The sequence below is a fragment of the Salvelinus namaycush genome, chromosome 41, assembly GCF_016432855.1.
Source record: "Salvelinus namaycush isolate Seneca chromosome 41, SaNama_1.0, whole genome shotgun sequence".
Lineage (NCBI taxonomy): Eukaryota > Metazoa > Chordata > Actinopteri > Salmoniformes > Salmonidae > Salvelinus > Salvelinus namaycush.
Window position 1 is genome coordinate 5200726 of NC_052347.1, and position 102813 is coordinate 5303538.

At 44.6% G+C, this 102813-nt stretch overlaps 3 protein-coding genes and 3 non-coding genes across 7 annotated transcripts; 3 read left to right on the forward strand and 3 right to left on the reverse strand.

Moving 5' to 3' along the window:
* Positions 1-26745: 26745 nt before the first annotated feature.
* On the reverse strand, positions 26746-63813 carry LOC120034498 (LIM and SH3 domain protein 1-like). Its single transcript, XM_038981087.1, has 7 exons — positions 63537-63813; positions 51566-51660; positions 41745-41829; positions 34743-34850; positions 31837-31915; positions 30880-30998; positions 26746-30509 (listed from the first exon to the last, which is right to left on the reverse strand). The coding sequence occupies exons 1-7, from the start codon at positions 63603-63605 to the stop codon at positions 30336-30338; spliced, it is 729 nt and encodes a 242-aa protein (XP_038837015.1). The 5' UTR covers positions 63606-63813; the 3' UTR covers positions 26746-30335.
* A 1723-nt stretch (positions 63814-65536) lies between these two features.
* On the reverse strand, positions 65537-68924 carry LOC120033962 (plexin domain-containing protein 1-like). The gene is made up of 12 exons (XM_038980361.1): positions 68781-68924; positions 68085-68228; positions 67915-67984; positions 67605-67727; positions 67395-67513; positions 67155-67254; positions 66954-67046; positions 66720-66801; positions 66577-66637; positions 66332-66458; positions 65772-65929; positions 65537-65656 (listed from the first exon to the last, which is right to left on the reverse strand). The coding sequence occupies exons 1-12, from the start codon at positions 68922-68924 to the stop codon at positions 65537-65539; spliced, it is 1341 nt and encodes a 446-aa protein (XP_038836289.1).
* Positions 68925-82451: 13527 nt separating this feature from the next.
* On the forward strand, positions 82452-82523 carry trnac-gca. The gene has a single exon. It is a non-coding gene; the product is annotated as a tRNA-Cys (tRNA).
* A 5680-nt stretch (positions 82524-88203) lies between these two features.
* Positions 88204-88275, forward strand: trnac-gca. Its single transcript has one exon. It is a non-coding gene; the product is annotated as a tRNA-Cys (tRNA).
* Positions 88276-88552: 277 nt separating this feature from the next.
* On the forward strand, positions 88553-88624 carry trnac-gca. The gene has a single exon. It is a non-coding gene; the product is annotated as a tRNA-Cys (tRNA).
* A 3864-nt stretch (positions 88625-92488) lies between these two features.
* On the reverse strand, positions 92489-97621 carry LOC120034144 (ADP-ribosylation factor-like protein 5B). Of its 2 annotated transcripts, XM_038980589.1 has the most exons (6): positions 97202-97619; positions 96269-96329; positions 96013-96160; positions 95475-95558; positions 93522-93673; positions 92489-93377 (listed from the first exon to the last, which is right to left on the reverse strand). In XM_038980589.1, exons 1-6 carry the CDS (start codon positions 97245-97247, stop codon positions 93329-93331), a joined length of 540 nt encoding a protein of 179 aa, XP_038836517.1. In that variant the 5' UTR covers positions 97248-97619; the 3' UTR covers positions 92489-93328. The 2 variants fall into 2 exon arrangements, with proteins under 2 accessions (XP_038836517.1, XP_038836518.1); XM_038980590.1 differs by lacking the exon at positions 95475-95558 and having other exon boundaries at positions 97202-97621.
* Between the last annotated feature and the right edge of the window lie 5192 nt (positions 97622-102813).

Sequence of the window (102813 nt, forward strand, 5' to 3'; positions counted from 1 at the left end):
ATGCTGCACCCTCCACCCTGTCTCCACCCCACCTCTTCCCAGCACTCTACCCCCAATCTGGGAGACAGACAGACAGGGGGGGGGGGATAAACAGTGGCTCACAGTTCCAGTAGGTCCCCTCTTTCCTTCCTCTGCCGGTCACTTCACAGGCACATATGTCTGCTGCCCCCTTTACCTTCACCGCTCTGCTTCCCGTCTCTGATGTTACTTCCTGGAGCTAGAGACAATGGAAAACCTACTCACGCTGCTGACCCTCGGACCTATATGCAAGTGCATATACATGTAGGAGTCATGAGTCAAAATGTAGGTTATAGAAATACCACTGCTCAGGACCCAGAGATGAGTGACCCATATACGGTAAACCATTTCTGTTGCTTCTGCCTATCCTGTTTTATTCACTCTGGTTGTCAGATTCTATTTCCGATTCTATTTCTGTGTGCCAGGCTGAGTAATGGCATCCGTTAGGTAGCTGTGGATCTAAAATGAAATATCACAGTCATGATTTGACCATAGTATAAATATAGTCTGTTCACATCCCTAATCATAAAATACATTCCACTGACCCCATTTCCTGCTATCCACTAATATGGACCAGATATGATTTTTAGAAAACCAGAATGTCAAGGAGTAAAGACATCTTGACAGCAGAAGAAGGATTATACTGTACAAACAATTTAATATTTGTGTTAAATACTGTATCTCTGTCAGAGGGTCATCAGATCCTAATCCTGGCATTTCCCCAGTGTCCCCTGTCCTAATAACAGAGGGGGACAGCTTGTCTAGACTGGGGCTTAGAAGAGGGACTCACTCCTTGGGTTTGGGGAAGGGAGAAGGGAGGCAAGAGGGGGATTGGTGTAGGGGGTCTTATCTCATGGAGATATCTCCCCCCTACCAAACACACACATCCTTACCATATCTTGTATGCTTGTCCTACTATCGAATTGCACCTCCTAACCCAGTTATATGAATGAAACAAGGGACCATAAAACAGCTTAGTCCTAGACCCCTCTGCATGTTAAACCAGGCAGTATTTAACATTCAGTTCAGTAACAACAGTTTATTAATTTGTGACGAACTTTACCCTAGCCACCCACTAGCTGTGATCAACACTGAAACAAATATCCAGCCCCTCTGGGACAGATTAGAAATGATCTTGGATTTAACACAAATGGGCAATACAATTCAAATAAATAAATCCACATAAATAAACATCTGCCTTGTGTTGGCATGGAGATGAATAAAGAGGAAGGCCATCTGCTCCTTTACAGCACAGTAGGGAGAATTCCCCTAAATATATAATCCATCCAGGCTGTATCACATCCGGCCGTGATTGGGAGTCCCATAGGTTGGCGCAAAATTGGCCCAGCGTCGTCCAGGTTTGGCCGGGGTGGGCCGTCATTGCAAATAAGAATTTGTTACTAACTGACTTGCCTAGTTAAAGATAAAACATTTTTGTTGTTGTTGAATAATCCCTTCAACATGGAAATGAATTTCATTTCATCATATGGCCACCGGAGGGCGCATGCAGGGCTGGTGAAGCGCAGAAAGAGAGGGTAACTAGTAGGCACTTAGCATGTAAAGACAAAGAAAGTTGCCCCTAAACATTGATATTGGGTCAGTTTAGCATTTCCCCCTACTGGTTAGGATTTGGGGAGGGTAAACTGATCCTAGATCTGTACAATTGCTACCCAGAGCTGTAAAGACACAGTAGAAATGTACTAGTCCAGAGCACAGAGCAGACAGAGCTGGAGCCATGCTTAAAGGACCAGCGTAACGATCAGCCTAATGAGTCATTATAGTGATGTATGGAGGGAGAGGAGACATACTGGAGAGGAGTGAGGAGTTCAGGTGGACATTTATCCATCTCCAACGCAGCCCAGAGTTACACACACACACACACACACACACACACACACACACACACACACACACACACACACACACACACACACACACACACACACACACACACACACACACAATACTCAAGATAACTTCAAGAATACTATAGCACACACTGGTTCTATGAAGTATCTCCATTTCCTTGGTAATGAGAGCATCGGTAGCCTTCAGTGGTTCAGTAATTGGGCCAGGAGGTTAGTGGTATGTATACCTAGGATATAGGATGCAGCTGTGGTGCCTCTGTCTGGCACTCCGAGAAGACAGGACTGCTACTTGGCCTCAAGAATGATCACAGTAATGAAGCAGCAGCTGCTCATTGCAGACTGACATCCTTCACATAGCACACCGCTCAGGGCACACTGTTCACCGACAACACTAGATTAATATACACCGAGTGTACAAAGCATTAGGAACACCTGTCCTTTCCATGTTATAGACTGACCAGGTGAATCCAGGTGAAAGCTATGATCCCTTATTGATGTCACCTGTTAAATCCACTTCAATCAGTGTAGATGAAGGGGAGGAGACAGGTTAAAAGGATTTCTAAGCCTTGAGACAATTGAGACATGGATTGTGTATGTGTGCCATTCAGAGGGAAAACGGGCAAGACAAAATATTGAAGTGCCTTTGAATGGGGTATGGTAGTAGGTTCCAGGCGGTTTGAGAGTGTCAAAATGCAACGCTGCTGGGTTTTTCATGCTCAACAGTTTCCCGTGTGTATCAAGAATGGTCCACCACCCAAAGGACATCCATCCAACTTTACACAACTGTGGGAAGCATTGGAGTCAACATGGGCCAGCATCCCTGTGGAACGCTTGACACCTTGTAGAGTCCATGCCCCGATGAATTGAGGCTGATCTCGCTTTCTCCAGCCCAGCCCGGTTAACACACACACACACACACACACACACACAATAGGCCTATACACAATGTATATCTCTGTTATAAAAACACATACTCCAGAACAGTAACAGCACTCATCTCTCTCTATGGCCCAAAAGGAGGAGTGAGGAATTCCTAACACTGCAGAGATTGGAGGGCGGGTGAGGGGGGACAGGGGGGTGCCTGGTAGGGCTGCCTGCAGATTAGACCACCTGTTCCACTGTGGAAAACACACACTCATTCCCTCCCTTTATCTCGCTCTCTCCCCCCCTCTCGTTCTTTCGCTCTCGCTTATTATCTTTTTATAAACTACCCACTCTTGTCTTCTCTCCCTCAGTCTCACCCCTTTCACTCTGGCTGCCAAGCTCCAAACTGACTGCATTCCATCCATGGGAAACAGACAAAACAATCTGCCAGATAACTTTGGCAGAGAGCCGCAGCACACATAGACAGAACCACACACGTGTCACCTTGTGTCTAAGAGCCGGCCTCCAGGGAGTGGTGTACAGACAGAGGAGTAAACACAGAGCTAGGGTGCATCCCAAATGGCACACTTTTTCCTATATAGTGCACTACCTTTGACCAGAGCCCGATGGACTCCACTATGTTGGGAATAGGGTGGCATTTGGGACGCCACCTTAGTATATCCATAGTGGCACAGCAATAACAGTACCTGGGCCAGGAGGGAACTCCCTCCCTACACCCTAGCCACATTCTCTATCTGTGCTTAAATGGAATGTAATGTATGAAGACCCACACCATCTTATGAACAAGACGGAGGCTCTGTAAAGGACATACTGTATGTCCTGTATGTCCTTTACAGAGTCTCAGTCTTGTTTATACGATGGTGTGGGTCTTCATACATTACAGTCCATGTATGTACAGAACATATTAGGAGTGTTTGCAACTGGCTCATGCACATACATACACAAAAGTATGTGGACACTCCTTCAAATTAGTGGATTAGTGGCTACTTCAGCCACACCCGTGTATAAAATCGAGCACGTAGCCATGCAATCTCCATAGACAAACATTGGCAGTAAAAAGGCCTTACTGACGAGCTCAGTGACTTTCAACGTGACACCGACATGGGATGCCACCTTTCCAACAAGTCAGTTCGTCAAAGTTCCGCCCTGCTAGAGCTGCCATGGTCAACTGTAAGTGCTGTATTGTGAAGTGGAAACGTCTAGGAGCAACAACGGCTCAGCTGCGAAGTGATAGGTCACACAAGCTCACACCGTGTAGTGCGTAAAAATCGTCTATCCTCAGTTGCAACACTCACCACACTGCCTCTGGAAACAACGTCAGCACAATTATTTGGGTCGTGAGCTTCATGAAATGGGTTTCCATGGCCGAGCAGCCGCACACAAGCCTAAGATCACCATGCGCAATACCAAGCGTCGGCTGGAGTCTGACTCTGGAGTAGTGGAAACGTGTTCTCTGGAGTGATGAATCACTTTTCACCATCTGGCAGTCCGACGGACGAATCGGGGTTCCCAAATGCATAGTGCCAACTGTAAAGTTTGGTGGAGGAGCAATAATGGTCTGGGGCTGTTTTCCATGGCTCAGGCTAGGCCCCTTAGTTCCAGTGAAGGGAAATCTTAACGCTACAGCATACAATGACATTCTAGATGATTCTGTGCTTCCAACTTCGTGGCAACAGTTTGGGGAAGGCCCTTTCCTGTTTCAGCATGACAATGCCCCCGTGCACAAAGCGAGATACATACAGAAATGGTCTGTCGAGATCGGTGTGAAACAACTTGACTGGCCTGCACAGAGCTTTGTGCAGAACCTCAACCCCATCGAACACCTTTGGGATGAATTGGAACGCCAACTACGAGCAACGCCTAATTGCCCAACATCGGTGCCCGACCTCAATAATGCTCGGGACTGAATGGAAGCAAGTCCCCGCAGCAATGTTCCAACATCTGGTGGAAAGCCTTCCCAGAAGAGCGGAGGCTGTTATAGCCTACGAGCAGCCTGAACCAGCTCCAACTCTGAGGGCAGGTTGAGCTGGGATTGACATGCACAGCCACAGCCCTGATCAGACCTGAGCGGAGCTGAGCAGAGCCCACAGGGTTCACTGAGGTCTCCCTAAATGACTATTGATTGCCCTGCCTGCCTGGTTCTCCCTACCAATGGTGCATTACAGTGGGTCTGGCTGTGCAGCCGCGTGCCCCCAGGCAGGGTTCTCATCCTCAGTGCAGAGCGAAGAGAGTACACTTTACACACATGCATACAGACACACACACACTTACCGAGGAGCACCGACGAGATATGTGTATGGGGTAAAGTGTCCTGTGCGGCCTCTGCTCTCAGGGCAAAACATCAAACACAGATACGTCTCCTCCTGCCGGGGAGGGAGGAGTGTTGCACTAGCCCTTCACCGCTGCCTGTCCTCGATCTGTTCACACACACTCTTTACATAACCAGCCTCTTCCTGTCCCTCTGTGGGCCACTACCCTCCTTATCACTCACTCATGGAAATGTGTGTACGTGTGTGTGTGTATACCTGTGTGTGTGTGTGTGTGTGTGTTTAACGGCTGATTTCCTCCTCTTCGTCTGAAGAGGAGGTGTAGCAGGGATCGGACCAAAACGCAGAGTGGTAAGTGTCCATGTTTTATTATAAAAAACTGAACACTACACAAAACAAAATAACAAAGAGAATCTAACCGAACAACAGTCCCGTGTGGCACAAACACTGACACAGAAGACGAACACCCACAAACCAACAGTGAAAACAGGCAACCTAAATATGGCTCCCAATCAGAGACAATGCAAAACACCTGCCTCTGATTGAGAACCATATCAGGCTAAATGAACAAACCTAAACATAGAAACAAATAACATAGACTGCCCACCCCAACTCACGCCCTGACCATACTAAATAAAGACAAAACAAGGGAAAATAAAGGTCAGAACGTGACAGTGTGTGTGTGTGTGTGTGTGTGTGTGTGTGTGTGTGTGTGTGTGTGTGTGTGTGTGTGTGTGTGTGTGTAAGAGAGAGAAACAAAAAAAGAGACCAACAGTAAACACTAAAATGTCCAATGTCATCTCAAAGAGTCCACACCCATGCAACTGAAGAGACAGCCCATCACAAAGAAAAGTACAAATAGAATGTAGAAATAGAATTGACACATCATTGAATTACATCAAAAAACAGACTATCCATGACAATGACATCAGAGCCGAGCTCCGCACCAAGGCCATGTCATGTCAGCATTTCTCAGTTTAGACTCTTATAAATAGTATTGTTTCCTGTTTGCTGCACCGTGGTAGTGTAAGCTACCCCCAGCCACTGATGCAAACACTGTAGTACTAAGCTCTGCTGTTGTACATGTAAAGTGGTATGACCCCAAAGCGAGAAGCTCTCTCTGCTGCGTGGGACATAGTACAGAAGCACGCTGTGTGATTGCCCCAGGCCAATCTCTGAAATGATAAACTAGGCTAACAAATGGAACACACGTGCGCGCACACACACACAAACACACACACACACACAATTAAATCGGACGCTCTCACGCACACACATACACGGATGCTGGCAGGTAGTGATGATGTCACCTCTACTAGAGTGGGGGGCTGGCGTCACCTTGGCAGACTGACAGGATGGGCATGGTAAGTACACCACGGCAGCATCCCAAATGGCATCCTATTCCCTTTATAGTGCACTACTTTTAACCAGGGTCCAACGGGTTTGGGTCAAAAATAGTGCACTATAAAGGGAATAGGGTGCCATTTGAAACGCAGAGCAGTTGTCCCCCAGCGGTCCCTATGAATCATTCACCCTGACGTGGGGAGGGGGTGAAGAGTAGCCACCCTAAAACATGTTGTTTACAACCAGACACACACCACCTCGGGAGAGGAGGGGTAGAATGGGGGATGAGGTAATCAATGACCAGGGGATACACTGTCTGGGAGAGAGAAGAGAAGGGACTTGTGCCTGTGCTCCTTGCCATCTCCCAGACAGCTTTCCTCTCCTCCTACTCATTCAGCACCCTTTCAGGTCCTAGCAGCTAGTCTGCTGCGTCCCTGGGCTGCCTCCAGCCTAACATCAGATACAACCAGAATAAAGCCTAACATTAGATACAAGGTTCAAGGTTTTACTGCTAACCTACAAAGCATTACATGGGCTTGCTCCTACCTATCTTTCCGATTTGGTCCTGCCGTACATACCTACACGTACGCTACGGTCACAAGGCGCAGGCCTCCTTACTGTCCCTAGAATTTCTAAGCAAACAGCTGGAGGCAGGGCTTTCTCCTATAGAGCTCCATTTTTATGGAATGGTCTGCCTACCCATGTGAGAGACGCAAACTCGGTCTCGACCTTTAAGTCTTTATTGAAGACTCATCTCTTCAGTAGGTCCTATGATTGAGTGTAGTCTGGCCCAGGAGTGTGAAGGTGAATGGAAAGGCACTGGAGCAACGAACCACCCTTGCTGTCTCTGCCTGGCCGGTTCCCCTCTCTCCACTGGGATTCTCTGCCTCAAGCCCTATTACAGGGGCTGAGTCACTGGCTTACTGGTGCTCTTCCATGCCATCCCTAGGAGGGGTGCGTCACTTGAGTGGGTTGAGTCACTGACGTGATCTTCCTGTCCAGGTTGGCGCCCCCCCCCTTGGGTTGTGCCGTGGGGGAGATCTTTGTGGGCTATACTCGGCCTTGTCTCAGGATAGTAGGTTGGTGGTTGAAGATATCCCTCTAGTGGTATGGCGGATGTGCTTTGGCAAAGTGGGTGGGGTTATATCCTGCCTGTTTGGCCCTGTCCGGGGGTATCGTCGGACGGGGCCACAGTGTCTCCTGACCCCTCCTGTCTCAGCCTCCAGTATTTATGCTGCAGTAGTTTATGTGTCGGGGGCTAGGGTCAGTCTGTTATATCTGGAGTATTTATCCTGTCTTATCCGGGTGTCCTGTGTGAATTTAAGTATGCTCTCTCTAATTCTTTCTCTTTCTCTCCTTCTTTCTTTCTTTCTCTCTCTCTGAGGACCTAAGCCTTAGGACCATGCCTCAGGACTACCTGGCTTGATGACTCCTTGCTGTCTCCAGTCCACCTGGTTGTGCTGCTGCTCCAGTTTCAACTGTTCTGCCTGCGGCTATGGAACCCTGACCTGTTCCCCGGATGTGCTACCTGTCCCAGACCTGCTGTCTTCAACTCTCTAGAGACAGCAGGAGCGGTAGAGATACTCTGAGTGATCGGCTATGAAAAGCCAACTGACATTTACTCCTGAGGTGCTGACCTGTTGCACCCTCTACAACCACTGTGATTATTATTATTATTTGACCCTGCTGGTCATCTATGAACATTTGAACATCTTGGCCATGTTCTGTTATAATCTCCACCCGGCACAGCCAGAAGAGGACTGGCCACCCCTCATAGCCTGGTTCCTCTCTAGGTTTCTTCCTAGGTTCCTGCCTTTCTAGGGAGTTTCTCCTAGCCACTGTGCTTCTACATCTACATTGCTTGCTGTTTGGGGTTTTAGGCTGGGTTTCTGTACAGCACTTTGTGACATCAGCTGATGTAGGAAGGGCTTTACAAATAAATGTGATTGATTGATTGATTGATACAACCATACTACAGTGTCCAGCCTAACATCAGATATAACCAGACTACAGTGTCCAGCCTAACATCAGATATAACCAGACTACAGTGTCCAGCCTAACATCAGATAAACCAGACTACAGAGTCCAGCCTAACATTAGATACAACCAGACTACAGTGTCCAGCCTAACATCAGATAAACCAGACTACAGTGTCCAGCCTAACATCAGATAAACCAGACTACAGATTCCAGCCTAACATTAGATACAACCAGACTACAGTGTCCAGCCTAACATCAGATAAACCAGACTACAGTGTCCAGCCTAACATCAGATAAACCAGACTACAGTGTCCAGCCTAACATCAGATACAACCAGACTACAGTGTCCAGCCTAACATCAGATACAACCAGACTACAGTGTCCAGCCTAACATCAGATAAACCAGACTACAGTGTCCAGCCTAACATCAGATAAACCAGACTACAGTGTCCAGCCTATCAGATAAACCAGACTACAGATTCCAGCCTAACATTAGATACAACCAGACTACAGTGTCCAGCCTAACATCAGATAAACCAGACTACAGTGTCCAGCCTAACATTAGATACAACCAGACTACAGTGTCCAGCCTAACATCAGATAAACCAGACTACAGTGTCCAGCCTAACATCAGATAAACCAGACTACAGTGTCCAGCCTAACATCAGATAAACCAGACTACAGTCCAGCCTAACATCAGATACAACCAGACTACAGAGTCCAGCCTAACATCAGATACAACCAGACTACAGAGTCCAGCCTAACATCAGATACAACCAGACTACAGAGTCCAGCCTAACATCAGATACAACCAGACTACAGAGTCCAGCCTAACATCAGATACAACCAGACTACAGAGTCCAGCCTAACATTAAATACAACCAGACTACAGAGTCCAGCCTAACATCAGATACAACCAGACTACAGAGTCCAGCCTAACATTAAATACAACCAGACTACAGAGTCCAGTCTAACATCAGATACAACCAGACTAAAGAGTCCAGTCTAACATCAGATACAACCAGACTACAGAGTCCAGCCTAACATCAGATACAACCAGACTAAAGAGTCCAGTCTAACATCAGATACAACCAGACTAAAGAGTCCAGCCTAACATCAGTCTCATCAACCTCAGCCAAGCACAGGCCCCAACTGGACAGGGACAGGGCCATAGAAGTGTATGAGGTGACTATACTGTAAGCCCTAATGGGGTGATGGAGGCTACCTGATGACAAGGTAAAGGCTGGGTCATAGGTGGACCTTTCCCTGATCTCTACTGCTCCATCCACCCTCAGGTCATTAAGGTGTGTAGATGAAAACTGATGACAGCTCATGTAAACGCCTCCAAATGTGTGAATGCCAGCAGAGAAGATAGTATCACACATCTAGCCCACACGCGTACACTGAGCGTACCAAACATTAAGAACACATTCCTAATATTGAGTTGCACCCCTTTCGCCCTCAGAACAGCCTCAATTCGTCGGGGCATGGACTCTACAAGGTGTCGAAAGCGTTCCACAGGGATGCTGGCCCATGTTGACTCCAATGCTTCCCACAGTTGTATCAAGTTGGATGGATGTCCTTTGGGTGGTGGACCATTCTTGATACACACGGGAAACTGTTTAGCGTGAAAATCCCAGCAGTGTTACAGTTCTTGACACAAACCAGTGCCCCTGGCACAGACTACCATACCCCATTCAAAAGGCACTTTAATCTTTTGTCTTGCCTATTCAATCTCTGAATGGCACACATACACAATCCATGTCTCAATTGTCTCATAGCTTAAAAATCCTTCTTTAACCTGTCTCCTTACCTTCATTTACACTGACTGAAGTGGATTTAACAAGTGGCATCAATAAGGGATCATAGCTTTCACCTGGTCAGCTTTCACCTGGTATGTCATGGAAAGAGCAGGTGTTGATAATGTTTTGTACACTCAGTGTATATGACATGTAGCCTACAAACATGTATTTATGGACTTTTATAAACTGGGTGTTTCGAGCCCATAATGCTGATTGGCTGAAAGCTGTGGTATTTGAGACCATATACCATGGGTATGACAAAACATTTATTTTGAATTATGTTTGTAACCAGTTTATAATAGCATTAAGGCGCCTCAGGGATTTATGGTATATGGCTAATATACCACGGCTAAGGGCTGTATCTAGGCACTCCGCGTTGCGTCGTGCATATGAACAGCCCTTAGCTGTGGTATATTTATTTTACATTTATTTAACTAGGCAAGTCAGTTAAGAACAAATTCTTATTTTCAACGACGGCCTAGGAACAGTGGGTTAACTGCCTTGTTCAGGGGCAGAGCGACTGATTTTTACCTTGTCAGCTGGGAGATTCAGATCTTGCAACCTTTCGGTTACTAGTCCAACGCTCTAACCACTAGGCTACATTAGCCATATACCACACCCCCTCGGGCCTTATTGCTTAAATATATGTTTGCGCACACATCTAGACATTTGCAACATTGAAATGGAAACATTGGACACCAATAATTACACAACCACACATTGTATTATGCTATCCTATAGAATAATGAAGTGGTTTCTCCCTATGTCTCATTCTCACACCATCCCTATGGAGTAGAAGGCAAACAAGCGGAGAGAGCACAGGAACAGGTGATGCACAGACACGTATCAGGCTGATGACATACAAACTGTCATAGGGCCGCTGACACAGATAGAAACACACTGTCACAGACCATGCATGTACCATGATGACCCCATAGAAAGAATTACTAGAATTTTTTCTATGAATGACCCACTCACAGCCCCTCATACATGATACACACACACACACCTTTGTTTTCGTGAAATTGTAGGACTTTTTGGGGTGTCAAAATGTTTAACCGTTAAAAATCATATTTTCCATAACCCTACCCCGTCACCTAACCCTAGCCTCCAAAACCCTCACCGCTAAACGTAACCCTTAAGCTTAAAATAGCATTTGAACAAATTCAGGACCTGAAAAAAGTCCTGACTTTTCCAGGAAGGTTATTGTTCTCCTACCTTTCCAGGACATTCGGGTGAATTGTTAGGACATCGGGGTCCTGATCATATAGGAGAACAAGTACACACTGGTGAGTAAACTCTTTTTATGAGTGAACTTGTGGTCCTGGTTGGATAGCTCAGAGAGAGCGTTTGCTCATCTCTATCCAGCTACTCTCTACTCCACTCTGTCTGCGCATCCTCCCCAGAGAGCCCTGTTGCATGGAGTCCTCACCGTGACACCCTCCTTAAAGTCAATGGGTTACACACACAGTGACGCATACGACCGTAGTCAAGCCCTGATTAGCGCTGCCATCCCCTCCGTGCTAACTGATAATGTGACACGGTGCTAATTACAGGGATCTGGTTAAGAGAGATCATCAAGGATGCCTGCTTAACCACAGCCACACCCCTGTCTCTCTCCCTCCAGTTCAATCCAAAAGGGCTTCATTGGCACGTCAAACATATGTTTACATTGCCAAAGCAAGTCATCTCTCTCCTGTGTATTGTTGATCACAGTACAAATCTGGGAGAAAATACATAGTATTGAGTGGTATTGTCAACCCTCTAGAAGCCTGGTTTCTGGTGGTGGCTGTTTGACGACAGGCACACCCGGTGGCTCCCTCCCCCCGGCACGGCACCCCACCGCCCCTCAGCCTGACGGAGACCGGCAGCAGTATCAGGGGGGATCAGATATGGTAGTAGCGGCAGAGAAGAAGCATGCTGTGCTGTTTGTTTTTACCCGGTGGCCGGGGGTGTTGGGACGGAAATAGGTGGGGTGGTGGATGTTATGAATGAATCAGAGGGTCTACTGTGTGTTTAGTGTGTGTAAGGTATGTGTATTGTGTGTGTAGGTACTACGCGGCGTTTCCCTGTCCCTCTGCTCCTCCCTTCCTCTCCTCACCTGGTCCATGTTTTCAGCGAGCCTCCTCCCTCCTCCTGTTCCCGCTCATGGTACAGAATCACCGGCGTCTCCTTGGCTCTCCTTCGGCGTTCTTGGCTCAGTATTCCCAACTGCGATCCTCCTCTCCTCAAATAGGCAAGGCAGCCAAGCAGCGGGCGGCTGCGACCCTCTGGAGAGGCATGATTCTCCCTGTCTATACCTCACTCCTTCTCCCTCCTCTCTGTGGATCTGACAGCCTGTGTTTATCCTGCCAGTCACTCCTCTCCTGTCCTTCCTCTGTCTTCTGTCGGTCTGCTTGTTTCCGTGGAGCTGCGGTGGGAAACAGGGCGTGTGTGGAATCTTCACCTCTCTCACTGATAGCAGAATTGCACAGGGAGAGGTCTCCCGCTCTCTTTCTCTCTTTCACTCGCCTCAACTCCCCCTCTGTTGCTGCCCCCTTCCTCCTCTTCCCTCCCTCCTCTTTCTCTCCACTTCCCTCCTCCTTCCCATCTCCCCTCCCCCTCTCGCTGTAGCGACACAGAGCCAGAATGAGCAAATGAGAGAGTAGGAGGGAGGGGGGCGAGAGAGGAGTGAGGAAAGGGGTTGGTCGGGCCAGACCATGTGACTCCCGGTATAGGTCTGAGGGACCCTCTGCCAGCTGTCCAGCTAATGCCTCTGTGAAAACCAAAGTTGCCATAGAATACACCAACCAGAGGTCTCCTGGTACAAAACCATTGGCAGGATGTATGACCCACTGCAAGGGGGGAGCATGTTGGGACATGTAGTCCTGGTACTGTGATTGGGGGAAAGGGGAGAGCAGGGGAGGGCTACAGGGATCCCTGTGCCCCTTTAAGGAATGCATGTTTTCCATGGTGCTTCCCTCACAAATGTTTAGTGATGCATTGCCACATACAGACAGGGAAAGTGATATAGGGAGTAAGGGTCAACTGTTTGTCTACCTACAGGACATGTGAATATACACAAACATGTAAACACAGAGGCACACACGGTCATTCTTGGTCAGTCAGGAAAAACACATCTTCCATAGTTTCCCTCCCCCCCACCCCTCAACAACAGGAACTGGACAACTCACTGAAGGCTATGGCTAAACTTAAACACAAACGCGCTCTCTCTCTCTCTCCTTTCTTCTCCACTTCTTTTTCTTTCTCTGCTCTGTCTATCCTCTGTCTATCTCCCTCCCCTTCCCTCTCCTCCTCTATTGTATTACTCCTCCCTCCTCCTTTTCCCCTTGCTGCTATATCCCCCACCCCTCACCCTTCTCGCTCAATTCAATTCAAGGGCTTTATAGGCATGGGAGACACATGTTAACATCGCCAAAGCAAGTGAAGTAGATAATAAACAAAAGTGAGATAAACAATTTAAAAAATATATAATTAAACCGAATGAACAAAAGTTCTCTCTCTCAATGCCACGGGGGCCATTGTGATCATACCATGCATAAATACCATCATTCAATCAATTTGTATGCCAAACTCCACATTTTCTATATCAGCCACAACACTGCATGAAACACATGTATAGCCCACTCAATCATCCTACACATAAAAACACCATGGGCTAATCTGGTAAGCAGGGGGAATCCACGGTCTGTCCACATCTGAAAAACAAAACGGCACCTGTTCTGGCTTATTCTGATTCAACTGACACGTAACATAGCTGTGACCTGCTGCCTGGGTTACTGTGTGATAGATATTATGCTAGCTAGGGGTGAGCCGAGGGGACTAGGGGGCGAGAGTAGGGGAGACAACGTTTGGGGGCATCAAACAGCATTTAAAAAATATGTGGCCTACTTTCTATTCGTCTTGGTTATTTGTCTTTGTATAGAAGGGTGGATTGTCAGTAATGCTTCTCTCTCTATACCTTCTTTATCCTAATGAACAACGTCGACAGTGTTCGGAGAGCCGCAATTTCATTTGATCTTGTCATTCCAATATTCCTGTTTGAACTGAGAAGTGTGTGTGTGTGTGTGTGTGTATGTATGTATGTGTGAGCTACCGCCTTTCTAAGATAGAACAGCAGGGGTATTGTTGCAGTGAGAGTGGTAGATTATATTATCAGCGGTGGAATGCAGAATATTTGACAGAGTGGGACTGGCTGGGCATGGACATATCAGGGGGAAACTTTAGTACTGGCTGAAGGAGGTAGAGGGGGGCACCAGGGCAAAAAACGTACCTTTATTGGGCTAAAAGCTGATAATGTAGTTTGAGAAGAAGAAAGTGGTGCTGCAAGTAGGGGTTCAGACCATCCAGAAAAAAAAGCAAATAAATAGGCAAGATTATAATCGTATGTAAATGTATTATACCCCCTCAATATGTAATAATACAGTCCTTAAAACTGATTGAACTTGTGTAAAATTAGGGACGAAGATTCTAGAGACTCTGGTGCTCTCAGTCCTGTGGGGTGATTTCTGACAGTCACCATCATCTGTTGAATAGACGGATAAAATTAGAGCTACAACAGCCAAGATAATATTGCCTTTATTCAACAAGAGTTATAATTATGTTATGAATGTATTCAAATTGTGAAATAGAAGCACCAATGCCATTAAGCAATAATGTTACCACAAATCAAAAGATTGAATACAGTAGAAAAATATGGCATCAGAGCAGGGGAATTTTGGTCTTCCTAGACCTCTTTGACATACTCATAGTTTTCAATTGGCTCTGACAGACGCAGTATTATCATGGAATAATTATCTATGATTACATTGACTTTGATGTGTATGGTTATGTATTATCTGAGTAGAGCGGGACACCTACTGGATACTTTGGGTATTGCATTAAACCTGTCTAGGTGGTGAATGTTGAACTCAATTGTTTTTGTATGGACCTATAATTCGGGCTGTTGACATAAAAAGCCCAATCTACCGAATTTCTGCAGTATCTGAATATACATTCTGGTTTAACATTGCATTTGAAATGTATCCAAATATGGTATTATCATCTTGGGTGTCATTGTCATGCTAGGCCAATACATGAATTTGAACTCTACTTGACTTTTTCCACATTTTGTTACGTTACAGCCTTATTCTAAAATTGATTATATCGTTTTTTCCCCCTCATCAATCTGCACACAATACCCCATAATGACGAATCAAAAACATGTTTTTAGAAATTTGCGCACATTTATATATATATATATCCCGAAAAAAATGAAATATCACATTTACATACAGTACAAGTCAAAAGTTTGGACACACCTATTCATTCATGAATTTTTCTTTATCTTTACTATTTTCTACATTAAAACAAAACTATGAAATAACACATATCATGTGGTCACCAAAAAAAGTGTTAAACAAATCAAAATATATTTTATATTTGAGATTCTTCAATGTAGCCACCCTTTGCCTTGGTGACAGCTTTGCACACTCTTGGCATTCTCTCTACCAGCTTCACGAGGTAGTCACCTGGAATGCATTTCAATTAACAGGTGTGTCTGGTTAAAAGTTAACTTGTGGAATTTCTTTCCTTCTTAATGCATTTGAACCAATCAGTTGTGTTGTGACAACGTAGGGTTGGTATACAGATTATGGCAAGAATAGGTCAAACAGAAGAAGAGAAACGACAGTCCATCATTACTTTAAGACAGGAAGGTCAGTCGATCAGGGAAAAAAATTTGCAGCCGCAAAAATCGTCAAGCGCTGTGATGAAACTGGCTCTCAATGAGGACCGCCACAGGAAAGAAAGACCCAGAGTTACCTCTGCTACAGAGGATAAGTTCTTTGGATTTAATTGCACCTCAGATTGCAGCCCAAATAAATGCTTCACAGACACATCTCAACATTAACTGTTCAAAGGAGACTGCATGAATCAGGCCTTCATGGTCGAATTGCTGCAAGGAAGCCACTACTAAAGGACACCAATAATAAGAAGAGACTTGCTTGGGCCAAGAAACATGAGCAATGGACATTATACCAGTGGAAATCTGTCCTTTGGTCTGATGAGTCCAAATTTGAGATTTTTGGTTCTAACCGTTGTGTCTTTCGAGACGCAGAGTAGGTGAACCGAGGTTCTCCGCATGTGTGGTTCCCACCGTGAAGCATGGAGGAGGTGGTGTGATGGTGCTTTGTTGGTGACACGGTCTGTGATTTATTTAGAATTCAAGGCACACTTAACCAGCATGGCTACCACAGCATTCTGCAGCAATAATCCATCCCATCTGGTTTGTGCTTAGTGGGACTATCATTTGTTTTTCAACAGGACAATCACCCAACACACCTCCAGGCTGTGTAAGGGCTATTTGACCAAGAAGTGATGGAGTGCTGCATCAGATCACCCGACCTCAACCCAATTGAAATGGTTTGGGATGAGTTGGACCGATTTGTGAAGTAAAAGCAGCCAACAAGTGCTCAGTATATGTGGGAACTCCTTCAAGACTGTTGGGAAAGCATTCCAGATGAAGCTGGTTGAAAGAATGCCAAGAGTGTGCAAAGCTGTCGTCAAGGCAAAGGGTGGCTACTTTGAAAAATCTCAAATATAGAATATATTTTCCACTCCCGCGCTGTCTTGGCTGTGTGCTTAGAGTCGTTGTCCTGTTGGAAGGTGAACCTTCATCCCAGTCTGAGGTCCTGAGTGCTCTGTACTTTGCTCTGTTCATCTTTCCCTCGATCCTGACTAGTCTCACAGTCCCTGCCGCTGAAAAACATCCCCACAGCATGCTGCCACCACCATGCTTCACCGTAGGGATGGTGCCAGGTTTCCTCCAGATGTGACGCTTGGCATTCAGGCCAAAGAGTTCAATCTTGGTTTAATCAGACCAGAGAATCTTGTTTCTCCTTTAGGTGCCTTTTGGAAAACTCAAATTGGGCTGTCATGTGCCTTTTACTGAGGAGTGGCTTCCATCTGGCCACTCTACAATAAAGGCCTGATTGGTGGAGTAAATTTCATGTGAAATTCTTATGAATTTCTGTGATCTTTTATTTCAGCTCATGAAACATGAGACCAACACTTTACATATTGTGTTTATATTGCGGTTGCGATTGGATTTACATGAGCCAACCACAAGATGTCGCCAGCACCACAAATAACAGTTGCACTGCCTACGTGGCAGGATCTGTCGTCATTAATTGTGCAGCATCTCAGCTCATACAATGCCTGTGTGAAATACCGAGATAGGTGAGAACAAATTCCCATCCACCATGTTGATGCTACCTGTCCTGTGTTTTCAGATCAGTACAAATGAAGGAGAGGAGACAAAGAGAGAAGGCCACTATAAGACTATTGGGATGTATCCCACCCGTTGAGTGATAATCCCTCATTCCCAGACCCTGGCCTATGAGGTCCGGAATAATGCTGGTTTTCTCTTTAACTGATAATGAATTGCACCCATATGGTGTCCCAGATCTAAACCAGTCCAAAATTAGAGGGGAAGAATGAAAAGAATAAGTAGAACTGGCTTCAATGTCCAAATTTGGATTTGAGGACCGTATATCATCTATAGTATACTGCTATTATGTATTGTCTGTCTGTCTGTCTGTCTGTGAGAACCAGTTCTGATAAGCCTTGAGTGCCAATGCCATTAAAACAGACAGATGAGGGAGTGGGGGATGAGAGGGGGATAAGTGGGTGGGAGAAGGGGATGATAAATGTGCTTATTGTTTGTTAAAAAAGTTTAAACATGATTTTCTTCAAGGTATGACAGCAATCCACGCTTTATCGTCCATAAGTAACTTTGTTGAGTTACACAATAAATGTTTAGATACTGAGGCAAACAGCAGGGCTGTGGAGTGAACCCGGGTCGCTAGCGTGAAAGGTAAGCACCCTATACATCGTGCCAATAACGTTAATCCACGTTGTGAGAATTGTAACATGGTTCATATAGGGAGGATCCCTACACTGCCCCTTTCCGAACAGGAAAGCAAGTCCCCATGCTTCAACTAGTCAGTCCCCTAACATGCCCGCTATCCCACTTCTGACACCAATGTAGCAAACTACGGGGCAAGGAAGTGAATCTGGGTTGCTGGCGTGAAACGTAAACATCCTACGCATCGGGCCAATAGGGTTAACCCACTTGGTCGGAGATATAATGTCGCTCATATAGCGCGGATCGCTACAATACTTTAACACTTTAGGATGATGTGGACATGAAGCGCAAAAATGCTAACGTCCTCTACTATTGACTTTGTGCCACAAATGCTAAAAAGTTAGCATTTGAAACAGTGGCCAGGTAAAACAATATATGTCCAGGTCTATAATGAGGGCCAGGCTGTTGAAATGCCCAGTTGATTATCTAAATAGTCTTGTAAAACTCTGGGTATTGATGGTCCTTTTGAAGGGAGGGGGGGGGGGGGTCATTGATATCGATACCCAGAGTGAAAGAGCTGTGAACTCACCTGTGTTGGCTCAGGTCCACCACAACCTCTCCTACTGGGCGCGTTCCTCTGCCCAGGTGTTGCTGACGCCTGCCAGATCTTATGAAGCCTGGATAGGTATTTTACGTATCAGCTAACCACATCACATGTTATAGGAATCTGTCAGTCGATAGCACAGTCGATGACGTGGCACGCAACCATTGGTTGATTCATGCAACGTCTGAGCAGGGGAACGCGACCATTGTGTTAGTAAGCGCCACAGCAAGCAGGTACCACAGCATTTTAGGCAACAATTGTTAAAAATGTGATGGTGCATAAAGTGGGATGGGGTACAGCACGCCCAGGAGAGGATCAAGAGATTGAACTCAAACGTCTATTCAGGGCTGCGTTTAGTACGACAAAACGGTGCGCAACGTTCAATTAAACGGAAGCGTTACTGTTCTAAAATATCAGTTGAAAAACGGGGGGTTGGGTTGTGGGTTGAACGTTTTGGGGAAATGTTTCGTTCAGTATAAACAGTCACGCAACGTAGCAAACGTTTAATCAAACTGAACGCACCCCTGGACTGGGCTCCTATCCAGTGTTTCCAGATTGACAGTGAGGGCAAACACCAGTGGACGATATTTAGGGAAGAACGGCTAATAATGGCCGGACAGGAGCAAATGGAATGGCATAAAATACATGGAAACTATATTTTTGCTGTATTTGATACCGTTCAAATTATTCCGCTCCAGCATTACCACAAGCCTCATGTTGCAAACACTGTTATGCATAATGTCTCGTGGGCAGAGTCTACGTGTAAATTCGCGATAATGTACTTCTGGGTAACTGAGATTACTGTTTGCAGGAGAAGGGTGTATTCATAAATCGGATTCCGTAGCAAAACATTGTCGGTTGCAAAAAGTTTTACAACTGAACCCGTTTATCCAAACGGAAAACGTTTTACAACGGAAACATGAGATTCTATTCTTTTCGACAAATTCGGATAGGTCCCTCTTGTTTCGTTCCGTTTGCTTCCTCGCATAAACGGTTTCTGTTGCAAAATGTTTTGCTACAGACCAAACGTTTTGCTACGGATTCCGATGAATGAATTCACCCCTGGATCCAGAAATGGCATCAGTGAAGCTGGAAGACTGCAGTCTAACACTCAGAATGAATGTCAACAATAAAGATGAAGAAGAGAAAGAGAAGATTGGGAAATCTGTTTGTCATGGTAAGAGCAGATGGTTCTAACCAGATGGTTTATCATCATAAGTTATACATCCAGAAGTGATGATGACCCAGTCTAGTACAGACCAAATCAGAATGTTTATAAACAAAGCCTTTCAGGTAGCTCGGGAAGAGAATCGGAAAGCCGAACTCGAGAACCCATAATAAACAATGCAGACCACCGCCGTACTAGCTTATCTAATGAATATACTCCGTTTATATAAAATCACCAACACCACTTTCTTGCTATAAATCACTATTTTTCTAGGTTGGTCGCTAGTTAGATAGTTTGCTTCGTTCATGGAGGAAATGGAATTCTAGCTAGCATTGCAGCTGACCTAAATACAGTAGATGACCAGCGCCCAGCTAACGTTAGCTTCTTCTCCAGTGAGGTGCAACGCCGGTTGGCGTCCAATATATGCTGCATTACCGCCACCAACCAGACCGGGTATAAATCCCTTATACTTTACGCAACAACAACAAAACATGATACAAGTATAGAAACGACCCTGCCATCTAACCCTACACTCATTAATAACTCAATTCCACGATTTAACCCTATCTGTTCCTAGCCCAGGCCAACGGAGGAGGAGACACCACCACTCAACACACCCTGTAACTCTTCTGAAGTCAAATCTCCTTCACCCAAATACTTCTCTGCGGCTGCCACCACAACCTATATTTTCTGCGATTTTACGTTCCATCCCTGCGGTACAGTTGACAACCATTGCTATAAACGCTAAGAAGCCAAACTTATATCACTCGTTGGTCTATACCTCTGCTGACACAGATCTCCTACTCACAAGGATCCCTCACCTTTGACCCATCCTCCTCTATTTTCTTCACTGCCTCAGCATACGACACAATCTGCACTACTCTAACCCTGGTAACCTCAACCTGCCTCTCTCGCACCGGACACTTCTCATCCTCAGCACCATAGGCACACCTACATATAACACATAGCGCTTCTTTCCACAATACTACGTATTCCTTTGTCTCACGCCCTTCTGCACACTTCTCACACCTAGGAACCTACCTCCCACACACTGCTGCCACATGCCCATAAGCTCATACGGGATAACTGAAATATCCTAACATCACTTTGTAGGGCAAAGACTCAGCATCAAAACTCACGCCACTCTGTCTGCGTCGCACAAACGACGAGCATCACAAACACCGGGAATCTTCCCCTTCATCTGGTTCACCTTCACATTTACCGCTACCCCAGCAATCACTCCTTTCAATGGCGCCATGTTCTTGAGGGAAAAACAAGTCACCGCTCTTGTCCCTATTTGTGTGGCGCGGAGTGCCCGCTCCCTGTGACGGACAGAAACACAAACAATTATTACAAACCCACCTCTGGTTACCTTCACTGATTCCACAGCACCCAATTATGTTTTCACCCAACCTGAAACCACATGTTGATCAGCCAAAAGGTGGGTGTCTACTTTCTCCAAAAATAACAGACTCATCTTTATCCTGACCATCAGTGCAAGGCTCGGGCTCCAATAACCTCACCAAACCTGCCACCTCTGGTAATTCACCCTAATTTAAAAAAAATGTAATTAACCTTTACTTAACAAGGAAGAGCCCACTGAGACCGAGTCTCTTTTTCAAGGGAGACCTGCCAAGAAGGCAGCAACAATCAATACTTTACAGAATTCAAACATACAACAATACAATTCAACAACATGATCCAGCCTAAAAAAAAGCATTTACACTCCTCTGTAACGGAGTCTTCCATCAAAAATGTAAATTCATTCAGTGGCACTAACATATCTAGATGAAGGATGGATTGTGGTCTATTCCATGTCTCTGGTGCACAAGACGAGAAGGCAGTCTTGCCTAATACTGTAAATGTCCGGTAGACTTTAAGTAGGAACCACCTAGCAGTCCGGGTATGGTAACTGCTGGTGGTGAAGGAGACCAGACTTCAGAGGTAAAGAGGGAGTTTACCCAAAAGGGCTTTGTAGGTGAACACATACAAAATGTAGCTTTCTGCACATACAAAGTGAGGTCCAACCCACCATTTGGTACAAGGTGCAATGGTGGGTGAGTGACTTAGCATTTGTAATAAAGCGCAAGGATGCATGATAAACAGAGTCCAGTCTCTGTAGAACAGAGGATGCTGCATGCATATACAACAAGTCACCATAATCAATTACAGAGAGAAAAGTGGCCTGAACAAGTTTCTTTCTAGCCATAAGCGGGAAGCAAGCCTTATTACGAAAATAAAAACCCAATTTCAAGCGTCCACACAAGATTATCCATATGAACTTTAAAGGACAACTTGTCATCCAACCATATACCTAGGTATTTGTCGGATGACACTTTTTCAATGGATAAACCACCAGATGTGACAATGCTAACCTTCTCTGGCTGAGTGCGAGCTCTGGTAAAGGTCAATAATTTTGTTTGATGTACATTCAAGACCAGTTTAAGACTGTAAAGGGAGGCCCATGTTGACTCCAATGCTTCCCACAGTGTCAAGTTGGCTGGATGTCCTTTGGGTGGTGGACCATTCTTGATACACACGGGAAACTGTTGAGCGTGAAAAACCCAGCAACGTTGCAGTTTGACACACTCAAACCTACTACCATACCTCTTTCAAAGCCACTTAAATATTTTGTCTTGCCCATTCTTGCCCAAATTGATTTAACCGGTCTCCTCCGCCAAATCTACACTGATTGAAGTGGATTTAACAGGTGACATCAATAAGGGATCATAGCGTTCACCTTGATTCACCTGGTCAGTCTGTCATAGAAAGAGCAGGTGTTCCTAATGTTTTGTACACTCAGTGTATATCACACTAACTGACTTGTTCTTTGGATGTTGTTCACACAGGAGACCGTGTTGAGACACTTTTGTGTCCTATTGTTTGTTTTCACTGTGAGAGAACTGTGCAGAAGAAAGGGAGCGTTATTGATTGTTAGCCTCTTTACTTTACTGATCAGTATGCACCTTGTCAGTTTTGGTGTGTTTTGTTAGCTTATATATATTGCGAAGATATTTACATTTCCTTGGATTGGCCCTTAGAGTTGAATAGCCTCGATGAGCCTTCACACATTAGAAATAAGCAGGCCAGAGCTAGCTGTTATTGGGCAGTTTCCCATTGAAGAAAATTGTCATGGTTCCTGTCTGCGTAAGTGGGCATTCTCTCTCACGTGACCATCTTGAGCATATGCTTTCCCACGTCAGATCACAGCTCACGCGAAAGAGGGAACGCATACTTACAGACAGGAACCTTGACCATTTCTTTCATTGGGGGGAAAAAAACATTTATGCGACATCTTCATTTATTCACCATCTTTGATATACAATGCATTCGGAAAGTATTCAGACCCCTTGACTTTTTACACATTTTGTTACGTTGCAGCCTAGTTCTAAAATGGATGAAATTGTATTTTTCCCCTCATCAACCTACACACAATACCCCATAATGTTGAAGCAAAAACAGGTTTAGACATGTGCAAATTTATAAAAAATAAAAACATTGATAAAACATTTACATAAGTATTCAGACCTTTTACTCAGTACTTTGTTGAAGCATCTTTGGCAGCGATTACAGCGTCGAGTCTTCTTGGGTATGACGCTACAAGCTTGGCACACCTGTATTTGGGGAGTTTCTCCCATTCCTCTCTGCAGATCCTCTCAAGCTCTGTCAGGTTGGATGGGGAGCTTTGCTGCACAGCTATTTTCAAATCAAATTTTATCGGTCGCATACATGTGATTAGCAGATGTTATTGCGGGTGTAGCGAAATGCTTGTGCTTCTAGCTCCGACAGTGCAGCAATATTTAACAAGTAATATCTAACAAATTACACAACATATACCCAATACACACAATTCTAAGTAGGAATGAAGACTACATACATATGGACGAGCAATGTCAGAGCGGAACTGACTAAGATACAGTAGAATAGTATAGAATACAGTATATACATATGAGATGAGTAATGCAAGATCACTTAGTGAGCTGATAAAATACAGTACTAGTGAATTAGATCAAATTAAGAAAATGCAAGAAATGGCCCTGCCTGTACTTCAAACAACATGATCAACACGGGTTGATTAGGATTCCAAACTTCTCTCAGACAGCTAGTTAGTTACAAGCCACAGCAGGTACAAGCTGCAGCTAGCACCGACTTGTATGTCATCCTGCCTTTGAGCTCGTCTGTGGGTACGTCCCAAATGGCACCCTATTAAAAGTAGTGCACGACAATAAAGGGAATGCGGTGCCAATTGAGATACACACCCGTACCTCTGTTTTAGCTGCCATGTCGTCACAGAGAGACCACCAACACCAGACAATAGGATTCAGACCAGGGTTCAAATACATGTGTATTTAAGAATTTGTTATTTAAATACATATATTCTGTGTATTTGAGAATGTCCTGTTAATGCAAGGCTGCCGAATCAACTAATTCTACAGAAGTATTTGAAAATATGTGAACATATTTTGAAATACTTATTTCTAAAAACTGAACTGGGTCAAATGCATGGGATTGAAGCGCCTTTGAATGGGGTATAGTAGTAGGTGACGGGCGCAACGGTTTGAGTGTGTCAAGAACTGCAACGCTGCTGGGTTTTTCACTCTCAACAGCTTCCCATGTGTGTCAAGAATGTTCCACGGCCCAAAGGACATCCAGCCAACTCGACACAACTGTGGGAAGCATTGGAGTCAACACGGGCCAGCATCCCTGTGGAATGCATTCGACACATTGTAGAGTCCAAGCCCTAACGAATCGAAGCTGTTTAGAGGGCAAAATGGGGTGCAACTCAATCTTAGAAACGTGTTCCTATTGTTTTGTGCACTGTATGTGCACATACATTCCCTCTTGAATGCAACTGACACGAGGTCCAGCTGGCTTGCGATCTTGTTTCTTCTGTACTCAAACCTTCAAAATGTAGGCTTTAAAAATAAAAAAAAATCCTACGAATGATTCACGCCCTCTCGAACACCTACGCACATTTTGAAGTGAAATAAAGCTAGCCAGGTTTCCGTGTACAAATCTTTATTTGCTTAACACAAAACTATCGCCATTTGCCTTGGCTCTGATAAATATAACACTTGTGTTTGTGAGAGATAAACAAACTGCAGTGATGGATCTGCGGGATCAAAACATGCATTTAGTGTGTGGTCGACTCGACTGTTATCAATACTGTTTAAGATAAATCAGTCATTCATGATTACAGTGCCAACAGTGATGTGTGAGTTACTTCCGGAGCCTATCAATTTAATGCAATAATTAGATGGAATTCCTCTCTTCCAGGACAACAAACAGAGCTCCTGACAAACAGTTTAGCTCAGACCTAAGACAATCTCTCTCCCCTAACACAATTCTTATTAATACTTTTAATGTATACATTTTTTTTTAGTACTGCCATGTCAATATAAATCTCTGTCTGACTGTTGCTAATAGCTGTTAAAGGGCAGAGAGGATATATTCCTGTTTCAAGACATATCAAGTAGAGGTCAATCAAGAGCATCTCAGCATGTTCATAGAAAACCACTATGACTAAGAAGATAATAGCAATCAAAGTTCATTGGGACTTATTTATACAGCCTAACACAAAACCATGCACTTAACATGGAGATATTGTACATTGCACAGTTTGGGGGTTAGTGTTAACCCTCACAGTGTAGTCAAATAGGCACAAACAATACTACTGCAATACAACCTTACAGCTTTACATCCTTACTAATTTGACATCTTTACTAACTCATATCCATTTTACACACAGATAATAATTTTAGAAGAGTCAGAAGGGATGGAGCATAGGGTACAGGGGTTGCCAATTGGAGCCTACTAGGGTACAGGAGATCCGATCTCAAGCGGGTCATCATGGTAGGTTGGCTGAATCTACACAGAGGGGAAGTGTCCCACCGGCTGCCAGTCTGTCCTACAAGGTCTTCCCCCTCTGATGGGCCATCCTCATTTCCTCCAGAGTGGCAGTAAAAGCCCGCCTTCTCCTCCATGTAGAAGAGCACTCCTCCCTGGAACAGAAATACAGCAGGATGCACAGATGTCACATTTATTATGCTCCCCGTCTGTGTTACGCGTTCCTTTTATTTATATCCTAAGGGACACGTGGTAAAGGGAGTTCACAGCACCTTAATAACCATTAATATTGCTTCATAAGTGAAAGACAATAAATACAGGTGGAAAGAATTCTAACAGTATGAAGTAATATTTCCGTATCATAACGCTGACTACAAACACTGGTTTCATATTATACTCAAATATTATTTGCCCATCAATGTTTCAGCAATGTTATATATACACACACACAAAATGAAAGTCTAAATTATCTTTTCAATGTTACATCTATAATTCAATAACTAGAGCATAAGAGGCTGAGTTCTTGCAATACAGCTATACAGAATTCTTAGTATAAAATGTGTTAATCTGTGTGCGCTGCTTACCATTGTCAGCGATGGGTACCGCGGATGGAGGAGAGGCTCGCCACATCTCCGGCCCGTCCACCGGCTGGGACCAAAATCCGGACACACATCATAACATGTAAATGATGTAGGATAGGAAAACGAGTCCCATGATGGCGAAAAACATCAACATTAAAATGTCCAACATGATGAGAATGCCAGAAACGGAGGATGCAGATGTATCGCAAGAACACACGACGAAGAAATAGGCAGCCTCAACACCGGCGCAGATCGGCGGATTCCGGAAATAGCCGGACCAGAATAATCTCTTCCCTACACGAAACCCCTCCCGTCAGATATGTTGTATAATATTTCACGCGTGGAAGCATACCCGTAGAACCAGGGTGGGACATAGCAAAAATAAATATGTCCCTTGTTTAACGCTAAAGGCCCAGTCCCATATACGTTTAAGACATACAATCTGCGTTCAGCAAACTCGTAGTCATATAGCCAAGTAATCACAACGAATGAGGAAGCATTTTTCACTGAAGGAAGCAAATAATACTGGACGCTACTGAGTAAAAATGACATTTTATTGAATCTGTAGAATGTTTAAGTACAATTCGAAGTGCTGTAACAGGGCAACATTATGCTTTTCTCAGGTCCTTAAATTCAACTGGAGTCTGTTTTTTTAAAGAATGTCAATATATGCATGTTAAAAAATAGGAATAACAAAACAAAATAATTTTTTTGATGGAATGCACAACATCGGTCTGAATGCTAGGTCAGTGTTTGGTTGATGTGATTTTATATACCAGTATCATACAAAAGCAGGGAATGATTGATTCATCAGAAGCATAGGACATAGGAGTCTTTAATTGGGGTAGAAGGTTGGAGGACTCTTGGCCATAGGACTGATAGGACCACATTGGGGGAGGAGAACAAGGTGATGATATGAGATATGATACAGCAGAGTTCAGGAGTGATACCAAAGCCGAGGAGCATATTGGTCTCCTGGCAGATTCAACGTCTTTCCTTGCTCCCCCTCTCTCAGGTTGGGGGGGGGGGGGGGGGGGGGTAGTATGTGTTAACAGCATCTCTCCCTCTCCCCATCCAACCCAATACAGACTATAACATGGTACAGTAAATGTCTATGCCTTGCCACTGTGGTCTATCATCACTCCAGTCACACAAACACCATTGTCTCGTCTTTGGCCACTTTGGATTCGTTTCCCGCCAATCAACTATCACCGTCATTCACCTCCCTCCTAAGTCTACCTAGCAACTAAAACAAATCCACATCACTTCAATGCGAAGGACAAACAGCTGTGGCAGCCAACGTGGGCTTGGTTTATTCCCCATCTGTAAAACACACCAAAGCCTCCAAGTAGCCAAGGCAATTTTCTTTTGAGAGGCATCGACTGCAGATACTGTACAAGGCAATCCAAATTCATAAAAACTCAGAGCACTCCATTCACTTCAAGCCAAACTGCCTCTTCTTCCTCCTCACTCTTTATTCAGTTACTGAAGCAAAAACAATGAGACTTCCAATAGCTCGGCCCCAAAACTGCCCTTCATACAGTGTATGAGTTTAAAAACGTCCAGTTGTCAAGTAAAAAGGTCTTAGATGCTAAATGCAGGCCTAGACTTACCTTTTTAATCTGCATGGCAATCTGATTATCTAGTCAGGTTGAGGTGTGCGTTGTGTTCATTCCAATTCATTTAAAACATTGTTATAACTCATCACATTCCAAAAGTTGAAGACAAAAATGATATGAACGGTCAACACCTACTTATTGTCCAACACGTTCCACCACACGGGTATTAAAATGGGTAGTGTTTACCCTTTATACTGCCCCTCACCTCATTAAATCAAATCATTCCACACTACATCTTTAGTCTGCAGGCAAAGCCCCTTCCCCCAGCACCATGACCTATAACCCAAAACAACTCTACAATATCATCAAACTACGTGGGGAGAGTATTGTTTTCATAAGGTGAACATTACTTTTAATCCCATGTTGTCCCCCTCATCTGTGACGTCACAGTGAAGAGAAAGAAACAGTAGGGTGGGAAAGAGAGAAGTAACAGAGGTCAAGGAGGAAGTAGAGTTCACCCTCTACTGAAACCACGTCCCTCTCCAAGCCTCACGCGGTCCCTTAGGACATGGACTGTACAACGATCGTCGTCACTGGAATTATCTGCCCATGATAGGACAGCCAGACGGATCTCGTAGCTACTACTATGACAGTTAAGTCATTGTTGCATAACATTTCTACGTTTTCCGTGCAACAAAGGAACACTGGTTCGCCACTATATTTGGTAGGGAAAGTCCGCCCATAGAGTGTCAGAAATATCTATACCGCAGGTGAGAGGGCGGGCCTAATGTTACTACGCGCCATGACAACTGCTCATTAATGAGCATGTGAATATTCATGAGCCAGTGGCACTCCAGAACATCGCTGTCCACTTCTCAAGAGTTTCAAGGACAAGAGAACTGGGTGAGATAGTCCAGTCACGAGTTTGCACAATAAAACAGGAAAATTGGGTTGACGATTATCTGGCAAAAACATAACCCGGGAGGTTGAAGGTTGATTTACCCCATCAATCTAAATCTGTGGGATTGCTAACCCAGCACACGCACACGTCTAGACAAACTAGCGTGCCTTATTGGCTCATAAATCGAGTTGCCGTTTTATTTCTGAAACGTATTTGATACATTGACATTTTTAGAATAAGCCTCTTACAATAACAAAAAAACAAAAAAAAACACAGCATGATATGAAATAGAAACACTAACATTTACCACAGCCTGGATTTCTGACCTCCGTTCAACACTTCTCATAAGGATTGGAATGTTAAACAACCGAACAAAAGAAAAGAAAAAGAAGATTCACAATACAGAATTTTTTTGAGAATTGTGTTTGGCCTTCGCGCTTACGATCGATCAACTCGGATGTTGGTCATCTTGGAATAGGGGGCAGGGCCTGGCCTGAGCCCGCCCCCTCTCTCCTCCCCAAACCCCCTCCAACCATAACCATCACGTCACTCATCTTCCTGTAAGACTGTCGGAAGGCATTTGAGGCTGCGAGCGGGAGACAGCAAGAATGAGGAATATCTTCACACCCACTGACTAAGGTGATGACATGATTGTAAGATGATTGTAACCACGTCCCCTAACTAACTCGTCCCTGATCCCTCCTGCACTTAAAATGCCTGAACTTGAGGTACAAGGCATGGGCAGGAGGTGCTCTTCAGTTAAGATAGGATTCCAGTTTAGTTTCAGAACAATACCCACAATGCAGTGCAGGACAGGGTAAGACAGGTGAGGGAACAGATAAGTAATATTGATAAATGCGCATGTGTAGTAATATAGAAATATATAAGACCTCTCTGGTAAGACTGATACTGTAGACTGCTCACTGACTGGCTGATGCGACAACAATGGGGTATTGATGGTTAATGGAATGTACACAAGTCAAATGTTCAAGCTTAGTTCTAACTGCCCAGATACAGTAACATTCTACACTGAGCTTCCAGTCAGGCCAATTTCAGACAGTTTCAAAAATGGGAAAGAAGAAGAAAATAATAAGAAAAAAAACTTCTGAAGATGCCACACCCACATTTCAAACTCATTTCCTCAGGACCACATTGGCCTCAGTTCTCTGCCGTCATGGCAACTTGATTGACGAGGTGGGGGAAGGGTTCATATCGTTTTGCATCATAGTTTGCTGGAATATGAAGTGCTGTAGCTAGGACAGTTGTGATACACTGTATGACCCCTGACATATATATATAGCCTGTAAGATGGAGGTATGATACTTCTGTAAGACTTAAACTCCACTTGGGACAGCACTTAGTGGACCGAAGAATTGGGACAGAGACAGGCAGACACATTTAGACAGACGGCAGCACAGACAGAGACAGACAAGGCAGACAGACAGACATTCAGACAGAGAGACAGAGAGGGAGCCTGTCTATGGGAGGAAAGCAGACCAAGGGTACACCGGGGGAGGTTGGAAGGGGAGATAGGGGAGGAAGAGGGGGTCTTACAGGACAGGTCAGAGAACGGGTGAAAGAAATAGAAAGCGGCATTAAGATGAGATGGCACTGGGCTTTTCACTTGCCTCTCTCCCCCCCCACTCCCACTTCTCTCTCTCTCAGATCAGATGGCCTCTACATAGTTAGCAGGCAGCATGCCCTGCTGGCCAGTGCGCTCCACACGGCCGTACATCCAGCCCTCGTCGATCACCTGCGCGTCTACGATCACGTCTCCCTCCAGGAAGCCCACCTCGTCCTCATCGGCTGCAGCATAGTCATACACTGCCTGGTACCGCTTCTACACACAGAAAGAGAAGGGGGGGTGTGTAAAGGGAATAGGAGGGAAGGGAGAAGGTATGGAGAAAGGGAGAGAAAGAGAACATGAAGTTCCTATAACAGCACATTCAACAGAGACAGGAAGAGTCTCTGCTAACGAGACAAAGCTACAAGGGCGGGTCATGTGGATACTGCCAGGCACAGTGGGGTCCACCTGGACCACGCAGAGAGAACAGTGGTTGCGTCCCAAATGGCACCCTACTCCCTATATAGTGCACTACATTTGACCGGACCCCAATGGGCCCTGGTCAAAAGCAGTGCTTTAAAGTAGGGAATTAGGGTGCCGTTTGGGACGGATCCTAACACAGTAGAGAGGTGGGTCTCTGTCGTACCCCGGAGCTGGGAGGGGGGGCGGCAGCCGCCTGGCGGACAGGTCCAGGAGCAGCAGCCGGCTCATAGTTGTAGTTCTTAGACGCAGCAGGGGGCTGGTGGGGCAGCTGCTGCTGGAACACTGGTGAGAGAGGGAAGGAGGGGGAGGAGAGAGAGCGAGAGCGAGAGAGTAATGTGAGAGGGAGAGATTGAGTGACTGAATCAGAGTGAAGGATAGACATTTCTGGCTATTCAGTCTGACAAAAAGATCCCCCCCAGTCCCTGGCACTCTGAAACAACCCCACCTGTCTCTCATCTCCTCCTGCTGTATTCCCCCTCTATCTAACTGGCATTCCATTGGTCAGCCCCAGGGCTCTGAATTCCACAGCAAGTCAAAACTTGTAGCCATCATTTAGCACCTTTCAGTTAATTATTGGCGCCTTTCAGTTAGAGTCATTGTTATAATAGTTATGTTTGTGATATTGAAAGCTGATAACATGTACACAGTGAATGCACAGGTAAACCACTAGCTCACAATCATTGTGTGCTACAAACAGGAACTGTCCACAGAGCAGAAAGATCAAACACATTTTATGACCAGGGATAATGGAACCATTTGTCTACTCTCACGGATGTTAAAGCTCCAAAATGTAACAAAATTCACAACAAAAATGTGAGTTATAGATCTGTCATCCTCATTAAAAGCAAGTCTAAGTGGTAGATCTGTTCTATGTGCGCTATTTCGATGCTTTCTGTTATTCTGTCGAGTTTTTGCGTCTTTTCCTTTAGGTTTTGTACACAAACAGCTGAAAACACTATATTTTTGGTTGTGAAAAATATATTTTAGATGGTACAATGATTCTCAACAGTTTACTTGCTTGTGGAATGAGGCAAACTACTCGAATTTTAGCTACCAAGAAATGGCACAGTGAATCTTTAATAAATGCATTTTCATAGTGTGTGTGTCTCTCAGCATGTACCTGGATTGGGGCTGTTGGGCTGGGGAGATGGGATTTCTCCTCCCATCCTGTTCTTCTCAAACTCCTCATGGTACTTAATCTGTACAGACAAAACACACGTGCGAAAATCAGACATTATATTCCCATTGTGACATTTTGCGCCTAGAGTGACTAGATATAATACCCAGATATCATGTATGGTGCTGCTTAGTTTGATAAGAAAACCCTGATTGCATGTTGAGTCCTGTTGACTCTCAGTCCAGCAGATAGCCATTTCGAGAAGCAAAATAAAATACAGTTCCTGTTGTGTCCAGCAGGTGTCTCCAGATCCCTCCCCAGGCAGGCAGGCTGTGTGTAATAGGTGGGGCGCTACAGTGCTAGGCTACATACTGCTGTGTTTCTACAATAGGCCTGCTGACACAGAGGAAATGACGTCGCAGCCAGGAAGTTGGGTGACCTCAGCGTTGCCTAACAACTCTTGCTGACACATGAGGAACGAACACGAAAGAGACAGAGACCTAAAGCAAAGGTAAGACATTGAAAGATAGAGACCCAAAGTAGGAAAACAGAACGAGAACGGTGCTAACTATATCACGCCTAAACATCTAACAAAAGCAGTGGGTGAGAATGTCCCCTTGTTTATTCAGGTAAATCAAAGCGGCATCAACACCAGCCCTAACATAATAACCCAGCCAACATCACGGAGAGAGACAAGGACAGCATTCATCTCCAGATGACCACCAGCCCAATAAACCTGAGACAAATCCTTTACTGCAGTATAACAGCCCTACTCACATTCCCAGCCTGACTGACATAAAACTGACTGGCACACACAGCCTAGATTCTGCCCTCTTTCTCCCTCCCGCTCTCTCTGTCCGGCTGGGTGAAAAGAGGCCTGTGTGTTCAGGTTGTCAGAGAAGAGTGTATTCACAGACTGACTGGAGGAGATGACAGTGTTAAGTGTGAGTGAGGACATTGCGTTCAGTGACGGCGAGACAGAGCGAGCAATATGTTCAATATGTTATGTGAGAGAGTGCGTCTGACATTACTTCTGTTTGTCCGGAAGGCGAAGGTTGCACAGAGATGGCGTGTGCGTGCGTGAGACTGAACAGGAAAAGCCCAGCCCAGTCCCAGACACAAAAGAGCCCCCACCCCTCTTAACCTTCACTACACGAATCAGGAGAAAGTAGAAGGCGGTAGGAAGGGAGAGAGGGATGGAGGAAAACAATGGAAAACAAGTGAAAGTTCAAAATAAATGTCAATTAGAGTCATATGACAGAGATAAGAAGGAGAGAGAGAGACAAGTCCAGACAGACGGCTGTGAACGAGAGGGGGCTGGAGTTGGACATCTCACATTTCAAAGACAGCCGGACATGTCTGTCTCTCGCCGGCCTACTGAGCGTGTGTACAGCCGAGGTGGGAGAGAAAGACGGAGATGATCAGCCGCGCCCCTTGGCTTGGTCTGTCCACACATACTCCTAACAGCTGGGACGTTGCTATGGACTTCTCAAAACTCTTCATGATGTTTCTCTTCTCTCTGCATTTGCCTGGGGTTGTAGAAGTGTTGATGCGTGTGGGGAGTGGGGGGGGGAGGGGTTTGGTAATAAGTGTGTGTCCGTTTCCACCGTCTCAGACACACAGGATCTGTTCCTGTATGAAAGCAGTAATTAACCAACACCCTCCACACACTCATTAAGTCATTAGAGAAGAGCGAGCAGGGCAACTGCATGCTGCGATGCCAGGGTGTGTGTCCTTGGTCTGCCAGCGCAAGCAAGGCCCTAGGCAGCGGCCTTCCGCAACAGAGGATCACACAGGGGGACATAGTAACGTAACCCTGTGCCCGGGCTTCACTCAGCCTAGATAGACACACTGTACTTCTGGACTAAGAGACAATCTGCACATCAATGGAGTGGTAAGGAGGTACATGGAGATAAATATACGGACGAATCTGGGTTTGGCGGATGGCAGGAGAACGCTACCTGCCCGAATGTACAGTGCCAACTGTAAAGTTTGGTGGAGAAGGACTAATGGAATGTGGCTGTTTTCATTGTTCAGGCTAGGCTCCTTCTTTCCAGTTAAGGGAAATCGTAACGCTACTGCATACAATGACATTCTAGACGATTCCGTGCTTCCAACTTTGTGGCAACAGTTTGGGGAAGGCCCTTTCCTGTTTCAGAATGACAATGCCCCCGTACACAATGCGAGGTCCATACAAAAATGGTTTGTTGATATCGTTGTGGAAGAACTTGACTGGCCTGCACAAAGCCCTGACCTAAACCCCATCGAACACCTTTGGGATGAATTGGAATGCCGACTGTGAGCCAGGCCTAATCGCTCAACATCAGTGGCCGACCTCACTAATGCTCGTGGCTGAATGGAAGCAAGTACCCGCAGCAATGTCCCGACATCTAGTGGAAAGCCTTCCCAGAAGACTGGTGGCTGTTATAGCAGCAAAAGGGGGACCAACTCCATATTAATGCCCATGATTTTGGAATGAGATGTTCGATGAGCAGGTGTCCATATACTTTTGGCCATGTAGTGAATATATATATGGCTCGCAGTCGGCATTCCAATTCATGCCAAAGGTGTTCGATGGGGTTTAGGTCAGGGCTTTGTGCAGGGCTTTGTGCATATATATATATATATATATATATATGTGTGTGAGTGAGTGATCTACAGTGCTGGCTCCTTTCAGGCATACCCCAGTACACAAAGGCTGGGCACTTGTGATGATTGGCACCCACTCAGAATATTTAGTGGGTGGGCAGTGTAGGGGGTGAGTCCCAAATGGCACCCTGATCCCTATAGTGCACTACTTTGACCAGGGTACCATTTGAGACAACCTGAGGGGGAGGGAGAGAGAAGGACTGGTTGTTGATCCTGTACTGTGATCGGTACGGCGTGTGAGTGTTGACAGACAGACGTACGTTGCTGATATGGTCCTGGGTTTTCTTGATTCTCTGCATCTCCGGCGTGTCGGCCACAGCACTGAAACCTTTCCCTTTATTCTTCTCAAACTCCTCCTTGTACTGCACCTGGAACACACAATCATACCCGGTCAGACCACACTGTATAGTCATAGTAAATCGTCACACACACACACACCAAGAGTCAAACGTTTCAGAGTCAAAAATAACAGATCAAATCCCATTTTATGTCAGTACATGATTCGTAAACAACAAATCAAATGTAGTTATAAAGCCATTTTTTAAATCAACAACAGGTGTAGACTAACAGTGAAATGCTTACTTACGGGCCCTTCCCAACATCGTAGAGAAATAATAGAAAAGTAATAACACCATAATAAATACACAATGAGTAACGATAGCGTGGCTATATACACACACACAGGGTACGAGGTAATTGAGAGAGCTATGTACATATAACTAATGAAATGTAAATATAGGCTATAGTTTTAATGATTTTTAGTGTGTGTGTGTGTGTGTGTGTGTGTGTGTGAAGCCCGCCCGCCCACCCTCCCTCCGTAGTGGTGTTGACAGTCACTTCCTGTTGCCAAGGCAGTGAGACCATACACACAGGATGTGCTGACATAGCCTTATAAGGTCACACCAAGAGGTGTGTGTGTGTGTGTGTGTGTACAACAGAGAGGGTGTGTATTAATGCACATGGATGTATGGTATAGGCATAGCAGGGATTCCATTAGGAAAACATGGCGCCGGACATTTGACCGGCAGCATTTTAATTCTACTGGACATTTGAGAAATGTACTGGACCCATATGCATTGGTAGCGTAACCTGATCAGAATGCCAGAAATCACATTTAGATGGTACTTCATACTAACAGAACATGCAAGTTGAGGATGCAACGATGTGCACAGTCCCTTCTTGACGAATTCTGATGTGCACTTTGAAGAAGTTAGAATAACGGTCCACATTCACTTTTCCTCAGCCAACAAGACAAGTAGGCCCAATGAACAGGACAATCACTAGCCTACGCCAATCTACAGTCGTGGCCTCAAACGTTTTGAAAATGACACAAATATTAATTTCCACAAAGTTTGCTGCTTCAGTGTCCAGATATTTTTGTCAGATGTTACTATGGAATACTGAAGTATAATTACAAGCCTTTCATAAGTGTCAACGGCTTTTATTGACAATGACATGAAGTTGATGCAAAGAGTCAATATTTGCAGTGTTGACCCTTCTTTTTCAAGACCTCTGCAATCCACCCTGGCATGCTGTCAATTAACTTCTGGGCCACATCCTGACTGATGGCAGCCCATTCTTGCATAATCAATGCTTGGAGTTTGTCAGAATTTGTGGGGTTTTGTTTATCCACCCGCCTCTTGAGGATTGACCACAAGTTCTCAATGGGACTAAGGTCTGGGGAGTTTCCTGGCCATAAACCCAAAATATCGATGTTTTGTTCCCCGAGCCACTTAGTTATCACTTTTGCCTTATGGCAAGGTGCTCCATCATGCTGGAAAAGGCATTGTTCGTCACCAAACTGTTCCTGGATGGTTGGGAAAAGTTGCTCTCGGAGGATGTGTTGGTACCATTCTTTATTCACGGCTGTGTTCTTAGGCAAAATTGTGAGTGAGCCCACTCCCTTGGCTGAGAAGCAAGCGCACACATGAATGGTCTCAGGATGCTTTACTGTTGGCATGACACAGGACTGATGGTAGCGCTCACCTTGTCTTCTCCGGACAAGCTTTTTTCCAGATGCCCCAAACAATCGGAACGGTGATTTATCAGAGAAAATGACTTTACCCCAGTCCTCAGCAGTCCAATCCCTGTACCTTTTTCAGAATATCAGTCTGTCCCTGATGTTTTTCCTGGAGAGAAGTGGCTTCGTTGCTGCCCTTCTTGACACCAGGCCATCCTCCAAAAGTCTTTGCCTCACTGTGCGTGCAGATGCACTCACACCTGCCTGCTGCCATTCCTGAGCAAGCTCTGTACTGGTGGTGCCCTGATCTCGCAGCTGAATCAACTTTAGGAGACGGTCCTGGCACTTGATGGACTTTCTTGGGCGCCCTGAAGCCTTCTTCACAACAATTGAACCGCTCTCCTTGAAGTTCTTGATGATCCGATAAATGGTTGATTTAGGTGCGATCTTACTGGCAGCAATATCCTTGCTTGTGATGCCCTTTTTGTGCAAAGCAATGATGACGGCACGTGTTTCCTTGCAGGTAACCATGGTTGACAGAGGAAGAACAATGATTCCAAGCACCACCATCCTTTTGAAGCTTCCAGTCTGTTATTCGAACTCAATCAGCATGACAGAGTGATCTCCAGCCTTGTCCTTGTCAACACTCACACCTGTGTTAACGAGAGAATCACTGACATGATGTCAGCTGGTCCTTTTGTGGCAGGGCTGAAATGCAGTGGAAATGTTTTTTGGGGATTCAGTTCATTTGCATGGTAAAGAGGGTCTTTGCAATTAATTGCAATTCATCTGATTACTCTTCATAACATTCTGGAGTATATGCAAATTGCCATCATACAAACTGAGGCAGCAGACTTTGTGAAAATTAATATTTGTGTCACTCTCAACTTTTGGCCACGACTGTACTATCCCCCATAGTAAAAACAAAGTCGACCTATTCTATTGGTCAGTATTTGATTGGTCTATTGGTAGACAGGAAAGTGGAGAGAAGACAGGAACGTATTACGTATTTGATTGGTCTATTGGTAGACAGGAAAGTGGAGAGAAGACAGGAAAGTAGGTAGAGGTGCACTCTGGGCCAGATTGGAACCCATGCTGACTCATGTTGGTCAGGGTCTGCGGCTCTAAACACTCCTTGACCACAGGTCACCTGACTGCTGTTTGACTGACACAGCTCTACAGAGTGCTGACCTGTCCTCTCTGGCCTCCATCAGTCTTAAATGGAAGAAGTTTGGAACCACCAAGACTGACAGAGCTCCAGAGTTCCTCTGTTGAGATGAGAGAACCTTCCAGAAGGACAACCATCTCTGCAGCACTCCACCAATCAGGCCTTTATGGTAGAGTGGCCAGACAGAAGCTACTCCTCAGTAAAAGGCATGACAGCCCGCTTGTAGTTTGCCAAAGGGCACCTAAAGGAAAGGACTCAGACCATGAGAAACAAGATTCTCTAGTCTAATGAAACCAAGATTGAACTATTTTGCCTGAATGCCAACAGGAGGAAACCTGGCACCATCCCTACGGTGAAGATTGGTGATCCTGCTGTGGGGATGTTTTTCAGAGGCAGGGACTGGGAGACTAGTCAGGATCAAGGCAAAGATGAACAGAGCAAAGTAGAGATCCTTGATGAAAACCTGCTCCAGAGAGCTCAGACTGGGGTGAAGGTTCACCATCCAACAGGACAATGACCCTAAGCACACAGCCAAGACAACGCAGGAGTGGCTTCAGGGCAAGTCTCTGAATGTCCTTGAGTGGCCCAGCCAGAGCCCGGACTTGAACCCGATAGAATATCTCTGGAGAGATCTGAAAATAGCTGCGCAGCGACGCTCCCCATCCAACCTGACAGAGCTTGAGAGGATCTGCAGAGAAGAATGGGAGAAACTCCCCAAATATAGGTGTACCAAGCTTGTAGCGTCATACCCAAGAAGACTCGAGACTGTAATCGCTGCAAAAGGTGCTTCAACAAAGTACTGAGTAAAGGGTCTGAATACTTATGTAAATGTTCAAAAGTTTGGGTTCACTTAAAAATGTCCTTGTTTTTGAAAGAAAAGCACATTTTTTGACCATTAAATTAACAAATTGATCAGAAATACAGTGTAGACATTGTTAATGTTGTAAATGACTATTGTAGCTGGAAACGGCTGATATTTTATGGAATATCTACATAGGCCAATTATCAGAAACCATCAGTCCTGTGTTCCAATGGCAAGTTGTGTTAGCTAATCCAAGTTTATCATTTTAAAATGCTAATTGATCATTAGAAAACCCTTTTGCAATTATGTTAGCACAGCTGAAAACTGTTGTTCTGATTAAAGAAGCAATAAAACTGGCCTTCTTTAGACTAGTTGAGTATCTGGAGCATCAGCATTTGTGGGTTCGATTACAGGCTCAAAATGGACAGAAACAAAGAACTTTCTTCTGAAACTCATCAGTCTATTCGTGTTGTAAGAAATGAAGGCTATTCCACGCGAGAAATTGCCAAGAAACTGAAGATCTCGTACAACGCTGTGTACTACTCCCTTCACAGAACAGCGCAAACTGGCTCTAACCAGAATAGAAAGGAGTGGGAGGCCCCGGTGCACAACTGAGTAAGAGGACAAGTACATTAGAGTGTCTAGTTTGAGAAATAGACGGCTCACAAGTCCACAACTGGCAGCTTCGTTAAATAGTACCTTCAAAACACCCGTCTCAATGTCAACAGTGAAGAGGCGACTCCGGGATGCTGGCCTTCCAGGTAGCTGGGAATAAAATCTTCCGTTTCTAGCTACAATAGTCAATTACAACATTAACAATGTCTACACTGTATTTCTGATCAATTTGATGTCATTTTAAATGGACAAAAAAGTGATTTTCTTTCAAAAACAAGGATATTTCTAAGTGACCCCAAACTTTTGAACAGTAGTGTACATACATTTGCAAACATTTCTAAAAACCTGTTTTTGCTTTGTCATTATGGGATATTGTGTGTAGATTGATGAGGGGGGGAAAGAATAACTTAATTAATTTAAGAATAGGGCTCCAATGTAACATGTGGAACAAGTCAAGGGGTCTGAATACTTCCCGAATGCACTATATGTGATCATTAGTCGGAAAACCAAATAGTTTTACTGACGACTGCCTTTCAGATCTTCCTGTCAATCCCTGTACTGTAGTCTACTGGGTACATCCCCACTCCCCTGTTCTAGCAGTATGACAAACCAATGCATTTTCCAGACAGTGTTATTAGGGCCAACTGTCTCTCATAACCTTTCACCCCCAGTCTTAACACTCCCAACCCCCCAAAACCATGTCCGGATCTCCCAGCAGCCCCCAGGCCTCAGACCCTGGCCAATAGAAAATCAGCCTTCTATCACAGGATGTACCAGAATAACAGTCTATTTGGAGGGTGGAAAGAAACAGAGCAAAATACTCAAACTGGGTCACCTGTTATTGCTATAATAAAGATGAGATTGGAGATTTGCTCTCTGCACACTAAAGAGTTGGTAGTGTGTGTCCGTTTCAGAGCTACTGCACGTTGTCATATGATGTAGGCTGTGTGTGTGTTTACACGTAGCAGAGACGTGGAGCTGGTTGATCTTCTCTGTAGGTTGCTGCTGGAGATACTCGGCTCCAGCATCTGTCAGTGGTCTCATTAGCCTCCTCTGAGAATGTGTGTGTGGCTGGACTCTTATCTCTGTGTGGCCATGTTGCCTCGGTCTGTTTGTTTACTGGTCTTCTAGGATCCTCCCAGTCCTCTTGGAGGCCCCCTGGGAGCCGGTTGAAAGACTACACACACAGACTGTCAGTCAGTGTGGCTGCTAATCCACAGCTAACGCCGACACACACACACACACACACACACACACACACACACCCCCCTCCCCTCTGCATGTAATCCGGATTGGCGGTGGTGCTATTAATGAGCATGGGTCCGGACTGTGACTGCGATGGCCATTTCTCCGACTCTAGTCTTCTAGTCATCCTCTCACTTTATACAGAGAAAGAGATGGAACGAGAGAGAGAGACGCCAGTGAGGGGGCATCGGGGCTCAGTCGGACTATAGTTTCCAGTCCACATGACTCTTGTGGCAACAAAAAAAAGAAGAGCTGTTGGAGAGATCAGAGAGAAAGAGACGGGCACAGATGGCGGTTTTTCTGCACGGGGTGTGTTAGTCTGCTCAACCCACAACAACTAACAACCAGTCCTCCTAAATACGTATCGTAGTCACACATATGAGAACATGCTTATTAATATATACTAAAGGATTTATGAAATGTAGCTGTGTGTGAGTTGTGTAAGTGTGTGTGTGTGTGTGTGTGTGTGTGTGTGTGTGTGTGGGGGGAATACTCCATGTAATTGTGGCTGACTACGGGTCCATTGTGAGCATCCCATAGATGTTTCCTGAATATACTGCGTGTGGCCGTAGCACAGAGGCCCTGTCATAGATTATTAGAGGAGAAGACAGGAAATAGGCTCTGACTCAAACTCTCTGTGTGTCTCGGGAAACCGTCAACATCCAAGTGTGTGTGTGTGTGTAGCCAGCTACTGTACGTCCCGTGTGTGCGCGCGCGTGTCCATGCTAGCTCATCATGTGAGTGTGTGCGCGTGGAAGTTGAGGGTGCGTGCGGGGAACTGGGGCCGCTTCTCCTCTATCCCCCTCACCAATGCCTGCAGTGTTGCCACGGGAACCCTATTGCTATGGTAGCAGGGTAGGGAGGTCTGTCACACCTCATTACAATACTTTACGAGAGGGAGAGAGCAGAGAAAGGAAGGCACTGACACAGGAAGAGGGAGGAGGGCGGTCGAAGGAGGAAGAGATAAAAGTGAAATCTGAAGAGGAAGGAAATGAGAGGAATGCAAAAAAGAGAGAAGCGGAGACAGAGAGAGGATCTTCGTCATAAAGAGGGGGGCGCGTACTTTCTGTCTGGAGGAGGTCAAATATGAATGAACGAAAGAGAGGAGAACAGTGGGAGGGGAAAGCGCCGAAGGGGAGGAAAAGGAGAGCCACGAGTGGAGGAGAATCAGCGATGACACAGGCAGAGAACAGAGGAAGATGGAGAAAAATGGAGGATGACTCTACGCTAACATGTGGGGGAGAGAGACTGCACATAAATCCCAGCAGTTTAAAGGAGTGTCTCCACAAATAGGCCTGAGCGTCATAGGTCATTAGAGCGTCATAGGTCATTAGAGCCAGAGCGTCAAAGATACATTTCAATATGAGGATCAGTGATGAGGCCTTTGTATGCATCTCTAATTACTTCCACACTGACGGCCTTATGAGGCCTGTGGACCGGGAGTATCTGTGTTCTGGTGAGTAGGTAGGTACCTGGCTCTGCATCTTGCTCTGCTGTTTGAGGCGGAGGTTCTCAGGAGTGTCGGCCACGCAGGTGAAGTTTGTCTTGGGGTAGTGTCTGTAAAAACACACAGGAGAGGGAGGAGGAGGAACACATTAGCACAGAGCATTCACACAGGCACACCGTCTAAAACTGTGGTTCACACACACGCACACCTTTTAACCCGCTGTAATTACAGCCACAAAACGGTGATGCATTTTCAAAACACAAGATAACATTTCAATTATTTGTCACATGCGCCAAAAAAAAACAGGTGGACTTCTTTGTTTTGTCGATTTGACTTTAGGCACAGAAACAAAGTGAGTTTTAAGCCTGCGTTTTGAACTGAAAGTCATGTTTGCAGCCAATCTGAACGAGAGATCTCAGGTCACTTCCCTGGAGTCCAGGCCAAGCAGGATCACACAGCCTACCTGTACGCAGCGGGGGTTACAGGATCAGACGGAAATCATGATCCGTCTGTAGCCTCTATTCCTCGCAAATACCGTAATTAATTTGCCAGAATGTTACACCTTCATCGCATAAGGATTGAAGGTTGTGTGATGTTACAGCTATATTTAGACATACAGCCAATACCACCCACTGAGGTATATAATGACAACCCACCCAAACTAGGCCTATCTGAAATAGGAAAATTATCAATGAAAATCGCCAAGGAGCCATATTGCCGTAGCAGATTGCTAAACTGTATTTTATGTGGATAATATACACTACCGGTCAAAGGTTTTAGAACACCTACTCATTCCAGGGTTTTTCTTTATTTTTACTATTTTCTACATTGTAGAATAATAGTGAAGACATCACAGCTATGAAATAACACATATGGAATCATGTAGTAAGCAAAAAAGTGTTAAACAAATCAAAATATATTTTATATTTGAGATTCTTCAAAGTGGCCACCCTTTGCCTTGATGACAGCTTCGCACACACACACACACACATTTCAAATTAACAGGTGCGTCTTGTTAAATTCATTTGTGGAATTTATTTCCTTCTTAATGCATTTGAGCCAATCAGTTGTGTTGTGACAAGGTAGGGGTGGTATACAGAAGATAGCCCTATTTGGTAAAAGACCAAGTCCATATTATGGCAAGAACAGCTCAAATAAGCAAAGAAACGACAGTCCATCATTACTTTAAGACATTAAGGTCAGTCAATACAGAAAATGAAGAACTTCGAAAGTTTCTTCAAGGGCAGTCGCAAAACCCAACAAGCACGATGATGAAACTGGCTCTCATGAGGAACGCTATAGGAATGGAAGACCCAGAGTTACCTCTAATGAACTTATCCTTTGCAGCAGAGTTACCAGCCTCAGAAATTGCAGCCCAAATAAATAATTCAGAGTTCAAGTAACAGACACATCTCAACATCAACTGTTTAGAGGAGACAGCGTTTTCCTTCATGGTCGAATTGCTGCAAAGAAACCACTACTAATGGACACCAATAAGAAGAGACTTGATTGGGCCAAGTAACACGAGCAATGGACATTAGACTGGTGGAAATGTGTCCTTTGGTCTGGAGTCCAGATTAGAGATTTTTGATTCCAACCACAGTGTCTTTGTGAAACGCGGTGTGGGTGAACGGATGATCTCCGCATGTCTATTTCCCACCGTGAAGCATGGAGGAGGTGGTGTTATGGTGGGGGGGCTTTGCTGGTGACACTGTCAGTGATTTATTTCGAATTCAAGGCACACTTAACCAGCATGGCTACCACAGCATTCTGCAGCAATAAGCCATCCCATCTGGTTTGGGCTTAGTGGGACTATCATTTGTTTTTCAACAGGACAATCACCCAACACACCTCCAGGCAGTGTAAGGGTTATTTTACCAAGAAGGAAAGTGATGGAGTGCCGCATCAGATGACCTGGCCTACACAATCTTCCGACCTCAACCAAATTGAGATGGTTTGGGATGAGTCGGCTTCGCAGAGTGAAAGAAAAGCAGCCAACAAGTGCTCAGTATATGTGGGAACTCCTTCAAGATTGTTGGAAAAGCATTCCAGGTGAAGCTGGTTGAGGGAATGCCAAGAGTGTGCAAAGCTGTCATCAAGGCAAATGGTGGCTATTTGAATAATCTCAAGTATAAAATGTATTTTGATTTGTTTAACACTTTTTTTGGTTACTACAGGATTCCATCTGTGTTATTTCATAGGTTTGAAATTATTCAATAAATACTCTTGAATGATTAGGTGTTCTAAAACTTTTGACCGGTAGTGTAAACGTACTGTTTTTGCCAGGCAAGTGCTTTCTAGTCACTATTCTGAATATGCGCTTCCCGCCTTGGCGCTCCAATGCTAATGACTGGTCATTGGTCAACAATCAAGGCCGATTAGATGTTTTTGAGACAATAATTTGATGCAATACTGTAAGCCTGTGTTAGTAACCAGGTCGAATGGGAAAAGGTATCAATACTAAAAAAATAACGTAAATGCAGCCTATTAAAATGAAGGGGGAAAAAATGTATTCGATCCATTCAGATTCACGACCCCCCAAAAGCTTTTTTCGGGACCCCTAGTCTAGAAAAGGGGTAAATCAGGGAATTATTTTTAAAAAGCAATGGAACTGGCTTCGAGGTCCAGATTTGACTTTAAGGGGGCTAGAATTTTAAGAAAAGCAAGGCATTTCAAATAAACCTTAGTCATTGTTCGAGTTTGTCTCCCGTGTGAATTAGGAACCACTGCAGACAGATGACTAACAGATGACTAACAGAATCTCTAGATCTCTAACAGAATACAAAAAGTCTGTTTCTATGGGTCTCCTGTCACCGTCAACAGAGGTGACTGGCAGAGGGGTATGGGTTGTGGGGAGCTGTTTCTTTCAAGGTTACTAAATGCCTGGTTGAGAGTCGTAGCAGGTGTGGGAACAGGAAGAGTAACAGAATGCAACACAGAAAGAGGGAAAGAGAGAGGGCCAGGGAGAAACACGGTCACAGGGAAAATTGTCATGGTGTTTTCCACCAGAGCATGAACACAAAGCTCTTCTTGAATAGGTTTTAGGGGATTTCTGGTCTGGTCAACCACACACACACGGAACCAAGCCAGTCAGTCCCACCTCCCACTGCCCTTGAAAAACGCTCTGCCTCAAACACACGCTTCAAGGACCCAAACACTTTCTACATACACACCGAGCACAATTCCAAAAGCCCCGCACTGCAGACTTGCGTACTGATTCCTGATCTGTGTAAGCGATGCGTACAAGTATGTTTTTATTCACCAGAGCGTTTCCTGCTAAACTCAGCTGCACTCCTCCTTATGCTGCCTGCCAGTTCACTCAGTTGTCCTGAAGGCAGCGAGAAGCACAACGAGGTTCAGGTCAACATTGAGAGAGAAGAAAAAAAAACTCAACTGAATCTAGCTGCTCATATGGACTCCACTACCCAGCATGCCCCAGGGGGTGGGACGACCTCAATCTCCCCCCTCTCCATGCCTCGGGGTATCCCAGTTAGGTCATATGTTTTGTGTTTCCTTGACGACTTGGTAAACACATTGAATTTCCATTTAAACTGATGTAGAGAGATGGACGAGCTCAAAGCCTCAAACCATGAGGCCTTCTGAAGAACGCAGTGCAATTATCTACTACCAGGAATGAGAAGCTAATTAACAAGCACTTTTAAACCCACACACAGCAGAGAGGGAGTGTGAGCCCAGAGTACTGTGAAAGTGCTGAACAGAGCACTTTACAGGCTCTGTGTGATATTAAGATTACTTTATTGGTCAATTGCACACGAGGACCAACCAAAATTTGACTTCTGCATTTAACATTTACATTTACATTTAAGTCATTTAGCAGACGCTCTTATCCAGAGCGACTTACAAATTGGTGCATTCACCTTATGATATCCAGTGGAACAACCACTTTACAATAGTGCATCTAACTCTTTTAAGGGGGGGGGGGTTAGAAGGATTACTTTATCCTATCCTAGGTATTCCTTAAAGAGGTGGGGTTTCAGGTGTCTCCGGAAGGTGGTGATTGACTCCGCTGACCTGGCGTCGTGAGGGAGTTTGTTCCACCATTGGGGTGCCAGAGCAGCGAACAGTTTTGACTGGGCTGAGCGGGAACTGTACTTCCTCAGAGGTAGGGAGGCGAGCAGGCCAGAGGTGGATGAACGCAGTGCCCTTGTTTGGGTGTAGGGCCTGATCAGAGCCTGAAGGTACGGAGGTGCCGTTCCCCTCACAGCTCCGTAGGCAAGCACCATGGTCTTGTAGCGGATGCGAGCTTCAACTGGAAGCCAGTGGAGAGAGCGGAGGAGCGGGGTGACGTGAGAGAACTTGGGAAAGTTGAACACCAGACGGGCTGCGGCGTTCTGGATGAGTTGTAGGGGTTTAATGGCACAGGCAGGGAGCCCAGCCAACAGCGAGTTGCAGTAATCCAGACGGGAGATGACAAGTGCCTGGATTAGGACCTGCGCCGCTTCCTGCGTGAGGCAGGGTCGTACTCTGCGAATGTTGTAGAGCATGAACCTACAGGAACGGGTCACCGCCTTGATGTTAGTTGAGAACGACAGGGTGTTGTCCAGGATCACGCCAAGGTTCTTAGCACTCTGGGAGGAGGACACAATGGAGTTGTCAACCGTGATGGCGAGATCATGGAACGGGCAGTCCTTCCCCGGGAGGAAGAGCAGCTCCGTCTTGCCGAGGTTCAGCTTGAGGTGGTGATCCGTCATCCACACTGATATGTCTGCCAGACATGCAGAGATGCGATTCACCACCTGGTTAACCCAACCCCCCCCCCCAAAAGACACACATACAGGTTTTTTGGAGAGGTGTGGGGAGCTGCCACACTGAGCAACCAGGGAGTTAAGGGTTAAGGTCCTTGCTCAAGGGCACAACGGCAGGCAAAGGCATCGAGGATTTGACACCAGCAACCTTCTGGTTGCCAGTTCACTTCCTGGAAGATTTCTCCTGTCGGACCCGGGATTCGAACTGGGAACCCTCTAACGGTTAGGCTACCTGAAACCCTCCTTGCACTCGAGCATGCAAGCACACACAGGCCCGCGTATGCTCAAACACACACGTTCCTGAAAAGGCAGAGAGGCTGCTGCTATCAGATTCCATTCAAATGTAGCGGTTGGCTGTGCTAGTGGCAGCATAGGTCAGGCTGAGCGAGCTGAAGCCTCAGTTTGCCATTGTCATGCGTTACGTTCGGTAACAGCACCCTGTTGTAACCCGCGGTGCTGTTCTTTAGAGCACTAGGAGTGTGACTGGGTGGCTTGGGTCAACAGATTGTTTGTAGGTTTTATTTGGGGATACGGGTGTGTCTGGTTGGTTTGTGGCGGTGGCCAGCGTGTGCTCTACAGAGCGTCTTTGTGCTTTAGGCTGCTTCAGCATGGAACAGAGAGGCCAGTGTGCAGCTGGCACACAGATACCTGATACTCATTGTGTGTTTGAGCTTGTATTGGTGTGTAGTATGTGTGTGGACGAGTTTAACTACACTTGTTTGTTTCAGAAGTCCCCACAAGAAAAGTAAACAAACAAAAATTGGGAACATTTTGTTAGTCCCCACAAGGTCAAATGCTATTTCTAGGGGGTTTAGGGTTAAGGTTAGAACTAGTGTTAGAATTAGGGTTAAGAGCTAGGTTTAGGGTTAAGGAAGATAGGATTTTGAACGGGACTGAATTGTGTGTCCCCACAAAGTTACAAAGTTAGTCATACAATAATGTGTGTTCTGCGCGCATAAAGGCTATGCAATGCCTGTACATGCATGAGTCAATAACCGACAACACTCATCTGTCAGGCTGCAGTGTAACAAGGTTAGGAGTCACACACTGCCTCCCCCTGCTATCAATGACAGCCACAAACACACACTACTGCTCTCTTAACAGTCAACATGATAGAACAGGAACTAACCCATTACTGGAGGAGAGAGTGAGGGTTATTAGCATAGTGGAACTAGGAGCGGGTGGAAAAAGAACTTTCTGGAAGGTCACACCCACTCCTGTCCATAGGGGGCACTCAAGGACAAAGTAGCTGATCTAGGATCAGTTTAACCCCCAACGCTAAATTAATTAGCCTAACCCTTAAAACGGGATGAGAACACCTGACGTGACCCCGGATCATGGTTAGGCAAAACGTCAATGGCAGCTACTCTGAGGTAGGCTGGGGCAGAGTACTATAGAGTAGATATATAGTAGTAGACCTCTGGTTTTACCTGTGGGACTGAGCTGGTGTAGACAGCTCTGTGTTCTGCTAAGACCGAGCCGTTGTGAATTCTAGTCTGACTTGACATCCACACAGGGAGACCGACAGAAGCCATTAGGCCGAGTCGAAAATGTTAAAACATGTCTGGCTGAGATATTTCACTGACTGGGGTTCTTATCCAAATCAGTTTCTATCAAGACCCGGCACTGAGCGCTTGGGCAAACTGGAAAGTACCTGTGTGGCGACAACACTGGGATTATGTCATTCTCTCTGAAAGAATGGCTCGTGTTGACTTCTGTTAATGATGAACTATACAGCTGCACACAATTTGAAAGTAAAACTTGCCCGCTGTGTTACTAGAGAACAGGGCTATTCAAATCTGAGCCTGGAGGTCCGGAGTACTGCTGGGTTTCTGTTCCACCCGTCCTGATAATTCATTGCACCCACCTGGTATCGCAGTCACAGATAAGAGGGGAAGATCGAGTCAAAGTACTACAGCTGATTATCAAAGTATCGATTTGTAAACATAGAACAACAAAAGGTGGGGGTTAGCTAGTGCTCCTCGGCTGTACCTGCGCCAAAACGCCGGTCATTGTCATCCAATAGTTCGTTCTCCATCTTCTTAAACAGTGAGGCAACATGTTTTCAGCACTTATTTCCATGACTGATCAAAACTCATTTCTCCCGTGCTCTCTCTCGTCTCTCTGCAGCAGACACACATGCACAGTCATATTTTTGGAACATCAAATCGGTATCGAATCGCAATGCATATAGAATCGTGCGTCGCAATGCATATCGTACGGGCACCACAGTGGATAACATCGAATGGCGAGGTCCCTGGCGGTTCCCAGGCCTAATCAACAACGGTACTGACTTGGGAGGTCCAGATTTGAATTTGCCTGCTATAGAACATGGTGGGACTGGTCAAGGTGAAACGGCCTCTATAAACCCTATTGATTCACTTCCAGATTGTTTGCAGCGTTTGTGAATCCGGGGGTCATGAGAACAACAACGGTATGACAGTAGCTTGCCCAAGGCGCGCGCTTCTCCCTCTCAAACTCCACGGAAACAAATCGTCGAGAAAAACGTCCAATCTGTCACGTCCGTCCTAAATCTCCCGCAATCCCCCTGTGAGCTGGCCGACTAATCAGGGCACAGGGATTCCCAGCCCAGCTGTGGGTGGGCAGCGTTCAGTGAAAACAAACAGGCGTCTATCAGCTGCTGACAGATTTTTTTTTAAACGATGATTATAGCATAGTTTACCACAGTACAACCACAACACAGATAGAGGAGTTAGAGCCAGCATTCTTTCCCTGGAGAGGGAGTCTCCTCCGCTGATGGGGTGTAAACCCTAACTAACGGATAGGGATTTACACAAATGGAAAGAAGAGCAATACACAGTCTGGACGGGCCTGCTTCCTGAAGGAGGGATAGCGAGAACGAACGGAGGTCTGAGGAGAGAGTCGATATTATCCTGCTAAAGGCAAAGCCGCATGATTTCTCTGAAAGATCGGGATCTAAGAGCGACTTGAGAAGTAGGAAGTTCATGGGAAAATCCCTACTCTCCAGTATTCAAAATGGACGCGTGTGTGTGTGTGCGTTACTGGTTGGATTCTGGGCAGAGGGACGAACATATTGAGAAGTGGTGGAGGAGGTTGCAAGGGTGTAACATTAGTAAAATAGAATTTGTATTTTCCTAGCTAGGCATGTATGTATTAAGTGCATGCATGTAACCAACTGTGTGTGTACGTGAGGGAACCAACTGTGTGTGTACGTGAGGGAACCAACTGTGTGTGTACGTGAGGGAACCAACTGTGTGTGTACGTGAGGGAAGGGGGGGGCTCTAACTGTGTGTACGTGAGGGAAGGGGGGGGCTCTAACTGTGTGTACGTGAGGGAAGGGGGGGGCTCTAACTGTGTGTACGTGAGGGAAGGGGGGGCTCTAACTGTGTGTACGTGAGGGAAGGGGGGGGACTAACTGTGTGTACGTGAGGGAAGGGGGGGCTCTAACTGTGTGTACGTGAGGGAAGGGGGGGGACTAACTGTGTGTACGTGAGGGAAGGGGGGGGACTAACTGTGTGTACGTGAGGGAAGGGGGGGGACTAACTGTGTGTACGTGAGGGAAGGGGGGGGGGACTAACTGTGTGTACGTGAGGGAAGGGGGGGGGGACTAACTGTGTGTACGTGAGGGAAGGGGGGGGGGGACTAACTGTGTGTACGTGAGGGAAGGGGGGGGGGGACTAACTGTGTGTACGTGAGGGAAGGGGGGGGGGACTAACTGTGTGTACGTGAGGGAAGGGTGGGGACTAACTGTGTGTACGTGAGGGAAGGGGGGGGACTAACTGTGTGTACGTGAGGGAAGGGGGGGGGACTAGCTGTGTGTACGTGAGGGAAGGGGGGGGACTAACTGTGTGTACGTGAGGGAAGGGGGGGGACTAGCTGTGTGTACGTGAGGGAAGGGGGGGGACTAGCTGTGTGTACGTGAGGGAAGGGGGGGGACTAGCTGTGTGTACGTGAGGGAAGGGGGGGGACTAGCTGTGTGTACGTGAGGGAAGGGGGGGACTAGCTGTGTGTACGTGAGGGAAGGGGGGGGACTAACTGTGTGTACGTGAGGGAAGGGGGGGGGACTAACTGTGTGTACGTGAGGGAAGGGGGGGGGACTAACTGTGTGTACGTGAGGGAAGGGGGGGGACTAACTGTGTGTACGTGAGGGAAGGGGGGGGACTAACTGTGTGTACGTGAGGGAAGGGGGGGGACTAACTGTGTGTACGTGAGGGAAGGGGGGGGACTAACTGTGTGTACGTGAGGGAAGGGGGGGGACTAACTGTGTGTACGTGAGGGAAGGGGGGGGGACTAACTGTGTGTACGTGAGGGAAGGGGGGGGACTAACTGTGTGTACGTGAGGGAAGGGGGGGGACTAACTGTGTGTACGTGAGGGAAGGGGGGGGACTAACTGTGTGTACGTGAGGGAAGGGGGGGGACTAACTGTGTGTACGTGAGGGAAGGGGGGGGGACTAACTGTGTGTACGTGAGGGAAGGGGGGGGACTAACTGTGTGTACGTGAGGGAAGGGGGGGGGGACTAACTGTGTGTACGTGAGGGAAGGGGGGAGGGGGACTAACTGTGTGTAGATGAACAGAACATGAAGCCACGCCTTCTTTCCCCAAACACACACAGTGAGAAGAGCCAAAAATTATTGGAGCGGAGAGAGGGGGATTCCAAGGATTCCTAACCAGCCGTGGGAGCGTGGGCTTGAATGGGAGTGGGAGTGTGTGTGTGTGTGTGTGTGTGTGTGTGTGTGTGTGTGTGTGTGTGTGTCACTGCTGAGGAACTTCTGGAATTTCTCTTGTTGACCCCCAGAGGACGGGGTGTGTGAAAAGGGGTGTAAAGCGTGCTCTTTTCCACACCACACACAGCCCTTATCTTTGGTGAGCCAGAGACACAACTGGAGACAAGGAGATAAGGGAGCCTCTACACTGCTCTGAAGTACACAAAGCTGGGTCTGTAACATTACACACACCACCTTGGGTCAGTCTCTGGACCAGTCTTCTGCAATAGGCTAAATCGGCCACTTCTGTTTGGTATGAGGGATGAACGCCTGAGCCTTTTGTGAGCGTCTATTACGTTTCTCAAACACACACACACACTTGGGTACTACTTACGCATTGCAGTATGGTCTCTTCTCAAAGCCTTTGTAATTCTTCATGTTTAGAGTCATTTTGCAGATCTCACAGCTGAAGCATCCTTTGTGCCAGTACTGTCAGAGAGAGAGAGGGAGAGAGAGAAAAGGGGGAGATTAGACATTCGTTTCACTGTTCTCAATGCTAGCACGGAGGACCTAAACCACACAGCAGGAAGTGCCATATTTGGATGAATAAGGCCATAACCATCTTAGCTGGAGGAAAGAGGGAGAACGGAGAGAGAGAGAGAGGTCTGTTTGTCGAGGCAACTTCCTCTGGACATCTCTACGCGGTGGTTATTTATAAGCCATGCCAGGGGGACGTGTGGCTGTGTGGCGAAAGAGGCTGAGGGCGGGCATGTTTGCAAAAACCCATGCCTGAAGCCCAGCGGCTGACTAGACACCGTTTAGAGCACAGAGCCACATCCACTTTCAGAGAGAACTGCCAACGTCCACCGTGGCACCCCACCCGCCGACTAAGCACCCATCTGTAAAAGTAAACTCCCTCATAGAACAAAGCAGCATTGTGGATCCCTGAACAGTTTTGATCGTGTTTTAGTGACGAAACCTGCTCGTTTGAGCAGCCTGGAAGAAAGTCCTGCCGTGGTGGATGGAGAGGTAGGTGTGTGCAGTTGGAAAGTCATTCCAACTGCCCCAGGCATCCAGCACTCCTTCTTCGTATTCCATTAACGCCACTCGTAAAACGGTCAGCCTATTCTCTGAAGAGGTTGCACAATGATGCGAACAGCTGAGGATAAACACGGTGTTTAATTAAGAGCCAAATGTCCTGAAAAAGGTTGTTAACCTAGTTGGCAGCATAATCAGGGACTCAAAGTCACGACCCCTTGATATTCCTGGCCTTGTGTGGAGATCGAACGTTACTCAGAAATACACACACACACACACACACACACACATCTAGTGACTGAACCAGTTTCCCTGCCCTGACCCTACTCACCCATACACAACACTGCCAACAGAGCACATTGAGCCCTCCTGATGGGATGACTGACTGCTGGAAAATACCCGTGTTCAGTTTGATTTGACCCTCTCTCTTCCTTTCTGTCCATCTGTTCATCTCCGCAAGCCCGGGTCTGCTTCTCTCCCTCGAACCATATTCACAACAGCCCTATCCTTCTTAGTCTCACACCCCCCCCACCCCCCGTCTCTCTCTCGACAGCAGGCTGCTCTGTGGCCTGAGGGTTCAGAGGGGGACCGAGGGAGGGAGGGGTGGATGAGAGCAATGCCAGGGAGTGAGGCAATGATCTGGCAGTTCCTGCAGTCAAGGGAAGGCAAAAGAGAGAGGGAGGAAGAAAGAGAAAGACACAGTCCGTATTAACATGGCTCTGGGGTATTCTCTACTCAGCCATCCCCGTTTCTCCCTCTTCCTTTCACTAAACATTCTCCACTACTCGCCTACACACACATACAGTGGGGCAAAAAAGTATTTAGTCAGCCACCAATTGTGCAAGTTCTCCCACTTAAAAAGATGAGAGGCCTGTAATTTTCATCATAGGTATACTTCAACTATGACAGACAAAATGAGAAAAAAAAAATCCAGAAAATCACATTGTAGGATTTTTTATGAATTTATTTGCAAATTATGGTGGAAAATAAGTATTTGGTCAATAACAAAAGTTTCTCAATACTTTGTTATATACCCTTTGTTGGCAATGACAGAGGTCAAACGTTTTCTGTAAGTCTTCACAAGGTTTTCACACACTGTTGCTGGTATTTTGGCCCATTCCTCCATGCAGATCTCCTCTAGAGCAGTGATGTTTTGGGGCTGTTGCTGGGCAACACGGACTTTCAACTCCCTCCAAAGATTTTCTATGAGGTTGAGATCTGGAGACTGGCTAGGCCACTCCAGGACCTTGAAATGCTTCTTACGAAGCCACTCCTTCGTTGCCCGGGCGGTGTGTTTGGGATCATTGTCATGCTGAAAGACCCAGCCACGTTTCATCTTCAATGCCCTTGCTGATGGAAGGAGGTTTTCACTCAAAATCTCACGATACATGGCCCCATTCATTCTTTCCTTTACACGGATCAGTCGTCCTGGTCCCTTTGCAGAAAAACAGCCCCAAAGCATGATGTTTCCACCCCCATGCTTCACAGTAGGTATGGTGTTCTTTGGATGCAACTCAGCATTCTTTGTCCTCCAAACACGACGAGTTGAGTTTTTACCAAAAAGTTCTATTTTGGTTTCATCTGACCATATGACATTCTCCCAATCTTCTTCTGGATCATCCAAATGCTCTCTAGCAAACTTCAGACGGGCCTGGACATGTACTGGCTTAAGCAGGGGGACACGTCTGGCACTGCAGGATTTGAGTCCCTGGCGGCGTAGTGTGCTACTGATGGTAAGCTTTGTTACTTTGGTCCCAGCTCTCTGCAGGTCATTCACTAGGTCCCCCCATGTGGTTCTGTGATTTTTGCTCACCGTTCTTGTGATCATTTTGACCCCATGGGGTGAGATCTTCCGTGGAGCCCTAATAATTGCTCCCACAGTTGATTTCTTCAAACCAAGCTGCTTACCTATTGCAGATTCAGTCTTCCCAGCCTGGTGCAGGTCTACAATTTTGTTTCTGCTGTCCTTTGACAGCTCTTTGGTCTTGGCCATAGTGGAGTTTGGAGTGTGACTGTTTGAGGTTGTGGACAGGTGTCTTTTATACTGATAACACGTTCAAACAGGTGCCATTAATACAGGTAACGAGTGGAGGACAGAGGAGCCTCTTAAAGAAGAAGTTACAGGTCTGTGAGAGCCAGAAATCTTGCTTGTTTGTAGGGGACCAAATACTTATTTTCCACCATAATTTGCAAATAAATTCATTAAAAATCCTACAATGTGATTTTCTGGATTTTTTCCCTCATTTTGTCTGTCATAGTTGAAGTGTACATATGATGAAAATTACAGGCCTCTCTCATCTTTTTAAGTGGGAGAACTTGCACAATTGGTGGCTGACTAAATACTTTTGTGCCCCACTGTAAGTCAGCCCACTGAAGCAGACACACAGCAAACATACAACCATTCAAACACACACACAGTAAATCGTGCAGTGTCCCTGTGGTGGGAAAAGGGCATTACGTCTTGGGGTATCCATCAGGTCCCTGTGTGTTCTACAGTGATACAGGCTGGGGGTATCATCAGGTCCCTGTGTGTTCTACAGTGATACAGGCTGGGGGTATCATCAGGTCCCTGTGTGTTCTACAGTGATACAGGCTGGGGGTATCATCAGGTCCCTGTGTGTTCTACAGTGATACAGGCTGGGGGTATCATCAGGTCCCTGTGTGTTCTACAGTGATACAGGCTGGGGGTATCATCAGGTCCCTGTGTGTTCTACAGTGATACAGGCTGGGGGTATCGTCAGGTCCCTGTGTGTTCTACAGTGATACAGGCTGGGGGTATCGTCAGGTCCCTGTGTGTTCTACAGTGATACAGGCTGTGGGTATCGTCAGGTCCCTGTGTGTTCTACAGTGATACAGGCTGGGGGTATCCTCAGGTCCCTGTGTGTTCTACAGTGATACAGGCTGGGGGTATCCTCAGGTCCCTGTGTGTTCTACAGTGATACAGGCTGGGGGTATCATCAGGTCCCTGTGTGTTCTACAGTGATACAGGCTGGGGGTATCATCAGGTCCCTGTGTGTTCTACAGTGATACAGGCTGGGGGTATCATCAGGTCCCTGTGTGTTCTACAGTGATACAGGCTGGGGGTATCATCAGGTCCCTGTGTGTTCTACAGTGATACAGGCTGGGGGTATCATCAGGTCCCTGTGTGTTCTACAGTGACACAGGCTGGGGGTATCATCAGGTCCCTGTGTGTTCTACAGTGATACAGGCTGGGGGTATCATCAGGTCCCTGTGTGTTCTACAGTGATACAGGCTGGGGGTATCATCAGGTCCCTGTGTGTTCTACAGTGATACATGCTGGGGGTATCATCAGGTCCCTGTGTGTTCTACAGTGATACAGGCTGGGGGTATCATCAGGTCCCTGTGTGTTCTACAGTGATACAGGCTAGGGGTATCATCAGGTCCCTGTGTGTTCTACAGTGATACAGGCTGGGGGTATCATCAGGTCCCTGTGTGTTCTACAGTGATACAGGCTGGGGGTATCATCAGGTCCCTGTGTGTTCTACAGTGATACAGGCTGGGGGTATCATCAGGTCCCTGTGTGTTCTACAGTGATACAGGCTGGGGGTATCATCAGGTCCCTGTGTGTTCTACAGTGATACAGGCTGGGGGTATCATCAGGTCCCTGTGTGTTCTACAGTGATACAGGCTGGGGGTATCATCAGGTCCCTGTGTGTTCTACAGTGATACAGGCTGGGGGTATCATCAGGTCCCTGTGTGTTCTACAGTGATACAGGCTGGGGGTATCATCAGGTCCCTGTGTGTTCTACAGTGATACAGGCTGGGGGTATCATCAGGTCCCTGTGTGTTCTACAGTGATACAGGCTGGGGGTATCATCAGGTCCCTGTGTGTTCTACAGTGATACAGGCTGGGGGTATCATCAGGTCCCTGTGTGTTCTACAGTGATACAGGCTGGGGGTATCATCAGGTCCCTGTGTGTTCTACAGTGATACAGGCTGGGGGTATCGTCAGGTCCCTGTGTGTTCTACAGTGATACAGGCTGGGGGTATCATCAGGTCCCTGTGTGTTCTACAGTGATACAGGCTGGGGGTATCCTCAGGTCCCTGTGTGTTCTACAGTGATACAGGCTGGGGGTATCCATCAGGTCCCTGTGTGTTCTACAGTGATACAGGCTGGGGGTATCATCAGGTCCCTGTGTGTTCTACAGTGATACAGGCTGGGGGTATCGTCAGGTCCCTGTGTGTTCTACAGTGATACAGGCTGGGGGTATCATCAGGTCCCTGTGTGTTCTACAGTGATACAGGCTGGGGGTATCATCAGGTCCCTGTGTGTTCTACAGTGATACAGGCTGGGGGTATCATCAGGTCCCTGTGTGTTCTACAGTGATACAGGCTGGGGGTATCATCAGGTCCCTGTGTGTTCTACAGTGATACAGGCTGGGGGTATCATCAGGTCCCTGTGTGTTCTACAGTGATACAGGCTAGGGGTATCATCAGGTCCCAGTGTGTTCTACAGTGATACAGGCTGGGGGTATCCTCAGGTCCCTGTGTGTTCTACAGTGATACAGGCTAGGGGTATCATCAGGTCCCAGTGTGTTCTACAGGATTGTAGAACAAGGAGTGTTTCCAGAACATATAGCAGGGTTTCCTGGATGCAGTTAATCCACTACAGGACAAAAGCATTTGACTTAAATCCATGACCCCCATTCGCTCTGATACCTTTTCAGAATTCTAGTCTGGTGTGTTCTCACACTGGCTTTTACGGACGGACCACCCAGGGCTGTGTGTGTGAAGCTGCTGACCAGCAGAGCCGGGCTGAGGCAGACAAAGGAGTGGGCTCATTCTGGACACCGGCCCTGAGCTCTGGTCAATGGAGCTCTGATCCAGAGCCAGCCAGCAACACTGGGCAAAACCTACACCCCGACCACACTACACAGGCCCAGTCAGAGAGATAGGACCCACTGGCGGATGCATCGTCTCCGCCTCTCCCTCTCTGCCATATCAAACCCCTGACAGTTCAAACACAACTACCCACACAGCGGTTTCCATTTCTACTAAATCTAGGCCTCAGCTTTTTCCAGATGCGGTGGCCATTTTTAGTCTGTCCACCTGTCTAAATATTCATCCCAATCTGACGTCTAAACTCCAGTCTCTGTCTGTTACCACACTCTCCACATTCCCTCCGGGCATCACCCCTAATCTGTAATCCCAATATGTGTTATGGAGGAGCGACGGATAAACCAATGTGTGTGACTGCGGGTTGCTAATGCCTTCAAGCGGAGGGGTAAAGGTAAGCTGAATGGCAGCAGTGGACTTTGATCCTGTGTTTACCGGGGTAAACTCAATATTGACCTTGGGTGAATTCCAGCGCCATAGAGAACAGGCTTGGATTGCAGCCGCGGCAAAAATAAATTCTACCCGGCCTTCACCCAACCTGCTAACCCACATTCCACCAGGTCAGGGCTACCCACCCTCCCCCAGATCCCATGACCGTCTCTGGGGCTAACACACTACTGAGCGAGACAAGGAGAGATTCATTTAGAACGAGATGATGATGAGTGTCAGTGTTCAGACTCCAGAAGAACCCGGCCGGGGTCTGGGCGGGTGCTGAGGCTGAGAGGCTGGGATCTGGCAGTCAGTAAGAGAATCAGGACACTGCAGACACGGAGGCCGAGAAAAATGTAACTCTGTAAAAAGCAGGACTGTCTCCCTGCATCAGCGCAGCTCCGGGGTCCAGGACTACATGTTGTGAACGTGCTCGGGCAGCCTAACGATCCCTCAGACTGTGGCCGAGACCCCAGCCAGTATGGACAGACCCCAGGCTATAGGAGGCACTCCAGACACGCTGTCTGGCTGTGTGCACACCCGGTAGGGACAATTCTAGACTCACAAGGTTTTCAGTCACACACACACACACACACACATACTCATTCACTGTGTGTGTGTTGCCTCAGTGAGCCCACATCTGGCTGCCACTAACTCAGTGTCCCAAACTGGGTCCTTGGGACCCTAAGGGGTGCACGTTTTTTTTTTTTTGCCCTAGCCCTACACAGCTGATTCAAATAAATCAACCAATCATCAAGCGTTGATCATTTGAAGTCAGCTGTGTTGCGCGAGGGGCAACAACCACAACGCGCACCGAGTTTGGGAAACGCTACAATAACTCACTGATGCCCACGGTTAATTATTGACCTACTTGATGCAGTCGCTTTCACCACACTCAACCTCTTATGTTGGCCAGCGGGAGAAGCACAGCACTCGCTAAAGTATGCACTTAACACTCATACACAGACCACTTGTGTGTGGATCTGCTGTAGTGTGCTTAAACAGAGACACCGCCTGCCCGGCACCAAACCATTCTGAAATCCCTGACTGTGGAGAGCTGAGACAGACTCAGAGCATTTTGGTAAAATGTTGACTCACTTGTTTCTTGACAGGAAGCACACACCCAGCTTGAGCTGTTCATTTACACTTCGTCTGAACAGTCCCCTTTTCCACAGTCTCATCCTAAATCCTCCATCTCACACACAGGACAACAGGAGAAACAAATTGCTCTGTACTCCTATTAATAGAGCCATAGTATTGAGAGCAACGGGTGTCCCAGTTCCGTAGACACACATACAGAGGACAGAACCTCAGGTGACTGACTCCACCATGGACCCTGCCTCTGATCTGAGTCACAAATGGAGGCGACTGGCTGGAGGAGAACCAAAAAAAAAAAAAACTCACCCCTCGGACAACATGAATCAGCTTTTAAATATAATCCATTCCACATTTTGCCAGCCCGTTTAAAAAGGCCTAATCTCATTTCAGTGGGAAACCATTTCTAGACACTACCAGTGAATTACACGACTTGTTTGTCTGATCGGACAGTATCAGAAAGGCCTATTTGAATAAGATCAACTGACAGATCATCAGTGTTAGTCGTTGACGCCGTGTATTTGAATGAGCCTGTTATAAAACAGTGTCTGTAGAAAGGTCCAGTCAGGGCTGACAGGCGGTAGGCAGACGAAGCGTGCAGAGAGTTCGCACTGTTGATCCTGATGAGATAGCCAGGAGGGGGCTATTTGGGGAGGGGGGGGTTGCATATGTTTTTTTGCAGAGCAACAGTGCATGATGAGGCTTGTGCCTGTGGAGGTGTGACTGCATCAGCTAAGATGATGAGGAGCGGGGGAGTGGACATGATTCAGCTACATGGGAGGAGTCGGATTTGACCTCTCAGCTTTTCTTAAAATGATGGTGGTGGTATCTCTGTTGGTTCAGAGTCCGATTGCATTCTGACCTTTGACCTAACTAAGACTGCACTGTGTACCATGCAGGGATGTTTCTGGATCAAGAGGTGTTTAAGTTGGTGGGTGTGTCAGGGGGTGTAAAAGATTATTGAGCCCCCCCCCCCCCCCCCCCATTACATTTTAGATGTCCCCCATCATAACTTACTTTAGCATTCTAAGCGAATTTCCTGAAATTCTATACATTTCCAATTATATAGCCCCATCATCTTTTCTACATACTGTATACATTTGATTTAACTCGTGTCAGTTTACACTGAAAGCATTTCCCCCAATGTAATTACATTTTCTTTTTTTAAACAGTTTAGACTTAGGCAACCCGAAGGAAAAAAATTACCCAACCCAAGGATTTCAATGTCCGAGGAAAAAACCAGTCACGGATTAATACTATACACTGGGCGTTACGGATGAGGCACTCCTCTGTTCCCGAAAGGTCATATCATAAGTGTTTGCTAGATAGAACACAGAGCATCAGACAGCTGTGCTGGAGCCACAAAAAAATCTTAATCTTATCCCCCAGGGCTCTATTTTATAATAATATCTGGAGAGTGATTAGACCTAACCATAACCAAATATATATATATATATTTTTTTTTAATGTATGAAAAGGCACACAATTTGATCATCTAAAAACACACCTTGAAGGAACCTCACTGATGAGGTGAGCCTTCCTTCGCCTGTTTATGCATGCTTTATATGGCTGCATTTTGTCCAGTCTTGTTCATTTGAATCCTCTGCCCTGCATTTACACAGAGCAAAATAAGCTACGGCTTGTATCTAGAAAAATCTGTACGACTGAAAGTCCTAAACCAAAAACCCAAGGCTGTGACCTTTTATGATCTTTAACAAAAAAACTTTTATCGAGTTAGCTTATCGGCGCGTTCCGACATGTTACCTTGCATGTTAAGAGCCGATATTTGAGCCGGGACCGGGGACAGACTTTTTGTTTTGTTCTTCTTTAGGACCTTATGTGCTCGCTTCCCCTCCCTGAACCTGCCCTTCTTCCAGGGTTGAGGAAGATCACAGGTTTCTCTCTCTCCCTACTCTACCTGTGTGTGTGTGTGTGTGTGTGTGTGTGTCTGCTTTTTAAAGAGGAGAGGAACTTATCTGTGAGCTTCTTCCCTGCTAGGCCTTCACTCTACTTCCTTGCACACTGCCTAGGCTGCTGTCACACACATTTGAAGCCACAGAGCAGACGTATAGTGGTATGTATGTCACAATGAAATATTGATAAAGCATGCAAGAGTCCTTGCAGAACGGGTTGCGGATAGGGAGAGAGAACGTCCATCGAAAAGAGAAAAAAAAGCATAGGTACGAGTAACAGACACACGCAAAGGCACAGGGTAGAATATTGAGTACGTGATTACCTGTATACAGAATCTCCCACACAGGAAATCATTCCATCAATATAACAGAGACTCTCAGAACGCAGAAACATCATCATCTGTCTAGTACTTGCACACAGTCAACCAAATTCAGTCTTTCAAATAGGAATACACGCACAAAGCCATGTTTCCAGGCTTGGTTCAACCAGTTTTGCATAGTGTGTACAGTCGGCACTCTGGTTATGAATAACCTACTATCTGGCAAAATCCCACCTCCTGCAGTTAACATAACCATTACAGCGAGGCTCCAGGTCCTCAACAGCACTCAGCTGCTTCGATAGCTAGGAGGACTTGTCAAAAACCTCTGAAGCATAGTACTGCATTACTAACAGGCAACGTCCACATATTGAAAGCAAGACAGCTGAGTATGCCTAATCTCTTTAGTCTCACATAACATTCATTTCCTGTCTTTACACCTCATCCTCAGGTGCCCCCTCCTGCAGATCCCAGCCCTGTCCCACTATAATGAAATGCAGGGCGGCAGACAAACAAGCGTCTGTGGCCCAGCTTCTCCACAGCACAGCCCCATACATTACACCAGAAGACAGTTTGTCAGGTAAGCAAGTATTCAGCGGTCGCCGAGGGAACCGCACACTGCAGCCTTGACTACCGTCACCTGAACCAGACTGGGGGAAAACTGCCGCCCTTCGCGGCCGGCCTCGTCTGGTTTAAACAAACGAGAAGGGCAGCCGGTGCCCAGGAGGGGAATAGGGAGGTTGTTTTCGTGTGTCTGAGGAGGAGAGCGCTGATGCGGAATAGCAGCTAAGACAGACAGACGCTCCCTGGGCTCAGAGTAGCAGGCTCTGCTCCTGTGTGTAGCTCAGAGGGGGAGACAGGCAGCACAGTAGGCCTCTGACAGAGCACATTTTTATGGGAGTGTCTGTCTGCCGGAATGTGCGCTGCTTTCGGCACGATTTTCCAGAGAACACGGTTGCGGTTCTGCTTGTGTTCAGTAAATAGTTTGCATGAATGTGTAGGGTGTTGTTTTATTTTGGGATCTACATTTTAATCCAAGGCGAGGGTTGTCAATTTCATCTACATCCTGTTGGACAACAACAAGGGCCTTCTTCTAGCACAACAGGGAGTATGACGAGTTCAAACCCATGGGCGTGCAGTGTGCACAAGTATTGGCATCTCTGATAAATGTGCTCTATCGTCTCTCACCAGACGCTCCATCTATCGACCCAAACAGATAACACCCACTTACGGCGATCGGCTCCACAAGGCCTTCCCAATGCCCATTAGGCAAATGATACGCTCGGCCCCGGCATCACTAGACTAGAGTGTGTAGGAAATGCCAATGCATCCTTCTCTCACCACAAAAGGTGACCCCGCCCACATCCTCCACTAGATTAATGCGATGTGCTCCGTGCGCTCTGGCAGCAAAAAGAGGGACCACATGAGAATATATGATTATTATAGCCTTGGTCTATCCGGTGGGCAAAAAGAAGTGGCGACAGGGATTGTGTGGTTCAGCCTGATTGACGTGCCATAAAGGTAGTGTCGTTTCAGTTGGCAGCAGAACAACATGCTGCAGAACGTGTTACTGCAGTACTGAGTGGCAAGAGACTAAACAGACAAGACCACGATAGTACAGTGACTGTTTTCTAATACACTCGCTAGGCTACGCATGCACACAAAGCCCACACAGATGGATGTTGTGATAGACATTGTGTGAACTTAATAAAATATAAAGTTAATTTCACTGAACGTGTGAAGTATGGCTCTGTTCCCTTGGTGTTTTAAATCTTCCACACCCTGATAGATTACACTTCCTTATCCGGGGTAGCTTGTGTGAGCTGCTAGCAAACACTGGATTTTGATAAGGCACTCTATTGCAACTGAACAACCCCAAATTATTGTTTCTACTTGGAAACAGCATCCTGAAAAACCAAGATGCTTAGCTTGAGTTAAATTGACACGGATTTAAATTACACAGTGAAGTTTTGGCTATGGAATTGGCGATGGTAACGCATCACACATGTTAATCTCTGGATTTGGGGAGAACTGAAACTAACATTAGCTAAATAACTTTGAAATCACGAACATACTAATTCATCTCTCTATCTAGCGTGGTAACGTTACGTTAACTGAAATCATCATTTTGGACTAACCTAGTAGGGTAGATTTTACAATGCAATGTAGTAGTAGTTCATCTTTAGTGACCAGCAAACTAGTTAATCATAATTGATCGTCGTATGCCATCAATCACAATCTGATACGGACTACTCTGATGTTCAGTTGATGGAAATGCTAACCACATTCCTGTCTTTGATAACGTTAGCTAGCTAGCCATACGTTAACGCAGCAAGCTAAAACTGACTTGTTTGTGGTGAAAACAGGAAACGCTTCGTTCAAGAATTCAAATGTGAAAATCCAACGTGGCAAATGTAAAAATTAAAAATCAGATAATTTAAACGACTAGTTAGCTAGCAAACCTAATTAGCTAGTTAGCTAAATGTTCAACAAATCAAAGAGCAAGCTAGCTAACGTTACTAGTCGTTCACAATCACATACACACAGACAGGTAACGTGCTATCTAGCGAATGTTAGTTAGCCTACCTGCCCGGGCATCACAAATCATTAACAAACACGCTAAAGATAATTGTATTGATAATGGAATGTATAATACACTAACAGAAGAAGGTGACTGCGAATTCATATGCTTAGTTGCAAATAATTTTTTTCTTACCTTGTCCAGACAATTCACTTTTTCCGTAGGGTACACGACTGTGCCACATCTGCCACACGACGGATTCATGTTTGAGGAATGCTGTTTAGCTGGATAAATTAGACGATAAAAAAATAACTGTCAAGTAAACGTGTTCTTCCCAAACAATACGGGTCGAGTTTGACGGCTGGATTTATCAAATCCCGGAGATTGTTGTCGTTCTAATCGCACAGCTGGCTGTCAGTACACGAACCAGACACGTAAAGCGCGGGCACGGCACCTCTCTTTCCAATGCCGCGCTCCCGAGGAGAAAGGAAAGGGGGCGGTCCCACAAGGAGACGCTTGATTTCAAAGGCGGCGTATATAATTGGATAAATCCTGTAATCAGATATCAATCTATGGAGATCGATCAGCGTATACTATATTTGATACTTAAATCCAACACAAATAGCAATACTCAATGCTTTTAAGTTGGTTGATTCCATGGAATGCGGAACTAGATTTTTCACACCACCATCACTGGTCATCACTAGTTATTACAGCCACAAAGTCATAAACCCCGCCCATTTCTGCATTTTATCTTCTTAAAATGTGATTTTTAACCTAAACCTAACCCCAACCTTAACCCTCAACTTAACCACACTGCCAAACTTATGTCTAACCCTAATATTAAATTAAGACAAAAAATAAAATGTGTGTTTTTATGAGTTTTTTCGATAGAGCCAATTTTTACTTTGTGGCTGTGCTATCCAGTGGAAACCACCATTACCGTGGAACAAGCGCACGAAAAATCGTGTACAATGACATATAGAAAAGGTATCTAGAATACAGGCCAACGCTTTTTATTTCACATGATGATCATGACATCTGCTACAATCTGTATGTAGGCTACTGTGAAGGCCTACATGGAATAAAGTTGCAAATAAATTTGGTTTGGGTGACATCTGCTGTCGCAAATCAGAATTGGTTTCACTGGTAGGGGTGCAGAAATTATAGGCCCACTACTTTTCTGGTTGACATAACAAATAAACATTATTCATTCAAATGCCTTTATTCTTTGAAAGTACTGTATTTCAAAACATGATCCTCAATCTGGGTTTAATTTATAAGGTAAAAGTCTTGTATGAAGAGCACTCTGCCGTTTTGAAGTCATTGAATTGCAATTTATGAAATACATTCTTGGCATATACAGTACCAGTCACAAGTTTGGACACGCCAACTCATTCAACAGTTTTTCTTTACTTGTACTATTTTCTACATTGTAGAATAATAGTGAAGACATCAAAACTATGAAATAACACATATGGAATCATGTCTGGATAAGAGCGTCTGCTAAATGACTTAAATGTAATGTAAATGTAGTAACCAAAGAAAGTGTTAAACAAATCAAAACATATTTTAGATTTGAGATTCTTCAAAGTAGCCACCTTTTGCCTTGATGGCAGTTTTGCACACTCTTGGCATTCAAACATTAACTATACAATAATAAAAAAAAGTTGGAGAGTTGATCATTGAAGAACATCCACAACCGGTCTTCGTTCTTGTCATGGAAGTGCAGGGATACAGAATCCTTCATATGTGTTTTTTCCATGGATGCTGATAGTCATAATGTACCACAGTTTATTCCAGTTACACATCCCATGGAGGTGTGTGGTAAATGGTGAGACAGCAATCCGTACCTGCTGAGAAACTTGGATCTCGTCCACACCCATACTGAACAAAGAAATTCTAGCAAAGCCTAAAAGTGGCCTCTTCTCATTTGTCCCTTTCCCTAAAACTTGAGTCGCGGATGTCTAAAAGAAAAGTAGAAGACTTTGTCCACCAAAAATTATATAAAATGCCACCCACTTTTTAGCCAACAAAGACAGGGACTATATTGAGGTGATTATTGAAAAATGAATGAACAGAAAAACATTATTTGTGTAATGGAGTAAGGGATGTGTGTGTAGCTCTAAGCTCACTCCTTCCTCTCCTACAAACTAATTTTTATCTCCTCATCATCCAGTTGCTCCTCAGTCCGGTCAGCACTGGCCAGCTTCCATGATGCCCTCCTTCTCATGACCTTCGACCTCCACCTCTGCGTAGCTGGAGTGGAATCCCTGCTTCCTGAACTTCATGGATGGCCAGTAGCTGTTGCGTCGCTATTGAAATAAGATCATACAGTTCATTGTTTTAAAGGTTAAAGAGAATGGGAGGAGAAGTCTACATTTAACAGGACAGAGCTGGTTGAATGTGAGCCCTGTTAGTGTCACTAACCTGTAATAAGTAGAGGGGTGAAGCAGCAGAAGGATGAGAGTTGACGTAAAGAGCCAGCAGTGTCAGAGCCAGCAGTAGCACCAATGCAGCTACTACACCTGCTATAACTCCTGTGTGAGCTGACCCGTCGTGTTGTCTCGGGGGGCCTGTCTTCACGTCTAACCAGGAAAGAGAGACAATGTACAATCAAAATCCTGTAACATGGCTCCATACACACAATTCAAAGTGAATCACGATCCCATCCACCTTTACCATTGTATAGAATCACACGTTTGGTTTCATCTGCAGGAAGCTCAAATGTAGGATCAGTTTGAATATTGAGCAGTTAGGACTCAAACTGCTTCCATTGTTATTTTCCTGAACTTCATTTCTGTGCAATTTCTTTGCATGTTCTAAGAACACTCAGATTACTGTAGGCACTGGCTAAAGACAGACACTGAGCACTAGAGCATTACTATGCAGGGCCTTCTAGCTCTGTTTAACGCTGCTGCATGCACAGTTGAACTCTGATACTCCGATATAAACCCTCCCAGGCACACTCATTTACACACTTGACTTACTCTCCGTGGCAGGGCCTTCTAGTAGGGGCCCCAAGGGAGTGGTGACCTCAGAGTCTGGGGGAACTGAAGGGTCAATGGAGCTGTCTGGTCTCCCCATGGAATAATCCTCACACGTAACATCTTTGGCCTGTCCATATAATGGATGGGAATTGTGGTCTTAACAGAGGAAGCTGAGACTGTGATTTACATTTGATGTACAGTACATGTCAAGTATGTGAACGTTCATTGACATTGTCCAATTCTACCTGTTCTGAACAGGCGTAGTCCAGCCACTCCTGCCTGTGTCTGTCCATTCCGTCTGAGCACCTGAAACAGACACAGATGTCAAACACAAAGAAACAAGGACTCCTTTATTCAGATAGTGACCTTACACTCCTCTCCTGCTCACCTCTGGAGGACGTTGCACCAGGTACAGCCAGAGGTTAGGTTGGACGAGAGGCAGAGTTCACAGCTGTCATGCTGCAGACAGGCTGGACAGATGGAGGGAGAGACAGAGAGACCTGGGTTTTGATTCTGCAGCGACATGATTGGCGTTAACATTATACTAAGCGGTGCCTGTGACTGGTTATTGAGGATGAAATGTCTGAGAGGACTGTATGGGGGATAGAGATTAGCTGCTTACTAGGCAATGCAGTGAACTCAAAGGCAGAGTTGTTGGTGATTTTAGTTGTATCGATGTCCACCCGATGGTACTCGTAGAGCCGACGTTGGGCATCTATGTGAGAGATATCATTTCAGATCATTTAAGCAAAAGTCTTTGACATCAAAGATTTGCCAACCTGGATAACTGTGGGTTAGGGTTAGGGAACCCTTTTGTGCTAACCTGAGGATTGAGGGGATGGCAGGTTTACCATGAATGCATCTGACAACCCTGCCTTCACTTGGTGCTCAGCAGAACTTATCACCTCCACTGGCAAAGGTATCTGACAGAGCAAGATTGACAGGTAGAGAAGAATGGACAGAGAAACAGAAAAGTGTGACTGTGTTATTAAGATGGAATACATTAAAATCAAAGACGTGTTGAACAAGATTCATAAGTGTGCATGTTGTAAGTCTCTCTCACATCTCTGTAGCTGAAGGTGATGGTCCCTGTGAGGTGCAGGGCAGCCTGGAAGGTGTATGCCCCCTCTGCTTCCCTCCCATGGAGTCTCACCCGCTCCCACTGCACCACAAACACCTCACCTGTGGTCAGTACAGGACAGGTCACACAGAGGTCAACCAAGGGTCAAAAGTCAAATAACAAGCGCTGTCTGAATGTTACTCTATGGCTCACCATTGTCCAGGTACTGCACAATAGACTCCTTGGAGAAGCTGGGGTCAAAGTTGGCCATGAGGGGGGCGATGTACTGTGTTGCTGTCAGCATGCGGTGTGTGACCTCTCCCATGAAAATGAACCCTGGGGAAGGTCAGAGATCAGGGTTCTGTGGAGATGCATGGCAAGTGGCAACTGGTAGTTACAATAGTTCATTCCTTCTAGGTTTTGACGTAAGTAACAAGCAGGGAGTAGAAAGGAAGCATTATGATAAGTGGCTCCATCTGAGTTTGAACAACTTGCCATGTGTCGGAAGAATAATGAAATGTACCTCCTGTTGCTATGGTAATCTGCCTCAAGTAATGTCCGTAGAAGGGGAAGTCAAATGAGAGGGCGACCTTCTGGAATACGAGGAAGAGAGAGAGGGAGGGAAATGAAATGCGCGTGCGCGTGCGTGCACGTGCGTGCGCGTGCGTGTGTGTATCTGTGTGTATGACTCACCGCAGCCTGTCTGTGTGTGTTGGACAAAATGCCATGCATTCTGACTTGGCCATACTCTAGGTCGTTTAGATCTACCCAGAGTTCATCTGTGCGCTGGTCATCAGGGCCAAAACTACGCCATGAGTAATACCTACCAGCGTCCTCCTGTTATAGAAACAGTAGAGGTGAGTGCAAGAGGGGAAGTTGAGGGATGAGACGGGAGAGATAGAATAATGGTGTGAGAAGGGGTGGAGAGGAGATGTTATAAGGAACAGCAACAAGCAACATTTGAATGCAGGCCCACATAAACAAACAAACAAACACATACTCTACATTGAGTTCCAGTCTCCAGTTTATTACATAGTAGTATAACAAGAGAGGGATACTACATATAAAGAATGCAGGGTGCATACTAAATAAGTGAAGGGGATACGCTTTTAGAAACCTTAGGATATCCTTGAATGTCTTGGACTGTACATTTCAGCAGCAAGGTTGAAATGATTCACTGCAATTTGCTTTGATCTACATTGTTCAACTCTTTTCAATATACCCTCTGCAGTCTAATGCGGTTCAACATTGATTTGTTTTGTCTAAGGCCAGCAGGGAGCAGTATTCTACCACCACAACTGGAACATGCGAATCTCACATTGACATACTGTATGTACACATCTTGCCCACACTAGTGTGTTGTTGGACCACTGCCCCAGCGCCACTCACCACTAAGTGTGTCATGTTGTCTGGTAGGGTGTCAATGGTCAGTCCTCCTCCCAGTACTTCCCTGGCCACCCTGGCGTCACCCAGCCACGGCTCTCTGGGGGTCATGTGTGATGGCTTCTCATGTCCATTCACATGATACCGCATCTCTGTCCAAAACACAGTGAGTCAGTGACACAGATCAAGTCAGTGTCAGTCAGAAGATCCATGTTTGAACCCACTCGGTCAAATTATAAACAAATCAAGCATTTGCTTTAGGCAGAGTTGGAGAAGATTCTCTGAAAATATTTAACCAAGCAACCAATTACTTCTCACTGGTAGAAGTTAAGCTACACTCAAGCTAGCCTTAAGAAAAATATAGTTTACTCAACTAAAGTTACTTTGAAAAAGTAGTTCACTACATCAAAACTACTACTGTTGTCAGATGTCAACAGAATGTGTAATTTAGCCCATTAACACAAATCAGTTTAAAGTGGGAATTAGGCAGGTCTAATGCTGAAAAAAGAAAGGACATTCTTGCCTACATCACCCAGATTTTATTTTAGCAAAAAAGTAGTGTGTAGTTCAGTAGTTAGCTACACCCATGGCAGAAAATAAGTAATTAACTTCTGAAAACACTACCAAGATTAGAATTACGTTCAACTACCACAAAGCTACTGCAAAATGTAGTTAAATTACTAGTTGAACTACATGTAGTTCACTACTACTGCATAGCTCTGAACCGGGTGTGTATTACTCAATGCAATGGTTTGGATATTGTGGGCTGAAAGTGAACATAGCATTAACATAGTATCTCTGGCCATGAGGGAATGCTGACATGCATTTCAACTTCTGAACTCCTTTTTTCAGAGTTCCTACACCTGCACCTGCATGCACCCACCCACGCACGCACGCACGCACGCACGCACGCATGCACACACACACACACACACACACACACACACACACACACACACACACACACACACACACACACACACACACACACACACACACACACACACACACACACACACACACACACACACACACACACACACACACATTAAAACGTGTGATGGCTGGACCACAGTCTAATCACAATACAACAAACTAGAAAGGCCTTGAGGATTTCTTGTTTTGTCTGCCACTTTGCTTTTCTCTCCTCCTCCTCCTCTCCTTGTCTTGCATATCCCATGGACTGCAATGTTCTGTCTCTTGGCACCAAAGTTGTGAGCCGTTCCCAAAGCTACTTACAACACAGCATATGTTCCACAGCATTCTGCTAAAACATGATCCAAACAAATAACTCAATGTGGATTTGAGATCATCTGGGATTAGGAGGGACAAATCTCTGAGGACCTCCGTTGTTATCAGATAACACACGTCCCCACATCACTCTGCTTGAGGCCACAATGCATCTGGTTATACTGCTTCGCAGGCCGCAGCCACATAGGGATTTTCTGTCCGGAAATTACCGAAATTACCGATTTGACAAGAATGCATATAGGATTTTATCCGTTTTTTTATTTCTCTATGTGTGGCCTTAGCCTCATTCAGGTTTTGTATGCACATTGTGATGTAGAGCCCCCCCCCCCCCCCCCCCCCCACTGGACATTTTGTTTTGTTGCATCTGGTTGGTTGTCTTCTAAAGTACTTTGAGCAGGGGGCGGGAAGCAGGGAGTGTTTTTGTTCGGTTTGGGACAGTTCTCAGTGCAGTGCAATTGCTGTCATTTTTGTTTTTGTTTGTTTATTCTGGCCCTGCATGGCAATTGCTTGTGAGTTATTGAGCTGGTTAGTTGCCAGTTCATCTAGCTAAGTCAAGAGGTGTTTGACATGAGTGGCGCTGGAGATGTTGTCTATGTGTGGCGCTGGAGATGTTGTTGTCTACGCTAGCTACATTCCATTGCTAATTCTGCTGGCCTTTCGCCATCCAGTGTCATACAGATGCTGGCTAGCAACGTTTGCAACATCCAAGCCTTCTCGTTTATATGTCAGCAGTGTTGTGTTTTATGTGCACAGAACATTGTACGTGCATTCTATCTTTTATAGTGCACTTCTGTATAGAATACAGTTGCGAGATAAAGTTGTATATCAAGCTTTATCTTAAAAACTTGACTGTTGACATGCACGTTTTTGGGGGATTGTATTCATTGCACTAATGATCAAAATACTAAAATATACGTTTTGAGTGAACTATACCTTTACAGCTAGAATCCTTAGTTGCTACATCAATTTTTGGACAAATTAACGATATATAGCCATTAAATCATGAAGAATATAACTTATAAATACCTCATGAGTATAGTTCAACTGTTGTACCCCATCAGAACCTAACATACAAGCTTATTTTACTCCAATGTTGGTACATAATGGAAATGCAAACCACCAATACTGTGTAGCCTCAAAACATAGTTACAACTATACTTTTGATATCATGGATGGTCAGTCCTTGCATCCATAGCTCTGAATATGAATTTGAGAGTGGTTACATTTCTCTAGGCCCATTCCTCAGCTTTCAGAATATAAAACATGTGGTAAGAGGTCAACTTGAAATAAGCTCGGCAAAAAAAGAAACGCCATCTCACTGTCAACTGCGTTTATTTTCAGCAAACTTAACATGTGTAAATATTTGTGTGAACATAAGATTCAACAACTGACACATAAACTGAACAAGTTCCACAGACACGTGACTAACAGAAATGGAATAATGTGTCCCTGAACAAAGGGGGGGGGGGGGGGGGGGGGGGGGGGGGGGGGGGGGGGAGATCCGGGCTCTTCGCTGGCCATGGCAGAACACTGACATTCCTGTCTTGCAGGAAATCAAGCACAGAATGAGCAGTATGGCTGGTGGCATTGTCATGCTGAAGGGTCATGTCAGGATGAGCCTGCAGGAAGGGTACCACATGAGGGAGGAGGATGTCTTCCCTGTAACGCACAGCGTTGAGATTGCCTGCAATGACAAGAAGCTCAATCCGATGATGCTGTGACCCACCGCCCCAGACCATGACGGACCCTCCACCTGCAAATCGATCCCACTCCAGAGTACAGGCCTCGGTGTAACGCTCATTCCTTCGACGATAAACGCAAATCCGACCATCACCTCTAGTGAGACAAAACCGCGACTCGTCAGTGAAGAGCACTTTTTGCCAGTCCTGTTTTGTCCAGCGACGGTGGGTTTGTGCCCATAGGCGACGTTGTTGCCTGGTGAGGACCTGCCTTACAACAGGCCTACAAGCCCCCAGTCCAGCCTCTCTCAGCCTATTGTGGACAGTCTGAGCACTGATGGAGGGATTGTGCGTTCCTGGTGTAACTCGGGCAGTTGTTGTTGCCATCCAGTACCTGTCCCGCAGGTGTGATGTTCGGATGTACCAATCCTGTGCAGGTGTTGTTACACGTGGCCTGCATGTCTGTCCTTTCTCCCTGTAGCGCTGTCTTAGGCGTCTCACAGTACAGACATTGCAATTTATTGCCCTGGCCACATCTGCAGTCCTCATGCCTCTTTGCAGCATGCCTAATGCACTTTCACGCAAATGAGCAGGGACCCTGAGCATCTTTCTTTTGGTGTTTTTCAGAGTCAGTAGAAAGGCCTCTTTAGTGTCCTAAGTTTTCATAACTGTGACCTTAATTGCCTACCATCTGGATTTGGATTTTTACGAATTATCTTTGAAAGAGAGGGTCCTGAAAAATGGACGTTTCTTTTTTTTCTGAGTTTACTAACAACTTTTTTTTTTTTTGTTATCTGCATTGGACTATTTTGTCTATTATCATACAGTACATCTCAGTTATTATCAGCGTCATCATTACATTAATCGTTTTTTTCTGGTGAACTTCCCTGCCTGATCCAGACTTCAATGTTGCGCAACTTTTAGGAATACTTCGTCCTACTCTGAAAGATGGGGTGTGTTCATGACGTCACACGTACTATATAAATCTCACCGCACGTGTTTTTTTTTCAAACGGAGTGTCTCTTCTAACCCTAAATTTGGTCGCCTTCCTGTACTACATACGTTTACTGTTTTGTCTCTTGCTTTCAGTAGACGACAGGAAGTTTTCGAATATCGGTAGGCATATGGCAAACAAAAAAGCAAAGAGGTTCACTCTGTGACGCTCACTCTTCCCGGTGGAATCACCATGAACGTGCCGTGGTCAGCATGGCTGCCGCGAAGAGTTCGTCTCTGCTGCTCTGGTCATTTTCTCTGGAAAGAACTTGTTGAGCAGATCAAACTGAGCTGGATAACAGGCGGATCTAAATGATGATTCTGGTCGAAAGTCCGTGCTCAAACATTTTCAATCTTTTACCAGTTGTAAAATGTGCAGTCTGTTCACGTTTGAATTTGCTTGCTAGATCAGAGGGAGAGAGATGTTCGTTATTTTCGGATACCGTGTGTGATAAAACTCCCGACTCAGAACACGGCCTTTTTTGTTACCAGATTTTGTTGTTGCACTAACTGGGTGGAATCAATTCTGACTGGCACAGGCATGCGTTGTATATTACCAATGCCCTTACTGAATCAAATCACTAAATGCATGTTAACTCTTCCGAACGTTTAGGTATAGTTAACCATACATTGAAGAAGGCTGTGTCACATCCGGCCGTTATTGGGAGTCCCATAGGGCTGCGCACAATTGGCCCAGGGTAGGCCGTCATTGTAAATAAGAATGGTTTCTTTACTGACTTGCCTGATTAAGTAAAAATTATCTGGTGCTTGACTAACACTAGGCAACCGTTTGTGTACATGTGGCTTGTTTCTGACAAATCTGAAAAGAAGCCTATGTTTAGCATATAAACAGAAACCAAACACTGAAATAACCTGCAAGTGGAATGTGTAGAGGGAGCTAGGGGGGTGTAGGGAGCAGGGCTGTAGTTGGCCATCTCTGATTAGTTAAGTGATCTAGAATAAAACGCTCAAGGTCATCGGTACTTAAATCACTGGCTAATCACCGAGACAACTAGAGGAGCCTGCCTGTCTACAGGACTGAGAGGGCAGGAGGTGGAGGAAGAGATGTCACTTCCTAGTCGTAAAGGACTGTTGTGGTAAAGAGTCACGCTTCCACCCAGACTGTGTTTTGCATGTGCTCCCCCCCCCATCTCAAATAGACTCAGGAAACCAGGGGTTTATCATTCCATCATATTTGTAAATCAAAAATGTCTTATTTTATTGCCATTATCATTTGACATTCTTACATGGTACACTCTGAATGGCTCTAGCAGATGTCTATTTCAAAGGAAATGTTCAGTTATATATATATGTCACTAAAACATAATGACCACCATGTACTACACTGTCCAACTGGATGTATATAACTGATATAGATCCTATAAATCACTGTTAAATTCCTATGCGTTCTATAGCCTGGTCCCAGATCTGTTTGTGCTTTTGCCCTGCTCCATTGTCAAGACAAACATGTGTTTGGTAGTCCGCTCCGAGTATTTGAACCAGCAACCTTTTAGTTCTTGTCCCAACACTCTTAACCGGTAGGCTACCTACTGCCTGCTTGGCAAGAGAGCAGAAACAAACCGACTAGCACCAAGGCTAGTAATTATATGGCATAACCCTACAGACTATTATACCCAGAGCAGGGGGAGACCAATTAAATACATCAAGAGGCTTCAAGTCGAGATCAGGAGTATATAGAGGGCTGTGAAGGGGGAGATAGGAAATGGAGGGGACTAAAGGACAATTAAAAAGCTAAAAGAGTGTGAGGCCAATGATAGTGGGTAGTGTCACGAGGGAGATTTGGTCCTAGATTTGTTTTGTATCTCTGCTCTTCTTTTTTGAGGAAAAGTACAGGGACAGTGCAAAATAAAATGTAAAAAGTCTAATTGGATCTTTGGTGTCACGGTTTCCCCATAGACATATGCGTTTGCCAGCACTGCAGCATGTTTCTGGAGAAATGAGGTATGGTATGATTGGTGATGTGAAACGTATAGGACCGTTCTATTTCTATGGCTACAACATCCAATTCTCTTGTGAACCCAGTTTCAGCACACTACTACAATCCAGGGTCGTCTCCCCAGATGGGAGAGAGAACACAGAATCAGTTTGAAGAATGAGGCACGTGTGACTATGGTGTTTGAGAAGGTCTGTTTTTAAAATCAGCAAGCGGGGGTGATATATCATGTATTGCAGTGGCTCCCAAACTTTTTCACTCTGCCCCCCCCCCCCCCCCCCCTTTCCATCATTGGCGAACATCCTGTTTGCTCATGTGGTATCTGAGTGACTCAAGCATTACAACAAAATCAATGGGAAAAACAATCAGCCTAAACAACGTTAGCTAACATGGGCTAGTTGATCTGGACATTTCTGACAAGTTATAAATATCTCTAGTCTTTAGTCTGCGATGACTGACACGGCAAGAGGACAACTGCACATGCACTACCCAATTTGGTGCGTTCTGCTATTACAACTTTTAAAAGTAAGTTGAAAGCCCAACGGACTCCCCCTGCCGACCCCTCGGCCCCACAGTCTGGGAACCACTGATGTATTGGAATGCCTGATGACAGAGGACAAATAGGATATGACAAGTGAGAATACCATTATAACATAAACACCTCTTCTGTTAGAATATAAGGCTCACACGGGGTGTCTGGCCTGCTTTATCACAGGCAACTGTCACTTAGTCACAGACCTCAGGCTTTCATTTGCTTTCATTTGATATTAATTGTCTTAAACAATTGGAGTCCAGGTATGCTAAAATACTATTTTAAATGACCAAAAGGATAGAACTAGAGCCCAAACTAATTTAACGGGAGGGTCATCTGCCCCCACCCTCTCTCAGGCATAAACAACATGGTAAAGTTTAAGCTACAGCTCATAAGCCGATAGACAGTCAGTCTTCTGGCCTGAGCACTAAAGTAACGCTGATGCTATGAAACCACTCTGCCCATATTTCCAGGCCGGTTTCCGTGAGTGGTCAGTCAGACCGGGAGGCAAGAGGGCACTCCCTTTCTTGCATGGGAGAGGCTGCTAGGGCTGGCTCAGGATCAGCCGGATGGCACATTGCTTCCACAGCTCAACTCAATGTGGATGATCATATGAATATGAGTACCTTCTTTTTTTATTTTTGCCCTTTTTTTCTCTCTATGCACACTCACAGAACTCTACACACTCACTCACACCGACATTCCAGCACACTGACTTAATTTGCTCACACACACATAACACGCACACATTCATGTTGACTACACACACTCACATACGATGATCATATGCACTGCTGCTACACTGTTTATCATATATCCTGATGCCTGGTCATCTTACCCCTATACATATCTACCTCTGTCACTCCAGTATCCCTTGTAAATATGATATAGACACTGACCCTGTATATAGCATACCGGTACTTACTTTCTCGTGTTCTTGTTTCTATTTCCTGTGTGTTTTTGTTCTACTTTATTTTATAGCACTACAGTGATATTGATTACTGCATTAGGAAAGGCATTTCACTGTACTTGTGCACGTGCCAATCAAAACTTGAAACTACAGACCCACAGCAAATTCTCATTGATACCTGAATTATAATGTGAACTTTTGACCTAATATGGGGAAAATGTAGTTTTGTTTTCGAAATATTGCTAAATGTATTTTTTCAGCGATTATGATGAATTGATGTAATGTATGCTGATTATTAGGCTTTGTGTCCAGGTCATGGCATTGCCTTTCAACAAGTGGGTCCAGTCTTTACACCAGGGACGGGCTACTTTTATGGGGGTGGGGGCCGCAGTGGCTCGTGGGTCTGCTCGCCCACATCCATACCCCCCAACCTTGCGAGCAAAACATTTTGCGGCCCCCCTCGTGACAGCGAAGAGGGTAAAAAAACTTTTCCTGCTATTTTGAGATTTTATAACTAATTTCATGCAATTCTACTTGCAGTTCTATTTTCCCATGGGGCGGAGAGAAAAATGAGCAGTTTTACACCATGTGTATTCTACTATTCTAATTCTCAACAGTAAGTTGAGACCCCGGCTGAGTTCCTAAAAAAAAACATATATATATTATTTTGTACTGGTCCACGGGCCTGCAAAAAGGGGGCCTGGCCGCCAGCTGCCCATCCCTGCTTTACATTGACACATACTGCATGCACACACACCCACTCACTACAGCTGCAGTGGTAATTGTAGGGTCAGACCCACAAGAGAAACAACCACCATACAGACTGCCCACAGAAAGTGACTGTGAAGAGTCTGAAAACCTTGCGTGCAGCTAATCAAGCAAATTGTCCTCACATTATAACTTGGACACATTACTAATATCATTCAAATAAAATTGATGCCACCTAGTGGCTGGCATAAAGCACAAAAACTTGCATGATAAAACTGATAAGGCAGCAGGCGTTATGCTGAAACAAGATTTTCTATTCTGAAAAAACACCAAGATCTCTTCTATGAAAACAAGAGAGCAGTGATGACCTCACACTTCCTCTGTTATGGTGAAACCCAATCTCTCAGTGGATGAGGGAAAGGAATTAATTCTGGTTTTCATTGTATGATAAGACAAAGCCCATAACGAACTAAGTCAGGCATCTCAATGAAGATCAGGGCTGAACCATGTCTTATTCCCCAATGCCAACATCACGCCTCATCATCCAAGAAATCACTTTCTTTAATTCTGACAAAGAATCGTTAAAGGGCAATTCCACCACTTTTCAACCTCATTTTCATTATTTCCAGCACAATAGCGTTGTCGACATGTGTGAAGACGGCGCATTTATACACTTTGTAGGAGAAAAATGTAAAGTTAAAAAGTCATCAAAAGTTGAAAGATTTTAAAAACGGCGATTTTTCAAACACTATTTGTGACACGGCGAGCAAGAAAATACCCCCCCCCCCCCCCCCCCCCGGCTAGAAACAAGGTTTTAAAAATCCCTGTTTTATTTTGTTTCTTTTAATCCTACTCTGTGATGTCAGAGAAGGACATTTTAGGGCCTTTTCTTCTTATCTCTTTAACCCCAGATCATAGAAACGTGACGGTAACACGTATGTACACACTGGCATGGTAATGGAGATAATGAATATGTGGTTGAAAAGTGGCAGAATTGCTCTTTAGGATTGTAGGTTCTTTTTCTCCCTCCCTGCCTCTCTATCCTTACTTCACGGATCCTTCTGTTCTCTTGGGACTTGCCAGAAGTGTCTGTATAGATGTCACAATGACCCTTGCTGTTGCCGATGAAAATCTCCACGACAGCGAAATCACATCTATGGAGGTCATCCACACAGATATTTAGTATATCCAGATTTATCCTTTCCATTTTTATTCTGTTCAGGCTTGGCCCCAGTATGGCTGCACCAGACACAAGTCGTTTGTTAAGTGAAATTCTCAACAGGACAAAGAACAGAGAGCCAAGCTCTGAGGTCAGCAGCCTCACAATTCATTTTCATCCCTCAAGCTATGTTTTCATAATCTACGTTAGCTGCTGCAGATAGCTCTCAAGGGGTAGCTCCACTTGATCCTATATCAAACAGCTTTTTTACACTGCAAGTAAAAAAAGAAATCATCTAATTTTATTCTGTGTAAGATAAACACGAAAAGCAATTAATTCAGCCCAGTGAAGAGCTGTTGCTGTTTTGAAGGTGGTAGATAGTATCAGGGAAGAGCATTTATAACAATAAATCATCCAATTTGATGCTGTGTAAGATAAACACGAAAAGCAATTAATTCAGCCCAGTGAAGAGCTGTTGTTGTTTTGAAGGTGGTAGATAGTATCAGGGAAGAGCATTTAAAACAATAAATCATCCAATTTGATGCTGTGTAAGATAAACACGAAAAGCAATTAATTCAGCCCAGTGAAGAGCTGTTGTTGTTTTGAAGGTGGTAGATAGTATCAGGGAAGAGCATTTAAAACAATAAATCATCCAATTTGATGCTGTGTAAGATAAACACGAAAAGCAATTAATTCAGCCCAGTGAAGAGCTGTTGTTGTTTTGAAGGTGGTAGATAGTATCAGGGAAGGAGAATGGGATGCATCTTCCTTTCCCATATTGGAGCAAACCAAAGGTCACGAGGGGAATACACTCGGCAAAGAGTACTAGGTGAAGGGAAATAAAATATGAATTTGGGAGCAGAGGTTTGGCCAATAAGAGGCTTACAGGATTTATTGAGAAGTGAGGAGGTCATCGAAAGAGGAGTGCAGTGGTGGGACAGTGGTAGTGACAAATCTAAGTACTCAGTCTCTAATAAAAGGCGTTATATGGCTAGGAGGAGAAACACATCACGATGCATCCCCCTCCATCGGTCTACCAGCATTCCTGTCACACCCCAAGCACTCAGAAATGCATATACTTTCGACACGCGTACGTACAAACACACATGTAATATGTCATTGTATGTGTGTCTACAGTTTTGGTTAATGTTGTGTTAGTGTATGTAAGTTGTTTTGTCTGAAACTTTGTTCCTCCTGCTACTGTTGGACCAGGTGTCTCTTGAAAAAAAAAAAGATTTTTATCTCAATGAGGAAAAACCTGGATAAAAGAAAAACATGATTCATCAAGCTTTTTGCCTACATTCCTCAACAGTTTTTTTCTCTCTGTCTGTTCACCTCTCCTTTCCCACCCTGGACTGCCTGACTTTTAGGCTAGCAGAGTGGCAGGGAGAAACATGTCCAAATCTAATTTTAGGCAGAAGCAATGCTGTTTTGTGGGTTGTTGTTCTGAGTCATTCTGGAACATGGTGTTTTTTTATGGTTACACTTTCATTGCAAACTAGGTCACTAACTTTTCTGCACAAACAAAAAGTATAAGGGTATGCCAAACACAATCATGAACCTGCACCGTTTTCCATATATATGTAAGTTAGTAAAAACAGTGTCGTCAAAGATATCTCTATGTAGGTCATGGAAGCCATGAGATATCAAAAAAAATAATGCCATTACACACACACATCTTTTTTATGTTAAATACAAAAGTTATTATTCCATGTGACCATAAATTGCTGTGACATGTTAGGATGGAAGCATGAGAGAGCCAGGTGGACAGATGTAAATGGCATATATTATGTAAATAAAGGATGATTCTGGGATTTAAAAAAAAAAGTAGAGAAGAGTCTGGATGAGGTTACTATTGTACGGCAGAAAGTACAACACCTGATTGACCTGGAGAGAGGCTGTGCGAAGCAGTGGAAGCTGCTGAGGGGAGGACGGCTCATAATAACGGCTGGAACGGAGTAGATGGAATGGCATCAAACACATTGAAACCATGTGTTTGATATATTTGATACCATTCCACTAACTCCACTCCAGCCATTAAGACAAGCCCGTCCTCCCCAATTTAGGTGCCACCAACCTCCAGTGTAATGAAGAGAGTGATACATGGGGAAAATGAGGAGGGAAGGAGGGAGGAGACAACAGGTGAAAAAAGGTGATGAAGTACAGTGAGAAAAGAGAATCAGGATGGAAAACACAGGAGCGGTAGGGGAGAAAGAAAAGCTTACCTGTTTGTTGCTGAGCCCAAACTCTCCCCAACTCTGCCTGGGAGAGACAGATGAGTAGCAGGGCACTGAGACACATGTTGTTCAGCAACAACAAAAACACTGCTCTTTCCCTCTCACTCTTCCTTCTTCTCCCTCTCTTCTCTTTCAACTACATGGTTTCTCCTGGTCCCAGTCACCCTGTAGCTCCCCCCCCCCCCCCCTCCCTCACATGCTCTCTCCCCTTACACACTCTCTCTCTCCCTCTACAACACCCCCTTAAAGCTGTTCTTCCGTTGCCATGGTGATTACAAAGACAAGAGGGATGATAAGGCGTAGCAGCTGAGGAGATGAAAGTGTTCTCTCTCGCTCTCCCTGCATGTCCTGCCTCTCTCACGTTTTCTATCCATCCTCTTTGCTTTGATGTGCCCCACTCTCTGTCTCTCTCCCTCCATATTTTCACTGGGATGCTAGTGAAATCATCTGGAATCACAGGGGAGCCCTCTCTCTTATCTCTGAGGGAACTCAATAGCAGAAGAGTACATGCATGCCATGGCATCTCCTAGCCTTGGACAATGATATAGTCTCTCTCTGTGTTCATACACGGCTGCTGCAGAGAATTAAATGAATGCAGTAAAAACAGTAGAATCTCTTCACAGAATCTGTCTACTGACCTTCTGGTTATAAACTGAAGAACAAACCGTTAACAGCACTTCTAACCATACAGCCACCATACCAGATCATTACCACAATGACATTTACAGGTACTGTCCATTAGCACTTTAGTTTTGGTATTCCATGCCCGCTGCTATGAATGTTTATTTGACCAATCAAAACAACCATATTGTCTTGAGTATTGAGCATACATTTTGTGGGTCATATGAAAAAGGGGCACGTCTTGTTTTGTTTGGCTATGGTTTCATTTCCAGGCACATGCGATAACAGTTTTGTCTGTTATACGGTTCAAATAAGCGTTGCTTTACAAGCACTGTGTGGTTGTCTCCACCATCACTCCGCTTCTCTCTCCGCTGTTTCATTTACAATCAGTTCCACTTCGAAGAATCAGGCTAGAGAACGCTGGCGAGGAAATGACAGTTGAGACTTTACTACAAAATGTAGCCTACATACTCGGGCTAGGGGTATATTTAGTAGGGCATGATACTCAGAATGTCATTGAACGTTGGAATGTTACAATAGAACTGACTATTCTCTTGCACATTGAAAAGATACATCTCGGTTTTACTGTAAACAAATGTATATAAGCATGTTCTGAATAAGCTCCCACAATTTCATTTGCTTACACTGGTCTCTACTGGTCATCTGGTGAATTACAACATTATTAGAGGGAGAGACTTGAATTGTAAATGACTCACATTATACTGCGGTCGGTATGTGTTCAGGCTTGTCCACGAGTCAGTCAGATTCAGAGAGGTCCAGTGTCATTCGTTTCAACCCAAACTATTTCTCATATTCAGCTCCTCTCCTGTATTACAAACACCCTCTCAGTTCTGTAATCTTTCCCTCTCATTTAACACAGCTCTCTCTCTCTCCATCTTCCTCATTCCCTTTTTTTTTAAATGCCTTTTTTACCTCCCTCCTCTCTTTTTCTCTTTCCCGGCTCTCTCCCTGGGACCCAGTCTCTCTCCCTGGGACCCAGTCTCTCTCCCTGGGACCCAGGCTCTCTCCCTGGGACCCAGTCTCTCTCCCTCTACATTTTTCTGTTTATATCTTTCATGTGTCTGTACATCTGATCCTCCTGTGCTCTGCAGCCAGCTGGGCAAATATTGGCTCTGTGTTCTGGATGCGGTGCGTTTGTTACTGAAAGTAATCAGATTATGTTACAAAATGTGGGTAATCCAAAAGTTACGTTACTGATGAACAATTTTGGACAGGTAACTAGTAAATTACATTTAGAAAGTAACCTACCCAACTCTGCACACACACACACACACACACGCACACACACACAGCGGTCTAAGGCACTGCATCTCAGTGCTAAAGGCGTCACTACAGACCCTGGTTCGATTCCAGGCTGTATCACAACCGGCCGTGATTGGGAGTCCCATAGGGCGGCACACAATTGACCCAGCGTTGTCCGGGTTAGGGTTAGGCCGTCATTGTAAATAAGAATTTGTTCTTAACTGACTTGCCTAGTTAAATAAAGGTTAAATAAAATAAAACACACACTTTATAATTACAAGAGGTGGAGCAATGTTCTAGTAGCACTAACCTATAAAACACTTACTCAGAACATTGACTAGAACACATCTGTTGCCAAGGCTCTATATCAGGGGGTATAGCTCAGTGGTAGAGCATTTGACTGCAGATCAAGAGGTCCCCGGTTCAAATCCGGGTGCCCCCTCATTTTCTTTGAAACATATTGATCACAGATCTAATAGTTGTTATCAATGGTGGGTTGGTGACTAACTAGATATGTAAGTCCGAGATAAACATGGGCCTGATTCCGACACGAAAGAGCTTCATTCCCTTTCTATGCAGTGTTCTCTCTACGTGTATTCTGATCTTGAGAATAGCATGCTATTCACCTGCTATTTGTTTTGGGTGGAGATCAAATACATGGTGTGGTGAAAATATGTCTACGGATATCTGGATTCGGACCTTGACTTAATTCCCTAATAATGCCACCATCTTTGCGCAGAAGGAAACCATGAATAAGGTCTAGAGAACCTAGCGCTTCCAAGTGGAAAAAGCATCCGCTTTATTTTTTCTGATAGAAATTCAGTAACACCATTCATCATGCACTGCAATTTACAACTTGATAAGAACTGTTGATAAGAGCCGTTGATAAGAGCTGTTGATAACAGCTATGTAAATGAGTAATCCATTTGGAGAAGGGAATTGTAAATATAAATAGATATAGATGTATTTTACCTTATTATCGCGAGAGACAAATGTTGAGCCAGTCACATGGAAGCAAACTGAAGCATAGCAACATATCAACTTTCACACAGTAAAGTTGATGAAATGCTGTGCCGTTATGCAGAATTTAAGTTGTACAGCATTTTATTGTAACTTGCAGGGATGGGCACTCTTGAATGTCTTAATTATAGGCTACCCCTGTTTCCTATTTATATCATGTTAAATATTAGCCACTATCAGTATTGACCGTCAGTGGGCCTAATAACAACAATTTACTGTTAGTTCTCTTCAGTTGGTATAGCCTACATTATCATTCTATTTAATTACATTGTTTCGTTTCCCCTCATTTTCTTCCTCTGTAAGCGCCGTCACGGCCATGTGGTTGTTGCTGAGGATCATTAGTAACAGTTGATAATATAAAAAAAAAAAAAGTAATGTAAACTAATTCAATCGTTCCGGAGCTGAGCGCGGACCAAGCCATAACAGTTTGAACCGGACGCATGGCGCAATACTTGGCCGTGTCGTCACACAATTCCACGGTTAGTGCAGGCAATAGACAAGGGTATAGCCTACTATTGTGCACGATTCTCCCTATTATAATTCTATGTACAATAATTTTCCAACGTTACCATGGGTTTTAAGAACTGAATGTGCCAATTTTCTGAAGGAATCAAACCACCGTGTTCTTTCCTTCGTGTGTAAAGGCTCTCCAAACCAGTTTTTTGTGATTCATAAATACTTTTCTAACCTCTAAATAAGATCACATCTAATCTAAGAACATGTTAATTGTCACATGCTTCGTAAACAACAGGTGTAGACTAACAGTGAAATGCACCTTCAAAACAATGCAGGATACGATCAACAAAAACAGATTATAATAGAAAAAAATTGTAGCGTGGAATAAATACACAATGAGCAATGATAGCTTGGCTATGTACATGGGATACCAGTACCGAGTTGATGTGCAAGGGTATGAGGAAATTGAGTTAGATATGTACATATATGTAGAGGTAAAGTGACTTGGCAACAGAATAGATAATAGACAGTAGCAGCAGCGTATGTGATGAGTGTGCCTGTGTGTATGTGTTATGTGTGAGTGTCTGTGTTGTAGTGTAAGTACATGTGAGTGTGTGGGTAGAGTTCAGTGTGTGTGCTTAAAGTCAAAAAGAGTTAGTGCAAAAATGGTCAATGCAGATGGTCCAGGTTAGCTATTTGATTAACTATTTATCAGTCTTATGGCTTGGGGTAGATGTTGTTCAGGAGCCTTTTGGTCCTAGACAAGGCGCTCCGGTACCGCTTGCCGTACGACAGCAGAGAGAACTGTCAATGACTTGGGTGGCTGGTGTCTTTGACCATTTTTAGGACCTTGCTAAAAAGGTCCTGCATGGGAGGGAGTCCAGCCCCAGTGATGTATCCTCTGCAGCGCCTTGCGGTCCGATGCCGAGCAATTGCCATACCAAGCAGTGATGCAGCCAGTCAAGATGCTCTCAATGGCGCAGATGTAGAACTTTTTGAGTATCTGCGGGCCCACGCCAAATCTTTTCAGCCTCCTGAGGGAGAAGAGAAATTGTCATGCCCTCTTCACGACTGTGTTGGTGTGTTTGGACCATGATAGGTCGTTAGCGATGTGGACACCGAGGAGCTCTCAACCTGTTGTGTCATCGGCAAACTTGATGATGGTGTTGTAGTCATGCGCCACCACGCAGTCGTGGGTGAACAGGGAGTACAGGAGGGTACCAAGCACGCACCTCTGAGGGGCCCCCGTGTTGAGGGTCAGTGTGATGAATGTGTTGTTGCCTACCCTCACCACCTGGGGGTTGGCCCGTCAGGAAGGTCAGGATCCAGTTGCAGAGGGAGGTGTTCAGACCCAGGGACCTAACATGCTGATCAGACCGCATGCGCGTGTGTGCGTCCGCGTGCGCCATCACACGCATGTTAATTTTATCCCCCCCACATCAGATGCGATCAGGACATGCAGGATGAAATATCAAAACAAACTCTGAACCAACTATATTAATTTGGGGACAGGTTGAAAAGCATGAAACATTTATGGCAATTTAGCTAGCTAGCTTGCTGTTGCTAGCTAATTTGTCCTGGGATATAAACATTAGGTTGTTATTTTACCTGAAATGCATAAGGTCCTCTACTCCGACAATTAATCCACAGATAAAAGTGTAAATGTTTGTTTTCTAGTAATCTCTCCTCCTTCAGGCTTCTTCTTCTTCTTTGGACTTTTTATGGCAGTTGGCAACCAACTTTAAGGTGCATTACCACAACCGACTGGACTGGAGTGTGGGCCTCAGTTCATCTTTCAATCACCCATGTGCTCTATGCTCTTAAAAACCAATGAGGAGATGGAACGTGGGTATATTCTCCTAAAAACCAATGAGGAGATGGAACGTGGGTATATTCTCCTAAAAACCAATGAGGAGATGGAACGTGGGTATATTCTCCTAAAAACCAATGAGGAGATGGAACGTGGGTATATTCTCCTAAAAACCAATGAGGAGATGGGAGAGGCAGGACTTGCAGCGCGTCGAGCGTCACAAATAGAACCAAGTTCTATTTTAGCGCCTGGCTACGTAGACGCTCATTAGTGTATGTAAACTTCTGACCCACTGGAATTGTGATACAGTGAATTATAGGTGAAATAATCTGTCTGTAAACAATTCTTGGAAAAATTACTTGTGTCATGCACACAGTAGATGTCCGAAACGACTTGCCAACACTATAGTTTGTTAACAAGAAATTTGTGTGAAAATGGTGCATCAGAAGGCCAAGTTCCCCCTGACCTTCATCCCAGAGGCCAACTGCCAGATTCTGGATATATTGGGGGGAGGCTACAAACAATGACAGACAACATTTTTGTTTGTTTCATAAAATGAGCTAATAGTACCGTTCCATAATAAACAACCCTGGACAGGTTAATCGCCCTCGTCTCATTTACCCCTAACATATGCAACAATAAGCGTTTGAGATTTGTTTTTAAAATGTTGTTACGTTACAATAACATTTTATTTGAAGCAATCCCTAATATATACAAGACAATCACAATATGATACACGACAGGCACCAAAAGTCAGTCCATATACTGACCCGGGGCATTTTCTTCTCACCCACATAGTACCTTTATTCAAGTATTTTACTCATCTTTGTTTCCTTATGACAATGTATAAGTAGTACCACAACCTGTCCAGTAGATGGGAGCATTTTATTCTTACACACATACCGTAGACATGATCTATTTAGCCATTTTTTGTAAGAAAAAACATGGACCATGGAGGTTATGAATTTCAAGTTCTTTGGAAGACTATTCCAAATAATGACAAAAACCCAACTATTCCTAAAAGGTTTCTTTCCCCATACTGCTCTTAAATCTGAAAGGAACAATGTTGTCTTCACTCCATCTCAGTGGTGGAAAAAGTACCCGATTGTCATTCTTGAGTAAAAGTAAAGATACCTTCATAGAAAATGACTCAAGTAAAAGTGAATGTCACCCAGTAAAACACTACTTGAGTAAAAGTCTAAAAGTATTTGGTTGTAAATATACTTAAGTATCAAAGGTAAATGTAATTGTTAAAATATACTTAAGTATCAAAAGTAAAAGTATAATCATTTCAAATTTCTTATATTAAGCAAACCAGACGGCGCCATTGTTTTTATTTTTTATTTTTACAGATAGCCAGGGGTACACTTCAACACTCAGACATCATTACAAATTAGGCATAAGTGTGTGAATTAGACAATTTTCCTGTCCTGCTAAGCATTCAACATGTAACGAGTACTTTTGGGTGTCAGGGAAAATGTATGGAGTAAAAAGTACATCATTTTCTTTAGGAACGTACTGAAGTAAAATTAAAAGTTGTCAAAAATAGAAATAGTAAAGTAAAGTACAGATATCCCAAAAACTACTTAAGTAGTACTTTAAAGTATGTTTTACTTAAGTACTTTACACCACTGCTCCTTCTAGTGGAATAGTTATGGTTATCCCTGACCAAGTTAAAGTAGTTACATAAGTACTTGGGGACCATACAGTGGACAAGCTTAAGTACAAGATACAATTTAAAAGACAATAGCAATAGTAGCTCATAATATTAGCTGGCAGTCTAAAACATGTTACCTGATCATAACTGTTACAGTAAAATGGTTAGGTTTATTAGTGTCAGATATTGTTGCAGTCATACTATTGGGCCTATATTTATTATACATGGTATAACCCATAGGATTATCTTTCACTTAGAACAAACTAGCTGTTAATGATACCCGTTCTTTCACAACACTTGTTGAGGAAGTGTAGGAGACATACCTGATGGAAGGTCATTCATTGTATTGCAGGCCTATTGTATTCCTGAAGTCAGAGTCGATCTCTAGTCAGTCACATGTTTTTATCACCACCAGATTTACTTTTGAAATTCTGAGGCACGCAATGTCCTTGTCGGGGTGCAAATAAACCTCAATGCCATTTCAAGTGGCTGGTGTGTAAAATGGCCTGCAGAGCTGTTTTTTTTCATTGTCTTCCCAACAGGCCTTTTCGCACGCTGTTTGGTTTCCGCGGTCACGATTTTAACAACACTCTGCACCCTTAATTGTCTCATCATCAAGGCGTACCCTATACACACCATAAACTGCTAATCGAAATGAACCTAAACTGGTCGAAATGTGTCATGTGAGTGGTTGTTGTTGTCGTTTTATGGCAAATGCACGAATGAAATGCACGACAGAACTAGAGCTTTACTATCTGAGGTTTACCATTGTGACCAAACCCATATTTGTATCTAATGTGTTTAGGGTGCACGCATGTTCATAAAAATATATATATATCACTGGGCATGCATGAGAACCGACTGATGTTGTTACTGACAAAAAGATACAAAGACACACTAACGTTATTTTCCCCCTTGATAGCCTATATAAAATACTGTGTACTGAACAGTACTGACAGCACCCAGGAGACACATGTATTTGTCTCCTCCTATTGGAGGAAACGAATGCACAGTATGCACTCTCCTAACAGACGAACACGTCTTGAAAAACGTCGATAAACCGTTAAACACATTATTATTTTTTACCGAAAAAAATGATACCTATATAACTATAATTTATTAACATAATTGACATTATCCTTCGGATAATACGTTTTTATTTCCCTAAATAAGTGCAACGGGGGTATAGCTCAGTGGTAGAGCATTTGACTGCAGATCAAGAGGTCCCCGGTTCAAATCCGGATGCCCCCTGTTTTGAACCCGCGAGCCAGTCGCGCCTAAGATCTATATAAAATACTGTGTACTGAACAGTACTGACAGCACCCAGGAGACACAAGTATTTGTCTCCTCCCATTGAAACGAATGCACAGTATGCACTCTCCTAACAGACGAAAAACGTCGATAAACCGTTAAACACATTATTATTTTTTACCGAAAAAAACGATACCTATATAACCACAATCTATTAACATATAAATGACATTATCCTTTCGGATAATTCGTTTTTATTTTCCTAATGAAGTGCAACGGGGGTATAGCTCAGTGGTAGAGCATTTGACTGCAGATCAAGAGGTCCCCGGTTCAAATCCGGATGCCCCCTATTTTGAACCCGCGAGCCAGTAAGTGTAGCTGTTAGAAACAATTCGGTATATAATATAATATAAACCTTGGATTGCTGACGCTTTGTTTTGGCAATTATAAACTGGGTGGTTTGAGCCCTGAATGCTGATTGGCTGACATAAGTGGTATATTTAAGCAATAAGGCATGAGAGGGTCTGGTATATGGCCAATATACCACGGCTAAGGGCTGATCTTAGGCGCGACGCATGGCCATATACCACAACCCCCCGAGGTGCCTTATTGCTATTTTAAACTGGTTACCAGCGTAATTAGAGCAGTAAAAATAAATGTTTGTCATACCCGTGGTATACAGTCTGATATACCATGGCTGTCAGCCAATCAGTATTCAGGGCTCGAACCACCCAGTTTATAATTAAGCAATAGGGCATCAGGGGGTGTGGTATATGGCTAATAAACCACGGCTAAAGGCTGTTCTTACGCAACACACAGTGTCTGGACACAGCCCTTAGCTGTGGTATATTGGCCATATACCACAAACCCCTAAGGTGCCTCATTGCTATTATAAACTGCTTACCAACATAATCAGAGCAGTAAAAATAAATGTTTTGTCATACCTGTAGTATACGGTTTGATATACCACGGCTGTCAGCCAATCTGCATTCAGGGCTCGAACCACCCAGTTTATAACAGACCATATACAACTGGTATGACAAAACATTTATTTTCACTGTTCTAATTACGAGGGTAAACAGTTTAAAATAGCAATAAGGTACCTCGGCAACCCTACAAAATGTACATAGAAATGTGAGTTATAGATCTGTCATTTTTATTGAAAGCAAGTCTAAGAAGCCATATATCTGCACTATTTCTATGCTTCCTGTTCTTAAGTTTAGTTTTTGAGTCTTTTAAGTTCGGTTTTGTACAGAAGCTTCAAACAGCTGAAAATACAATATTTTTGGTTGCAAAAAATATATTTCACAATACATGGTACAGTGATTCTCCAGTTTCAAATAACTGAAAATACAACATATTTGGTTATAAAAAAATATTTCACAATGGGTTGGATGGTACAGTGATTCTCTACAATGTTTAGCGCCATAATTATAAAGTATGCATTAAGGTGTCTGTAATAGCATAAACCTGGCAAAAACAAATGTAGACATTAATAAATGCATTTCTATAGCTTCCAAAATATTTTTTTACAAAGGTGGGGGAGTGCGAAGATGGAGAGGTTGCTTCAAAACAGCACCCCCTGTCAGTCATCTAGTGCAGTGGTTCCCAACCAGGGGTACTAGGACCCCTGGGGATACTTGGCCTATCCACGGGGGAAACTTGAGAATATTATTTTCATGAGCTATAATAAAATATCCCAGAAATGTGCCATATACACAAAAAGCATATTCCTTACAAATTTGTTTACATCCCTGTTAGTGAGCATTTCTCCTTTGCCAAGACAATCCATCCACCTAGACAGGTGTGGCATATCAAGAAGCTGATAAAACAGCATGCTCATTACACAGGTGCACCTTGTGCTGGGGACAATAAAAGGCCACTAAAATGTTTTGTCACAGGACACAATGCCACAGATGTCTCAAGTAGAGGTCGACCGATTATGATTTTTCAACGCCGATACCGATACCGATTATTGGAGGACCAAAAAAAGCCGATACCGATTAATCAGCCGATTTTTTTTATTTATTTGTAATAATGACAATTACAACAATACTGAATGAACACTTATTTTAACTTAATATAATACATCAAAATCAATTTAGCCTCAAATAAATAATGAAACATGTTCAATTTGGTTTAAATAATGCAAAAACAAAGTGTTGGAGAAGAAAGTAAAAGTGCAATATGTGCCATGTAAGAAAGCTAACGTTTAAGTTCCTTGCTCAGAACATGAGAACATATGAAAGCTGGTGGTTCCTTTTAACATGAGTCTTCAATATTCCCAGGTAAGAAGTTTTAGGTTGTAGTTATTATAGGAATTATAGGACTATTTCTCTCTATACCATTTGTATTTCATTAACCTTTGACTATTGAATGTTCTTATAGGCACTTTAGTATTGCCAGTGTAACAGTATAGAGAGAAATAGCTCCTACCTGGCTCCTACCTGGGCTCGAACCAGGAACACAACGAGAACAGCCACCCTCGAAGCAGCGTTACCCATGCAGAGCAAGGGGAATAACTACTCCAAGTCTCAGAGCGAGTGACGTTTGAAACGCTATTAGCGCGCACCCCGCTAACTAGCTAGCCATTTCACATCGGTTACACCAGCCTAATCTCGGGAGTTGATAGGCTTGAAGCACAGCGAAGAGCTTCTGGCAAAACGCAGGAAAGTGCTGTTTGAATGAATGCTTACAAGCCTGCTGCTGCCTACCACCGCTCAGTCAGACTGCTCTATCAAATCATAGACTTAGTTATAACATAACACACAGAAATACGAGCCTTAGGTCATTAATATGGTCGAATCCGGAAACTATCATCTCGAAAACAAGACGTTTATTCTTTCAGTGAAATACGGAACCATTCCGTATTTTATCTAACGGGTGGCATCCATAAATCTAAATATTCCTGTTACATTGCACAACCTTCAATGTTATGTCATAATTACGTAAAATTCTGGCAAATTAGGCGGCCCAAACTGTTGCATATACACTGACTCTGCGTGCAATGAACGCAAGAGAAGTGACACAATTTCACCTGGTTAATATTGCATGCTAACCGGGATCTCTTTTAGCTAAATATGCAGGTTTAAAAATATATACTTCTGTGTATTGATTTTAAGAAAGGCATTGATGTTTATGGTTAGGTACACATTGGAGCAACGATACGCACCGCAACGATTAAATGCAACGCAGGACACGCTAGATAAACTAGTAATATCATCAACCATGTGTAGTTAACTAGTGATTATGATTGATTGTTTTTTATAAGATAAGTTTAATGCTAGCTAGCAACTTACCTTGGCTTCTACTGCATTCGCGTAACAGGCAGGCTCCTCGTGGAGTGCAGTGTAAATCAGGTGGTTAGAGCATTGGACTAGTTAACTGTAAGGTTGCAAGATTGAATCCCCCGAGCTGACAAGGTAAAAATCTGTCGTTCTGCCCCTGAACGAGGCAGTTAACCCACCGTTCCTAGGCCGTCATTGAAAATAAGAATGTGTTCTTAACTGACTTGCCTAGTTAAATAAAGATTAAATAAAGGTGTAAAAAAATATATGTTTTGACCAAATCGGTGTCCAAAAATACAGATTTCCGATTGTTCTGAAAACTTGAAATCGGCCCTAATTAATTGGCCATTCCGATTAATCGGTCGAACTCTAGTCTCAAGTTGAGGGAGTGTGCAATTGACATGCTGGCTGCAGGAATGTCCAACAGACCTGTTGCCAGAGAATTGAATGTTCATTTCTCTACCATAAGCCACCTCCAACATCGTTTTAGAGAATTCGGCAGTACATCCAACCGGCCTAACAACTGCAGACCACGAGTAACCACGCCAGTCCAGGACCTCTACATCCGGCTTCTTCACCTGTGGGATCGTCTGAGAAGGGGGGTGGGGGGGGGGTACTGAGATTTATGTCTGTAAAAAGCCCTTTTGTGGGGAAAAACTCATTCTTATTGACGGGGCCTGGCTCCCAAGTGGGTGGGCCTATGCCCTCCCATGGCTGCATCCCTGCCCAGTCATGTGAAATCCATAGATTAGGGCCTAATTATTTTATTTCAATTGACCGATTTCCTTCTATGAAGTGTAACTCAGTAAAACCTTTGAAATTGCTGCATGTTGCGCTTATATTTTTGTTCAGTATATAAATCATTGGTTCAGACGTTCCCAAACTATTCCATCTGTAATTCCCCGACTACAAAGAAGGCAGCCCAGTCACCAGTTTATCAATAATAACATTTATTTGTACAAAAAATATTTTGTACACCGTAAAATACTGTATATGTATAAAAAATAATAATCATGATTAAGCTGTTTTAAATCAGACAATACTTGTTTGTCTTCTTGCTTTTTAACAGAAATCATGATACTATTTTTCACTGTCAAGCAACCACCTTTTTTTCTTCTTTGATATAAATACTTCCAAGTCATTTGTGCATTGATAGCTTAGAAGGCTGAGCACCAGTCTGATCCCCATTAGGTCTGGCCTCTTAACCTGTGTACTGTGGTTTTCCTCAAGTCAGAGGTACAAAACTGTATGTTAAAGAAATCCAATGCAACCTCCCATTCCATCTCTGTGGACTTCATGAGGACAGGAGGCTTAAATACTGTGATATGTCCTTATTCAGCTTATGTGGGACATACTGTGTCACCCTCGTGGAATCAGGTCTGACAGGTAGGATTCTTATGTAAACATGGTGGACATCTAGAACAGAGTCTCACACACTATAACACACACACACACCCATGCTAACGCAAATGCACAATGGCATACCCTGGCATGCCTTGTTGAGGTTCTGCCAGGTTCCTCCAGGCCTCCTCTATCGCGATGGACCCTGGTCAGCCCTTGCAGACACAGTAAGGCCTGGGTAAGGCATGCGGGTGACAGGGCAGGTCTGGGGCCAGCCCTGGGGCTCAGAGGGGCAGCGTCACAACAGATAGTGGAGGTCCTGATCTGGGCACTGTGGCTTCAGCTGCAATGTCTGAGAGGTTGTGTTTGTTGGGTCAAAGGATAGCTGTCCTGGTTCCAATTGGGATGAGCCCACGGAAGGAGTTCTAACTGGCCAGTACACGAGACCTCATCCAGTCCAGACTGGCAGGTAGTCTGGAGGTTAGGAGAAAGAGATGGAAATGGTTTTGAAAATTAAACTGTGTTTGAGTGACTTAAGGTTATTTATGATGGGAATGTTATAACACACACACACACTGAGGAGGCCCAGGTGTGTCTGTAGTTATGCAGTGTACTCACCCCTCCCCTGTGAGGGCACAGCAGGCCTGTACATGCCAGGAGTGGGCTGTGATGGAGTTGAGGGTGAGGCACTGGGAGATCTCTGCCACGGTCATAGAGTCCTTCATGTCCTGCTTGTTGGCCAGAACTAGAATCGCAGCATTCTGTAGGTCCTACACACCAGTCAGACAGGACAGGAGAGATAGGCAGGGTTAGAGTCTGTAGGTACAACACACACCAGTCACAATGGACAGGAGAGAAGAGAGAGAGGCACAGTTCTCTCTTGTTTTTATATTCAACATATTTACACGTCTGAGCGTTTCCTGTGGTAATCTACAGAATCTCACCGCGGTGACGTCTCAGATAATAGAAAAGAACAGCGACAGCGGAACAGAAACTGAGCAGCTCAGCTGTCAATGCACAGATTCACACAGGGGAAATGTTGAAACGACCCATCGTGGTTTTGCGATCAGTTTGTTTGCTCTGTAGTGGTGATATGAGTCATCTTGAAAGCATGAACACAGCTCACGCGTACACGTTAAAGCTACAATGTGTCACTTTTTGGGCAACCTGATCAAATTCACATAGAAATGTGAGTTACAGATCTGCCATTCTCATTGAAAGCAAGTCTAAGAAGCGGTTTTATACCCCAGCGTCAAACAGAAGAAAAATAAATAAATTGTTATCAAAAATATATTTTCACAGCGGTTTGGATGGCACAACAATTTTCTACACTATACATTGCTTGTTGAATCACATCACTGAAATTAGGTGAACTATTGGAATTTTAGCAAACAGGAAATGGCGGAGCGATTTATGCATATTGCACCTTTAAAAAACACTCTACAACAAAGCTTTCTTAATGTCCAACAAGTTTCTCTGCCATTAACCTTGTTCTGAACACCTCCAAAACAAAGGTAATGTGGTTTGGTAAGAAGAATGCCCCTCTCCCCAAAGGTGTGATTACTATCTCTGAGGGTTTAGAGCTTGAGGTAGTCACCTCATACAAGTACTTGGGAGTATGGCTAGACGGTACACAGTCCTTCTCTCGGCACATATCAAAGCTGCAGGCTGAGGTTAAATCTAGACTTGGTTTCCTTTATTGTAATCAATAAAGGAAACCCTCTTTCACCACAGCTGCCAAACTAACCCTGATTCAGAGGACCATACTACCCATGCTAGATTATGGAGACATCATATATAGAGCGGCTAGATGTTCTTTACCATTCGGCCATCAGATTTGCCACCAATGCTCTTTATAGGATACATCACTGCACTCTATACTCCTCTGTAAACTGGTCATCTCTGTATACCCGTCGCAAGACGGGTTGATGCTTATTTATAAAACCCTCTTAGGCCTCACTCGCCCCTATCTGAGATATCTACTGCAGCCCTCATCCTCCACATACAACAACCGTTCAGCCAGTCACATTCTGTTAAAGGTCTCCAAAGCACACACATCCATAGGTCACTCCTCTTTTCAGTTCGCTGCAGCTAGCGACTGGAACGAGCTGCAAAAAAACACTCAAACTGGACAGTTTCATCTCTTCATTCAAAGACTCAATCATGGACACTCTTCCTGACAGTTGTGGCTGCTTCGTGTGATTTCTTGTTGTCTCTACCTTCTTGCCCTTTGTGCTGTTGTCTGTGCGCAATAACGTTTGTACCATGTTTTGTGCTGCTGCCATGTTGTGTTGCTACCATGTTTTTGTCATGTTATGTTGCTACCATGCTGTGTTGTCATGTGTTGCTGCCATGCTATGTTGTTGTCTTAGGTCTCTCTTTATGTAGTGATTTATCTCTCTTGTCGTGATGTGTGTTTTGTCCTATATAGATATATTTTTTAAATATATATATATATTTTTTTTAAATCCCAGCCCCGTCCCTCTTGCATTTGAAACTGGTCTTCAGAAAAAAAATATTTAAACAGTAAGGTTGAGCTGACCCCCCCAAAAAAACCCAGGTGGTTGTTACCTCATGTTCAAGCATGCGGTGAAGTTCATCTTTGTTCAGAGTTAGGCGCTCCCGGTCTGTGCTGTCCACAACTAGAATCACAATCTAAAGAGAGACAAAACAACTGAATAGCCTGGCCAAAGGGGACCAACTTACTCACTTAACTGTACCCCCAGGCTCTGAGTGCTCTCATCTCATCAACGTTTAACACGACTTCAGTAACAGTCTAAAGTGTTAGAGGAATACTCAGGACAGCAGACTGATATGGTTAGTTCTATAACAGATGATGTAATAGTGTTCCCACGCCTTATCAATGACAACAACAATCAGCTGCTGGTTCAAGTGTAATAACTCAATGTTGGCCTAATCGTTGGGCAGCTGAAAAACACCTCGTCTCCGGCTGTAGCTATTCAGACCGTCTCGGAGGGAAAAAGGGGAAGTTAGAGCAAAAAGTGTTCACCAGGGCTCTATTTCTACACCAGCTGTAACTGGCCAGAAACCAACACACACGTTGCTTACGTAGACTTCCTGCGGCGAACACACACCAACAGATCCGTACCTCTGTGTTGCAGTAGTAGGAGTTCCAGCTGGCTCTCAGGCTCTCCTGGCCTCCGACGTCCCACACCAGGAAGCGGGTCTTGCGTACAGAGATCTCCTCTACGTTGCTGCCAATGGTGGGGGAGGTGTGGACCGCCTCTTTGGTAAGGCTGAGGGGACAGAGTGATTGTGGTGACTAAGTGGTTATACATATCACTTGCATACATGTTTGACTTTTGCGATCATGAATTACACAAATCTATTTTGATAGCACTCACAATTGGTAGAGGATAGTGGTCTTCCCAGCATTGTCCAGGCCCACTATGATCACTTTGTGCTCTATGAGAGAAGGAATGAGGAAAGTCATTTACACACTTCTACATAACAAACACACAGATTGCAATTCACAGATCTGTGACCCCCAAAGCTAATCAATCCTCGCCATGATAACACATCAGACTGATGGACTCTCTTTGAAGAGGCTGTTCGGGATAAAAAATACCAGATCGGAAAAACATGGGCAGACGTTCTTTATTATCCAAATGGGGTCAAAGTCTCGCTGTGTTTGTTTGCAGTGGTATGATTAGGTAAAACAAGGACCATTTGACTATTTTTTTTTATTACATTTTATTTCACCTTTATTTAACCAGGTAAGCTAGTTGAGAACAAGTTCTCATTTACAACTGCGACCTGGCCAAGATCCTGATAGTAAACCCCAGCGACCTCTTACCCTGCCATCATCTCATCAACGAGGTAAACAGTACTGATTGACAAAATGTTATTGGTTGCATAATATTACTGCAATTCACTACCGCTACATAGAAAACAGACACGGGACACGTGTGCATTACGTAGACACAGTGAACAGAACATCCAGTACGGACTAGCTCGCGTCCCACAGAAATTAACCAGTTATTGGAAGGTGCCCGGTGTAGTTAGAGAATTGAAGCACATCGACGTAGGCTATGCCGAAATTGTCAATTTTATTAAACTGTTCACTCTAACGTTATTGAAAATCACGTCTAACAGCTTTTCTTGCGTTTTCTCATCATTTACATCCAGTTCATAACAACACCGTGCTACAAAGCAGCTGACGTTAGTAAACCAAGCAAGCACAAATGATCAGGCACTGAGTGGAGATTATTTAGGAGCAACAATAACAGCAGTAAATTAGCTAAATGTACCCAGGCAGACAAATGATTAACGTTTACCTCTATCTCCGAAGACAGTCATCAGCTTGGTAAAAAGTAGTCCCATATCCACCGGCGATGAGAATGAAGACAACTCAAAAGAAGAATGAAAATATTTCCAACAGAGCAAATCAGATAGCTGTTAACGTTAGCTGGCTAGCTAACACAATAGGCACCCCACAATTCGAGCTAACGTTAGCTACCTAAATTACTGTATTGATAACTAACCCTGTGCTGTGCTTTGATGCTTTTAAGCCCAGCTACCTGGAAAACATTAGGTAGCACAGCCTAGAAAAGTATTTTTCCTACGTTCATCGACACAAACAGAACTAGATATGTGCCCATGGGTTGTCTATCGATACCAAATTGATTCTGAGATCAAAATAGGCAATGCATTCTTGTACTTAGCTAGCTAGATTTTGGGGGATGACTGGAGCGAGTCACGGAAAAAGGCGGGGCAAAGGAATTCCTCAGCTAAAAGAGGGCGTGGCCACGCGTCTATCGCTAAACATGACGCTAATATGACGAATGAGGAAAACGCTAAACGCATCAACCCACACATGGATGCGGAAGTACTTTATAGTTCCTCAAGGGGAATTCTACATGTTTATTAATAGTGACCAAAAGTGAAACAATGACGGTGACATTTACCTGGAATGTCCTTTTTATTCCTGTGATTGAGATTGTGTTTCTCATAATCTTCAGGGCATGACTTTCCAAATTAACCTCACCCATGAGCACACACTGGGTGATTCAACGTTGTTTCAACGTCATTTCAATGTACTGTAATTACATTAAACCAACTTGGAATAGACGTTGAATTGATGTCTGTGCCCAGTGGGCAGGGTCACTAGCTGATCCCCTTCAATCACATGAATATCCATCAATTGTTTTAAAAACGTCACTCTGCACTAATATTAGTTGCCCTGTAAAGTACTGTGTACTTTGATCAAGCCTCATTTCAAGGGGATTCTACAGGTGATATTTATTGATAGTATCAAAAAGTAAAACAATGACTGTGACATTTCCCTGGAATTCCCTTTCTATTCCTGTGAATGAGAATGTGTTTGAATAAACTTCAGGGCTTGACTTTCCCAAGTTAAAATGTCCTCTCAACACTGGTGGTAGAAGTGATAGTCCCACAACACGAGGCTTCTGCTTAGAAGTCTGGATCTTTATGGCAGTGGAGGGGGTAATGTGTTTGCCATGTAACTTCAGGATCACTAGCTGTTCCACTTCAATCACATTCATATATTTTAAAAACGGTATTATCACACTCATATCTTAGTTGCCCCTTGAAGCGTATGCCCCAGTGCTCCTACTGAATATCATAGCCGGATCCCACCTGAATATTTCCAACACTGACATCCACCCTAATCCGAACACTGATCAGGCCTCTATTTATTTACATGGGATTCACTCAAGAATCGTGTAATGGTAGGACTCAGGGGTCACTTTTTTTTCCACCTTTATTGAACCAGGTAGGCCAGTTGAGAACAAGTTCTCATTTACAACTGCGACCTGGCCAAGATAAAGCAAAGCAGTGCAACAAAAAACAACAACACAGAGTTACACATGGGATAAACAAAAGTACAGTCAATAACACAATAGAAAAATCTATGTACAGTGTGTGCAAATGGAGTAAGGAGGTATGGCAATGAATAGGCCATAGTGGCGAAGTAATTACAATTTAGCAAATTAACACTGGAGTGATAGATGTGCAGGTGATGATGTGCAAGTAGAAATACTGGTGTGCAAAAGAGCAAAAAAGTAAATAAAAACAATATGGGGATGAGGGAGGGAGTTGGATGGGCTATTTACAGGTGGGCTGTGTACAGCTGCAGCGATCGGTAAGCTGCTCAGATAGCTGATGCTTAAAGTTAGTGAGGGAGATATAAGTCTCCAACTTCAGCGATTTTTGCAATTCGTTCCAGTCATTGGCAGCAGAGAACTGGAAGGAAAGGCAGCCAAAGGAGGTGTTGGCTTTGGGGATGACCAGTGAAATTTACCTGCTGGAGCACGTGCTACGGGTGGGTGTTGTTATGGTGACCAGTGAGCTGAGATAAGGCGGAGCTTTACCTAGAAAAGACTTATAGATGACCTGGAGCCAGTGGGTCTGGCAATGAACATGTAGCGTGGGCCAGCCAACAAGAGCATACAGGTCGCAGTGTTGGGTGGTATATGGGGCTTTGGTGACAAAACGGCTGGCACTGTGATAGACTGCATCCAGTTTGCTGAGTAGAGTGTTGGAGGCTATTTTGTAAATGACATCGCCAAAGTCGAAGATCGGTAGGATAGTCAGTTTTACGAGGGTATGTTTGGCAGCGTGAGTGAAGGAGGCTTTGTTGTGAAATAGGAAGCCAATTCTATATTTAATTTTGGATTGGAGATGCTTAATGTGAGTCTGGAAGGAGAGTTTACGGTCTAACCAGACACCTAGGTATTTGTAGTTGTCCACATATTCTAAGTCAGAACCATCCAGACTCCAGAGTAGTGATGCTGGTCGGGAGGGCGCAGGCTGCGATCGGTTGAAGAGCATGCATTTAGTTTTACTAGCGTTTAAGAGCAATTGGAGGCCACAGAAGGAGTGTTGTATGGCATTGAAGCTCATCTGGAGGTTTGTCAACACAGTGACTTTGGGTCATGATGTGGGCGTTAGGGAAAGCCTTAAAAACGATGCAACATATGATCTCAGATTCAGGAAGAGGGACCACCACACCCAAACTTCTAGATATTGAGTTAACTACTTCCTCCTATGGAACATTATATGGTTCTAACTTCCTTTTAAAGTGTCTGGAATTTTAAAAATATATACATAGTTTCCTCCACAGTGTATGCATGACAGCACAGGGCATGCCACGCTCTACGCTGAGTCCTGCGGCTGTTGTGTTTTCAACCAGAGATGAGTCAAAAACCACAAGTTCTTAAGAAGCTTTCTTCTTTTTTTTTCCTTTGTCAGAGAAACAGAAACCATATTTTAAGCCATAGTTTATGTAACAAAAGGTGAACTACAGCAAGCTTCAGCTATCATACGTATTGTCACGTCATGCACCGGATGAGGTTTTCTGTTATTTGACAACGGCTTCAATCATCAATATACTTAAGTTACTGTATGGTTTTGGGTTGCATTGCAAGAACTGAGTGATCGTTTAAATGAAAGTATAGCTAATTTAAATGGCAAACTAATGTATTCAGTCGTACAGCCCTCTAGGTGTGGAGGATGTGCAAGTGTGTGTCCCTGATAATCAGTGATATCATTTCACAAAACAAAGGAGATGATTGTGGACTTCCGGAAACAGCAGAGGGAGCACCTCCCCTCAATGTGGCTTGCCACCTTTAAATTAGCTATATTTTAAGTTAAACGATCACCACATCGACGGGACAGTAGTGGAGGTGGGACGTTTTAAATTCCTCGGCATACACATCACAGACAAATTTAAATGGTCCACCCACACAGACAGTTGTGAAGAAGGTGCAACAGCGCCTCTTCAACGTCAGGAGGCTGAAGAAATGTAGCTTGCCACCTAAAACCCTGACAAACTTTAACAGATGCACAATTGAGAGCATCCTGTCGGGCTGTATCACCGGATGGTATGACAAGTGCACCGCCCTCAGCCACAAGGCTTTGCAGAGGGTGGTGCGGTCTGCACAAAACATCACCGGGGGCAAATTACCTGCCCTCCAGGATACTTACAGCACCCGATGTCACAGGAAGGCAAAAAATATCAACAAATAGACAACAACCACCCGACCCACTGCCTGTTCACCCCGCTACCTGGGACCGAGAGACTGAAAAGGCCATCAGACTGTTAAACAGCCATCACTAACACAGAGAGGCTGCTGCCTACATACTCAAATCATTGGCCACTTTAATAAATGGATCACTAGTCACTTAAATAATGCCACTTTAATAATGTTTACATATCTTACATTACTCATCTCATATGTATATACTGTATCTTATACCATCTATTGCATCTTGCCTATGTCGCTCAGTCATCCATATATTTATATGTACATATTCTTATTCCATCCCTTTAGATTTGTGCGTATTAGGTAGTTGTTGTGGAATTGTTAGATTACTCGTTATATATATTACTGCACTGTTGGAACTACAAGCACAAGCATTTCGCTACACTCGCATTAACATCTGCTAACCATGTGTATGTGTCACGTTCGTCGTAGTGAGGAGACCAAGGCGCAGCGTGATGTGAATACATTTTTTTTTAAATTAACGAATGAAACACTAAACAAAACAAAACGAACGTGAAGCTATAAATAACTGAGTGCTGACATGCAACTACACATAGACAACTACCCACAAATACAGGTGGGATAAAGAGCTACCTAAGTATGGTTCTCAGAGACGATAGACAGCTGCCTCTGATTGAGAACCACACCCGGCCAAACACACAGAAATACAAATCATAGAAAAAGGAACATAGAATGCCCACCCAAATCACACCCTGACCAAACCAAAATAGAGACATAAAAAGCTCTCTACGGTCAGGGCGTGACAGTATGTGACCAATAAGATTTGATTTGATCAAAGGAGTGACACAATGAAATTCCCAAGCATCTTTTTTTTTGATTAAAATTTTAATTAAAATACGAATTTATCCACAGATTAAAAATGAAAGGCAGAAAAAGCAAAATGTAGCTACAATCAGGCACCAATGATAAATGTCCTTTCATCTTTTTAACAATTGCGATAACGCAACAATAAACATTATTTACGAATCATTATTTAATATTTATTTATTTGACTGAAGAAAGGGGTGGGCAGAAGGAGCCCACCAAAAACATTTGTGGATCCTCCATTTAGTTAACTGAGTTGAAGACCATGTTTTGTACCTATCCCCGCCCCCCTTTACACTCTTCTCACTAGCGCTAAATAACTGAAGACCTTATAAAATACAAATGTCCACAGGAAAAACGACACCAAAGTCAGTTAGAAATCAAGAAGAGAAGTGCATGGCATCTGACATTCAGACATGCTAGCTGTTTGGTTGAACGTTTGGGGTGATTTACCACGCAAAACAACTCTTACATAACTGTTAGCGTGCCCTATAACAAGTAAACAACACAAAGCTGGTGCAGAGAAAACAAGATGGTGGTGGACATCGTGCTGGAGCAACAGAGTTGGCTACAGTGCAGGGTAGTAGCCAAGAAGACACATACCGTAGAGACACACAGATATGAAAACAGTGAGTGTGACAAGAGTTAAGACATCCCACCATGACAATGGTGGACGTGGCTTGGCGAAACATTCCGGCACTTGTGATTGGAGTTTTCTTGAAGTGAAGTCTGCGGGTGTGAGAGACTATTAGGTAGGACATTTCATTCACGCGACTACTACTGTAGTGCTGCTTATGAACAGTACCACATTCGAAAAGACAATGTATACTAACACGAGCAAAGCTATCACCCACAGACAGACAGTATCCCTAAAATAGCAGGAAACAGATGTGGAAAACCAGACCAGACAAATACAGTTCTATTTAAATGCTATGGCTGAAGCCGGTTAGGGAAGAAGAAGTAGTATCTTTGGGGTGTTTCCTTTTATTCTTAGCATTAAGGTAAGTGTCAAACGAATAAACCAATTATCTGAATAAACTATTCTGAAGACAATA

Excerpts from the sequence above, each read along its gene's own strand:
- LOC120034498 (XM_038981087.1), bottom strand. The coding sequence starts at position 63,605 with ATGAATCCGTCGTGTGGCAGATGTGGCACAGTCGTGTACCCTACGGAA. Across the intron at positions 41,830-51,565 it reads AAGAGACCATACTGCAATGC|ACACTACCCCAAGACAAACT; the intron begins GTAAGTAGTACC and ends GTGTTTTTACAG. Across the intron at positions 31,916-34,742 it reads CCCAGGACCATATCAGCAAC|ATTAAGTACCATGAGGAGTT; the intron begins GTACGTCTGTCT and ends TTGTCTGTACAG.
- LOC120033962 (XM_038980361.1), bottom strand. The coding sequence starts at position 68,924 with ATGCGGTATCATGTGAATGGACATGAGAAGCCATCACACATGACCCCC. Across the intron at positions 67,047-67,154 it reads GCCATCCCCTCAATCCTCAG|ATGCCCAACGTCGGCTCTAC; the intron begins GTTAGCACAAAA and ends TCTCTCACATAG. Across the intron at positions 66,459-66,576 it reads ACTACGCCTGTTCAGAACAG|GCCAAAGATGTTACGTGTGA; the intron begins GTAGAATTGGAC and ends TTATATGGACAG.
- LOC120034144 (XM_038980589.1), bottom strand. The coding sequence starts at position 97,247 with ATGGGACTACTTTTTACCAAGCTGATGACTGTCTTCGGAGATAGAG. Across the intron at positions 96,330-97,201 it reads GACTGTCTTCGGAGATAGAG|AGCACAAAGTGATCATAGTG; the intron begins GTAAACGTTAAT and ends CTTCTCTCATAG. Across the intron at positions 93,378-93,521 it reads TGTGCCCTCACAGGGGAGGG|ACTACCTGCCAGTCTGGACT; the intron begins GTGAGTACACTG and ends CCTAACCTCCAG.